At 38.7% G+C, this 123975-nt stretch overlaps 2 protein-coding genes and 6 long non-coding RNA genes across 9 annotated transcripts; 3 read left to right on the top strand and 5 right to left on the bottom strand.

Moving 5' to 3' along the window:
- Window positions 1-9959: 9959 nt before the first annotated feature.
- Window positions 9960-13427, bottom strand: LOC135303393 (uncharacterized). The gene is made up of 3 exons (XR_010364891.1): window positions 12452-13427; window positions 12185-12337; window positions 9960-11895 (listed from the first exon to the last, which is right to left on the bottom strand). It is a non-coding gene; the product is annotated as an uncharacterized LOC135303393 (long non-coding RNA).
- On the top strand, window positions 13012-17779 carry LOC135303397 (uncharacterized). The gene is made up of 3 exons (XR_010364894.1): window positions 13012-13623; window positions 14430-14512; window positions 15449-17779. It is a non-coding gene; the product is annotated as an uncharacterized LOC135303397 (long non-coding RNA).
- A 10981-nt stretch (window positions 17780-28760) lies between these two features.
- BLOC1S5 (biogenesis of lysosomal organelles complex 1 subunit 5) lies at window positions 28761-37176 on the bottom strand. Its single transcript, XM_064425156.1, has 5 exons — window positions 37006-37176; window positions 35774-35856; window positions 33543-33672; window positions 31891-31949; window positions 28761-29619 (listed from the first exon to the last, which is right to left on the bottom strand). Exons 1-5 carry the CDS (start codon window positions 37094-37096, stop codon window positions 29440-29442), a joined length of 543 nt encoding a protein of 180 aa, XP_064281226.1. The 5' UTR covers window positions 37097-37176; the 3' UTR covers window positions 28761-29439.
- Window positions 37177-38135: 959 nt separating this feature from the next.
- LOC135288327 (uncharacterized) lies at window positions 38136-40108 on the bottom strand. The gene is made up of 2 exons (XR_010351503.1): window positions 39930-40108; window positions 38136-39108 (listed from the first exon to the last, which is right to left on the bottom strand). It is a non-coding gene; the product is annotated as an uncharacterized LOC135288327 (long non-coding RNA).
- Window positions 40109-46983: 6875 nt separating this feature from the next.
- On the bottom strand, window positions 46984-63531 carry EEF1E1 (eukaryotic translation elongation factor 1 epsilon 1). The gene is made up of 4 exons (XM_064425148.1): window positions 63316-63531; window positions 61132-61332; window positions 54590-54685; window positions 46984-47625 (listed from the first exon to the last, which is right to left on the bottom strand). The coding sequence occupies exons 1-4, from the start codon at window positions 63514-63516 to the stop codon at window positions 47485-47487; spliced, it is 639 nt and encodes a 212-aa protein (XP_064281218.1). The 5' UTR covers window positions 63517-63531; the 3' UTR covers window positions 46984-47484.
- A 2831-nt stretch (window positions 63532-66362) lies between these two features.
- On the top strand, window positions 66363-74058 carry LOC135288319 (uncharacterized). The gene is made up of 3 exons (XR_010351500.1): window positions 66363-66619; window positions 68432-68558; window positions 73653-74058. It is a non-coding gene; the product is annotated as an uncharacterized LOC135288319 (long non-coding RNA).
- A 31359-nt stretch (window positions 74059-105417) lies between these two features.
- Window positions 105418-111981, bottom strand: LOC135303382 (uncharacterized). The gene is made up of 4 exons (XR_010364867.1): window positions 111850-111981; window positions 111364-111458; window positions 106768-106904; window positions 105418-105553 (listed from the first exon to the last, which is right to left on the bottom strand). It is a non-coding gene; the product is annotated as an uncharacterized LOC135303382 (long non-coding RNA).
- Window positions 111982-112064: 83 nt separating this feature from the next.
- LOC135303376 (uncharacterized) lies at window positions 112065-123275 on the top strand. Of its 2 annotated transcripts, none has more exons than XR_010364863.1 (4): window positions 112065-112186; window positions 115444-115535; window positions 121192-121360; window positions 123140-123275. It is a non-coding gene; the product is annotated as an uncharacterized LOC135303376 (long non-coding RNA). The 2 variants fall into 2 exon arrangements; XR_010364865.1 differs by having other exon boundaries at window positions 121138-121360.
- The last annotated feature ends 700 nt before the right edge of the window (window positions 123276-123975 follow it).

Raw genomic sequence — 123975 nt, 5'->3', positions numbered from 1 at the left:
ATTGAAACATTTCTCCTTTCTGGAAATCCTTAATTTTATGAAATTATTTAAATACCATATAATAGCTCTTTTTATATTATATTTTAATTATATGGATCCATGAATCTATATCACAATTTAAAACTATAGCAATTTTTACATCTTTTTATACACACACTCGTTTCTGGAAATAAATAATTTTATAAATGCCTTAAATGTTATTTCAATAACACATATTATCTGTTTTATATACATTAATTGTATATAGTGTATATATATAATTAATATATATACTATATATATACTATATATATTATATAGTATATATTAATTATATGCACGCCATTATATATAATTATATATAATATTCATATTAATTATTGTAGTAGGCATATTGTAATTCTATTAATTATAATGGTATTGATTTATATTAAAATTTCAAATAATCATTTTTGTGTATATATTTACACACACACTGCAATGAAGCTTTTTGTACAATAAATAAGTAATGAGAAGGCAGGCGTGGTGGTGCCAGCCAGGTCAGTAACAGTGCTGTGCCTCTGGGAGAAAGCCTGGCCCCTGAGGCTCTCAATCCCAGCTCCATGCCCAGCTGGAAAGAGGTCTCTGTTCCCTTGGCTTGCTTCCCTTACTTCTGAGGGAAGGGAACAAACAGGTGCTCACACTGCTGCTTGCAGGTTTTTGAGCTGCAAGAGAGTAATGATACTCAGTAAACAGTAATAATAGCAGCAGTAAATAATACAACAAGGAGGTCAGTATGAAGTATCTGCAAACTGATGTAACACGGGAGAAGGAGGGTGCATTTCATGGAATCACAGAATGATTTAGAGTCGAAGGGACTTTAAAGATCATCTAGTTCCAAACCCCTGCCATGGGCAGGGATACTTCCCACTAGAAAAGTCCCATCCAACCTGGGCTTGAACATTTCCAGGGATGGAGCATCCACAGTTTCCCTGGGCAACCTGCTCCAAGGCCTCTCCACTCTCACAGTAAAGAATTTCTTCCCAATATCTAATCTAATCTAAACCTACCCTCCTCCACCTTAAAGCCATTAACCTTGCTTTATCATTCCATGCCCCTGTAAAAAGTGCCTCTCCAGGTTCTCTTGCAGGACCCCTTTGGGTACTGGAATGCTGTTCCAAGGTGTCTCCAGAGCCTTCTCTTCTCCAGGATGAACAACCCCAACTCTCTCAGCCTGCCTTCATAGCAGAGGTGCTCCAGCCCTCTCAGCATCTTTGTGACCCTGCTGTGGGCTTGTTCAACAGGTCCATAGCTTTCTTGTGTTGGAGGTCCCAGAGCATTTCTATATGTGCTTCAGTTTTAGTTTAGATTTGAAATTCAAGTCCTTGAGCTTGCGATAGGGAAGTGGGTAATAATCAGGGACTCACCTTGTACATTTTTATGCAAAACTAAATAATTCATCATGCACATGTGCACGCAGACACATATCTGACCTTTGTACCTGCAGCAGTCTGTTTTGGTGTAATATCAGGACTCAAAACCAGCAAGACTGGCTCATCCTGGCACGGCTCTGCTCGCTGACAGGCTGCTGCTTGCAGTCAAGTGCCTGGACAGGTAGAGCTTGCTTCCAATTTTGTCCTCCAGACTCCTTCTTCCCCACATCATCCCATCACTGAGTGCTTCACTCTAACATCACCTCTTCCACAGGACTAACACAAGGAAGAACCTGGCTGTGCTGCCCATGTACTTGTGTAACAACCATCTCATTTCCTGGGCTAGTTTTTGCTTAGAACCTGTGCTGAATGGTTGCTCTGCTCACTTTTATGCTACAAAGACCATCCTTAGAGCCAACAAGAATCACTTCTTAACCCCTTCCCCCCCCCCAAAAAAAAAAAAAAATTAAAATTAGAGATATCTTTTCTTTGAAAATTTCAAATTGCTTTTTAAAGCTATTATCTACCTCAAAATGACTCTTCAAAAATTCTTTATTATTTATACATGAAGCAACTACAAAAGATTCAAATTACACTTATCGCCAAGCTAGAAGAAAGGACAAACCTGGACTCTCCAGAAAAGTAGCTAGTCACCTGAATCAAAATTTAATTTCAAATCACTAAGATTAAATACAAAGCAGTAGCCTTTTTTTAAACAGTTTCTTTCTGTGGTGTTCAAATTAAGAGATTGACTAATAATGCATAAAAAAAGAAAAAAAAATACAAGTGCAGATTATTTCCCTCTTCAGCATATGAAAAAGTCAACAAATCCCCTAAACAAAAAGGCAGTATCAGAAAGGATGAGAATGACTAATTCTCAGACCTTTTGGAGTACAAGTGTCGATACAACCAGGTGAGTTGTCTAACCACAGAAAGTACCTCCTGTTGTTAAGAGAGCTGTTTCTTTTCCCCAAGTGTGTATTTTTGATCTGCTTTTTCTCTGTACATTTACCATACTTAAAAATAGACTTTTAAATTACAGATCCTCTTTCCTTAATTAAAGATGGACTAATTAAAAGCTATTTTAGAATATTTTTTTTAATGAACTTGTGGAATTAAGACTTCCCTCTATGGTACATACCACAGAGAAAGGGACAGCAATACATCACCAGTTTCAGTAGAAATGTGAGTGTAATATATAATAACATTCCCTAGAGGAACAGGTACAGATTATAGTTAAGCTCTTGTGAATTAGCCAGAACTACTGCTAGGTTAGAGCTGCCAATAAGAATAATTCTTTCTCTGAGAATACCTCTTTCTTCTCCATAAAATGCTCATAAGTTTAATATTGCTTATATAAGCTAGTGTTTCCTGCTTGCTGATTTGCATTTTGATTGAAACTCAATTACTTCATCCACCACCTCACTTCAGCTCCCTGCTTCCTCTGTCTGTCCCAGAGTAAATGTTATGGAACAGCTGAGAAGTCAAGACCTAGGGCAAATAGCCCCAAGGATGAAGAGCCACCAACATCAACCACTTAGGCTTGCTGCAATTGCTTCTCACTGGTCAGCAGCTCAGAGCAACCCATTTTGGGTGAGAACATGCATCAGGAGGTAAAAACATTAGGAAAGACAAAGCTGCAGATGGTAGCTGATGGTTGCAAAGACTGATCTAAACTAACCTCCTAATGGAGAGGAAATTTCCAGTACACAGCAATTAGCCCATTATGTTTATAAACATGAGGGCTCATCCTTGGATTCCACAGTCATTGCTGATTATGACTCCCAGTGAATCCTACAGCCCCTGTGCATATACGCCATCTCTCAATGTTCTCCCAATGTTCTCTTGATCTCAGTTCTGGAAGCACAATCTCAAAATCTTTGCAGAGAAATAATTCTGATACCTCAAACCTGGCCCACTGCCTCTTAACTGCCCATGCAGCCAGCTCCCTCTGCTTAAGAGGAACCACCTTATTCCTGGTGGAAGCTTTGACCTGCAGAGGTCAAACAGGAAAAACAAATTATTTATCCACAGGTGCTTGGCCAAAGAAAGTCCTCGGTGGGTAGTATGTGCTCAGGGAGGCTGTGCAATGCATAGGTCTGAAGTAAATCCTTTGTAGAACAAAGGAGCCTAGGACTGAAAAGACCTCAGAGTGGATGAATTTTAGTCCTCATTCTGCCAGAGAAATAGCATCATACAATCCTATTTGTAAACTGTCTCAGCTCTCTTTTAAAACAAGCAAAACGTCGGAGGGTTTTTTTGCCTACCCCTCTCTGAAAGTTAATTCCTTGCCTAGGATTATGAACTTTTTCATAGTCAGCCTATATTTACTTATAGCTCATTCATACCAGGGCATTTCTCTGCCAGCATTGTCTTTTCAATGAAATACTCTTTTCCCCTCTGACAGTATTTAGAGGTAGCAGAGACGTCCTTTCTCTCTTTTGTTCTGCTATACTAAACAAGCCAGCAGCTCCCATTCCATTCATGCCTGAGTACCATCCCACAAATCTCCTGCACAAATCAGACTGGCAAATAAAAACAATCATTCATCCTCTCATTCATTCCCACACAGCTGAGCAGCAAATGTGTGTTCTAACACTTGCACATCCCAGTCATCTTAGCCCCAGTGTTAAATGCATTTCAGAAACAGGACTAACATCTAATCTGAGAGTTTGACTACTTTGCAGATGTTTCCCTTTCCATTTATATCACAGACAACTACTTCCTCTCAGTGACTCAGACCTGAAAAGGTGATATTATGTACGCATTCAGCTTGTTTCGGGGTTTTTTAAATGTCATTTTCTTGCTGTCAGCTAAAGCAATATACAGCAAAAGACTGTCCTGCTTGATAGAGTCCAGAAATAGGCACTCTGACCCACACACACCCCCCTCTGCCTGGGCTGCAATGACCAAGACATAGCGGAGTTCCTTAGAGCTCCAAGGAGGGCACACAGCAAGCTCACTACTCTGGACTGCAGGAGAGCAGACTTTGGCCTCTTCAGGGATCTGCTTGGTAGTATATCATGAAATAAAACCCTGCAAGGAGCCCAAGAAAGCTGGTTAACATTCAAGGATCCCCTCCTCCAAGTTCAGGGATGATGCATTGCAACAAAGAGGAAGTTAGGCAAAAATTCCAGGAGGCCTGCATGATGAACAAGGAGCTCCTGGACAAACTAAGACACAAAAACAAAGACTACAAAGGGTGGAAACAGGAACAGGTAGCCTGGGAGAAGTACAGGGAAGTTCTCCAAGCAGGCAGGGATCAGGTTAGAAAAACTAAAGTTCTGAGAGAATTAAATCTGTCCAGGGACATCAAGGGCAACAAAAAGAAAAAAGCTTCTATAGGTATGTTGGTGACGAAAGGAAGACTAGGGAAAATGTAGGATTTCTTCAGAAGGAAACAAGAGACCTGGTTACCAGAAAGATGGAGAAGGCTGAGGGAATAGAAAGCATTTTTGCCTTGGTCCTCACCTGCAAGAGGTCCAGTCACACTGTCGAGCCACAGAAGGCAAAGTCAGGGATTGGGGGAATGTAGAACTGCCCACTGTAGGAGGCCAGGTCAGCTGACCCCAACTGACCAGGGGGATACGACCCACCACAGGATGTTGCAGTCATCAATAAAAGCTGGGAGAAAGAAGGAGAAAAAGGGGAGTTCAGAGTTATGTAATTTTTCTTCCTAAGTCACTGTTATGGAAGATGGAACTCAACGCTTTTAAGAGACAGCTGAATATTTTCCTGTTAATTGCAAAGTGTGAATGAATCCCATATTTTGCATTGCTTGTGAACATACCTTTTGCTTCGCATATTAAACTGTCCTTATCTCAATCCATGAGATAAAATCCATGAGTTTTCACACCTTGAGTCTTGTGATTTTCTCTCCCATCCCACTCAGAGGGAGTGGGCATGAAGCTGTTTAGGGGCAGGCCCCACCCTGGAGCTAAACCAGAACATTTACTCAAACCAAGATACTTTTTTTCAATCTTTTTCTTTTTTTTTTTTTTTTGTTTGGGGAAATTTTGGGGAAGTTTTCTAAAACTACCCAAGCTGTACCTTCCAGTCACAGTCAAAGGCTGCACTGAGAAACATTGATTTAATGCTTGTTCACAGTAATTTGCAGACACTCAGTGTGCAGCAGTAAATGCTATGAGAGCACAGCTGACTTCAAAACACCAGACAAGACCTGGAAAATCAGAGCAGATTTTACTACATATCGTATGATGTGATAGTATACAAAGCAAAGAGAAAAGCCACTGGGTCGTTCTAGTGCTGCCATTTGCATAAGCCAATGATTTACAGCAAACACTAGATATTTTAATGTGTCATTTGTATCTTGTGTGTATCATCTAACTTACCATGCAAGTGTAGTTTTTTTCATTAACATTCCATTGTTAACTCTGACTCTAATTCATTCACACACACACACACACACACACACACACACAAAAAAAAAAAAAAAAAAGACAAACTCTTACATGCAGCCCACTAAGAGACTTTTAAAGCTCAAAATAGAGCAACTTGTATTTTGACAGCTGTCCTTTGAATCCCAAACTATAGCCCCTCAGGGGACACAGCGTTATGTAATTTTAGTGACAGCCCAATTGTCATTCAGCTAGAAAGAAGGATGTTGTGATCTCAATGGAAAAGAAAAGCGATACTGCCATCTGTAAGCTTATAGACCTTTTTCTTTGGTAATTTGTACCTCTCATGAAGGGTTAGGAGTGGAAATTACTACAAGCTGTTGAGTAAAATGACATCACTTTGCCACCCACAAAATGTTACGAGTTTGTCAGCCTAGCAAATGGCACAGCAGCAAGGAAGGATCAGTCTCATGGCAAGTGAGGGCTCTTCTCTCTGGGGGAAACACATTCTCATTGTGCTGGCCAGCCACTGTCTCTGTGGGACTCTGACCACCGTGTCCACAAACCCCAGTTTCAATGGTTGCTCCCTTCATTGTCTGCAGGAAAATAATATATAATTGTTGGGAATGCTATTCACTCCATGGTCCTCTGCTTTTTATGGTTTAGTCAAATGAAACTGTATTTTGTTTTCAGGCAATTTACTCTCAATTGTAAGTCACTATGTGGCAAAATTAATAAAGGGAGAAATTCACGTTTGCAATTAGAAGTTGTTAGGAAGAATAGGATAATATAGATTGAAAATTTCATGGATCATAAAGAAGGAATTTCCTGCTATTAATTCTGCAGCTGCTTTAATGTATTCCTCTTAATGACGGAATACTGGAGGCTATTTTTTTTCCATGGTCGAATTCTCTTCCATTACACTGCACACACCCTCTTAAGTAACCTGCAGCTGCTTTTATCTGCCAGTACAAATGCTGATCCATTGTGATATTTGACACATTACAGAGCCCCTGTGATTTCTCCACATACCCTAAATAAAACCAACCTGAAGCTCAAGAAGGGGTGGCTGCAGGCATGAGAAGAATTTTAAAATGCTCTGACATATTGAGAAGGTGAGTGAAGATTAGGGGGGGAAAAACCAAAAGGCACATCTGCAGACAGACTTACTCACTCATAGTTTTTGGCCAGCTTCACATGCTGTAAAGCAAAAAAACTGGTTTTAATTATTTTTTAATCAGCAGTTTCTCCCTGATCTGCCCTGCACTCTTCTGGTGGCTCATAACCAGCATGCTCCAATATCCACCCAAAGAAAATTTGGACTCTGATGTTACCCCTTGAAAGCCAGCTGCAATTAAGGGGACCAATAAGAGCAATTTTTTTCCCTTCGTTTTTCTCACTTGAGCATCGACACCACCTCTCTTTAGTAAAGAAGACCCAAAACTGTAAGGATTGGACTGGGAAGGACTGTAATTCTAACTGACAGGGCTGCCATTACCTAATGTTTGTTTTATACTTGCAGTGTGTCACATAATCTAATTTGGAAGTTTTGGAGCACTAATGAACTTCTTTTCCCTGCAACAGCTGACGTCAAATGCAGTCTTCATGGCTTCAGAGAAGACTGTAGATTAAAAACTAAAACAAACACCAAACCTTTTAAATGGGAGGTAGCTGGTTTGGATCTAAACACAAACGCCTTCATTATGTGCACTTCATTCTCTTCAAAGGTGTCTGTTCTTAAGAGCACGAGAGCAGCTGTAAGCTTCTCTGGCTGGCAGATTCCACCTGAGCCTGGTGAGTGAATCAGGCACCACAGAGCACACACCACACTTAGCAAAATGTCACCTACCAGGGGGCAGCCAGGCTGCAGGGGGAGGAACTCTCAGAAAGGGCTGTCAATATTTACACCTTTTTGCTGATAGATTTACTCATGGCAGGTAAGGCAAAGGGGCAAATATTATAGAGGATGCTAATGTCTTGGTAAGCTGGACACTTTAGCAAAGCGAACTAAAAAGTCTTGTGCTTTAAAACAGGGGATCATGCCCTAATCTAGAGAGTAAAGGATGATGTTCAGGAGGCAAGAGCTTCACAAGGTGCTTGGGAAACACTTGGCCACAAAATGAAATGGCCAAAGACAGAACATGGTGGGACTTGTCTCTAGAAACCAAAGAAGGGAGGAGAGAGCACTTATGGAAAAAGAAGACAGGAAAACAGAGAGGAAATGGGAAATAATAATGTCACAAAACTCAAGAAAAGACAAATCTTCAAACAAGATGAAGTCATCAAGCAGGCCAAATGTAGCAGAAAAACCTGCCATCATTGTCCTGAAGACAGAGAGGTGTTCACAAACCCTTTGGAAATGGGTATTTCTGTATTTCTGAAGAAAAACATGAGAGGATGACAGATAATAATGATTAGATATGAAAAATTTGGCTAGACAATGATTTAGCCAAATTAGGTCTTTCTAGCTCACCCTGGGGGATCTGTTCAACTCCTGTTTGGTGAGAAACACATCAAAACATAATGCAGGTTAAGCACTGTCTTCAACAGACTTTTTACTACTACTCCTTTACAAGATGGAAAGAGGGACTGTGGGAGGATCTTTGGAAGTTTTTTTGGATGCCTTGTGACCAGTGCAGTTTCATCAGCTTCTCTGTTTTTCTCCTGTGTGTCCAAATTTTTCCTAAGCAGAGTTCTGTTTTAGGAACATTGGCTGTGTTCCTGCCATTTCAGCTTGCTCTAAACTGCTTTAGCTATCAGAGAATTTGGAATCATTATTCTTAATGAAAAAAAATTGCTCTTTTTATATACAGAATTTAATCTTATCTCATTTCACGAAACATGATCATGTTTCTAGTGGATTTGGTTTGCTAGAAAATTATTAGGTATCTCTATTTCTGACCTAATCCTTGGGTAAATACGACTAAATCAGTGACTGTAGCTTTAGGCGCTCAGCTAGAAAAAAATTAATTTTCTGAGCTGATGCTCTCAATGAAAATCTGAGGTACCTCAAGCAGTTTAGCAAAACTAAACATGCTGCATTTTCTGTGAGGGCTCAGTCTATGTGATAAAAAGCAAACCCTTTCTCGATTGCCATCTTGCTGACATATAGACTGCATGTGTGCCTACTGCAAGAAAACATTAAATAAATATTTTTCCTTAGTTGAAGCTCTGCATGTAGAAAAAATAAAATATTATAATTACACAGTTTCAGCTTTATATGTTTTGAACAACTTAGATTTTATAGCAACTCTCATGCAACCAACCACACAAGGGCAGCTACTCTGAAATTGCGTAGTTAACTATTCTCTCTTCCCACTTAAATTCTGAAAATGAAGGATGGGCAATCAGTTATTCATACATAATGCTGAATTTGTCACTAAAGCACATGGATTCCAGTGTGGGATCCTACAGGAAAACAGCAGTAGCTTGCAAAGAGGCTGGAGCAACAGAAGTTACTGATGACTTAGAATATCCTACCACCAACCATTGAACAATTTAATCTTTTTTTTCCCCCTTCATCTCAAGCAGAACATTCCATTTGATCAGAAACAAGGAGGTACCAAGAGCAGTCCGGGTACATTCAGCCTGCGTCAACCCACCAAAATTCCTGTTTTTGTGAAGCCACTGTAACTGAAAACCCTTCACCAGGGAGTACTGCCAGTTCCTCATGCTCTGTTGCAGGTCATAATATTCCTCTCAAAGACAGCAAAAGCCTCTCTAAAGTTTCATTCTCTACAAGCTTTCCAGTAAATAAAGTGCCTTTCCCCCCACCTCTTCTGCTACTCAATTTTCTGTTTGAAAAGCAGGGAAGGGAGAATCTCACTCTGTTTTTACAACATTAAAAATGAATGTATCCTCACATATCACTTACTGAACTTGTATTCTATATGCAGACCAATGATTTAATGTACTCAAAACCAGCAATTGCCTCATGGTCTGATTTTCTGTCACACTAAAGAACTCTCAACCTCTGCAAAGAGCAGAAATGAAGCCATAACTTCTTGCTTTTCATGTGTACAAAGCACTACGTGGAGTCCCTGATGGCAAACAGATCATATCACTAAGTCAACAACACAATGTAGGCATTTAACAGCCATTCCTGCTGGCATGGGACACAGGAGGAAACAACAAACCAAGTGCCCTTCTCACACTGGAAAGGAAGGAAAGAACCTTTACTCTCACACCAGCAAGACACCCTACACAGTGGATAAATTTTTTATTCAAATTGCTAGGTTAAGTTCAATGAATATTAAATTCTTCAGGAATATTTACTTAACTTTGAATCACTATCTCGGTTTGGCACTGTACTCCACATACATTAGGAAAATAACAGGCAAGGGCTAAGCATGTTTTGGATGATAGGGCCAGGAGAAAGAGGAACCCCAGGGTTAACATGAAATACTTGTCCACTTGACAGTTAGACTCTTCATTTAGATAAAATGAATCCATTCTACATAAGTTTAAATGAATTCTATTGTAAATCTGAAATTACTCAAGCAAAGAACAGGGCTGTGTGTCCTGACTACAGAGTATCCCTGCTTCAAGGTATTCCAATGAAAACAACCATAAAGAAATTTTGAACATTCACCATTAAGTCTTATGTGCCAAGGAATGTTTCTACTCAGAGATTCGTGTGATGGACTTCCTTTGATTGGAGATATCTTCCTGGTTCTAGGACCTGAAGGAGCTTTCAGTAAAAAAAGGAATCTCAGACTTTGAATTAACCACCTTAAAATGACAGGGCATAAAATAATTCATGAAACCACCTTTTTCCTCCATGTATGAATGAGATGGATCTGCATGAATGCTGCCTGGGAAAAGCATTTTGGCCTTAGCACAAGAAGAGAAAGACATTTTGGCTGTGCCTCAAGGCATGCAGGAGCAATCCATGGGTTTACAGGCTCTGGATCCTGTTTGATACAGAGCAGATCCTCCTTGACTGGGCAGCACCTGACACAGGCACTCGTTTCATCCACTGAGATGTGGTCCTGGCTAAGGTTTCTTTGTTATCTCAGAGTGGAGGCAATCTAGGGTTCTCTAGATAAGGCTGTGTACATAAGGCTTGTTTGGACGTGGAAGTTATTTTTTAATGGCAGATCCTGCTTTAAAGTCGATCTTTTATAGTCAGTGTATGACTGACAGGCAGCTGGCTCGAGTCTCCAGCACTCCTGGCAGACAGGCACTGTCTGTGCAAAGGTACCTTAGTGGCCATCAGCCAAAGGATCCAAACCAAAAGTTTGGATCCAGTGCTACCAGGTCTGGAGTGGCACAATAAGTTCAACATCTTCTTAACGAGCCACTGTACAGTGACAAGTCTGTACTTTTGCTTAGTTGAAAAGAAATTTGTACTCAATCCACAAGAGTGTTGTAAGGATTGATTTATGAATACTTGCAAATTACATTGGAAAAAAGATATAAATTGCATATAAGTTTTATTGAGCACTCCAGCTAGCAAATGCAGGAACAACTTCTAGCATAGGGTTAACTTTTGCTTCTTTCTTCCTTAAGTTGTTTCCTGTTCTTTATAATCACTGAAACTAGGGTGAAGTTACACCTCTTAAACAGCTCTACTTGGACATTCCTACTGTGTAGCAAAATATGAAAACATGGATTTTACAATGTGATTATGAGAAATCATGCTAAGAAATAAGCTTTGTAATATCTGCTGTCACTCTTAACATTTCTTGCCACAGAGACACCTGGCTTGGGGCCTTTGTTTGCAGATAAAGTTCAGGCAGCAGAAGAAGGAAGTGCAGTTCCTTGACAGAGCTCCATAAGTCAACACTTGTCACCAGATTATTGCAGTGAGCCACCCCTCCAAGCCTCTGCGTGCTCAGCACCTGACAGTGAAAGGAGATTTCACCATTTCAGGTACTCTAGCACAGCAACTACTGCTCTTGGACTCCAATTACAACAATTACTCCTCGTTGGAACCCCAGCCATAAATTTGAGATACATGCCCAAGCTTTCACAAGGTTGGAGGGCACATTGACACCCAGGACTTTGCCTCACCCCCATCTTCAGCAGCTCCCTACTGCATCCAGCTGCTTAAATCTTCAGCAGTTGTAGAAAATGAGACATTGTGGAGAGGGACATGGGGGTTTGCATGCCACATTTCTCATATAGACATGCCTGAAGTCCCACTGAAACAAATGGACCTGGTTTTAGTGTGTAAACTATTAATTTTATGCGGCAGTATTGTGCAACATTGCATGTTTATAACATTCTTACAAGGCACCTCTCTGATATGCTTGGTATCTTAAGACATTGCATTTTATAAGTTTGTCAAAGAAATAGAGAAGGAAAAGGGAAAGGAATCAGTTCACAGAATATACCAAAATTCTGAAAAAGGCTTTGACAGAATATCCAGCAGCTTCCAGATACCACCTTCTGAACTGAAACCTCTAAACCAAGCTGTCACCCCACACATACCTTTCTTTTGGTGGGGGCTGTCCCAGTGCTGTGCATGCACCATGTCTCAAACTCTGGGAAAGCTCTTGATGTCCTCTTAATGAAGACAGAAAATTGCTTTTCCATGAGTGTATTTAATTATTAGTAGGAAGGAACTGTCCAGCTCAGAATTATCTGTTCAAAAGATAAGCAATCTTTTAGATCTCTAAGTTTCTGATCTGTTTAGATCCTTTGGTGGACAGATTCTGCAAAACCTATAGATCTGGATTAAATTAGAATAGTTCTCACCTTGACCTGTAGCTGCAGGAAGGGTTATTTGCCTTTGCCACTTTCAAATGCTATTTTGGGGTGCTCTTTCTCAGCCAGCACAATGAGTGTGTTCAGTGCTGTTTGTTCCTCAGTCCCAGAAACCCCTACCAGGTGCATTTGCCAGGTGCTAGCAAAATAACGCTCCAGGGAGGGGGAAAACCACAAACAGCTGTGCCTGCCCATGTAGAATGTGAGTTGGCAGCTGTAGGTGCTACCCAGCTTCTAGAGCCCTTTACTCTGTTAACAAATAGAGGGCTACTACCTGGTGCAGCTACCAGCTACACATTTGAGTGTTGTCTTTGACTTTGTTAACATTTGTGGTAAGAAAGGGCTTGAAGAAGAATGAGAGGCCTGCTTAGAGTCCTCTGAGCCAGTGTTACTGCTCTGTGTGAATAAGAAATTCTAAAAGAAAAAGCTGAGGGTCCCCATACAATGCTCCCTTCTCATCTTATGAGAAGGTGTTCAGCTTCCTTTCTTCCTACATTCTCTTGGGAATCAAGTGTAGTTCATGCTCCTCATCCACATTTTGTTACTGATAAGACAAGAAATCCACAACACTTTATAGAATTGCATAACATCTATTCAAGATGGAGAACTGCATTTCAGCTTCCTCAAATTCTTGTGAAAACCCTTAGAATTCAAATGAAAAGCAGAACTGAATCTTCGTCAAAGTTAAGATTATGCCACAAAAAGGAAACTTACTGAGATATTAGATGGGAAGGAAAGGGGAACAGTGAAAACACAACAGGTAAATGGAATCAATAACACATCACTAAAAAAAATAGGTCAAAAAAGGGCATCAAATAACAAACAGGTTGCAGCATTTCTAATGCTTGCATGGCTGATTGTGGAGTGAACACCCCAATACCTTGAGGGGAATGAATATCAAAGGGTTTTTTAAAGCCATGGTTGACCTGTTGACTCTGGGGTAATGCTGGGAGCAAAGAGACACTCAGTCCCCACTCACCTGGCTGATGTAAGCAGAAAGTCATGATGACATAAGGAGCTCCTGGTCCCACCCCTCCTTCTCCCTGCTCATCCCTTCCCTCTTGTGCTGGCACAGCTGTGCACACCTTCACCTGACGGAGCCCATCGGGGCACCAATCCTGCTCCAAGCACCTGGCACAAGGGAAGGACACCACAGCAACAAGGTGGGGAGCGCTGCTGAGCCCCACCAGGGGTTCTGGCAGCTCAGAGATTTCTGGCCTTGGCTCTGCAGCCACTGCCTGACAGTGGCTTGCAAGGTGGCTCTCAGTCACCAGCCCATAGTGCTGCTCTGCCCATCATTTAGGTGTCCCAAATGTCCTTGCATGGCATGGCAGAGTCTTTAGTCAGGAACAGGGATGCTACAATGAAGAGGAGGATTTCATTCATAGCACTGGTTGTGTTGATTTCTCCCAAGAGCAATTGCATTTTGAAAGAAAAATATTTACATTGTCGATTTCTTATTTTGCCTTGTAATCTAATGTACCTGGTTTTTCTTTCCTTCCTTAGCACCACACTAGTTATTAGTTATTTATAGAGCAAGCAAAAATGGGATAAACTCTTAAAAAAATAGATATGGGAAAGACGTGGTCTCTGGTGCTAAAAGTCTGATTTTAGATGTGATGGGGTAAAATGGGAGTGAGGAGGCTGGAGGCTGAGCTCACGGACAAAGATTACAGCATAAGTACATTTTGGATGTTCAGTTTTTATAATAATATTGTTGATTCACAGGAAGTCATTATTTTGCCATCCTGAACTCATAACTCAGAAATCAGTAACTTTCTCATCTCTTGGTCTAGTGGTTATGAAAAATTTCATTGCAAAACATCTTCATGGTGTTTTTTTACCTCTGTTTTTTCTGCTGTGAAACCAAAATAATGTTAATAGTTCAGTAAAGCTTAACTTTAGAATTCAAAATACCAGGAAATTTAAAGTTTAAAATTGATAGCAATTTTTCTGTCCTGTGTTGAAGGAACTAGAATCCTAAATTAGACACAATGCTTCATGGAAGCCAAATATGAGATCTGAAGTGAGAAGTAGCATGATCAAACAAATGTAAGTAGAGCTGTAATTGAACACTAGTTTTAGGGGGGAAGCATGTGTCTCTGTGACCCTTGCAAAAAGCATGTTGCAAGTTGAAGACTAACACATGGTACAAAAAAAGCTCAAATGAGAAAGCTGGATGAAGTTGTGGAAAAAAACAGAAAAAGAAGTGGAAAGATCTTAATACAATCTATCTGTATTGACAGGGAAGAGGGGAAAATAACAAAAAAAAATCTCTACCAAGCCAGATTGGAAAGACAGTATTTGACATTGAGTCATATCAATAAGTAAATTTGATATAAGGCATATAAGAGATGCAGAAAAAATTGCCCGCTCCAGTTTCTCATCAATCTGAAATGGGTTTAGCAGTATGAAGGCCAGCTGTAGTGGACAATCCACAACATACCATTTCCAGCTTCTGCCCACTTCTGCCCACTCTAAACTCTAAAGGTTTTCTATATTATTTTGTTACATTATTGTTAAATTATTTTGTTAAATTATTATATGACATATTGAGTCATATTTCATTAATCATAATGAGATTTGCATAACAGAACTTTTATCTCCATCAGTGTTCCGGTTACATGCAACATACTGCTTGGTAAGATGGGTCTTTTGTCCAAAAAGCCATGCCAATATCTGCTGCAAAGCTGTAACTTAGAGTTATCATTTTGGTGAAGAGTTTCTCTGATTAGCTAGCAGACAGATCTCCTCTCAGAGAGAACTGTAATGCAGTTACAAGCTCAAAATCTGATATAGTTTTTGTAAAAGAATTTGCCTCAGGTGTTGCTATAATTTTACCCTTGAGCAAAAGAATCATCCAGATCAAACACAGAAGCATTGATATGAACAGGTGATCACTATTTTGTAGAATAACACTGGAAAGAAACAGGTTGAAATATCAAACATGAACTGCTGTGAGCTCGTTTCACATCACCCTCACTACAGGACCTGACTGCTGCTCACATGTGAAAAACCCAGCACTTACGTGAGAAGACGTCAACAAACTCAAGGACGTGTGTGCATTTGTGGACAGCACTTACTTCAGCATCTAATTATCCTCAGGGTTTTGTCAGCGTGGCTTTGGCACCTGAAGAAAAGCCTGCTGCATTAGGCTGGTACTAACAGCAGACCACTTAAAATAACTGGCTGGCTCTTCCAGAGTGTTCCAGCACCTGCTGGATGCCTCTGCCTCCTTCTCCTCCACCAGGTAAAGCCTGCAACGTGTGTTGGCTCTGGATTGCAGCCTGCTGTTTATCTGTGGCAGGCAAGCAGCAGCCCCTCTGCTTCCAGAGCTTCAGCCTCTCCCCGTGCTGGAGATAAGTTACTCCTCGAGTCCTTTCTGCCAATTGTTCTTGGCAAAGGGACCAGGGAAGACTTTTGTTGTTGCTGGCTGTTATCTCTGCCTCTGACTCCACTTGGCAGAGGTGCAAATCCATCTCTCTGGTGTGGAAACAAGCTGCTGGACTTTGGATGAGTCAACTCATTAATAAACAAAGAGTTACAAAGGAAGCAGGGATCAGTCTTAACAAAATAAATGCTTTGAAAGTTTGGATGCTAAGGTATTTGTCCTCCCCAGCATGACATTGCTTTATCTTGGGCCCCAGCCTTCCTATCAGAAAATGGGAAAGTTAGTAGTTTATCAAATTTTAATCAGCTTAAATGTTGATGCATTACTTACATAGCATGGAAAGTATTTTCTCTGTTGTTATTGGTGAAAGTGGGTTATTTTTAATTATTAATTTACATCTGTTTCTATACCTTCACTGCTTTGTGGAATATGCCAGTGCTAATTGGAAAACCTTCCATCACCTACTGCTTACCCTATCTCTTTGAAGGAACCCAAGCCAGCTGCTCTGTGGGAATCTCAGAACTGAAGTATTAAGTTCTCAGGGAATTCTTTTCTTTGCTGAAGCAGAAGTATGTGATCAGATTCAGGAACATGGGACTTGGAGTATGGGGGATTGTAGGTTTTTGGTGGATGGGGTTTACTTTGTGTTATTTTTTTCAAGGGGAGGATATTTGGATTTTTCTCCTTGTCCATAGCCCACTGTTGACCAGGAAAAATTTCATTTGGATGGGGCCTTAGTTTTCATCCAGCAACACTATCTTAGTAGTAAAAGGAAAGCCTGGCTCAGCTTTCTTGATGCTCCTTATGCCACCCTTAAGGACAGCAACCCCACTCTCCTTGTGCCAGCACAGGGAAAACCTCACAGTTTCCTCATCTGCAAGATGTCCACAGCCAGATGCCCTTCTCTCACCTTCAGAAGCCAGTCTTGCTCTCCAGCAGATACTGGAGTCAGTCCCCAGTCAAGTGCACAACTATTCCAGCAGTATTAAAGCAGAGCAAGATAGGTACGTTACACATCAGAAAAGCTGGAAGCAAAAGGAGCTGTAGGCAAACATGCTGCTGGACTATTAATTCCACATAAAGCAAATATGGACATACAGCTAGAAAGCTTATTTACAGCAAACTCTTAATAAGCAAGAGCAACAAAGTATTACAAGTTTGGCACAGACTGCATCCACATTGCCTTTCAATACCTTTGTGTGGTAACTTTATTTGAAAGCCCAGAAAGTAATTCTAATGGCATGGGTATATTTGCTTTATAGGGGGAAAAAAAAGTGATTGTTTGTATTTTCCTAGCAGAAGCATGGCCTCTCTCTCCTCCATGTCAATGTGCCATTTAGTTTTCCCCCAGGGGACCCATCAAATCCAACGTTACCCTGCCTCCAACAAGGTATTCCCAACAAACTGCACTGCTCATTCTTCCTGCCCAAAATTCACTGACAAGTTTAACACTGAAAGTAAACCAGATATGACCAGATATGTACATTCTCCTCTTCAAGAATTTTGTGAAATGCACATGAATATTTATCTACCCAGGAAAACTGCAAAGGGTAATAGGATGTGGGAATCTTAAAGGAAAAAGGATACATCATACTTCTAGTAAAATGTAAGATTTTTTGTTAATTAATTCCTAGAGTTCCCTAAGAGTTAGATAATAACTGTTGCACAATATATATTGTGAAATAAATTGTTTGAAGAACTAAAATACATAGAGAACACATACCATAAGACAGGTGTCTGATGAGATGCCTTCATCTGTGTTAAAAAGCGTTGTGCAAAGGATAGTGTTCAAGAGCTAGGAAAGGTCACAATAAAATTAGGCTAAGAAAGCCAATGGAAAGTTTCCTCAGCAGAGTCCTTCAATGAAGCGTGGACAATTTTCCCAGAAAGTTCACTGACAAAGCAGCTGGTCAATGACAATCTATAGCGTGGACAATAAATCAATTGTGTGTTATATAAAAAAAACAATTTCTCTAATCAGTTGTAACAGTCAAATAGATTTAATCCATTTTCTCTCTACTCTTGGATAATAAAGGAATTTGAATAGATGTATGATTTACTTTGTGCTGTTTACTGTATTGAAGATTTCAGACTCCACACCACACCTCTAAAACTTTCTCCCTACATACACACCTCTCAGATTTTTGCTGCTTTTTCCCTTTTCAGTCATATTCCTTCGGAGGTGAAGCAAGCTGTATTTAGTAGTCCAAGTACATACTATATATCAAGGTTTTACATTATTTTATTTTTAGTACTGTTCTTTATTCTTCTCTTAATACTACCTCATTTCCCATATATCTCTTTGCTTTTCAGCCAACGTGGTGTGATGGAAAGATCTTTTTTCTCAGTTCTTCACAGCCACATCTGTGTCCTTTTCCCAGCTGGGTTCAGTGAATTAAAATGCAGTATATACAAATAGTCAACATTGTTCTCTAAATCACATTACACTGCAATAGCAGCTTCATCATCATGTCAGATTGCCTGGTCTTTGTTAGGTCCTTCCACATTTCTTTCTCCTCCTTTCTAAATGTGACTGAATAATTTCTTTGGGGCACGTGTTGATTTTACGATCCCACTGCTTGCGCCTTCCTCCAAATCAAACATTAGACAGCACCAGCACAAACTTTGGGGGAACTCCACTTTACCTTAATTAAACTCTAGGAAAACAACTCGCATCCACCTTTTCCGCTGCAGAGCCTCATACCTTCTACCATAAAGTAAACCAAACTGACCTCTTCATGGTAAAGAAAGAAAAAAAAAGAGGAAAAACCCCAGAACTGTGCAATCCCTGGTATAGGCTTGTTGAGGAGAAAAGTGGGTAAAAGATAAAAGTTAGAGCTCAGAGGACATCATTGCTCACTAGGAAGCCAAGCACAAAATAGAAAGAGGAGAGAAGAGAGAGGAGAGGAGAGAAATCACAGGAGTGAATGCGACCCTTGAGAGCGAGCCCCACACCACTCAAGGAGGCCATACAAATGATGGTCACTCTCTTGGTCAGACCAACAACACCTGGCATGGTCAAAAAAGGGACTGGTCATTGCTGAAACATGCACGTCCTCGAGGACCTCAACTCCTGCAAGTCCAAAGGCAGCTGTTGTACCCATTGCCAAGGGTTTATGGGATGCAAAAACCAAGTCATAAAAAAGGGAAAAAAAAAAGAAAGGGAGGGAAGAAATGTGCTAAAACTCTCCAGTCCTCCCAGGTATAATTACAGAAAATAACAACAAAAATAAGGTGGCTTTTGGCACTTTTGGTGTTCCGAGGTGTTTACTGTTTTGAGTCTCGACTGCGGTAACGTGTAGGATGCATAAACTGTGGAGTTGGCCAAGCAGAACGGGCACGCAACCTGCTAATTGGGGAAAGTCTGCCCGAGCCTCCGGCCACGGGCTGGCAACACAGCAGCCCCCAGAAAGTCAATTTTCATTTTTTAATAATTATCTTAAACACTGGCTCAACCACCAATCAAAAAATTAAATGAATATCCGTTTAATATGGAAAATCAATGGGTTTTGTTCTGAACATGCATTAGCTTTCATCCCTTCTCTCTTTGTAGCATTTAATAGTAAGAAATATACAAAAATAACATAACTGCCAATGCCTTATCTATGTAGTATTTTTGTCTCTACAGTCCGGGTTTTCTCCTTTTCTTTAGTTACACAGAAGTTGCACAGATCCCAGGAGCAAGATATTATCCTTAGCATAAAACATAGCTATTCCACCAGCATATTCAGGAACCATGTCCCACCAAAAAAAACCCAAAAAAGCCCTACAACTCCCCCTGCTACTATGCTTGCATGCACAGTACAGTTACCTGTTAGAAAGAAACACAATTTGAGACCTTTTCTTTCTCTTTCAATTTTGTAGAAAATAAATTTGGAGCCTTCATGACTCAATTACTTGCACACTAGGAAAAGGTGACAATCCTGTTTTTTACAGACATTAAAATAATGATAATAAATTCCATTTCTCTCTAATAAATTCCATGCTTTCAAAAAATATATAATAGATTGTTTCTAAGGTTTCTAGACAACATATTCTAAAATATACTTCGCTTCCAAGCAAGCTGACACGTGAGTCTTCTTATCTAATCTTTAGCTGTTTATTGCTCAGTTCAATTTCTTCTGATCAAAGGGCTTACTTAGCAAAATATCAGAATAGATATTGTAGAATACCAAGACATAATGACTCTTTGCTTGCTTCAGTCAGCACTCTGGGACTGTTTTTTCTCCCCTCCTTTCTCTTCCTTATGATCCCATAAGGGAGTGACGGTCTGATTCTCAGCCCAGGTTTTAGCTAATTGCACAGGGCCACAAACACTTTGAGTATTAGGCAGGTAAATTACATACTTCTAATTGTGAAAGGTGGCAACCAAAATAATGTTTCACATTGTAAATTATCTGAGCTTTCAGTTAAACATCTGTTACTGGCTTAATGGCCGCTGACGGTGTTCCAGGAACAGAAATAATTTACTGCTTTTTACTCCTTTTGTATTACACTGCCAACTCAGCAGTGAGCTGAAGTGAAGCCAAAGGGACAGCCCTGGTGGAAAGCAGAGCATCAAGTCCTGTGGCAGTTACAGCTATGAGGCCATGTGAAAAAGGATGGGAAGTGAAGCCTGTAGGGCTCTACCAAAGCAATTGTGGAAACTGTTAGCTTATCACCTCTTTACTACAAGCAAGAGTAGAGAAGGCAAAATGGAAATAAGAAGTTCCCCTTCATACATGCCTATTTATGCATCCAGGGCTATCAGGTAGGAAAAGAAAGATCTACTTAACAATAAATTAATTTAACCTCTATTCTTTTCTGGTTCATGTAAAAGCCCCTGTGACATTTTGGGTAAAAGACAAAGTACTCTTATTACCTACCCTTCGCAGGTACTAACAACCAGCCTACTATTCATAAAACATGGCATGAGCCATGAAACATGCTGAAGTTCTTTGACCTCATTACTCACGAGATGCCTTCCAACTTTAAATCCTTGGAAAAAGCTAGTTTTGAGTTGTGATGAACTAATTAAATCTTGATACAGCAAATGGGATAACATCTTCACTATTTTATAAAAGATAAATAAATAGCTAAGTTGAAAACCTACAACAATAAATTCAGTTTGACAAAGATCTAAATAGCATGGGCATGAAAGTTCAGTGGCATGAGAACAGTGATTTCATTAATCGGATTTCCTCATCAGAGTTCTGGGTCATTATTTGAAAAAGGGACTACCTGCTTCTGTCCTCAAGAAGTCATGTCTGGTTACAAAACCCCCAGACAAATTCTAGCTGCAGTGACATTCATGTGAATTTTGCTAAAGGTTTCAGCAGGAGCAGGATTTTTGTCCTGTTTTCCCTGGCACAAACACAACACAATGTGGAGACATGCAAAGCCCATTGCTGAGTCCAGGTCTTTCTAGCCAAGTGATCCCTTGTAAATGCTGAATGTGCTTCCAGATGCTGAGTCCAAACAGACTCTGCAGTCTCTGCTGCCATGCTACAAGTGATCTCACACAGCCCTGGAGCTGGTAGAGCTCTGTCAAGTCCTCTCAAAGAAATAAGAAAATAAAAACAGCTTTAAGGAATGTTATATGATATCTATATATTCTCATTAAATCAGAAATATCTCCCTTCTTAATTAAATGGAATCAATACCTTCACCTTTTAAGAATATTTTCTTCATACTCCATACAGATGCAAGAATGAGAGTAAATTCAATTAAGAGCTTCTGGTTTAATACCACTTGATTTTTGATGTGCATTGAACTGCAGTTTCCTTGTTATCACTTCACAGATTTAATAGTGCAAGGTTCCCTGTGCTGCCTTGCTAAGATTCTTCCTCTTGGATCCAAATAAACACTTTTCAGAAGTATTTTCCATTTGCTTTATTATTAAACATGTAGAGCAAGCTCTTCAAAGATAAGAACATCAACTCTTTTCCCAGGAGCAGTGTTTCATTTTTTTATATGCCAATATAATGTCTATCATACAGTCCAAATTGCAATCCCCTCTAAGACCTACTCAAACACAAATTAATGAGTAAGCTGAAGATTAACTTGCAAAAGCAATTATTATTATTAAAATCATTAATAAAACAAAACAAAAAGGAGAGGCACAAAAGGAACACAGAAAGCAGATGCAGTAATTTCTGAGTGACAGAAACTGGACCGAGATAATGCTGGTAAAAATGACACTGAGAGGCATAAGAAAGAGATAAAAATGCTTTGTCACCACTCATTTTTTTTCCCATATGTTTTTCCTGGAAGAGCACATTTCTGAGACCATGCCACTGGCTTTACTTCACAGAGATAAAATGGGAAAAAATGTCTTTATTGTACTTTCCTATCTCTAAATAAATTTGATAAAGGTACTTTGCCATCAGGTTCCTGTTCCTTCTATGTGTAATTCCTGTGATTGCTAATGAAAGCTCATTAAGAAAGAAGCCATCGCCTGTCACTGGACAAAGGAGGATGTAAAAGCACTTCATTCTTCCTGCTCTGAAGGAAAACAATTTGCCACAGCCAGACCCCCCTCCCAGCAGTGCCAAGCACATGGTAATTTATTACCTCTGGATGTCTGATTCCAAGCGAAGGAAACTGAAATGTCATACCTTCATTCATAACACCGTCTCATGGAATTATTTTTTCCGGATTCCTGGGAAGTTGAAATATTTGAGAAGAATATCAGGAACTGTTGTTTTAGCCTGTTTGGTGAGTAGATAATTGCCTTCCAACTCTATTCTTTCAGGAAATGATGTGAGTGTTGCATTGTTCCTAGACGGGGGCAGCAATGTTTTTTAACAAGACACACACATACATATTTTTAAAAGAAACAAAACACAATAAAAGCATGCAGTCTAAGCCACTGTATTGAACCAGACTTTTTGAATCTGGCAGAGATAAGGGGTTGGCCCAGACAACATGTCCACATTTCACATAACTCAGAGCATTCTTTAGAAGGGATGTAAGCAACACTTTTTGTTGAAGTACAAAAAAAAAGGAGAAATTTCAAACAAAACCTTTTATGATGTGAGAGTAAAAAGCTCATTATGTTAAGTGATATCAAGCATGACCAGAAAAGACCCTAGGGAGAAATTACACTTTCTTTATTGGAGTCTGTGGGACAAACCAGCCTGGGAACTTGAAAGCAGAAGGAAGGTGCACGTGGAAATCACATCATATATGAAGAATAATTCCTTACCGTGTGAAAATTATTTGGAAATAGTTTTCAGCTAAAGTTTCTCTTTCTGGCAGCCTTTTCAAAGGGAGCACACTGAGGCAATGACCTACAGTAGCACTGACACAATGGCTGCTGGATAACCTCCTTGCAGAGGTATGTGGTCTTAGTCCAGTTACGTGTCAACAGGCAAAAGAGAACGAGGACTGAAACTTGTAAGAACAAGGGCTCAGTTTGAGCCTCTTTCTTTATTTTGACTAAAGATAATGGTGAAAATTAAACAGCATTAAACTTCAAAAGAAAAAAAGAAAGTTAACACAGTTAAATTTTCACCATTTTTCAACTTCAATTTAATTTTTGACTGAAGTAAAATTGGGCCTGGAAAGGGCATACTATTTCTTCTAAGGGAGAGGGTTTTAAGGACTAAGGGACAGCATAGAGGAACTCTGCTATGGCTTTCCATTATCCAGATTGACCACCACACATTTCTCAAGGACTTGCATCCTCTAAAAATGAACTGAAGCAAGATTTTTGCATTTAGTGATTATGTGCTGATGGTGACCACCTCAGTGGCAAATAGAAACTGTACAACAACTTGATGTGGTGGGCTGCATCGTCCATTTCCTCCTATCTTCAACATGTGGCTAAAAACCAAAAGTCAATAATTAGACAGCTTTATTACATAATATTCTGTTTGTGGATGTTTTAAAGGAAATTGCATTTGCTATATCATCTGCAAGTCACAGCTGAAAGAAGATTTCAAAACACAATGCATCCTGGTCACTCCAAATGTATTATTTTTTTAGTACATGTGTATGTATTTTGCGATTTGGTGTTTTGGTTTTTTGAGTCTTTTTACAACTAGAGATGGTAGCCAGTGATTAGGCCCACTTGTCCTGGACACATGGGCACACAAAAAAAGTATTAAATAAAATGAGAGAAAGGTGCTGTCCTACACTAGGTATCTGTGCAGTATTTGTATTCAGTACAAGGTGCCCCAGACAACAAATTCATCACATTGGCTGACAAAATGAGCATCTCGAAACTTGCCCAAGACACAAATATCACAGTCCTGTTAGCCTCAAGTACTTCGTGATTCCAGAAAATTGTTCCACCCTGGTGATGTGGGCTGATTGCAGGCTGCTTATTCTAAAAAAAAAAATTGAATCCTTAAGACTTTGAGAGCTTGATAGTTAACTCCTCCTTAGGATTCCAAAAACTAATTTGTTGTTTGAAACTAAGCTGCTAGCTAGGCCTACTACTGTAATTCTACTTTACAATTTTGAACATACATTGTTTAGTAAATAAACAATGCTCAATTTTCTTTCAAATCAGTACATTGGAAGGATGCACAGTATTTCCTATTTATGTAATTCAGCTTAGAAGGTTTCTAGTTGACATAGTAAATATTGCAACATATTTAGAGCCATCTGGAGAGGGGATTTTCAGGAACCGGAATTTATTTAATGAGGGCTAAAAACATCTGGAAAGGACAAACTTGTGTCCACTCATAAAGGACTTCCTATGACCTCAAGGAATCCTGAACTAAATTTCCCAGGGCTAAAGCTACAGAAAAGAGCTGTGCATATTCTAGAACACATTGTAGCATGAGGCATTTTTGCATATCCTACTTTGGGAAAGCACTGACTAGGGACCCCACAAGCCTTCCAAATCAAGATGGCAAATTTATTTCACAATTAATTTAAAGACAAGTAAAAATGCTTATCCAGTTCCTGCAACATTTACTGCAGCAAGAACAAAGGTTTGGGGTTTTTTCCAGATTATAGAATATTGGGACCATATGTCATGAAATGCTGGATAAATTTATAGAATATGTCCATCTCAAAATGTTAGTAATGAGTACCAAGCAAAAGCTATAAATAGTGCTTTGGTTCCCACTAAATTCCATTACATCACACTTAAAGCAATGTCTGATAAAAACAAAACTAATAACGACAATAAAAATATATATATACTCAATTGCAGTTCTCCTTGAATCCACCCAGTGAGTCATCAGTGGGGAAAACTGTGGAAAAGCAAGGTTTTATTTTAAATTACAATTTTAACATACAGTATTGTCCACCCTTTAGTACTGTTGTCTTGAAAGCTTATCTTGAAAGGATTGTCTTTTTCTTCACCATCTAAGAAATGATGCTAAATAACGATCTGAAGCATCTATGTTCTGATTTGGCCCAGACTAAGCTACAGTTTTACACCCTAGCAGGACTTCTGAAAGGATTTTTTCTTTCTAATACTCACAATTGGCTTGAGTAAATTTGTTCTTACTTTGCTCATTGCTTATACAGGAAACCACCAGGGTACTGCATGCAAAACTGTACACTCTGCAGAACTGGAAAAAACGTGAATATGGAGTAATGTATTTTTACAGGATTTCTTTCGACCCCTAGAAAACTCCCTTTGTTAATTGCTTCAAAATAGACTCCTATGCTTTTGACTTCTGCCTTCTCTTTTAAATGTCAACATTATTTGGATTTTTTGAACAATCTTTGAATATTAAACTATTTATGAAAGTTGTGGTAATCATTAACATCCTACTACAGCTGCTGCAATTCCATCTTCCTGCAAATTCTGCTGCACCTTGACACACAGACCAGAGGCTTGGCCAAGAGCACTGGGCATACTGCATCTTTAATACTTTGAGAAGTCCATTTCATTATAAGCAATTAAAACAACTAATCTGTTTTAAAAATGTGTGGAACAGTAATTTGGTTCAAAATTTGTATTTGCAGAAGACCCCATTTCTTTTTTATGGCATAGAATTGTTCGATAAGCTTAAAGTTTTGCATCAAATCTTCAGAAAATCTGATCCACTAAAGCCAACAGTAGTGTTAGAATGCAGCTCTTGAAAGTTTTAATTTCCAACATTTAAGTCTGAGATTATAATAAATTTTAATTAGAATGCTAAAGAACTGCAGACAACATTGTTCACATCAGCACGTTACATAAATAACTTTAAGAGTGTCCTGTTCTAACGGGGCAAATGCCACTGGTAAGTAGTGTCACTTTATATTATAAAGTGTGTGTCTTCATTCATCAAATGTCTTTTACTTACACAAAACACTGTTACAGTTACAACTGAACAGCAGCATTTTGTTTCATGCCTCCTATAAAACCAGGCTTCCTCATGCTCCTTCTCCAGACTACACTGACACCTGCTGGGGAGCTTTCGTCAACCTCAGAATCCACACCCTTGAGACGATATTCAGCATTTTTCAACTCAGCAGTGAACTGATTCAATTTACTGCCTGATCATGCCATGTATCTGCTGTATAGCTTCACTTCTGAAAAAAAACCCCACAATTTTTGAGGAAAGTTCTAACAAGTCATAAATTATCAGAGATGTGATGTTCCAGTTGTAACGATCTACCTTTTCTTTAAAATGTATTACCTAGTGTCACCATGGAAAGAAGCAGAGGAAGAACATACAAACCAGCACCCTCCCTCATTCCTAGGAATAAAACAATGTGGTAGCTTAGATAGAAAACATTCCAAGAAGAACAGCACTTAGGTTGTTAACATAAGGCAATTAAAAAAACCCCAAACCCTTAGATACCTCTCCATTTCCTCAATTTGTTATTGCTCCTAAGCAGGGGCAGATTTCATGCTGCAGTTCCAAGGAAGACACCAGCTTCTTGCTCTGTGTTCGTTAGAACAGAAAGACTAAGAAAATACTCCAGTGGTTACATGACACCCACTATCAGTTCCAAAGAACATTTCAGCAAAATAAGCAGCACTAATGGTTAAACAAAAAGTCATACACATAGTCTGGTACAAAAAGGATTGCAAAACTCAGCTTTCATACTAGAAGTTAACTTAATATTGAGGAGCTTTTTCAATTCCCATTGGAATCCAATGCAAACTTCTATCAGGTTTAAGAGGGATTAAATAAATCCTCAAGATTTTTAAAACTATGGAATTCAGTCATATAAAGTTGCAAGTATAAGTGAAACACTTCCTTCATGCACCAATGGCATAAAACCAACTATTAAACTATTGATTTCTTTATCTCCCAAATAGCCGAGGCTGTGAATAACAAAGTCTGGAATTTTGCAAAAAAAAAGTTGCACTGTGGAGAACTATTGTGTTCAGACAGACCATAGTCCCACTCTGATAAAAAAATTCTGAAGACAGAAATCTTTATCAGTCAGACATACTGAGATAGTATTGGACACATCAGGTATTGGTTGATATTTTTTTAAGCATTTCGACAGAAAAAAAGGTTTTCCTACATATGTTGACAAGCTGCTTCAAAGATGATTAAGCTTTTCCAAGCAGTGTATCATGCAAAAATAAAGATGAAAGTTACTAAACAAAATTATTTCAGGAACAGATATTTTTCATTTACTCCTCACAATGAATAACATTGACCAAGAGGTAGACAGATTTTCAAGAAGTGTGTTTTCAAAGGATCTCCAGCATAAAAGATTCTTCAGCATAAAACATTCTGAAAGAGGAACACATTTTCAGTGTTAGTACTTATTAAGCTTTCAAAAAAATCAGGAGCACACATCCCAGGTTTTGGAAATACCACTTTATTTTCCAGTGAATATCCAAATGAAACACTTGCATCATTGCTTATGAACCATCAAATTGATGAAATACTAAAACCTACAGCTCCAGTGCACAGTTAATTAGATATCTAAATCTTAATAAAAATTATCAGTGCAAAAATAAAAATTAATTCAGTATGCAGTTAAATGCATTTTGTTAGAAAGATATTTGGGCTTTGGGCACATATACATCAAATAATCTGGTAAGAGAAACCACTTCCAGTCTGTGCTCCAAACAAAACTATTCCACACCCAATTCTAAAGACAGGCAAGAACTAATTTTTTCTTTTTAAATGAAGAGTCTGAGCTTACTTACAACATTCACCACGGGTACACAAGCTGAGAAATATTACAGAAGTAACTCTCTATTCAGATAGGAGTTGTTAAAAAAAAAGAGGCTTTCCTATTTTTCATGTGTGGGATCCTTTTGAGACATCTATGTTTTTTCCATTCAGAACAGAGAATTAACAACATTCCAGTGTGCCCCAGCGTTGGCAAATCCTCTTTTCAGTCCAGATACACAATGATGATTGATGAAGCTGTTGGGCCCACGGTAGCAGGCAGAGCAGCTTGGCAGGAATTCAGTGTTATTGAAAGAAATCTCAAATACTTATTCCATCTCCTCTCTAATCACACTATCAACATGCTGCCAGGAATGGAGGCTTGAAACCAAGCCATAAACCTACACAAGCAACCCTTGTTGGTATATTACTGCTGCAATACAGGTAAAGCATAAATTCTGTTTATTTTTACCTGTTTCCATTCTATATTGGACACCAGCTAAATTATGGAAAGATATTTCCTGCACTAACGGTTAGCTTGCAGCAAATTTCATTAAGGTACTATGTCTCATTTTCCCTGGTTAATGAACTGATTGAATTAACTTCTTCAGTTCCACTGCTGGTAACTGCAAGTTTGGGATAAAGGAAAGCAGTGCAGGAGCGTATTTCACATACGCTGTAAAAAAAAGCAGATCAGTACTACAAGCATTTAACCACTAATCTGCTCATTTGTTATGCTGATAAAGAAACAAAAATCTTACCCCAATTGCTTCATAAAGTTCTGACAAGCTTATCCTAAGTAAACCAACAGCATACCAAATATTTAAGGTAAAACTGTACTAGCTACAAAGCTAATACAAAGACTGATATGCTCATGATCACTTTTTTAGCTTGTTTTGGCTTTGCTTAGAACAGTAAAAGAGATGCCTGAGACATTTACAGGGAGAAAAAATGGGAATTGTTGACCAAGCTTACCTGACAGTTTTTATGTTAACAAAAACCATAAAAATTGCAACTCTACTTCAAAATACTGAACATTCAGCCCAAAAGTTTGAATTACAATTGGATTTAGAACTCTGTTGAGATCTTTCATTTGTTAATCTTCAAAGTAAAATGTTCCAAAAGACAAGTTTATTTTCTTGAAATCTACAAGCAGAATATAGCTTTCCCAGTGAATTCTCAGATAACTATGGCTGGAATCTATTAACCTACTTTTTGGGAAAGGGCTGTGGCTGCACACCAGGATAGCTGATATTACATTAGTCCCTGTTTTCCCAAATGATACGATACTATGCTGATGGGAGAGAACTCCAGTTTGCAACTCCCTGAGCTTGATGTAGTCACACAATTTTCAGTTCCATCTTCCAATAAACAAAGAAGTACTGGCATTCCACCTGCCTTGAACCAAAAAAGCATAGATAGGCACTTAAGTTGAAAGTATGCAAACCTTTTCTTCTCATACCAAGCCTGTAGAGGAAATTCTTTTTTCTATCAGCTTCAGCTTTCCAAAAGAATCTCAATTTAAGTCAGAAGCAACTGAGCATGGCACAAATCCAGCATTATTAAAAAAGGTCTTAGAAAGAAGCATATTTGGCCAGTTCCTTGTCCATCTCAGAATACTGCTCTTTGAGGCGCTCCATTGCTTTTCTGTGCTCTTCGTCCACCTCCGCACGTTTGTTCTGCTGCTCTTTCATGAACTCCTCCCAGTGAGCAATGCACTTCTCCTCACGTTCCATCACCTTGTCTGCCTGAAGCTGACAGGAGGAAAATAGGAAGCTTTTAACAATCATTTCCATAGTAAAATGGGGGGCTTAATGAGAGCTATATAATGATAAAGTATCTGGAAACAAGCACGAAAACATATGGAAAAGGGGAAACTAAAAAGAAAACATTTGTTTTTCTATAGTCAATCCAAAACAAGTGGTAAAATGTCTGCAATCCTACTAATATTATTGTATTAGCAATGAAGCTATTTCTATAAAATACGATAACAGGGATATTAAATGTTTTGAAGCTGGCAGCTAGTGTTTCTGCTTTAGCCAGCTAGCTCTCACTGTGATTAATGCCTTCCTTTAGAAATAAGTTATTTTTCCCCTCATATTTTCCTACTGCTTGGCTTTTGCTAAGTCTAATTCCATTCACTATCTTATCTTGAAAAAAAAAAGAAGTCTAGATATCTAAAAAAAGAGATCATACACACCTCCAATGCACATGTCAAAACACAATGTAATTCTGTGGACTGCTTGTGAGCTATGTTGACAGTCTGGCCCCTCATATTGCAAGTGCAGAAGCCAAACTAAACCTAGGCAGTTGCTCTTCCATTTTCTCCATCTCCCAGCAAAACAGAGGATTAATCCTTCTTTTTTTAGCCCCTCTCCTCTTCAGTGTATCAGCAATGACTGTTTCTTATGTGTGGCATTTTTGTCACCTAAAGGCACTGGGAACCCATTTATGCATTCTTAAACACTTTCTCTCTGCTTCTCTTCAAGATCACACAGCACGGGCTAAATACACGACCTTTTTCAGTGCAGCCTTTGATACATTTTAACAACATTATGCCAAGATCCATTTTGTTTGCACCCAATACAGTAACATCTCCTGACAAGATACACCAGTGTTTAGTCAAACTAACAGTTTGACAGGTACACACTACTTTGTATTCAATAGGTTTTGAAACATTGAACTTTTGAAACATTTGAAACCTTTTGACACAATTACACATCACCTACCCAAACCTAACATACTTTGTGCTAAAATCTCATTATTTCTTCAGAACACATAATTTCAGAAAAGTAAGAAAAAGGTATTTCTCTTCAAGTGGCTGCACTACAATGACAACTTTTACCTATATTTTTTAAGAAGTTACCTACATGTTACTACTCCCATTTGGAAAGTTTCAAGCCAGAAAGTTGTACTATGCAAGCTTTAAGAAATGCTATGAATCCTGGATACCTATAACTACTCTTCCACTACCTATTAGAAGAAAAAAAAAGAAAGAGTAGAAACATACAGCTAATATTTTTTAAAAAATAACAGTCACCATTCTTACTAAATGACTTTTCATTTTCTAAGTTATAAATTTCTTTATTAAAGTTTTACTTCAAACAAACAGTAGCAGAACTGTAAGAATTTCCTACCTCTCTATGAGTATCTACTCTAGTGTGAGAAACAAGCAAACTCTGTCAGTGCTCAGACATGTGCTGTTTGCCCAGTACCAGCATTCAATTGCAACTGGACTGCCCATCTTCATCAGTTGCAAAAAAGGAAAGAAAAACATGACTATCAGCTTACATCCATGAATGCACAGCCTGTTTTGCTTGATGGCCATGGAAATGTCTTTGGTTTTTCCTGAACTAAATGATAATCAACAGCATTTTGCAAGTAAAGAGATAACACAGGAATACAATAAAGAAGTAGGATTGGGAATATGTGAAACTAATTTCATGTATAATTTTCCAGGTTTCAGATTCAGAGCACATGTATTTCAAATAAGCAAAGAGTAGCCAACTGAAAAGGTTCCAATGATTCGCATGTTCCTATAATATACCTCTTCATTAAATAACCCATCCACAAGTGAAAAAAACACTTCCTTTTCAACAAGCAATATATATAATATGGTCAATGTTCTCAGCTAACTAGGAAAGATTTACATTTCCATTCTGGTAGGTTAGTAGATGTTTTTTGTTCCACAGAAAATAAGCTTTTTTTATATTTAAGCTTTCCCTGTATGTGACAAATGTTATAGTCTGAGCTAGGAGGAAAAATAAAGCAAAGGAAATAAAAAAATAGTTTCCATATATCAGGAGATTGTAGAAAGAGTTAGCTAGATCCATTAACTTTGCAGTGAGCATTTTATAAGTGCAGAAATCACCCCAAAAGGAGTTTTACTGCCAGTATATAAGGTATAGAAAAATATGTTTTTAAGTTTTGCTATACTGAAGGCAGACAAACCTGCTGTGAAAAGCACAAGACTCTCAGATCACAAAATAAAAATCTATCTATCTATCCATCCATCCATCCTTTACCTTTCTTGCTTCACACTCCCTCTCTTGGAGTCTATGGATCATAGCGTTGGCAGCTTGCACTGAAAGAACAAATTGCAGTAGATCAGTCTGCTGTTGGAAATAAAAGAAGTTTGCCAGAAAGGGATTTAGAAGATGCAAGGCTGTTGCAAGGTGAACATTATATACCACTGTGTCACTTAACTGCCCAAGAGCCACCTGTACTTGCAGAAAATGCTTTACACTTAGAAAAGTAAGCCAGCTTATTGCAGAGTTCAAGCTCTGTATGTTCTAGAAGCCAAAGGCAGAAAGGCAGTGAAGTCCTCTTGTGCCCACACTCTTAGTGCACTACTCAGCACCTCAGAAGACATCAAAAACCACTCTCAAGTCAGCAAGTAGAAACAGGTGATCAAACTCTTAAGTTAGTTGAGTTTTGGTTTTTTTTAAATTTTTTTTAAATTTTTTCACATCAGCTGTGTATAGACTCCACATGTACAACATTTTTATGCTCTTTAACATCTTTATGAGTCCATCTCTTCTCTCCCAGACTAAGCCTGGGAAAACTTGTCAATAGAAATAGGAACTGTATTCCCATGCACTTCCTCCCCCCACCCCCATAACTTATTTAACACAGAATTAAATACACTAATTTCCCAAGCAGCAACTGGATGCAGTCCTGGACAACTGACTCAAGCTACTGCTGCTCCAGAGATCCCTTCCTACCTCAACTATTCTGGGATTCTATTACTGAAAATGTACTGCATGAGAAAGTCAGGGAACAGAACTGAAGGTTCACCCCAGTTAGATGGTACTAGGGTGCCTTATAAGTTTCAATGTTTTCCTGCAATCCTTTGGTGTGGAAAGCACCATCTACCTTGCTATTCTGCATATGCCAGATCCCATATAAATAAGTTATAGCAAATTAAATGCTTATACAACATGCCACACAAATTGTAACAAAATCCACAGTGGCATGTTTCAACTGCATAAATTGGGCAGCTAAAGCTGTGTACCCACACTCACTTAGAATCTCTTTTGAAGAAGCCATCCTGCTAAATGAATAAGGGGGAAAAAGCACATTTAAAAACTAGTATAAATTCCAAACATTCTTTTAAAATCTGAGCAGTAAAGAAATATATTAATAAGGATGAAACTAAGAGTAGCATGCAATTACTATTCACAATTTGTGGCTGAATAATAATAATAATAATAATAATAATAATAATAAACTTCATAGCTATACAGCAGAAAGTTTTGTTTTAAAGGATTTAAGGGAGACAGTATTATGCACTTCTGTGGGAAAATTAAGAAACTTGAAGTTCACATCCCAGCATGGTTGCAACAAACCAGGAAACTGAAATGTTGTCCACGGCTTTAGTCAATGTGTAACACTGTTTCCAAGTGAATAGGAAAAGAATGAGCTGAAACAGCTTCTACTTAAATCAACAAAAAACTTTAATGTAACCTTAAAAAGAACTGATTGGCTGGACTACTATGTATCAAAAACATCCCTGTTGTTTCTCTTTCAAAGTCACACAGAAGTGAGAACAAAGCACATAAAGAATAGAAAATTACACAAGAGTGGTAATTTTGTAACAGATCATATTTTGAATCCAAACTACTTAAATCACTCCTCAAAACGATGCATCAAGAGCAATAAGAAGCAACCTGCTTACATCTCTTGAAGGTTTCACTCAAGTTGTCTTGCATTGCCTGCTCACACTTGGGAAGAACACGTTCATTTGTTTCAAAGATTGTATTTTTAAGATTTTCAAGTACTCGCAGTTCCCGGAGACCACGCTTTTCCTGTCACAAAAATGAAAGAAAGTGAGTGTCTAGCAAGGAATTCCACTTCACAAATTAGAGATGGTTTCCCAGTTGATAAACTAATAGCTTTATCTCAAATACTAGACCATTGACTACTGAAGTGCTACTCTGCTTATTTAAGAACATAGATGAAATTGCCAAAGGAAAAAAAAGAGTGCAATTCTCACATTAAAACACAAAAATCCTCTAAATGACCCCTCTGGCCCTTGTGAGGAAAGACAATATTAACTATTTACATACTGTGGGGAAAAATGTCCTGTTTTGTATAGACAATTAACAGCATCTCTAAAACAACAGACAGCAACAGAGCTTGAAAGTATTTAATTTTTATAACTCAGTTGGTTACTGAGAAATAATATAGTAGTGATTCTGCTTGCTTGATGTCTGACCCTCCACAGGTAAAAACAGTGCAAGTAAAATTGTTTTCACTGAAGCAAAGCAATGAAATTGACCAATTGACTAGAAAATAATATAACACAGCTGAGTAAAGAGGCAGCTCTTCTAGATCACTACTCATCATGATTAATTAAAAGCACAGCAAAATTTTGTCTGTCTAAATTTACAAAATAATCTATTTTTCTGAAGCCACAGCACTATTCCCACTCTGAATTTCACCAGCATTTTACTTTAGATAAAAACTCTACAGAAACAAAAAATACTCTATCACATCAAGTGGGACAGGGATCACCACACCCATTTTGTAACTTCAGAAACAGAGGCATGCACAAGCAAAACTCCTTAATTAAACAGGCTCCAGATTTCCCAAATGCAAATCTCCATTCCTTGCACACTAGGTGCTAATCATTGAAAAAATAAGTACATATCTCAAAGTTAGAAACAAGTGGGATTTTTGGGTGCTGGTGGTCCTAAGCCCACTTAAAGAAATTCTGAATTGCAAACATTTAAACAATCCTCCACTTTGCTATTTCCCCCCCCCCGCCATAAACGTATAAACCAGTAACTAAATTTCAATAAAAGATCTAAGAGTATATTAAATTTGTCTAAGAAACAGAACAAGACTTCAGGCGAAATGAGACAAATACATGAATTATCAACCTAAAGATATAAGTTCTAATTTTGTCCATGAGTTCAATATTTTCCTTCCTGTGGAATGATTAAAACTACTTACTGTATCCTACAGCGTAGTTAGGGAAAGCAGAGAAAATAATTTCTTATGACTCTCAAGTCCATAGGATGCAGATCTGATGAGAGTTTATTTCATAGCCATATTTTGCTAAACCAGCAGACAAAATAGACCTGCTTGACAGCTACAATCTAGATTGTGGGGGGCTGATGGGGAAAGACATTTTAATGTCATTCCAATCAAGTCTGCATACTGGAATTTTGAAGGGTAGTTGCATTTTCAGTTACATTTTTAAATTCCACATTCTGTAAGAAAGAAAATCTATACAGAAACTGCCTTCTGCTGGCATAGGATTCAAATTTTCTAAACTTTTGCTGCCATCTTGTGGAAACCAAATTATACTTTCCAGGCTAAGCTGTACATAAACACTTCTACACAGTCAGTAATTTAGCCTAACTTTGCAGCCAACCAAATAACAGTTAATCAATTTTTAATTATTTTATTGCTTTGCACAAAGTGTTCCTCTTCTTTTCCAGTAGTGTGTCTCTTGTGTAATGATAATTAAAAAAAAAAAAAACAAACACAAAAACCTGTGCTAGCTGAATCCAGCTGAGGCATAAAGTAGCTTCTCAAAGAGATGTAAACCCACACTGGCCAACAATACTTTCCTTGGACCAACTGGATTTCTCTAAGTGTTAGGACTACATTATTCTCCTACATCAATATTCTTGCTAGTCTTCTGCAGGAAAAAAAAAAAAAAACAAAACAAAACCAAAACCACATGTTCTTTTCAAAATTTTGAAAAGAACAAGACCTAAATTACTGTCTTGTTTGCTAAAGATGCAGACATATGTTACAGGTGTGCTATTTTTGGGAAAAAAATCCATGTAAAGCCCTTTTGAAGAAAGTAATTTACCTACTATGATATCTAAAAAGATGCTAAAGCTGTTCAAAGTTTCAGACCCTGCCAGCATCCAATAAGATACAAACACTTACTTCAAATTCTTTAACAAAGTAACGTATTTCTCCCTGAATTACTGGCCGGTGATCCAGCAGTCTTGAATAGACTTCCCCAACATCTAGGAGATTAATGAAAGACATAATTTTAGTTTTTCTCTCAAATCTCACACCAGGCAACACAACACAGGCAGCACACTGTACCTCAGTGTGAGGAAGGCCTATTGCTCACCAAGCACATACAAAAGAGCACCAGAACAGAATTTGTAGGGTGACCTATGTATCCAGCAGTTTAGATAAAATACAACAAACCAGTATTCCAGATACCAAAGACATCTTTCTGTGAAGGTGAACGTTCTCCTCTGTGGCTCAGCACCCTTTGTCTCAATCCTCTTTCTCTTCAGTACAGCTTCCATATCTGATTTTTAGTGCTGGTAAAATACCAGAGCTAAACACTGCCACTTAACAGAGATCCACAGAGTAAGTGTGGGAGTCTTCTGCAACAAGAGACAGGAGGAATCCTCACTACAAAGGAAAACTGTCAGCATTTTCTTGTATTCTAGGGCCAGACTTGAAACCGAATCTTGGAAAAGAGTATTTACTATTTAAATATATGTGGAGAAACAGGCTCGCCTGTCACAAAGAAAAAATCTGCTAAATTGAAAAGCACTGTGAGAGCATAGCAAATACTGTTTCAAGAAATATACAATGTAGTCCCAAAAAAAGACTAAGGTGGTACTGCCATCTAAAGTATGCATTTTTCTGCCTCAGCTGATGGACCTGCCCTGTGGCTCTACTGTATCCACCTGTGTTTGTTCAACACCCTGAATCCCACCATGTTCAAAACGGTGCAGAACATTATTTACACATTCGGGAAAGTCATGACTGCAGTGAAGAATGCGTGGGCTAAGCCACTACCCAGTCCAAATGCTTCTGAGCACGGATTGACCCGACAAAACGTGGGTGAACAAGACCAAAAGTAAGAACTTCCCAGGAGGCTCCATGCCCGTGGCGAGGGCCTCGATGGCCGACTCGGCTCCCCGAAAAAAAGCCACAGAGGCACCCTGGTTCCCAGTCCTGACAGGCAGAGCCAGCCAAGCCTGCCAGGTATCCAGCTTTAAACCTCAGCACACGCTGAGGGGGCCTGGAGGGCGCTGGGATCCCGCAGAGAGCCGGACGGCTCCTGGGAGGTCCCGGCCGCCTCTCCGCCGCTGCCGCGGGGTCACACCGCGGGCTCGGCCCCTCCGGGACCCGCACCGCTGCCTCCTTACCCTTTATGATGGGCTGGATGGGGGACCCGGCGGCCGGAGAGTCCCGTCTCCTGTCGCCGCGGGCGGGGGACGCGGGGCCGGCCCCGCTCATGGCGCTGGGCAGGGCAGCGCAGGGCAGCGCAGCCCGGGCAGCCCCGGCCCCAGCCCGGCCTCCCTCGCCGAGCCTGCGCCGGGCCCGCTGCCGCGCCGTGAGATCATCGCACCGCGCCGGCCGCGGGAGCCGCCCCGAGGAGCCCCGGGCCCTCCCAAAGCCACGGGCGGCTCCTGTGGGGAGAGGGAGAGACCCGCGCGGCTCCGGAGAGGGGCGGCGGGGCTGGAGGAGTCCTGTGGGCAGCGGCCCGAGGGAGCTGCGGGTGTTTGGCGTGAGGCGGAGGAGGCTCAGAGAGACCTTACTGCTGTGCACAAACGCCTGAAAGGATTTGTTAAAAAATAAATTTATTGTGAAAAACGCCAATCACTTGTTTTTGAAATTTTAAAAGTTTAATAGTAATAAAATGGTTATAAAAATAGTAATATAATTAGAATAATAAAATTTGAACATTTGAGATTAGGACACTATGAGACAATAAAAACAAAGAGACGTCCGGGTACCTTTTTCTGGGCAACACAAGCCCGAAAAAAGACCCCCGTTAACAGAGGATTAACCCTTAAAAACAATCGCCTGTTGCATATTCATACATCTCATACATGATGATAAGTTCCATTAAAACGCAGGATTCTGTCTGGTCACTGTCAACTTCTTCCTCTTAATCCTCATGCTGTCTTGCTGTCTGAGCGAGGTGGGAAGAAGTTAGTTTTCTGCTGATAAGGGAGCAATAAATTCCCTTTCTCTGAAAGACTTAGGTGTCCTGTGGCTCCTATCTGGTGCAAGTTCTTTCTTAAACAAATATCTTACATAGCATAGTTTCTATTTTAACATTGTGTTAAAACCTAAAACTATATTTAATACACTACTTAAAAAAATCAATATAGCATAACTTTCTAGCATAACACAATATTCATTTTAATACTTGTGAAAAGCCAATCATAAAATACACATTTTTCACATTTATTATACTGATTTATTAAAAAAATATGGATATTGATCTAATACCAATATCCAACTGTGACAGACAAAGACTCTCTAACAGTTTAAAGTTAGAAAGTGTGTGTTCATTGCGAGGCCGGGCAGCGTACGGGATAGCTTCCAAATACACACCGCGATCTACAGGTGTTTACAGAGTCCTTTTATCTATACAAGTGTTGAATACCCAAAATACAAATACATATTCATAATTTTGGTACAACCCGTTCCCCGCTTCGTATGCTAATTAGTTCAAAAGCTACTAAGCATGCGTAGTTTGTTCCTTGAAATGGGTCGGTGGCCCCTTTCATGGAGAGGAGTCCCAAAATGAGTAAAAACTGAAGTCTTCCTCTTTCTGACCACCTTTCTACCTTTTCAATGCAAATATGACACATGAAGCCCTGGTAGAACTCCCATTCCTTGTCTTCAATTGGTTTCAGAACAGAGGAGGCCCATAATTTTCTTATGTTCCTAAAAGCTATTTATTAGTTTGTATATTCTTCATTATAAACCCAGCTAACCAAACATTGTGTTGACAAGCAATTAGTTATTAGTTAACTACTAACTCTTAACTTCATCAAGGCCTACCTATTTAGTTTAATTAACTCAAATAAGGCTTAACTCTAACTAAAATCTTAGCTCCTCTAAAATTTTTCTAAATACCTTAAAGTTTATGTTTCATAACCAGGTGGAGTTGGTCTCTTCTCCCAGGTAACCCGTGACAGGACAGGACATGGCCTCAGGGTGTGTCAGGGGATGTTCAGGTTGGACATCAGAAGGATTTCTCCACAGAAAGGCTGATTAGACCAGACACTGCCATGGGCTGCCCAGGGAGGTGGTGGAGTCACCATTCCTGGAGGTGTTTAAGGAAATACTGGACGTGGCGCTTGGTCTAGTTGGCATGGTGGTGTTTAGTCATAGGTAGGATTCGATGATCTCAGAGGTTTTTTCCAATCTAATTGATTCTCTGATTCAGTAATTATAGTAAGAGGCATACATTAATCCCGTTGGCTTCTAGGTGCAGCAAACGTGAATAACAGCTGCTGGACAGGCAGGGTGCAAATAAGCAAACATAAACAAATTAAAAAGAGCAGCAGTCTCTTTTTACAACTATTAAAAAAAAGCAAAAAATACATTAAATCCCTGTACATTTAAAAAAACCCAAAACATTTCAGAGTAGAAGAGAGGCTCTCAGTATGAGAAACACATGGAGATCCTGGAGGAGGTCCAGTGGAGAACTACAAAACTGGTTAGGGGACTGGAGCATTTCTTACAATGAAAGGCTGAGGGAACTGGGCTTGTTCAGCCCTGAGAAGAAACACCTGAGAGGGAATCTTATCAATTTCTATCAGTATCTGAAGGGAGGGTAACAAGAAAATGGAGCCAGGCTCTTCTTGGTGGTGCCAAGCAATAGGACAAGAGGCAATGGGCAGAAACTGATGAACAGGAAATTCCACCTGGATACGAGGAAGGAGTTCTTTGCTGTGCAGGTGACTGAGCACTGAGATTGTCCAGAGAGGTTGTGGAGCCTCCCTCCCTGGAGATTCTTAAGCACCTTCTGGATGCAATCCTGTACCAAGTGCTCTGGGATGACCCTGCTTGAGCAGGGAGGCTGGACCAGATGAGCCACTGTGGTCCCTTCCAACCTGACCCATCCTGTGATTCTGTGAGAGGATTAGGATGTTTTCAATATACTTCTCCTCCCTCTTGGAGGGAGTATATTAACTTGTGTTTGTGACATTTTTCTTCCTGCTACTCAATAAACTCAATAATTTCTAGAACATGTTGATTCTATTTAGGCCATTGCATCTAAGTTTGTTTCTTCTTTTATATACTTAAAAAAAAAATCTGCAATACATACCACACTTCTCAGTGTCATGAAGAATGGTCAATGAAGAAAAAACTGGACCAAAATTCTGCTACAGCTACTGCAGCCTTCAGTGTCCTGAAGGCTTCCTTCCTACCTGGAATACCAGAAAGGTGCTAGTTTAGCTGGAACAATTACTAGTTTATTAGCAGAAAACAGGAGTAGTTGTACTCTTTGTTAGAAATTAGTTCTGCCCATATTCTCCTCTGCATAGCTTTTATAATAGGGAGCAATTATGTGGCTCAGGAAAAAAGAGGGACTTTTAAAAAGCTATTTGTACTGACACAAAAAATTGTTCTATTATTAAATCCTGTGCCACATCATAAAAGCTTGGAAACTACTCATAGAAATTACTATATGGGGTTTTTTTGACAATGTCTATAATCTTCTAAATTCAGGCTTAAAAATGAGTTAATTGGTTTTGTTGAAACAATCTCCCCCAAAATCAGGCCAAATATAGCTGGAACCTGTCTAAATAATAAAATTATTCTTACGCTGGGAAGTGTTCAATACTTCAACTAACATTATTATTAAATTTACCATAAGTATATAACGTAAAATAGTTTTTTATTCCTTCATTGTTACATAGTTACATATATTTACTAATCAGGCAATTAGTAAATATAAGAATTACTTCAAAAATAGTTCCCTTCTACATTATCTATTTCCTGAAAGTGACCAGCTGTTGCAACCTGTAAATTAGTATTGTTCCACCTGAATCCAAAACATGTAAGCATTTGACAATCACCAGTAAATTATAGTCATGCTCATATATTAATAATATCTGCAGGATATTCCAGCTGGCTTAATCATCACTACTAATTTGGGCTAGAATTGTACCCTTTCCAGCTTAGCTGCCATCCTTTCACAACCTCTCAGACAAGTTATTTACCCCTCTAAGCCCTATGCTCCAGCTTTTTATTTGTTAAGAAGGAAATCCTGTAGTTAAGCAGATTTGTAACTACTGCATTTCTAGGAAAGATTTTTTACAACATGACTAATGTCAGGTTCAGTATAATGGGCCTGCAACAAGAGCAAATCCTGTGACAGATAGTTGCATTGGTTTCTAGGACTACTGTTCTGAAACCATTCCTCCTTTGTTTGAATAATGTTTTTGCCTTTTTTTTTTTTTAAGAATATGCTATTTGTTGTATTTATGCCTGGTTTTGTTTTTGTTCCCCTGCTTACTCTCATTGCCCAGTCAAGCTTATTTTCAAAACATATTTTAAAGAAATTAAGGAGGACTTAAAGAGGTGATGGCTATAAAAAGACAATACTTGTGGAGCCCCTAACCTGTCAGTTTGTAGTAAGTAGTCATCAAGTCACAAAAATATGGAAATAGCTATGGCTTGCAGCATGAAAATCAACATATGTAGTCATCATGTATTTTTTTGGAAGACAGGCTAAACAACCTCTGTCATTTTTGCCGTGCAATGGAACCCGCTTTCTCTTTTAGGGATCACCCTGCCACTTCCCATTAGCATTAGCAGCACTCTGAATTGCAGAATCTTCAGATGAACGTGCCGAGTCCTGTCATTTCCCCCACAGGCTGTCTGGCGATGATAATCCACGAAAGGATTATTTCATCCAAGTGGCGGTGTCCGAGTCAAATGCCGGCAACAGGCAGGAAAACCCAAACCTGTTGAGGCAGACATCTGCCCAGATGGGAGGAATCGGAGCGACAGCCCTTAAGAGGGCGAGGCGGGGGACATACTTTGTGCCAGCAGAATAAGTCCATGGGCTGCACCCGTGATGGGAGAGCAGCACCACGATCGTGATGGCTGGAAGTTCGCGGGCTGCGATGCCGATGCTGGCCGAAGCAGGCCCCGGGCTGCGCTCTTTGGAGGAGTGCCTTGTCACATTAGCCGGGCGGCCACTGTTTTTGATGCTCAACCTGGACAGACAGGCCTGCCAGGCAGAAACTGCTCAGGCAGATGATGCTGGGGAGGACAAAAATTATCCAGCGCAAGACTGAGAAGACAGATGACACCCAGCAGGAACAGCAAGCCAAATCTGCAGAATCCACAATGCAGCTGGCTAGCCCGGGGCTACCTGCCTCTTTGAAGAGGAATAGACATCACCTACGAGCTGTCAAATTAGATCACCAGCCTGAAAATGCTGAAAAAGATTTAGTTCTTCCAACAGAGAAGGGAAAGTTTAATGGATGAAAATCTTCCTAAAGGGGCCAAGGTAGTGTGGGAGGGGAAAGGGGAACCCTTCAGATGCAGCAACAATGAAAAATTAATCACCTCCTGCCTGCCTGCAGTGAGAGATGGGATGTGCGGTGTTCTGTGGCAGCCACGCCGGCTGTAGTCACTACCAGCTTGAAAAATAAAGGCCACGCCTGCAGGAACGTGCACAGAGCAGCAACAAGTAATGCTTGCTACAAAATCGATCCCCCTTTCCAAATCTGTGACATCTTTATGTTGCCCTGGAGCTGGGCTCTGAGGTATGATACAACTCACATTCAAGACATGCAGCGGTGGGTTACAAAAGCCCAGTCTGAATCTGAAATCTCAAATCTCAGCAAAGCAAAAGGTGCATGATAGCATCTCCCCTTTAATTTCTTTTACAATAAAATTCCAGCACAAAGAAAATGTGTGTAATCCAAGTAAATTTTGATAAATAGAAAAAAAAAAAAAATCAAGATTACCAAGTCAGTAAGCATGTGCTCAGGTGTATGGTGAATATGAAACCTGGCATTTCCATCAGGGACAGCAGCAGCATCATCCAGTTATAGATGCAAAGAAGAAATACTGGTCTTAGGGGGAAAATATTAAATGTAGCAATTCATTAAGCAGCTGCACCATTGCAATTACACTTTGAAGTTAAAGGCTGTGAAGTACACCAAAGATTAAAAGTGGTGATAAGATTAAAGACCAAAAGGGGAAAAAATCAAATAGGCCTACTGATCCTTCTTTCTAGCCAAAAAAAAAAAAAAAAAAAAAAAAAAGAAAGAAAAATCAAGAATGGTAGGAAAAAAAAAATCACATACAAGGTTCTGTGATAGTTCTGTACATACATACAATTGTAAAATCAATCTGTGGCCATACCAAGCAAATCTACTTGAAAAATCTATTCCCAGCTTCAACCTTCATGTAGCAGACAAACCATAAATCACCTGCAGAGATGCAAACAAGATGCTGGCAGATCAGAAAGAATATGAACCAGACTTCTAAATAGAAGAGTTTACACTGGATTTCTTAATGATTTTATAGTTCTATCTATTCCTTTATTTTCATTTCTCTCAGCTAATCGCTTTTTAAGTACTTTGTCCTCTTCCAAATCAGCATCCGTCTTTTGATCATCTATTGTTTTTTTTAACCAAGCAGAAAATAAGAGATAGCCAAGTTCTCCTGCTCTTTCATCTGTAATGTTACCTGGGTGTATTTCACAGACAAAACCACTTCTAAAACACATTTTCATATAAAATAATGAATATGAATTAATGTCTTATTTGAATTGCAAAGTACATCTACATTAAATCTTACTTAAGAGTCTCAGCTCCCTGCAAGTAATCCAGGATCCACACCCACACTGAAGGGTCCAGATTAATCTTCCATTGGCTATAATTGAAATTAATGTGTGTGTATGTGTGTGTGAGTGAAACAAAGTGAAGTTATATAATTATTTTATCAAGATACTCCAAAGCTGTAATACCTATTGGGAAGTCCAAGGTGCACCTCACCTTAAAAATCAGCTCCCCATTTCGAGGCCTCTGTGCTTCCAAAGATTCAGCCAGTAGCATGAAATTTCTGAGACAAGGTCTACTTTAGTTTGCAAATGTTTTGAAGAGGGCTGGATAGACCATAGAGAAGGAATACAAGATGAAAAAGATTAAAAATATGTGAAAATACCACCTCTTGCAGGCAAACAGCTAAGGTGTTTGCTAGGAGATTTCATTGGTAAAAGTTACACTTTCTACAAAAAGAATCTTGGGAAATTCAATAGGTGCAAAGAAGCAAGTACTTACTGTGGGTGGGGTGAAGAAAGGTAACAAAGTGGCTGGACTGGACTCTTTCAAGTGTGAACCAGAAGTGATGCCTTCCAACTCATTTTCTGTGTGAGACACTGAGATACCAGCCTGGAAGGTAAATCACTCGTGACCAGAAACACGACAGAAAGTATGTTACACATTTAAGCTATCATAAATTATTTCTTTAGTTTTGCTGCTCAAAAGCCTTCACTTTGGTTCCATTTGAATGGTCAGATCTTCTTAGGCCCCATGTCTAAACTGGAACTATTTTTTGTTTCCAAATTTCTCATTCCTTCTCACTCTTTCCTAATCCTGTATTAAACCTGGATTTTTCTATAAAATCACTTTTGCCCAGTTACAAGTCTTAGAGAAACAAACAACACTAGAGACTTCAGAAGTCACACTGAGCCCTCACTTAAAAGTGAAGTTACATACACAAAGACAACTAGAAACTATCTGCACCTTTCTAACATACCTCATGCAATACTTTAACACCTGTTTCAAGCTATTTGGTCTGAAGCAGTCATCCTGGCATCAAGGGGAAAAAGACAAACTGCTAAATGTAGGATTTCACTGAACACTTACAATTATCATATTTATTTCACTGTTGAATTCTTCTGTTGCTGAAAGGTTGTCATGCAGCACTATCTCACCATATGGCAACACACTCAAGTCCCAGGGGCACATACTTATAAGACCATAACATGTCAGGCCCCTTGAATAAATTAGAACAATTATGCAAAATAATAATACTGCAATGATGAGATACATTAACAAATGAAAGTGCTGCTGTTCATGAAATGCTGTGAAAATAAATTCCACACATCACTGTGGTCATCATCATCATCAAAATGCAAAGCAACGAAAGTAAAACATCACAGTGCCCTTCAGCAACTGGAGTTTTAAGAATGGAGAAAGGGGTTGCAAGGGAGCAAAGTCTCTTTCACTAATGTTCAGTGAAAGTATAATAAAATATTACAGAAAGAGGAAGTAGCTTTAAATGCAGCTGAACATTTACCCATGCAAACCCTTTACACAGACCATCAATGTTAATTTGAGAGCTCCCACTACACATTTCATCTTTTAAAATTACGAACCATTGTTGTAAAATATGTACCTCATACAGTCTCAGACCGACTCAGACAGAATTACGTGATTTTTCAGAAGTGTTCTTACAGATTTATTTGTCCTTGATCAAAAGGCATTAGATAGAAAGGGGGAGAGGTAAGAAAAATCAATACCATCTGGTTTTCCCAGTCATCTCTCTAAAGGCAAAGTCTCAATTCATCCTTCTTTGCTTTTAACCCTCTATCCCCTAAAGTTTCTCCAAGCAGGGGAAAGAAAATTGAATTATGCTCAAGTTACTATACAATAATGACCAAATGCCTTTTAGATAATAGAGAGTTAAGTACTACTAATCCACTTCTAAACATTTCATCTTTCTACTAGGTGAACTTTTTTTTTCTAACATTTCAGTAGCAAGTAACACTTTTGTTCTACACCAGAGAAAATAAAACTGGCACAAGAGGCTAGGGGATACTGCAGCAGTAGCATGTGCCAGCCTGAGAAATCCCAGTACTTGCAAACAGCAGCTGTTTGGGATTCAAAAAAATATGACATTTTGTAGCATCATCTCTACAACCTAACTGAAAAGATGACAGTATTGTTCCTAGCAACATTTAACTCTGGCTCAATTTCAGCATTCTCAGCTGCAATGTAAGCTATTTTCATGGATGAAGGCTTGCATATTCACTTTAAAGAACTTAAATAATTCTCACTTGCAAAAGCATCAATAAAAATAATAAATCTGTAAGATGAACGTGAAACTTCCCTAAACCCTGACTAAATGCACCGATGATTCACACCCATGCTCCCCTTGTGAAACAGAAAATGGTTAGTTTTAGCAGAATTTAGTAGAAATGCAGGTATTTTTATAAGTATTACCATCACTTGCTCCCACATGAGGGAAAAAACAAATTCACTTGAATACATGCTGTTAGGTAACAAATGTTTGAATAAATTGGATATTAAGGGTACAAGTAACAACAGTAAACACCTGAAGCTCTCAGGCAGTCAAATATGAGAAGTTTTGAGAAAGAAGTTTCTAATGTACATTCGTACTAGAGCTCACAACTCTTGAACAGATGTCAAGATTTCAGAGGTCTTTGTAAGTACATAAGGTGAGCTTCTAAATAGCAAGGAACAAGAGTAGCTAGAAGTGGAGAATTAAGTCCCCAGGAAATGGTGAGAAATTTCTCAAAGTTTTGCCCTTAAAGTAACTTGGTGTGCCTGCAAACTTCCAGTAAAATAATTAAGAATAAAATTATGTATATCTATAGTAAACACCTATTACAGCCTGGAATTGTCCAGGCTATGCTTATCCTTCCAAGTTTCTTCTGTCCATTTATGTGTCAGGATATATTTTCATTACCTCATCTCATTATCTACTTTTTTTTAAGGCCTTTTAACATTCAAAATGCTAAAACATCTATCCAAGATAGCTTTTTTAATATTTACTGGGTGAGAGGCTTCTAAGTAGCACATAAAAGAATATACAAGTGAAGTTGTCTGCTAAGCACTGCTGAAGAAACCAACATAGTTAATTTATCAATTAAAATATTAAAGTGTTTTTGTATTTCTTTTGTGTCTTAAAATAAATGTTATCTGAATTGTGCAGAAGGTAATTTACCAATTGAAGTTAGCACTTTTATACTTGTTACAAATAAAAATCAGAGGACCACATTCTACAGTAAAACGACCCATCCAAATGTGTGATTCAACAAGAGTGTTTTTAAAGCCCATTTTAAACATTGGTAATGAACTTGAAATTATCTTAAGTTGAGGGTTTTGGTTGGTTTTGTTTCAGGGTGGGAAAAGCACATCTACACTTGTGTAAAAAGTGAAGTGAGGCACATGCAAAATCTTTAAGGACACTAACTTTGCTACCCAGTTTGAAAGGAAATGTTTCCACTGTCAAATCAGTAGACCACAAAATGAAGCAGGAAGTGAACCAACCTTTTAACATCTTCTTTACTGAAGAAAAATTAGAAAGTTTCACAGCCAAATTAAGACTACAGTTTTAAAATAATTTATTCGGTCACATAAATACTTTGTAACATTTGCATGTTCCCTTTTTCACATCCTTGGCACACAATATAGCTCTTAACTTGTACAAAACTAGTGTAAACATCCATGGAAAACGAAAGGAAAGCTGGTTGACGTACATGAACATTCAATAAATAGCAAAAGGAGTGAATAATTGATGGTAAAGATAATGTAATTTCACTTGAATGTTTAATTAAAAGAACCTTAATTTTTTTTTTAAATGATGAATTAAAACTCAATTTTTCCATCTTTCTACCATTTTTGCATTTAATCAGATATACAATAACAATTCTTTAGTTCAAATTCTTGAATGAACAACAGCAATTCAATGCAGTTGTATTATCTGAGGCATTGACAGTTTCAGTTCACATACAGAAGGTTACAAAACAGTATTTGCAGGTTAGTGGCTTTGGACAGTACAACTTCTGAACTTCCACACCTCATTCCAACACGACATTAAGATTTGCCTTAATGAGCATTAGTGTATAATCTGTTCTTGATAAAGACGACATTGGACAGATGCTGTCGGACGCCTGGGTAATGCTGAATGTGGTTGAACCAACGAGACACATTAAGGTATTTCTCCTTTTCTTGCACTGTGAGGTCCACCTGCATGGGGAAGAAATACAAGGCACCAGTTACACCAGTCACTGCATCATTAGAGTCATAACATGTGCTAAGATGAAATAAAAGTGGGTCGTTTTACAAATGATTTAAATAACTTGTTACAGTCCAGCAGTGTTCTATCCTAATTTCACACAGTAAAACTCAAACCCATAACATGTATGGAAATTTAATCTACTCATAGGAACAGACTAGGAGGTGGAATATACAGCTGCATGGTAGAGAGGGGGAAAAGCTTGCATCAATTTAATGCATCTCTCTATTCGTGGGGTCAGGATACAGTACAGGGTGGTGCAGGGAAGAGTTCCACAACATGCATAACTCTTTCACATTCATTTAGCAGTCTTGTCTCACAGGCAAAGCGACTACATCATGTTTCAAGGTGTATTTTAAGTACAGGAGTAAGCTTTTACCAGGCAATTTCAGACTGCATAGGAAGTTGTTTTGTATGACTATTGCTCAAAATGGAATAGTTACTAAAAATCAGCATAACTTAACTGCTCAGATCTACTAGCTTTCATTATTAAGGTAATAATGAAATGATTCAAATTAGAACAGTAAAACAAACTGGAAACCTGCCCATACTTCATAAAAATACTTGACGTACTATCACACAGAACAGCTTCAAGATCAATCAGGAAGAAGTCTGTATCACGCTACTGCAACAGCTCCTTGTCACAGGATACATGGCTAAGATTAATGCAGAGCTTCAAGTCTATCCTTAATCAGAAGACTGGCTTAGGTAAAATTATCTACAGTTACAGATTCAAATTCTACCTTTACAAGTAGTTGAAATTTAGGTCAGCAGCACCCTCAAAGCTTTACTACAAAGTCTGTTATTACTTCGGAGTCTTTCAAGCCAGCTGACAAACTATTCCCACATTGTATCACCTGTATGAATATTCCTGATTAGCAATTTTATGTCTTCTTATTTCTCTGTAATCAGGTTGGCTTATCAGTTTAGACTATAATCTCTTTTCTCACATTAACATACTAAAACTGAATGGGGTAGTTCTCAAAACAGACTAGAAAACCTGCACGAGGAAGAAAATGTGATCCTCACATCAATGACCCTATTCCATCTCAGCAGTACTGAAACCAATCAGTGCAGGATTCACCTCACTTAATTTTCAGTTAACCAATTAACCATCAAGCTTAACTTAAATCTTGACAATGCCAGCAGTCAATGAAAAAGGGCACATCTGCAGAGGACAGTTTTACCAGATAAATAATGATCTAGACAGGCCTAATATTTTTCATGTTTAGATTTCTAAAGCTAATCAAGGTTAATCTCCACAAAAGCTAAACAGGTGGCGTATTCCTTACGCTTTATTCTAAAAACAATAGATTTTATGAATGCTGCAGGTCCCCCAAAAATTTGGTTTTGGGCACAAGACAGCTGGAAACAAATCTGTTTCAACAAACTTTGGAACACAGAAAGAGCTAAACACTTTCATTTACAGATATTCAGGTGTATGAGTAAAAAGCTACTCTTTAAACCCTCATCTTGTCTTGTATTTCACCTTGTGACACATCGCCCTTTTGTTCTCTCACACAGCCCAGCACTTGGCTTAGAACTGGGAAGCTTTAAACATGTAGCAGCAAAAACAATGTAAGGATATATACTAGAAGATGAACCACTGGAAAAATACTGCGGGAGAAGAATTTCAAAGAGTTGCAGAAGGGAATTCTAAGCCAATGGAACATAGCATTAAAGCTCAATTAATGGGAAGTTAGGAGCATAGTAACTGTGACAGCAGCCAAAAGGCAGGGATCTGGCAGCTGCTCCTAAGCCCAAGTAGCTGCTCTTCCTAAGGAATGTACCTGCCAGAATTTAAGCACAGCACTACAGATTACTGCCTTCTGCAATTTTGTACTGTTATGAACCCCAGTTCAGGAAGCATGAGAAAATCTGCTCTTCTTGCTGCTGGCATGGAAATGTAAACCATTGTTCCTACAGTTGTATAGTCTCATAGAAATGCACAGAAAAGCCATAAAAATCAACTACATATTTTTGCAGATCTAGAAATATACGAGAGTTACTGGCAATTAACCAAATGAATAGCACCAACCAGAACACACAAGGGGGAAAAGTCTAGGATTTTTAAAGACATTACAAATGAAAAGTGGAAGCTATGGTAATATAACCCTGTTTCACAAACTGCCTGAGTTTCTGCAAGTGCAGTATATTCAGGACCAAAAAAAATCAGTACCATTTAGGGGAAAGATGCTTTTGATCACCTGCAGTGTATTGTAATTAATGGTAGCTGGATGCTGACGTTTGATATGAAGCTGGGGGACCATTTACAAAATAACACAGTGCATGGAAAGAACAATGTGTGTGCTCTAAGGCAATCTAAAACTACTGGAAGTGAAGAAAGGTATTTTAGTATGAGCAAATACTAAAATACTAAAACTTTCAGTTCCTTGAGATTACAGCAATCTTTTTCAAAGCCTTTACTGGATGAGCACCTGGTTATGGAAAGGCTAAGCGAAATTTTATATTTTGCAGCAGATACAGTATTTCCTTCCCATCATCTTTTACTGATAATTCTTGATCATCACGTTTCTCCAACGTAAATAAAAAATAAAAAATAAAAGTCTGGAAAACTAGTCCTCTTCCATTCTGTTAGTGTAGGGAAAAAACATCTGAAGGGCAAAACAGACAGCTATGCTAAAAATAAGACCCCTTTTTGTACTCTAGGCACAACAACCGAGATATTTTTACTTATTTACATAATGTACTCTATCAGTGAAATATATTAAAAAGCACTTTGTGGCATGCTCTACTTTTTACTCAGAACATAACTCTTAGGTTAATTGTTTAGAGATCACTTCCATGGCATTTTTTACAACATTTTGTTAGATGGGTATTTTCTGTTCTTCCTCATTAAATTAGATAATTCCCCCAAGTTAAGAAAGGCTGCTGTTCTGCTGTTAAAATAATTATTTGCTATTAAAGCAATTATTTTAGTAGCAAAGAAGCAGACACTTAATTTGACAGATTTTTTTTTTCTTTCATGTCATGAAAAAAAAAAGTCTTTTTCTTCCACCACAAAGCTCACTGAGGGGAACCAAGGTGGTTATCATACAATGCAACTCTTAAGAGTTTCTGAAAGGGCTAAAAATACACAAGCTTTAATTACGTTTTCTTTCTGTAGCACTGGGGATGCAGGCATAAAGCCCCATTCCCACAACCTACAGGTCACGGAGAATCTAAAAATACCTGCCTACATATGAACCTCTTCAGCATCAAGAAAAGGATAGATACTATCTGACTTTTTAAACTTAGCCTTTAGATAGGGGAGAAAGAGAAAAAACCCCAACAGCTGGATGGTACATTTCATGACATACATGTACTTTCACATAGCTTTGTTTAATTTTCTGCTGTTAAAGGAATAAGCTTGAAATTACACCTTTTTTTAAAGTTAAAACTGCTTCGTTTGCAATTCAGTTGAAGAACCATTTTTAGCATCATTGCTTAGAAGAAAAGCTTGTTATCTCAGTACTAAAATTATCAGCGAATCTTAAAAAGTCATGGCAGTCTGTTTATTACAGGAAATGTTCCTTATGGAAAAAATAACTCCAAAATAAACTACATTGTAGTTTATTATAGTTATTTATAACTCCTTGAAATTCTTCTCCCTCAGTCTCATTACAGTTCAGTATTAGTGGTTCTGACTCAAGGACAACTGCTTAGTTTGTTCTGTACTTGATCATATTTGGTTTGACACCAAAATTTTGACTGAGGCATATTCCATTTGCAGATATAAACTTCACCCATAAGTAATTTTTCAGACCTTTTTAAAGAAATTTTCAAGTCAGACATATAGATTTGAGACCACTTCCTTGGTTCTGACAACATTTTTCAAGTATAAAAGCAGATCAATCATCATATTGATTATTTCTCTTGAAATAAAATTGGACTTGTGCTGGTCAAAAACATTTAAGAATGAAGACATCTGGAAATTTTTTAAAAATAATTTTTAAAATCCCCCAGATTAGAAAATCAGTTCATTACCATAGGGGGAATTCAATGCTTACTGATTGCCTAAGCTAACCTCAAGCAGTGCTTCTAAATTCAAGTTTTTCCTGCAATCTATGCTTTAACCTAGTAGAATTTTAACGTCCACATTTATGTACATGTGTATTTCTGGAATTGAAGTGTCTATAAGACAACAATATTAGTGTTACATACACAGAGACATCAATTATATATGACAATGTAGATCACATTGACTGAAAAGACAGTATCAAGCATTACATTTTTTTGGGTGTTTGTGACCTATATTATGATGCAGAACAGCATGTACTCACAGTAATAAGGCGGGAACTAAATAGTGTGTATTTCTAATTAAAAGACCCAAAACAGATTCTGTGTGCAACAACACTGAAACACTATCTGTGAATCTGATTCTCACCGATTGAAATAACAAGTCTTTTCCCACAATATGGACTTTTAAACACATGGCACTATTGTGTTTATTAGGATAACTAGAAGGGACAGGGAGAATGAAAGACAGGCACACAACTGCAGAATTAAGAGTTGCTGCTGTTCAGTAAACAAACAGTCAGGTCAAATGGATGAGCCTGGACAGTGAAGAACCAGACTCCAGAAACACTCCTGGATAATGGGAAGGGCAAAATTAATATGGGAGTGGGGAATGAATACAACAATGCATGATCTATACTCAGAGACCCCAATACACCACAGGTGAAGAACTGAGCTAAAGGAGTATGAAAACTTTTCCAACTAAATGTACATCAGAAGGGCTTTCAAGTTTTACTACTTAGCTTGTTCAGGAGGACCATGGTATGCCAGCAGTATCTACAGTATCCTATCACTAATGTCTATGCTAGCATGTTTTTTTTAGCCTATCAAAAGCAGAGATTAACCTTTAAGGTACTACCAGTCATGTTTCCAGATCAAATTTCTACGCAACTTGATGGACAGCAAGACCTGTGGGTTTGCCATATGCCCCATGTCTCCCACTTCTACCTCCTTTCTTACAGCATCATAGGAAACACATATTCATATTTTGCACAAGGCTTAGCTAAAGCAGTGGTGGATATGACAAATTCCTTCTCTGAATCACATCAAATGAGGAGATACAGCAGCTTTCCCTGCCTCCCCCATAAAGCTTAGGGCAGAGCAGCAGTCTGGACATACTCTCTTCTGATTACAAGAAAAATAAAAATAATTAAAAGAAAAAAAACCCAAAAAACCACAAGATTCTACAGTTCAAGATCCTGCCTCTATATGTTTATCAATTCTGAAACCTTCAAAACACATTTAATTCCTAGTTAGCAGCTCCTAGATTTTCCTATTTATTTAGAAGAGTCACCCCGTTGCTTGCCCTTTATACCTTTCTGATTCAGAAAATTACCTTTGATGAAATCAAACATTTCAGAAACAGATGCTGTACTATAAACTTGTCCCAAGTAGTGTCTGGATGGTTGCAGGCACACAGGAGCACCAAGTCATTTGTTTTTACCATCTGTTCTATTTCCCAAAGCAATAACTTGTATCTTTTCATCTTGATTAGGTGGTCTACTCTAGAGCAAACTCTAAATTTAAAATGCGCTTGGATTTTCCCCTGCCAAGTCTCATTTGAACTTGTATGCTCTTACAGAATATACAATCATATTTTTAGAAAATACTTACAGTCTTTTTTATGTCTGCATATCATATGTGAAAGGTAACCCATTCTGACACTGTAATCAACACATCTATCCTACTGCTTAAGATATTTTACAAGGTAAATACAGTTTAACAGAATTAATTCTATGCGACTTACTCTAGCACGTTTTCAAAAACCTTTTGAAATGAAACTTCCCTCTCTTCTGCTTTTGACACTTATTTGAACTTTCACTTCTGGACAGCCAAGATACAGATACATAAGTTTTCTTTCATTTCTGGCAAAATTTCACTACTTGATTGCCCCTCTCCTCTGCTTCCATTTTGAAATGTATTCTTCTACACTTCTCCCAGAGCTCTGCTTTTAATTGTATAAAAGTAACCATTCACCCAGTTGATTGAATTTAATTCTCAGACACACATGCATTTGTCAGAGGCATCTTCTTCTAATTATCCTCACTCCCCCCTCAATTTCCAAATGCAAAACTGATTGATTTCATCTTTTCCCAAGAATTAAGCAGACCTTTTTATGTGAGTCCTTTGGTTTCTTCCCACTCTAGAGAATGACAATGGCTCATTTACAAACACATTCCAGACACCAAAATGCAAATAGCTTCTACTGCTTTATCTTTAAATTAGCACTTGGCATTCAGAACTGAAGGTGCACCAATTTTTAAGCACTTCATAGTAGCTTGAGTGGACTACAAATAATCTCAACATCTTCCCCACTCAGAACAAATTTATTGTTGGCATGGTTTTTTTTTTTTCCTCCTAAGATCCAGCTCCCCATGTTATTTTCATATTATTTTCACTATTATTGCTTATCAAGTCTTATCACTTAAGTCTGGAGACACAAAAGACAATTTTTTATGTCTCAAACTTTTTTACATGCATTAAGGAGCTTAATTTACATGCATTTGTATTTCTCTAATACTAACAAAGTTAATACTTTCAGTTCTGACCTCATTTATCTATTTTCCCATGTGCTTCTGTGACAGTAGTTCAGTGATGTTTCAGACTTGAAAAGGCAAGAGTCCTCAATCATAGAAACACAGGGATAGGTATCATCCTTGCTATACTTTACAGAGGAAACGAAAGCATTCTGACACTACAGGTCTTTTGACAGATCCTAAATATTCAATAATAAAATGAAAAACTTAAAAAGGCATTAAAAAAAAACTTTTAAAGGGCATTTTATTTTCCTCTGTTCTGTTCCGTTCAGTAAGTTAACTTCTACAACAAAAAAATGCCCTTTAGGGAAGTAATAATTATGATCGCTGTACATATAAAAATGATGTAAGTAATGCTTACCATGATTTGATGCAATCCATAGTACATCAAAATGTCTGCTAAGGTAAAAATGTTTCCTGCAAGGTAGACTTTATCTTCAAGGTGCATGTTAAGATCCTGAAAAGGAAGAAGTCATTATACTGCTGTAGTATTGACTTTGTGAAACGATATATTAATGCAGTTGTTAAAAATAACAAATTTCCTCTGGAGACCATGCATATAAAATAAACACCAGTTTTAAGTTATCCCAACTCAGCAAACAAATCAATCCATAAAAGAAAAAAATCTAGAAAGTGAGTGACAAGATAATAAAATAAAATATCATTCTTTGACAGTGAGAATTAGGTAAAATTTGAATGCTGGTCTGCAAACAAAGTGCTTTATATGTAGTGAAATTTTTGTAAATGAAAATGTAAATTATTTTAAGCTGACTCCACAGAAATATTTTCTAGTCTGTCTTTTCTTGGCTTCAAATTACTGCAATTCAAAAATTAGAAACCTGTGCATTTATTATGAGTGCAATTTCAAATGTTTAACATTGATTAATAGAAAATGCAGTCCTGTAATAAAAGGACCACATACTGTTCTTCCAGCAGCAGCTATGCCTGTCCTGCAGGACTCCATGCAGCTGGTCAGCAAGGTTCTGGAACACCAAATGTCTAAGAGCCAAGGAAGCACACAGGAATAGTGGGATGGGAGACAAGGTGTTTCAAGCTTGATGCTGGTAACTTGAAACCCATCAGCTGCTATCACTTGACACCTGCTTTTATTAATGCTGAAATTACTGCTTGAAATTTTTTGTGACATTGTCAATTCAGCTGCCATCCAAGTCTCTAAGAAGAGAGAATTCCCAGCATTTTAAGACCATCTCTCAACTGTTCCAGATAAGAGGCTATGAGGGTGAATTAGAAGGCTTCCATTCAGGTTCAGTAAATAATTATTTCAAATGCGTATTAACAGAAAGACTCCTCTCCATGGCTTTTTGTATGCAGCCATTCTCTGCCAGGAAACAAGAAGCTGACAGGCTCACTGTTGCCCAAGTTTATCAGTTCTGAGGACAAAGGCATCACACAGCTCTACCTCTTCACCTGTCCTTCCATTTTTCTCCAAATCTTACCTATTTGTCATCCAATTTATAAACCTTTCTGCCCCCCATTTTTTTCCTAAAGAAATATAACAATAAAATTACCTACTTTAACCTGGACCCCAGCATAAGCCAGCTTTAGTTTTACAATATTATTTTCAGACCTACAAAAACAGTTTCCTAGCTTTCCCTTGGATTTGGAAACTCCCCTTATCCAAAGGGAAAAAAAGAAGCACAGAACATCAGCTTAAGCCACTCCCTTCTCCTGCCCTAGAAACAGAGGTAAGCAGCTTAAACGTAATAACATTTTCAAAAAATTTAATTTTTCAGTTTCAATTACAGCACATTCCATTTTGAGACATTTTCTTGAAAAACAAGTCTTGGGCAAGGAGAAGGGGGTTAATACTTAGTGACCAATAAAAAAATTATATTTGGCCTTTAGCATGTTGCACTTCATGTGGTTACATAATTTTAGTGATATAGGGATTTCCTATAATGCATATACAGAAAATAAACCAAGACCAAAACACAAAACTAGAATGTTGAGACTTTAAGACATCTAACCTTGCATTTGCTTTTGACAAGTTCGACTCCATTAAGCCACCTTATATTTTGATAACCCCTCCATGACAGGAGTCCTGTACTTCTGTAATATTTGAACATCCCCATGTCTGCTTTGATTTCTTTTATTAGAGCAAATCAGGGAAACATATTAACCCCTGCATAGTTAAAATTCTGTAAGGTCAATTGCCCCTGGCTATGTAGCTTATTTTCTTTAGACTGGTTTACTGCTTTGTTCATGTTAGTGGATGCTCAAATTACCTCAAACATGTAACTACAGCTCTGTGGAATTTCCTACAACGCAACACAAAGGAAAATCCAATGTTAAAAAGAAAAAACTTGCAGGAAAAAAAACCCCAAAACTAAATATCTGCTTTATTAGAAAAAAGCCCCACAAACTTGTCTGTTTTGAAACAAATTCTCTGACCAGCATTTTTCATTTCAATTAACCAGAAATTCCACATGCATTATAATGAAAACTAATACAGCTGAAATGATGTCTTCTCCCCTTCCTCCTCCATTCTTCTTAGCTTAGGCTATGGAATCAGGATTTTGTAAAGGAAAAAGCTCATTATCTCTGAAGGTACCATCACCACAGTTATATATCCCTGCTGAAAATTTTGGATTTCTGCATCAAAGAAATTACAGCACGCTAATTCTGAGTTTTACATTGCATACATACACTCAAAATAGTCATCAATAAAAAAATCCTAAAACTTTAAAGGCAAGGTAAGCCATTACAGCATGACCAATTATTTATTCTGGGTTCATCAAATTTTATGAAGTCAGTTAACTGAGCAAATTAAATTTGACAAAAATAGTTTAGTCTTGTATAAATTAGCATTAGTTTACAATTCTGTTTCTGAACATGTATTTCGCTCCCCTAAAATACAGGCAGATATTTTGATTTCATTCTGCAAGTCACACTAATTCAGAAACACCTTTTTTTTTCATGTGCATTAGGCACATTTAGTTAATCTTGCCTCATGGGTTACACTTCCCATGGATGATTATATTACTGCCTAATAGCCAAATATGCTGAAATTCCTGAAAGTCAAGTTTGCTCAAGTGACCATAGTAATAAAGTGAAATAGTGTTCCAGTCCTGGAGAGATTAATGAAAATATGAATACAAAACTCTATAGAATTTCTATCACGTGCAGGAAATTCAGGTCTGCTGTCATCCCAATCATTTGTCTTTCATGTACTGAACGCCACAATTAAATGAATTCCATATAGACAAACCCAGGATTAAAACAGTAAGATAGTCCTGGAAGTTGCTCATAACTACATAAACTTACTGTTGGCATTCCCCCGGGAAACTCTCAAATTTCAGACAGATACTTAAGGCATAGCTGCATTACAATGCATCAACATGCACTGAACAACTGCAGCAATTCAAACACCATTTTTGGGTATGAGGGGGAGAAAAGCACCAGAAAAGAGTTGTTGCATTATTTATGGACTAACTGATGTATTTCCATTTGCTTGTTCTATGGGAAAAAAAAAATCCAATTTGCAGCCTCTATCTAGCAACAGCTCAAGACATCCCATTCAGAGCACACTTCTGAGCACCCCCAGCGTTGCTCACTGCCTGTTAAATATGCAATCCAATGGCCCCTAATCCATTTAATCTGCTCAGGCCACTGAATCCCAGCCAGTCGTGACAGTGGCTCTGATAAGGAACAGTTCCTTGTTATGACAACTCAGGAGCTTCCAACGGACCTAATCGCACTCTGATTTTGTTCTGGATATTTTGCCCACAACACCCTGCTGGTGTACGTGCTTCCCTTACACAGACGTCCTGTCCTTTCAGTCAGCAAGATTCTTGAGGTCATTTATGCCCTAAATGCTTTTGTGTCACTCACCATGCAAAGACAAAAAGCTGAGCACTCCCAAATGTTTCAGGAAAGCCCCTGACAATGCAGAACCCAAGAAAGGGTTTCTGCAGCCACATCCAAGAAAAGCAGAACTACACTTTTGATACATAGACATGTTTTTAATTCTTATGCAAGACTCTTCTCTGCAACTGGCAAACTATAAGCTAAACCTGGTCTGGAAGAATATTATATTACTGAGTTTCCTGTAAAAGAAGAAAAATAATCAACAAATATTGCTGCAACAATAAAAATTCAGTCTTTAAACCTGTAAGTGTGCAAAAAACCAGTGTACAGAGCTGTGGATTAATGGCATGAACAGAGCATGGATTAACCTGCTTTTGTACCTGTGGAAACAGTAGTTTTTCAACCAAGCACATTAAATAGAAATTACAGCTCTCTTATTCAGATTTCTATTTGGATTTCATTATTACAGCCAGAAAGCACAGGAGACTGCGATAAAGCTAATTGAAATCATGGAACGTTGTTCTGTATGAGACACTGCAAGTAGTACACAAAGACTCTTAGTTATCCTTCAGAGAACAGGGGTTTCTACATGTTTGTGCATGCTTTTATGTGAATTTAACAAGCTACCAGTTATTTGTCAGAGGTTTCTGTGAGGGGGGAAGAATCCTCAGAATTAAAATACCTAAAATTGATAAAACAGAGACATTAAAATCTCCTGAACAAAATCCACTATCACCTAAGTAGACATCTGATGGCACAGAGGAACAGAAAAAACACTGATTATCCTGCATGACAACTCAGACATTTTCAGATTTTTTTTCCTATGCAGCTTAATTTACCACTAACTAAACATCAAAGAAACAAAAGATCATATTCCTTCACCCCGCGGAAAAGAAAGTTAACATATTGCCCTGTATATTATGCTAACACTGCTATTGACATTCATCATTCCTATGGATCTGCTGAGGTTCTGCTCCCATTTATTTTGTCAAGTACAGAAGCACAAATCAAAATTAGACAAAACTCATCAAGCTCTTTATTGGTCCATTCTGAACACTGTGATACTTGTGACACTTGCTCTGGATGAATACAAAAACCCTGGTTGAGATGGTCTGTTTCACCATAATTTCCCTGCCAAGTAACAGCTTTAGGCAACACATTAGTAAGAACAATTTAACAACCTATTTTTGTAAAGCAAACAGAAAATCCTTCCCGTTCAAATTAACAAACATGAAACCAGTTATTTACTGACACTTTGCAGAACCATATCAGTTAAGGGTTAAATAGAGGCAGCCTAAAGTTTATAGCAGAAGTTACTGAACTGTTTTTGGTTCAGCTTATTATAAATTGTGGCTCTAGGCTGCAACTGTCCCAAGACTGCCATTGTGTATTCCAGACACGTTGTAAAACTACAGCCTCAGACTTCCCTCCCTATTTTAGTTCTTCTTTTTTTTTCATCCATACTCCCTTTTGGCACAGTATACTTTAATGGTAGGCTGCCCCTTTTCTGATTAATCACGGTGGCAAGAGAACAAATTACAAAAAAAAGTTCTTAATTGCTATACTATGAAATTATTAGTGCTGAAACAATTCCACAGCAGCCTTATGTTAAAATAAATTCTGGTTATTCAACACTTGCTTAAAAAAATCCACAGAAAAACGTTTACATGCACTTAAAGGCAGAGATTCACTCTAAAGTAACACTGATTGCTTCTCAGTAAGGAAATTTTGCTTTGCTTGGAAATACTTGATACAGCTACATATTTGTATTTCAGCATATTGTCTTTTCTACACAACCAGTGTCACTAAGGCCAAAGGTAGAAAGAGATCCCAGCTCCAGCAGAAAACTGCCATATCTCTGCATCTGATTTTAATGCTCCAATGCAATTCTGCAAATACTCCTGCATGTGCTGACACTGCAGGTATCATCACTAAAACCATCCTGAGCAGATAAATTTTATAAACAAATTCATGATTAACCAATTAACCATATTCCACATATACAATGAAACCAAGATAACTCAGAGTGAGAGAAATGGTTTGTCAGGACTGTCACCAAGTTGGTAGGCAATGCAGGCAGGATAGGCCTCAAGATCAAGAGGGCTATCAGCTCTCTTGAGTAACAAAGTTGTTTTATATCACTTTAATATGCATTTTCATTTATTTTAATAACAGTGTTAACACTGCTTCAGTTTATCTTTGGTTTCTGCAACCTTATCAGAGCCAGAATTATTAGGACTCTGCCAGCTTCAAGTAGAGTCAATCGTGCAGCTCACAAATTTCTAAACTCCGACTCACTGGCAGCATTGACCAATGTAACTCTCCATCTAAAACATACTTTTAAAACTAGAAAAAAATCAATGCTTTAAAAATTGATTGACTTTCACCGCTCTCTTATACATGCTTTGTAAACAGTGTAAAACAAATTTAACAGTGTTTAACAGTGTAAAGCAAATTTTCTCTTCAAGTTGTTCCCACAAGATTGCAAAAATACTTATACTATTACCAGTTGCAAGGAGTAAGGAAAATAGAGTAAGTTTTGCTATCTGCTCCTTGGCATCTGGCTGCTCAAACAACAAGGGGGACCCTCGAGGCTCTCTTTTCTGCTTCCACCTGTTTAAGAGGAAGTAAGCTTCAGCCTACAAGAAAGGTTTAGCAACAGCAGACCAAGGACTCCACACAAAGTTAACACCTCAGTGTTAAGGACAGTTTTGTAGAGGATCCTTTATGATTTCACTTTTCACACACAATTCTGTCCAGTGCCTCCTTTTAGCATCAATGCCAACAACCACAGCATCAAGTATGGCTTGTATCCCATAACTGCCACAGCCATTAAGAACAGGTCTTAAAACAATCAGAAAAGTGTTAGCCTGCAATACAACACCAAGGGTTTATGAAGGTAGCAAGAAACTGGCACCTCACACAGGCAGCTGAACAGCAGTTAGTGATACTGTCGAGCCCTTAGCACGTGTTAAATTTTATTAATTGGATGCTCATACACACATTAGCACTGTAATCTTCTTCAAGGTCTAGTCACTCCAAAACTCAGTGGCAAGGTAATTAAGCACTTCTTACCTTCAGAATTGTTCTAGTATCTTCCTTACTGGAGCCCCCATTTACCCGGGTCACCCTGTATTCCAGCCACTGCTGCACCACAGCCTTCTCCTCGGCAGTGCTTCCCAGCAGCTGCTCCTTGCTGGCCTGCCTGACCAGGTGGGCAGCGATGGTCATCAGCCCTGTCAGCCCAGGCCCGTTGTTGGTTTGGAGAACAGGAACCTGGAAATGGAAACAGAAAACTAAACAAATAACTGAAGAAAGCAGTCTCTATATGAATGAATATTGTTTTTTTATGCTCCCTCAGAACTTAGAAGCGTTCACGGTAAGGGCGGTGCCATCAAAACCAAGTCTGTGTTGGTCACTTTTTGCTCTTTGGGGTGTTTTATTTTCAGTTCTTACATAAGAACATGAACAAACCAGGACACCTTTAGCTCCAATTAAGAGAATTCTGCCAATATTAGGCAGAAATAGCATTGCTTCTTCTACCACTGGCAGAAATCTTATTAACTGACTTCTAACTCATTTCCAAATTCAGGACTGACTTAAGACTGTGAAGTCAGTAGCATCCAAGTTGTCTATGAGCAAGCAGGCCGCAGTAACCACACCTCCTGAGAAGCTTATTCCTACATACTGCAGCATTCCAAAACGCCCTGAACAGCAGCCAGGAGCTCACTGGTAGCAGCAGGACAGCACAGCACACCTCCAGCTTTGGCCACCAAGTCTCTGTGAGTGACAGCAGCGCGTGGTCAGCCGTGGGAAAGGAAACTGGACCATCACCCCCAGAAATGGAGTGACCGAACTGGAACTGGCTGCAACAGGCTGAAGCCCACTCAGTCATTTATGACATAAAATGAGAGAAACTGATTAAAATGCAACACTCTTTTAAAATATTTGGCTGCACAGAGCAGCCTGTTTATGTCCAGATTTATTTAATCTGAGCTGCAAGCTGAAATCACAATATTATTTTGGTACTTGTATCAAGGGTCTTCCACTACTATTAAAGTTTTTTTTTCCATTGAGCATCCAGCCAGTAAAACTACACATATATTTAGTTACTTGAATTTTTCAGCATTATGCTTTATGGCAATAGCACTAAAATACCAGCTGGGCTGGTAATTAAATAATTAAGGTAATTAAGGCAGTTTTTGCAACTGAAGAACACACAGAGATACTCAGGACTCTAGCCACAAACAGCCAAATTAAAAACCCCAAAACATAAGACAACTGCAGAGCTTCATTTCTTCACCAACCTTCTCCAGGAGGGAGGATCAAACAAAGGGCTCATAAATTTGTGATGCTCCCAGCTCTAAATTGCATTTCTCATGCCTCAGGTGCCTCTTGAACCAGGGAACCTCATGTTTCCATACAAACTTTAAAACACTAAGAGACCTAGAATCATCAAGGCTGGAAAGGACCTTCAAGAGCACCCAGTCCCCATGCACCCAGCACAGCCACTGCAGCCCTAACTCACTGAATCACCTCTCCGTGCCACACCCAGGCAGCTCTTAAACATCCCCAGGAATGGACACTCCACCACCTCCCTGGGCAGCCTATTCCAATGCCTGAGCACCACAAGAGGGAAAAGCATTTTCTAATATCTAATCTGAATCTCCCCTGTCTCAGTTCAGGCCATTTCCTCCGGCCCTCCCACTGCAGGCACAGAAAATGGGCCGGCTCCCACCCCACTACAACCCCGTGTCAGGCAAAATATTTAAGAGCAACACGTCCTCAATACAGACGTTTCCCTATTATTAAAACAGCACCTTTTTCTTCCGATGTAATTTAATCAAGACAGCACGGACATAACTCGCACAGACATAGCGAAAGGAGAGTGCAAAAGGAACAAGGGTAAGTCAAGCCGAAATGCCTTCCATGACACAGGACGATCCTTCCCACAAGCAGAGGGAAGGAGTTTCCCGAACCTGCGGGCTCGCAGGCAGCGAGGCCCTACAACACCCACAACATACGGTGAGGGAAGGGCTGGAGGGAGCGCGGGTGAGACCCCGCTCCAGGAGACGTCGGCTGGGCTGGTATCTGGGGTTCGCAGCCACCGTCACACCGGTGTCTGAGGGGAACTGCCAGCGAGGCGGCAAGGGCAGCTCGGAGGGAAGCAGCCACTGCGGAAAGGAGACCAGAGCACGCCCGCCCTCCCACGCGCGTCGCCACCGCCACCCGCTCCAGGCCCCTCCTCGCTCCCTTCACCTTCCGCTCCCCCTGGACGCCGTACTTGTTCCCGCCCGGCAGCCCCAGCAGCCGCTCCAGCAGCTCCAGCTCCTCCGCACCCCGCACCGCTGCCGCCATCTTGCGCGGCGGCACACGCGGGACAGGGAAGGAGGCCGCTACAACCGCTCGCCCCATTGGCCGACAGCGCCACGACGCCCCCGCAGGAAGCGCCGCTGCCATTGGCCCGCAAGGGCCGGCCAGCCAATGAGAAGCCAAGAGAGGCTTCGCGTTCCGCCGTTCGGGAGGGGAGGGAGGAGTGCCGGGGTCACGGATGGCGCATGCGCAGTCGCGGCTGCACGTCCCCTGCCGCACGGCGGGCCAGGCACGCGCGCGGGGGCGGGGCCTTGCGGAAGGGGGCGGGGCGGCCGTGAGGGGCCGAGGGGGAGGGGCCGCCCCTTCGCCCGCCCCCGGCGGCGGTGCCGGAGCTGTCCCGGCACTGGGGTTTTAAGGGATCGGTTTGGTCGGAAAAGACCTTAGCGATTCCGGAGTCCGATCCATGACGCAGCACCTCCATGTCAGTTGGACCATGGCACTGAGTGCCATGGCCAGTCTGTCCTTCAACACCTCCAGAGATGGTGTCCTCCACCACCTCCCCTGGCTGCCCATTCCAATGCCAATTCCACCTTTTCTGTGGAAAAATCCCTCCTGATGTCCAGCCTGAACATCCCCTCGTGCAGCTTTAGGCCATTTTCTCTTGCTCCATCGCAGGTTGCCTGGGAGAGTAGGCTGCCTGGCTGCAGCCTCCTTTCAGGAGGTTGTAGAGTGATAAGGTCACCCCTGAGGCTCCTCCAGGCTCAACACCCCCAGCTCCCTCAGCCACTCCTCACTGGACTTGTGCTCCACACCTTCCCCAGCCTCACTGCCCTTTTCTGGACCCGCTTCAGCTCTTTCCCCGGGTCCCCACACTCCCGGTGTCCCGGCCTGCCGGCCTCTTGCTGCTCGGTTCCATGTGTGAAAAGTGCATATTATATGGCTGTACGCAGATATTTACTATACACATTAAGTTGTATTGAGTAGTGCTGTATTAACATTTTAATACTATGGTAAATGTAGTTTCGTAGCAAAAAGGTAGCTTTTGTAGTTAAAATAGGAACTATGTATGTGGAATGTTTTCTTTTAGAAAGGAATGAGGGGCCCTCACCGGATGGTGGCTGCAGGACACCTAAATCTTTCAGAAAAAGGGAATTTATTGCTCCCTTATCAGCAGAAAACTAACTTCTTCCCACCTCACTCAGACTGGTAGATGGCATGAGGATTAAGAGGAAGAAGTTGACAGTGACCAGACAGAATCCTGTGTTTGAATGGAATTTATGCATCATGTATGAGATGTATGAATATACAACAGGCAATTGTTTTTAAGAGTTAATCCTCTGTTAACAGGGGTCCTTTTTCGGGCTTGTGTTGCCCTGAAAAAGGTACCCGGATGTCTGTATCTCTTTGTTTTTATTGTCTCACAGTGTCCTAATCTCAAATGTTCAAATTTTATTATTCTAATTACATTACGATTTTAATAACCATTTTATTCCTATTAAACTTTTAAAATTTCAAAAACAAGTGATTGACGTTTTTCACACATGGATGACTCAGTGCCACACAAGAAGCTGCCCTGATGTGTCCCTGGGTGATGCCCACACAGACCATCCCTCCCTTCTCCCCGGCTTCTTGAGAACCATTCTCAGGCACCACTTCTATCCATCCATTCACCTGTCCTACCTTCCTCCATCTGGCAAATCTGGACTCGTTGTCCAAGTGCAGCCAAATTTAGTAGGGGAGCTGAAGTTTTGTGGAGAACTACATCACTAGGGATCTTGTGAAAATATCAGCCAGAACCAAGGTGTTACCCAAGGGCATCAAGTGAGGAGGAGGAGAGATAAAAGTAGGGTAAAGAAAGTCATCCTAATCACCACTGTTAATAGTAGAAGTGGAGTTAAGATATAACCCTCACAAAATCTCAGCTGGCCATGAAATAGCCTTATTTAACTGCACTTTAGTGTATTTGAGATTTAATGAAGACATGATTTAATCAGCTTTCCAATGGAAGATACTCTGCTGCAGATGTCATACTTTTACATCTGATCATGTAATGTTCAGTTGTTATGATTTAAAGCAGTTTTAGGCTTTAGGTTTATTTGTGCAGAGTATCAAAGTGCAATTCTTAATAGAAGACTATAAAGCACCAAATTAACATTTTTTTACTAGAAAGACTGAGCTAGTCTTGTCCTACTACTGGCATTTTCACAATACAGACTCAGTGCTATCACTGCGTTAGTCATCTCAGATAAGATGATCCTGACAAATGTCCTGTTTCTCCAGTGAAACATTTTATCTTGATACAAGGTGACATTTAGATTTATACCTTCTGTTATAGAAATATCTGAAAGTGGACACTGAACCTTCCTCTGGCTGGGGAGTAAATCTGAAATTGTGAGAGGATTTTTAAGCTTTATAGGATCTTTTATATTAACATCTGCACAGCACTAATAATAAAAAAAAACCAAACAACAAAACCTGTGTTCAAAATGGCCTTGCTCTTTGCAGAGCTTTTTCAAATTAATCAGCTCATTTCTTTAAGCAATATTTTGAAATTATATTTCAAAATTATATTTCAAAATTATATTTCAAAATTATATTTCCAGTAGTGTTCCAGCTCTGTGATATCAATGAATGATCTGAAATGGTACAGAAGGCTTCCTTTTCAGTGGGAAAATGGAAAGAAATGCTTTTCCCCCTTTTTGAAAGCTAGTTGATAGTTTCATTATTGAGTAATTTTGCTTTTGTAAAAGAACCATTTATCAGTAAATATACGCCTACACTTACAGGTTATTTTATATATTTATAATTTTTAGATGCTATGGATCCTAGAAGATATGTAAAATATTAGTATTGATGTGTTGGAGTATCTATCAGTTAAAATAAAAAGGTCACAATTTCAGTCAGATTAAACCTGGGGGTTGTTGGGTGGTTGCTTGCTTTGCTCTTTTTTTTTTTTTTTTTTCGCTATGACTTTCTACCCTCAAACCTCAAAGTTTTAAAGACCTTGGAAAAGGAGAATTTATAAATTAGATGGAGGAGATTAACTGCTTACGGTTGTGTAGTAGTTTTCCCTTGATAGCAGTGTTTAGCAAAGTCTCTCTCCCTTTCTTTTTCTGGGCACAGTTCTCCCTTCATTCCATTAGGTGGAGCTTTGTGATTAGGGCTGCAGAGGAAACTTGCTTCCGAGTGCAAAATAATTCACCACGAAATGGCTGGGGGAGGAGGTGAACGAAGCCTTCTTTGCTTAGAGGTATCGTTGTCCTGTACGCAAGCTCGAGACACAAAATCTGAATCAAGACCCTCACATACAAGGAAAACAAATTGAAAAATCGATTCTGTCAAACAGGGCCCTGTTCTAATCTGCTGTTGTCATAGTCAAGTTCCGAATCTAAAATACCTTAGGTTATAAATTAAATGTCAAATATAATTAATTTGCCACTTGAAACATGAAGTGGATGACTGTCCTTTGGAGAAAGCCTGACAGCTTTATGTATGTCACATTGGTATCTGTTAAAACAAGCTTCACATGCCAGACGATCCTTGTGTGAATCATATTGCTGTTAGCTGTACCAGAATTTTGTCGATGGAATAAGTCTCAGAACAGTTTTCTCCTTAATTGTCTGAAGCTTTTGCAAGACAATATAAATCAAATGTCATCTGCATCATCTGTGCAGAATAGTGGTTTTATCATACATCAAATAAGCAATTTATTTCTTATTCATTACGACAGAAGCTATTGTTGAATATTTACATACAAATCTATATTTTATACAAATGGAGAGTGTTTTCTGCCCTGTGCCTTGAACCCACTGCACTTACAATTTAAATCCAGTTTTCCTTCCATCTTCTTAACTTCAGCAACAGTGGCTGTAGCCCTGCCATCCTCTTCCACAGGGAGGCCAAGGTTATAATTGAGTACCACTCCTTCCTCAGCCCACTTCCCTGGGGCATGGAGATCTCGTTTGCACGGCCTCCTCCCCTTGCCCCAAACCAGAAGCAGAGAGGTCTTTTTCACATTTTGTGTCCTTGCTTTGCACAATGAACTACGCTCTCCTTGAGGCTTGTTTATTCACAGGTACCCCCAGGGAGGTGGAGGAGCCAGGTTTGCCCAATGGACACTTTCACACAGTTGTTGAAATAAAAATGTCGGTATACCATGTTATTTCCCACTCACAGGACCAATAGGACCTTCCTAATCCAAACCTTACAAAAATTTCCTGAGCAGGGTGCTGCAGCAAGGTTTCACCATTAATTTTTAAATGTGGGTAAGAAACTGGCTAAACGTTTATGGGTGATACCCTTTACACTGCCTGTGTGATCAGGACATTCATTTAGCTTAAGAGAGAAAAAAAAGAAAAAGAGATTGAGACCATTCTGCTCATTGAAAAGAGAGGAACTTGTGCAGACAAACTGAAAGATGCAGACTTGTTCCCGGTTCCTGCAGTGGCTGAACGAAGCAGAGAGGAAATTGCCTTTTTTTTTTTTTTCCAAAGTGCTCTTCAAAAATCGAACACATGAAAAGAACAGTTCTCGTAACAGCCAACTCTCCTCTGCTTCAGCTTCTCATTTTTTTCTACTCAACCCTGTGCTCTATAAGAGAAACATGAGCCCTAGGTCTGTGTTAAAATTTAGCCATTCTTGTATGTGTCAGGCAGAAAACAACTCCAAAACAATATTTAAAACCTAAGAGGCACCACAATTTTTTGTTTTTGTCTCATTTCCACTAGGTTACACTGACAAAAGGACTGCTGGTTAGAAACCTTTCTGCAGGCAGGCACTCAGGGAGGTTACTGTCCCAGCAGCTGATTTTAGTCTAAGTGCATATTGAAGGAAACAGGGAAGGAAACATTGCTGTGTGATTACTGCTGTGATAGAGCACCACCGAAAGCAGGGAAAGGGACATTTGTCATACTTCTGAAAATACTGACCTTATGCACATGTATGCCTTTAATTTAGCAAGAGATTCATATGTTTATATTCATTTCAGTCAGATCAACAACAGGATTAGTCACTGATCATCATAAAAGTTATTGTTTTCTTTTTCACTTCTGTTCCATGAAAGACAATTGCAAGTCACGGTGCTGCCCAGGCATTGCAGTGAGTTAAGGGCATCAGCTGCAAGACAGGGCCAGATCCACAGGCAGGATAGCTGCATTACTGCACTGCTGCATAAAAACTAATTAACCCAGGTAAGAGGAAATCAGCTCCACACCACCATGCCTAAAGTGTTCCCAGACCTGACTCACTTGTGCATAGCTCAGAGTTCCCTGAACTTTGTCTCTTATAAGCATATCTACTTTTGGGTCTCAGAAACTTTGTGATTCAGTTTTGAAATTTAACAATTGTTGAACACAGGTGACAGTTTGGGCTTGATAATTCCAAAATAATTTTGACTGTTTTCCATGGATTTGGAGACCAATCAACAGAGTGTGTATGTATTCATAAACACATATATTAATCTATAAAAAATGTCTCCTTGATGTTCCTTTGGAATATTTTTTTTTGACAGAAATCTCAGGAAACTTTATTCTTCAATAAGGAAAGAGTCAACACTTAAGCATGGATTGTTACGAGGTTTATTTCCCTGAGACAAGAAAATATGGACCTACACAAAAAATTTACTGAGAGCTCTGTAGAGACATATTCTGCTCTCAGCTTTATCCTCTTAAGTCAAATTTACTAGCCTTTATTTCTCACTTGCCTTCCAAATTTGAAGATATCATTAAAGAAAAGCAACCATTATTTCTGGGTGTATGGAAATTCAGGCTTACAAAAAATGGCATAGAGAAGAACGAACTGTGTCTGACATACCAGCCTGAATGCTATGGTTTGGTTCAGCAGGGGACCACTGGTTTTTTTAGCATTCGTGTGTAACTGGCACAAGCAGTTCTGTCCCTGACAGCTAAATAGATGAAGCAGATGACAGATTTAAAAAGTGCTATACCTAGAAAACTACACCTGGTTTATCATGTGTAAATGTGGTACATTTGGTTAATGAAATATAATCTGTGGCTTCTTTTACAGATAAGTAAGTGCTGGGTTTAGACTGTTGTGTTTTTGAGAACATGATCATTGTAAGTGAATTGCTTGCTGTCAAGAAGCTGTTTTTAGGGGGTATGCCCTAATTACATAATGCAGAGTCCTGGATGAAAAGGTTAAGCAATTTCAGTGTACCCTATCAGTAACGTGCCACGTTTGTCCAGACTAATTCTGTTCTTTGTTCTCCAGCTGTGGCTGTGCTGAGCTAGAATTATGTCCTGAATATACACTAGATGGCAGGCAGGTCAGGGGGCTGGAAGCGAGCCTTGCCCATTCATCACACAGCCTCTCTCCTGCCTCCAAAAGATCAATTGGTCTTCCCCAGGCCTCTACAAAGCACATTTGGCTGGCTGTACTATGAGTGTGATAGTACAGATATGAGCATGCAGTCAGCGGACTAGAAGCTGATGTAGCCCTCTGCCCACAGGATGCTAGGCCATGTTGTTTCTGACAGATTTGCTTTTGCCTTTTAGCCGACAAGGAGAAGATGCCCAAACAGTAACAGCTCGATCAGTAGCAGCTGTTGCTGAGAATAAGGCTTGTGTTAGAGGAGTGGATGTGTTAAAGAAGTGCTGTCAGCACCTGAGGCAGGCTCTGATGGCTTGTCTTCAACAGTAGACTCCTGTATTTGCCCTGCAGGAGACGATGGCAGCTTGTCGCAAATTTTTTGTAGCAGAACATCTTTCCAATGCTCTGTGATGCCCCAGGATGAAAGATGCCCTCAACATTGCCCTTAAAGTGGTGATCTCATTGCAATGCCAGTATGTACAGCCTTGAATACATTATTGCTTACTGGAGGATCCTTTGGGAGCTGTTGTGACACAAGGTCAAATTCAGCCCTCGTGTAAACTTGTGGTGCTCGCCTGACCCACAGCTCTGTCACTGTAACAGAAATGCTGTCAGCTTTCACCTCTCCTGATGTCCTTGAGGAAAGGGTGGATTTGAAAGGAGATGTCATATCACTATCAGATTATGCTAATGTCATAGGTGAGTCTCACAGGGCTCTAAGAACGAGCCACTTTTTAAAATAGTCTTTCCTGTAGTTCTGTGTTTTTCCATTAGTGGCAGTTGTAGGAAAGCCATGAGTGGCCATCAATTGCTTTTCCTGTCTCAGACAAAAAGTTTCCTCAGTGTTGAGTTGCAGTCAGATGCATTTAGGATTCCTGCTCTGGTGTGAGAATTTCTGAACTGGTACACCTCTTTGATTTTAATGATCAAGTATTCTTCAGATTTTAAGGACACAGCTACTCTACAGACAGACTCATGCTAATATAGTTATTGGTACAGATAAAGCAAGTTTCTACTGAGGATCTTAGGTAATTTCTTATATCTGTTTCAGGGCTCAAGTACTTCTGTAGAAGCAAAGCAGTTTTTATTGCCAGTTCATCTAAACTTAATCAGCATATCTCTGGATAACAAATGGTTATCCAGAAAACATGGGAAACATGGGGTTTTTTTCTACACTCCTCTAAACTACTGCTACTTGTAGTCTGTATCAGTTGAGAATTATGAAAAAAACAAATGCTTATGTAGTTTCAATTGTCTTACCGAGTAGTGAAATAGTTGGGACTCTTGAGACTAGCAATGGGAAAATCCCACTTTGAATAATCCTGTATATTTTAGTATTTAGAGAATGCAGTAGTTAAAACAGTAACCAAAAAAAAAAAAAAAAAAAAAGGAATCAGGTTTAGATAGTTCCTAATCCAACCGTCTGACACTTCCTATAGTAAAGTACCTGTACGTTTCCTCTAATAGAATAGGAACGAGCAAATCCTACACACAAACACATTTGTCTTTTGTTCTTTTTGAGCCACTTAGGAACCACTTACTAAAACTAGGAAACATTTCAGAACAGGAAAATTAGAAAAGAGCAATAGAGACTTGGCAGAGTGAATAGGCAGGTATGTTTATCCAGACATGAACACTGAGAGGCTCCTTCCCTGAGTAGCAGCCAGCCCCAAAGGAAAGCTAAGAAACCCTTCCTCCTGCAAATGTGGTTTGAGACAAGTTGCATGAAGACAACAGGAGAAAACATCAGGCCACAATCTGACAAATGAAAATATGGAGCTGATGACTGACCATAGTTTGAGGTCTCTTTCATATACATGCAGTTGCAGGGTTTATTTACAGCAAAGCTCCCTGAAGCTGATATTGTTATTGGAAATAAATAGGAAGTAAAAATGAAGGTTCCTGCATTTGTTCTTTGCTTCTCTTTGCTTGGTCTCTTAACTTTTAGTTGCTGGAGACACAGATCTACAAAGTAAGATAACAAATTAAAAATATAGAATTGGAATTAGACACTACCTTAGATAACTTTTAAATGCATATTTTTCCAGGAAAGCAACTTTCTTAAAGGTAAAATGTGTTTGGAATATAATTTAGAGACCCAGGCCAACACCAGCTCTGTCTGTGGTTGGCTGCCTTTGTGAGAGGAAATTTACGTTTAGCTTTTGGCAAGTGTGTTAGTTTGACAATAGCACATACTTCTCCTAAAGGGAAATCTGTGTTAGTATGGAGATGTCAGATGAAGCTCTGCTACTGCAATTCATGGCACTTTACACAGGATTGCAGGAAAGAGTTACACACAAACCTTATGAGTTTAAAAATTTCAGCTTTTGTTGACCATAAGCCATGAGTTTCATAATGGATCTACCAGAAGAAAACAGGGTCACAAATAGCATATTTTCTTGTCTTCCAGCACCTCTGCAAAATCACACAATTCCTCCTTTTCCTGTGTGTTTGGGTGGTTTTTGGTTTTGGTTTGGTCTTTTTTAAATTTCAGTTTTTGTACTGGTCTCTCCTTTTCCCTGTTCCTCCCTGTCATGACCTTCAGTCTTGCTTCTACTCTCCATCCAAAACTTGCCAAAACCATATATGGTGACAGAGACATTTATTTTAATCAAATGTTTATTTACTGCTGTTTTGGAAAGCATTTTGTGGAGGTGAGTAGCGAGGATTATGTGATGATGAGTATTTGAACTGATTACAGCAAGGAAGTGTAATGCAAAGGAAGCAGGTTATGGTTATAAGCTGCTGGGTGTTCAACACATCAATGGCATTTTGAAATATCTGGTTTAGAATTATTTGAGCCTATAGTCTGGGGGCCTGTAATTGAGTTTTACTTCTTGGGAGCTCACAGAGGTTCAGACGGTGGTTTACAAAATATACACAGAGATCAAATGGTTTGAAATTCAGACTGATTTTCTATGTTCTCTCTCCTTTTTTTTTTTTTGGTGTGGCAAAAAGGAATAAACCCTCAAAACACTTTCATCTAAGGCCAGTTCCTGCCAGCAAGGGAAATTTAATCCACTCAAGCTACCAAATCACTGAGTACATTTATTCATTAAAGTAATCAATCAGTGGAAATAGGTTTTTCTTTTTATATATTAAATGGCAAAAATGATGAGTTCATAAAAATGTCAAGAAATTTTCATCTCTGCTATCTCTTTTCTAAGGTCAGCTGTCTTCAAACATATTATCCCATTTGTGGGAATCTTACTTATTCTGTCTTTCTTGTAGAAAGCTGAGCATTGAGTATTACACAGAGATTAAAATTGAGTAGAAACTATAGAAAATGTCAAACATAGCAGAAATCATGACACTTGCTCTTTTGACTAGGCACAAAAGCATCAACAGCTGTTAATTTTTGAAGCTAGTACTCTGGCAGTGTTACATTAATACATCAGTCACAGCAACTTCTTGTTTCCATTTTTGCTAGCATCTACAAGTTTGTCAAGATCTATCGTCTCTTTCCCTTATGCAGTTGGCTTCTCTTATTTTGACAAATGGATCCTTGCCAAGAAGTTATGTATGTGCCTTGCACATCATCATTTAGAAGCAGGAGACAGCGTTGGGATTATCATTTTTCTCTACCATTTATAATGCAGTCTGCTTCTTTGAGATCTTTCAGTGGAAAAGACCAGGTGAATAAGATCATCAACTGTCCATTTGCCATGGGAAATAAAATCAGATGCATTGTTTGCCTGACTCACCCTAAACCTAGAAATTAAGCTCCTTTTATTTTGGAAAAGATGAAGTGCCTCCCAGGTTTGTCTTTGAGCTTTTGTTCATTTAGGAAAGGAGGAATATAAAGCAACCAACTGCATCATGAAATCGGTGTCTTGCATCTGTAGACAGTCCTTTAAAACAGACTAACAAAAATTTATGAAACACTCTTTAAGACCTCTGAGCAAGAGACCTTACAATTGTTATAATGATTATAAACCTATAAAATGTTTCTACAGGTAAGGAAGAGATGAAATAAAAGACATTGCCAATATTTTGGGTGAAGTAGCAATTTCTTAGGTGGCATTTCCAGATCTTCCCAGGAAGATATGGGACTGTGGGCCATGCCCCCAATCTCCAGAGGAGGAAGGATATTCCCAGGTAATTTCCTGAAGTAAAATTCTGTCCTTAAATATGCTGTTACCAAACCATTAGCATGTTATTATTGAATTTGGTGATGGGTTTAATGGTGTGAGTGTGAAAAAGACATGCTGATCTTCCTCAGTAGTGTCAGGAATATCTACTACCTCCCCCAGCAACTCAGCTCCATCTGTGTCCAATTGACAGAAGAAACTGATTGACAGCAGCCCTGAAGTATGGACTAATTAAATATATCATAAGTAGGTTGCAGTGAACACAAATCAGCTTGACCCAAAAAAATTTTGGTTCCCAGATGTCAGCAAGATTTTCTGTTTAGCTTTGTAATATGGTCAGGGTCCAGAAGCAGTCTCTAAATAACAGGGGCATCTTTGATGCCAATTCTTACTCCTCACAGTTTAAAGTTGACTAACAAATATCCGTGGAGCAAGCAGACTCTAAAGGGCAGCCAAAGGCCTGTCTGTGTGGAGAAATCAGCATGGGGTAAGGTAAGATGAAAACGGAGGGTACAGAAGCTGTCTGCTCTAATTCTTCACAGGGAGAGTGGTGAGCCCTCAGGGTGTGCTCAGATGGCCCCTGCCAGTGCTTGCTGAGGTAGTTTAAGGGGTCACTGTCCCTGGGTGTCTGCTTTGTCCTTTTGCTGAAGATTATGGCCCTTATTCTAGTGGAGATGGAAAGACCACCCTTCCACCATCCTATTTCAAAGCCTGCTGTGCTCATTGAAATTAGCCATGAAGACTGATTGGTGTTTGTGAGCTGAGCTGCTGTTGATGGAGGCTGGAAACTGAACCATGCTTGAGTTTGCTGTCCCAGGTAACGGAAGAGAACTGCTCTCAGAAGCATGGGACATGTGGAGCCATAGAAAAGTTTTAAGAGCAACCCTTTGTGAATGTAGATATCATATATTTAATGATTAAAAGGCAGAATAGCTGGTGGCTTGTATGTTTTCAGATTATGGTCTTGCACTAACTTCTTGGGCTTATCAAAACATAACTCTGCAATTTTCAGTTATTCAAAGACACAGTAAGCCTGTTTCTTCTGGGGCAGAGCAGTACCATAGTATTTAGTTATTTCACCAGAATTTGTCAGTCCTCTTATACTGGATGACATTAAGCTGAGCAGGACTTTGCCTGAGTAAGGAAGTGCAGCTACAATGCAGCAGCTATCATTATCCCTAATTGGAATGACAAAACCTGTTCAGATCCTGCTGAGCATTTCCTTATATGTCTACTGCATGCACTGCAAATCAATTTTTCTTGGGATTTTGATTGTTGTACAACTCTTAATTCATATGCTAGGCCTTGGGACTGGGCTGTATCAGCTTTCTACAGAGATGCAGTGTTTAAGTAAAGAGAGGAAAGAGGCTGAGAGGCAAGCTTAGAGAGAGTCTATGCAACTTGGAGATCAGTTGTCAGTGTGTAATAGTTCCTTGAACACTCAGCAGAGAGCTAACAGAATATCTTTAATTGCTTTGCATTTGAAGGAATTCAGGTATCTTAAAGGTATGCAGAAAACACAGTTAAGTGCCAAGCTACTACAGTTTGGGCTCACAGCCATAGCATCTTGGCCTGTGGGCTAGAAATGACCAATCTTTACTACCCATCAGAAATATCTATGGATGAATGATCATTAAAAATATTGTGAATACCACTTCATGCTTGCAAAATAAACTTATCTTCTGGTCATTGGCAAAATGACAATTTTTTGGGAGAGGTCAAGCCAGGTGAAAAGTTTCTGCCTCTCTGTGAGGTTAAGCAGGTGAGTGAAAGCCACCATGACTCAGGTGTGGCTGCAAAGACCAAGCACCTGCACTTGCAATCCCTCCAAGTGACTGGACCCTCACAACAACCATAAAATTTAACTGCTACAAGCAGTATCCAGCTGCAGCTACACATCTCTGTAAAACTAGCCTGTGAGAAATGAATGAAAATAATTTACATTTTTTAATACATAATGTAACACTTCTGGAGTGTTGCCCAAAGACTGCATTTGCCCTTTGATTTCTACCCCACCCTGATGTACAGAGAGAGCAGCAGCCGATGGAACAGTGATAGGTTCAAACACTGTCAGCCTGAGCCTTGGACAGGAAAAATTGGGGTAACTTCAGTGAAAACAATATACATCACTGGCTACAGTGGAACTGGGCTAATTTAGTTACCCGAGGATCTGCCCCGTGTTTCCTCAGAGCTCCAAGTACTTCTTCCCTTCTGTTTTAGTGTGGTTTTGTTATCATATGAATGAACAAAGGAAGGATCAGTGGCTGCAGAAGGCTTATCCCAAGAACTCTCATTTGAACTGGTGGCAAAACTCCTCTTGTAAACAGTGGAAGCCCATTTGAGCCTGGAATGCCCAATGAGTGTGTTTTCATAGGATTTCCTTCTCCTTAGGATTCTGAATGAATCACTAAGCATTTTCAGTTGATATGGTAGTTTCAAGAAGGAAACTCAATTCCAAGTGTTGGAATAAGACATGAACATTTTTGAGTAGCACTGATATTTTTCTTCCACCTGTTTTCCCCTTGCATTCCCACTTCGGTAGAACCACAAAGTAAGAGCCTTTTGAACAGCAGCACTTGTTGCTCCAGGGCAGAGAGCATAGGACAGAACCAACATGTGCTCCATTACCCATACAGAATCCAGATGTCATAAAGTACAAATATGTACAAATAGGTACCTATATGTAGGTACAAATATGCCCATGTGTTGATAGCTGCAAATAATAAGTGTATTTTAAAAACAAACAAAATAGAAGCAAACATGAAATGGAGACTTAGGATGTGAAGCATGTAAGCATGTTGGGGGTAACCCCAGTTTCCAGAGGCTGTTGGCAATTGCCTCGTGCCACAGGGAGAGCTGCTACTTTCCATAATGCATGGAGCCAATTATACCAGTGTCTTGACAGAGGGAAAGGGGGAGAAATCTTTTCACTGACCCTGACAGACAACAAACTTCTACCCTGAAGCCTGATGTCTGGTTAGTTTTTCAATTTTTTTTACTGAAAAGTTGTTAAGTAATTTGTTCCGAAGACCAATACTATTTCATTTACCAATATAGCATTTGATGTATTCCTCTTAGTTTTTTTCTGACATCAACTTAAATACCTGTTCTTCCTCTCCTGAAGATGTGGAATTGCTAACTGACAAGTCCAGTTAGTGGGAGCTGAGTCACTAATACCTCCAGAGATTAAGGGGGCAGAATATTTATAAGCAATTTAATGTTTTAGAGTACTTTTCATGAAGAAAAAAATCTAACAATTAAGTACTAATATCAAACAAACCAAATAGTAGACTACTAAAAGGTCAGGTTTATGTATGTTTTGCACGCTAACCACACAAAGAAAAAAAGTTAAGTACTTGATTTCACTCTGAACTTTATGCCTTTGATAAATTTAAGATTATTATTGTATTTAAGCCATTTTATGTCCTCAGTGGGAGTTAAGGCACTCAGCACTTGCAGAATTGAAGTAAGGGTGTGACCACTCTTGAATTGTATTGCCTAACATCTGAGAAGGATCAGGAAGACAATCCTTAGCCCTGAGCATTATATACAAATGAAATAGGGGTTATCTGGGGGCAGCATAATTCATTAAATGTTCCTTCTAAATGTAAAACACCAAATTCCCTCGACACAGTCAGCCTTTCTATCTGCAGTCTAGTTGTGACATAAAAAAAGATATTACAGTAAGAGTAAACTGAAATTCAGAAAAGCCCAGAAGTTCACTGTTAAAGCTTGTTCTGTATTCTCATTACATCTTTTAACAGACAGACAGAAAAAAAACATTATAAGAATCACAGTCCTCTGCAAAAAAGTCTGATTTTATAAGATGGGACTAGATTCTTAGGTGGTATCAATTAGGAGATTTATATTAATTGTAATCCAATTACCCTGTATCTCTATCAGCTGAGAATCTGATCCAGGAGCTGTAACAGAAAAGCATCCATATATAGCTTCATCTTCCCCTCACATGTCTCTCTTTTACTTCAGGCCAGTCTGGGAAAAATTTCAAACAAATACTCTGATCAGATTTTTGTGAAGACTGCATAGACTTATACTTCAGCAAAAAACCCAGTTTATTTCAAGGGAAGATGAAAGGTGACCAGACCAAAGTTCAAAAACCATCTTATAACTGTAATTGCACTATAAGACATGTATATCATGCCAATACACAGACTGTGTGCTCTTACCTTTGATATAGTTACTCTTACACCAAACCCTCTTGTGGAACAAGGAAGGGTTAGTTGTTCAGTTTGGCCAAACAGGACACAACAGGGTAAGTAAGTGGTTTCCTCAAGGTTACCCAGGAAAACATAGCAGAAGAGCATGAGTCTTTCTCATGCTGGGCTAATGCCACAGTCCCCAGACCACTTCTGCCTGCTGAGGTCTCAGTCTGTTATTTAATTAATACAGAGGTTATGGATAATCTGTGGAAAGTCAGTTATTTATGCTCCAGCTTAACCAACACAGAAAAGTGGAAACATCTGTCTTGTGAGCTGACAAATGGAGAGTGTTATATAATGGCAATTGATTTTAAATTTGCTGTTGCCATGCCATTAACAGGAGGGCAGCCCAATGACTGGGGTGATTCAAAGGTGCTCCCCTTGGCTTCACCAGCACTGCCCAGTGCCCTGCTCGTACTCGGTGTCATGGGAGAGAGAGAGGCAGACATGTAACCAGGCTGGTCCCCCGCCATTGTACAGCCCCATCTGTGCTCACAAAGCTGGCACGAAGTCCCAGGGTCTGAACGAAGGTACTGCTGACCCCAGTGGATATTCCCACTGGATATGCCAAGTGACACTTGCTTTCAGTTTCAATTGCCAACAAATAGGAAGGAAAGTTCAAGAAGTCTTGGACAACAGTTTTGTAGGATTTACTCTAAATGAGACTATAAAAATATTTAAAAATTTGTGGAGAAAAGGGAATGGAAAAACCTTAAAAAGAATAATTTATTTTTCCTTTTTAGGAATTATGTTTTAAAATTTCCTCATGGAAATGCTTCTGATTGATGTATTTTTAAAATACTCTTGTCCTGTTCAGCCTCTCCCGCATTAGGTCAGTCCTGATTCACTGTCCACTGAAGTAGATATTTGTATTTCCTCATGTTTGCATTAATCTTAATACATCTAGGGTCCCTCTAAAATTTTAGAATACTTTTTAACTCCAGATATTTTTAAGTCCTTTAAGAGAGTATATACTAAAAATGATGTTGCAAGTCAGTAGTAGAAAGATTTTGTTCCTTATTATCTGTAACCATGCAGAATTGCAAAGGAGACAGTGAAAGAAATAGGTGAATCTGGCAACTTATTGGCTTTTTATTACCTCAATACAGTGAGATAAGGAACAGGCAAAAGTATGCCTTTTTCTGAGTGATTCCTAGATTTATTCAAAATCCATGAGGGCTTACCTTAAAAATATATGATGCTATCAAGTTCAGCAAGCTGCATGATTTATTCAACTGAGCTCACCATTCCTTCCTGTCAGTTATATGTGATCAGTTATTGAAAGTGTCTATCACTCATTATATATTTTTTTTTTGGAGTTTAGAGACAGTCTTTTAAAAGATTTCACACAGGGGTATTTGTGCCCAATGCTCAAGATCTGACTATTAGCTAGTCAGTGAAATAAGTGTTTTGGGACACATTATCAATTGATACAAGTCCTTGCAAACATCATGCTTCCAATTTACCTCATCCCTGAGAATCTGTCCTGTTATCATTGACCTTTTACCTGGTCATTTTTGGTGCAGTTTCGCTTTGGCACAGTGCAGTGTGGCTGAGACATTTTCCCAGAAAAAATGCAAAATGTTATACACCATCTCATGTCAGGTATTCTGTACCTCAAATTGGTGGAACAAAGCATGTTATTTCCACTTAGTGGGAAGAAACCAACATTGTTATTTCTACTGCTCTAGTGTCAGGGCTTTTTATTTCCACCGCAGTGATTGTACAGGCTCTCATAACCAATAAGCCAACATCCACTCTGCCAAAAAAAACATCAAAAAAACCCTTGGTTGGTCAGAAGCACATTAAAGCACAAAAAAGAAAACTGACTTAGGCTGCAGATAGAAAGGAAATGTCTATTCTCCTGATAGTAGGGTGGAATTTGACTAAAAAATTACATTTTTCTGACAGGTGGACAACCTCTGCATCATTTCCAGTTCTCCAGATGATGCAAGTAGAAAAACCAAACCAACAAGCCAAATTCCTAAATTCAAAAAGGGGAAAGGAAACTTGCACTACTGGCTTGTGGCTGTGTAAAACAAATGCAGTTCAGGTTTAAAGCTTCTGGACACAAGTGGTCAGATCTAAAGGGCCCAGATTCACCATATCGGGCAAAAAAATTGTCATATCTCTCTACAGCAGTGTAAGTTCTTAGAGAATTTCTTCTGAATAAGGGGTACAGAATCACTTCTCAAAATTTTCTTCAATGAGAAATAGCTTCAGGGTGAAACTGTGGCTCCCTGGAAACTTTGTCACAGAGTTGATGTGAACTAGTTCACTGTGAACACTGGTTGTGCCCCATTCCCAGATTGCTCTTCCCACTTTCCAACCTCAACTGCCCTGTCTTCAGCCCTCTGAGTGACCTTTTCTTACAGCACAGCATGCTGCTCTGACCTACTCCAGCTCCCAACAACAGGCTTTCTGTTGAACAGCATGTGAACCTGGGCCAGGAAAAGATGGCTTAGATTTTATGAGGATTGTGGACTACAGAGACCTTGCCCCTGAACACACAGGAAGCTTGATTCTTGGGTTGGTGGAAATCTACAATAGCTCATGAGTGTAAATAGAACAAGATGCATTTGTCTTAGCTGAGTGTACAATCTGTACATTCTGGTCTACACACAGTTTATTTGCTGTGCTGAGAAATAAAATATCTTGGTTTTATTCCTTATCAGTAGAAAAAATATGTTTCTATTATCCACAAAACTAAGACTGACTCACATTTATATGGCTTCAGCAACACATGATGTATTTTTAAATGATGGAAACTTCACAAGCGAAACTAAAAGATGCTTTTAGGTGAAAACGATGATCCTGTTATTTGCAAACATAATGATCTCAGTTCAAAAAATTAGCACAAAATGTGTGCAGAAATATGAAAATGAGTGCCTGGACAGAAATGATCACCATTCACCTTGGAATGTGTATGTTAGTGCCCTTAACAGCATTGTTTTTTTAATGAAGATGTACTGAATAGTTATGTACTATGACTTGAGAATTCACAGTATAAGAATATCAGATATATAATTTTGTAAAGTGTAGACATTTTTATGAAATCAATTTACTTCATAGAGAATTTTACTGAGAATAATTTTTTTCATGTCACCACAGACCTTAAATTTGAGGCTGACATCAGCATATGTGCTGTTTATTAGTATATGTTAGGGGACAGTTTCAAAAAGCCTGCTACAAGTTCCTGCAAAAATAGTAATATTAATTTTAGCCCATAATACACTGTTCTCGCTGGTACCAGCCAACATCTGCCTAGTTACTGCTGTACATCCTTACCCAGCGACACTGGAGGTGTGGCCATCCTGAACCCTGTTTCTCAGAGGGTCTGAGGATGAGGAGTTGGAAAATATTTCAGCCCGGTCTGACATGTCAGATCCCGCACCTGGATCTTTATCGGGGAGCAAGAGCAGTGGCAGGGGGCGGGAGAATGCAGGGCACGCCGCCGCTGGAAGCACGGCACGGCACGGCACAGCTGTGGACGCGATCCCCGCCGGGCCGCCCGTGCCGCACGGTCCCTGCAGCGCCGGCTGAGGTCACTGTGGCTCCGCACCTCCCGTGGCTTTTGGAGCAGCTTTTTGCTGCTGGAAGAAAGGATACGGCAACAGATATTTTTTTTTTAATTTTTTTTTTTCACATATAGTTTCTAAAAATGAGGACTAACTGATGGTTGTAATTTTGATGGAGATTTACCTGTAGGCAAGACGGCAATCAAACCCACACTATTAACAGAAGGCTGATTGAGTTAATGAATATAATTGTCAACTCTGCAAACTGATTCAGTCTGTCTAACAATCTATCAGTTTGTCTTTCCTCTTGCAGTTGTCCCCATTTACATCTTGCTCTATGGTGGCTGTAGGTGAATACCTAAAATCCCCATAAATATAATATTATTTGAGGGAGGAGTGATGGATGCTTTGGAAAGAAAAGGGGATCTGCTATACCAGGTAGTTTAATTTATCACTGTTCAACTAAACACAGTAAATTTGGACTAGGCAGCTGACATAGTAGGTAATATTAACTTTTGATTTTATCATACAGCTGGTCTGCATGAAATTCAGGTCCTTTACTCATTAGACTAAGTTTACAAAGGAGTCCTCCTTAACTTAGATGACTTATGGTCTGATAAATGAAACAGTGTACAGGAAGCATTTCATATAGATATCAGAGATTGATGCTCTAAAGTAAGAACCAAATGTTCTATGGAGCAGGGAAGAGATAACAAGATGTGAGAGAACATAAAAAATGCCTTCTTTGAGTCTGAATTTCAGGCTTGGCAAACCTGCAGCCCACCAACCTAAAATGAACACAAAGCCCACTACTGGATCTGCAGGAGATTTCCTTCCATACAGGGAAACACACGGGCCTGGAAAGAAAGGCTTTCCATCCTCCCCCTCAGTTCAGAGAGAAAAGAGTGATATATTAGAAGATGAAGACTAAACTACTGAATAGTCAGAAAAGCTTAATTCACATCTGAAGCCAGGGACAAATCCAGTTCAGAAGAGCCCTGTACAGATCACACAGCATTTCTAGAAGCACATGCTATAAATAACCTTTTTCAGATGTATTGGAAGAAGTGTACATTCAACTTCTGATAGAGGAAGCATATGCTGCTTCTTCAGAGCTTGAACCAGTCCTCTGAGCTGCTGTCACTGAAGAGGTGAGGGCCAAGCTACAAGAGAGTTGCCTGCCTTTCCCCTGGGGTCACTCATAGGATGACAAGAAAAATGAGACGAGACTCCATGTCTGTGATGAACATTGCAAAGCAGTGTGGAATAATAAATAATACCTACCTTTTACAGTGGAAAAAAACCCCTGTATTTGCAGAGGAGCCACTTTTGAACTCTACTAGTGAAAATAAGGAGGATGGATCAGAATTACTACCCAAGGCCGGAGCCTCTCTCTTTGGAGCAAAATAAGAGATGTCCTTCATGTGCTCCAAGGGAAAGGTCAGGTGGAATCAGATTGCCCCAGCTCTACTTGTCTGTCTGTAAGTGAGGCTTTTGTGCCTTTAATGGCAGGGACAGAGTCAGGCCTAGGTAGTCCCTAGTTGTGTTTTATTAGGGGACATGAGGCTGTGGCATGGGCCTGATCTAGCTTAACTCATGGAAAGAAACAGAAATTGCCTAAGTGAGGGGCAAAATGCCATATAATGCCATTTAAATTATACAATTTAAAAAAAGAAGTTGTCAGACTTAAGTCTCCTAATAAAAAGGTGATCAGCTTTTCTGAAATCCATCTCATATGCCTGTGTGTAGGTAATGCTGGGTTTTGCATCTTTCCTTTCATCCGCAAGACTTTTTCTACACAAACATAATACAATACCTGTCTGTCTTCTGAGATGAATCTGTATTCTTCAAGCTTTGCATGTAGCAGATGGAGAAAGATTTATAACCCATTTGCCCATTTGTCAGCTATTCCTTCACTAGCTCTCACATATTACTAATTTTATTTAATAGAAGAGTATTTTGCATGTCCTGTCATGCAAAATTGCAAGCTTCTTCCCAACATAAAGAATCCTTCCCCTCCCAAATTTTCTTATGCTGTATCTCTGTCTGTGTCACAGCTAACAGCTACTGAATACACATTATCTGAATAACTGTGAGTTTATCCTCAAGTTAGTTGGATTAGACAGTAGTTCCAGAGACTACACTGTCATTGAATACACTTACTTCAAATTTAACATGAAGTTTAATCAATAAAAATAGCAACAATAAATTTTCTCATTCTGCTTTTCTTATGCTAGAGAAATGTCTGAGTATAGATGGCTTTCAGCTGTTCCTCAAGAGATACCTTTTTCATTTATTGAGCATTTCGTGCTTCACAAGAATTCTTATTACAATGTCACAACTTAAATTTGCCTTGCCTCAATGCTCTTGAAATGCCTCACCAGCTGATGGAAAAGGGAGTATCATTTGGTGCTTCCATGTAGGTGCCATCTAAATCAAAAGTGTCTATGATCTATATGCATAGGCAAACACTAAAATCCCCTGAAAATAGAAAGAGATATGATTTAAGAAAAGTGAAAAACCTCTGTTTAAAGGATAGAGTAGAACTGCTTGTTAGGAATGAATGAATCTGTGAATGAATCAATATCTCTTGCTCAAAAATGAAACGTTAGCTGAAAGTTGAATTAACTGAGTAAGCCAACTAATTGAAGTCTTAATCATGACCCGTAAAAATAATGGATTTGTTTGCTTTTTAAAATGTATTTTTATGCATATAAAGACTGTCTGATAGGCATTTTTCAAAAGGAGGCAAGAAGAAAGCAAGGATTTTATGTTCACTGTTCAGGTCCTGTCTTGCTTGCCTGTAGGAACCGAAAAAGTGTTTAAATTATAACATTGGAAGAGTCAGGAGCAAAAACTGTCTAATCTTTAGGGGAAAAAAGGTTTTTAGGCATGACTGTTTTGCTTTTTAAATTTTGTTTAATTTTAGTGTCTAAAGAGCATTTGGAAAGAGGATGTTTTTATTTAAGATTCAACATCCACAATACTTACATTATGGTGTGGAAGTTGCACTAGATGACTGATATCTTGGTAAATCTCCCAGGGGCTTAAGCTGTGCAGGATTTTACCCATATTTTTAAAGCAAACAAGTATAAGGGAAAAAAATAAACAGAATAAAAAAGATTCACCATTTCATTGTAATAAAGAAATAATAATAATAATAATAATAATAATAATAAAAATCTTTGGCACATACAGCTTTCACAGAAAGGGTTTGATTGACCACTGGGTCAGATTTGTTATCTGAAAATATCTGCTGCCCTAAATATAATTCAGAAATAAGAGGGAGTTTTGTGTGGTTGTGGTAATTTTTTTTTTTTTACACTTAGTGCTTTGACAGAGACTTACTCTCTTTTTACCTGAAAGACTTACTGAAATTCACAATCTGAAATACCAGCTCAAATTCAGACACATGGATGAGCACATGGCAGACTGTTTGTCATTGGAAATGACAAGAAAGATTTCCACTTACTTTTAATACTTATTTAGTGATTTTTATGCAACACCAGTAACACCATTATCTCAGCACTGACAGAATGATATAAACTGTAAAATATCTTCTTTGAGACATTTAAACCTTTGCTGGATAAAATGCTAGTAAATGTGATATTAATCAAGAAATAATCCTGTACAATAGTAAAAGACATTAGATCCTTATGAGTAAAAGGAGTTTCTCAATTTTTAATATTTTTAAATCTGTAGTAGGCATAAGATAATGTTCTTAATTTGTTACTTTTTAGTAGAAGATCAAAGCGCATTATAAATTTAACCTTGATTTGAACAATACATTTCCTTCATATTCTCTAGGCCTGGGGTTTTTTGAAATCATCAACTTTTGGGTGGGTGTGTAAGGCAATATGTGCTCCTTTTGTGCCCAAAAAAGTAATGTAAGTAAATTTCCATGGTTGAAAACTCAAGGGTAAACATTTTTCATCTTAGAATCTAGTGTAAAATGGTTGCCTTAAATTTCCAGATGTGTTCAGGTGCTATGGTGATGGGCAAAGCACGACAACTAAACTCATAAGGTTGTGTTAGAGAGAAGATTGCTCAGTACACGGGTGGCTGCTTTAATTTGCAGGCCCCCACTGTTCAGCAGCTCTGGGATCAGCTTTATGAAGAAGACTTCCCATTCCTCAGCCATGCTAAGGCATGTATTCAGGGAGCTTTATATTCACATACTTATTTCGTGTCCCTGGAGCTGAGCTTATTGATTACTCACATATTTAAACTGTCTTAACTTAAACAGCTTTGTTAAAATGGGGACTAGTTCACTTACAGTCAGTCCCCATTTTGTGCAACAGAGATATACATTTTTAGAAGGGAAAAAAGGAACAAGCCAAAAAGTATGTATGAGCTTAAAACAGGCTTTAGACGGATTTGAGGGGTTCCAGTATGTGAATGAATCTAGCCCATAATGTTAAAACTGCTTTTCTTCCAAAACATGGGCAAACCCATTAATCACTAAGGGCAATAGTAACAGTGGCAGCATGTGGCAGACATTGGTAGTGAGAGAAAAATAGTCTGAGTAAATGCAATACTTTCTTCAACACTGCACACTACTTTAGCATAACTTATTTTGAAAGGTTAAAAGATGCAATTTTGAAACAGCTATTAAGGATGGTTTAGAGTGACTTCTGATGCATATTATGCCATTTTCTCTCAGTTTTTAAAATTTTAAAAAATAAATAATTTGGCTGAACAAAGGTGAATTTCATCATACTATTCTCACACTATTTTTTTAACTTTATAATGGTTCACAGGTTAACATTATATGAAATCACCTAATACTCTTCACAGAAATATTTCAGTCTGGTAATAAAGAGAAGAACCCATTTGAAAACAGAAAAAGGAACAGATGGATAAAATTGCAAATATTATTTCAGTTTAATCTAATTAATTACAGAAGCAGAAAGATTCTTTCAGTATTAGAATTTGCCAATGCTGAGGCTGATTTCTGTGCTCCATATTACAGCTCTCAGAAAGGGCTCTTTTGGACTAATTGCATCAAGTGGATGGACAGATAGACAATTTATTTCTCTGAGAGTTGTTTTCTGGATAAAAATAAAGCCCATTATTTTTGGAGACAGCCTTCAACCAACCTTTTAAAACAAAACTGTTCTCCATTTTGACTTCTCTCTTTTTTTTTTTTTAATTTTTATTTTATTATTACCATTTCTTTGCAAACACTCATTCTAACCAAGAAGAATTTACTTACATCCTGCAGTGGGACAGTAAGCCCCCAAGAGATATGGGCTTACAGGAACCTCTTATGTCCTGTTTTCCAGCTGTGGGAAAATGATTTTCAGGAAAGGGAAAATGACTTGTCTAAAATCACACAGTGAGATTAATGATACAGCCAAGCATTGAGTATTTAGGCTGTGGTCAGATGATTGCTAAGATTGGATTTATGCATTGCTGGATCACCTGGCCATACAAATTTGGTGCAGGCAGGCATGCACTCCTGTTGATTATTCACAGCCCATCAGACAGTGCTTATGTCAGCTGGTGCCCTGAGTGCAGTGTATCCCATAGGCCATTCGTTCTCATCTCTCAGGTGTAATTTGGGATGATGGCCTGTTGCGCTGTGGTAGGAAAGTCAGCTTCTGTTTATAAGACTATTATTACTACAGGAAAAACCCTAGACAGTGACCATGTTACAAGCAAGACACTGATTTAATGTCACAACATGTCAGGGCATCACAGTCCCAGCTGCCGTAGGTGGCAACATGGATCTGTTGTTGGCTCTGCCCCTGGAAGTGCCCATTTCCTGCTACAAGCTGGTGATGGAGGAGTGCAGATGTGATGCCCAGAGTATGGTGTTTCATGCTGGGCTGCATGAGCAGAGAACAGAGGACAGAACTAATTGTTTTGCCAAACCTTTTCTGATTCAACGGTGTACAGTAAGGCCAAGAAATGACAGGTTCCTCTTTCCTGAGCCATATGGGTCATGAGAAGAGCTATAGCCACAACAGAAGGTTACACTTAAAATATGGGAAGATCGAGAGTATGAGGAGAGCTTCTGAAAGAAAGTGTTCCCAAACATTACCTTGTAAATATTTCTCATTAAGGTGTCCACCCAACCAGTGACATTTACTGAACACTGAGGAGAAAGGGACTTAAACTTTCTGAGAGGTGGCAGCTCTTGACTCTTTGCATTTGGATCTGAATCAATTTGGGCAAGATTGTTTGTAACTTCAGCAAGACCATGCTGAAGGTCAGAATGCTCTTTGGAAGGGTCCCAGCTCATCATCTGAGTGAGCCATGCAGGAATTCAGAGTGAAAGTTGTTCAACTGAGTGTGTATCCTCTTTCTCTGTCCTGTGACCTGTCCTGACTGTTTATCAACATCTTGGGTCACTGCAATATTGTGCTGGGGTCATCTTCAGCTGGTTTCAGAGACCTCATGTGTTTTCTGTATTTCTCAGCTGATGCCCTGGAAATAGGACAGTATACTGTTATCATGGTCATGTTATTTTGTGCTTCCAAAAATATCCCATGCCACACTTACTTCAGTTCATCCAGCTCAACCTAAACCAGAGATAAGACAGTAGAATTATAGACTAGTTTGCATTAGAAGGGTTCATTAAAAATGATATAGCCCAACTCCCCCTCCAATAACCATCTTCAACTAGATCATGTTTCTCAGAGTCCTGTCCAGATTGGCCTTCAATACTTCCAGAGATGGGGCATCTCCCACCTCTCTGGGCAAATGGTTCCAGGGTTTCACCAACCACATCCTAATAGGGTTCTTCCTCATATCTAATCTAAATTGACCCTTTTTTAATTTAAAATCACTAGTCCTTGTCCTATTGGAACAGACCCTACTAAAAAGTTTGTCTCCATGTTTCTTATAGGCTGCCTTTATGTACTGAAAGTCCAGAATAAGGTCTCCCTGGAATGTTCTTTCCTCCTGGCAGAACAAACTTAACTCCCTCAGCTTTTCCTCCTAGGAGATGAAGGTGACTTGAGAAGACCTGTCTGATTAGGCTTTGAATCTCTAGGATTTACATAATCTGTTCTGGTGGCTCAACTGTGAGTTGGTAACCACCCGCTGAAAGATGGTAAATGACAACTGGGGACAGTAATGAATAGTTAGAGGTTGTAATATCTTGAAGGGTCCAATTACTGCCATTGCTACTCTGTGACTGTGCCTGAAGACAGAGTGTGGGAGTGACTCGACTCTGCCAGTGACTAAGCAATTAGCCCCAAAGGCAACATGGCACATTTCTCTGGGCCTCCATTTCCCATCTATGGAAGCAGAGCAGTGCTGTGCATTCACTTTCACTTAGCACATTCTGCTTTGACACTAAGTGTGAGGATTCAGCTTTAAACTGGGATTTCTGAAATGCATCATGAGGTAACTAGGCATCTACTCAAATATAACTAAAACAGTAGTTAGAAATTACTGGAAATGAGCCCATGTCCGTGCAGTAACCACAGTTACACTTCATCTCCTTCATATTCTCTTTTTCATATAGAGAGATCAGAAAGACCTTATTTCCCCGTATTAAGATCACATGGCAAACCTTTTCTTGGAGCAAAATGCCTGCTAAAACATTTTGGTTTATGTAAAGGCACAAAGTGGTATTACCTATGGGGCTTCGGGCTGCAGGGGCCTCCAGGCAAAATACTCTACATGCTGAAGAGGAAATGCAGTTACTGAAGTCAAGTTTATGTTTTTTAACCTATTTTTCTTGAGATAACTTTGTCAGATTGTCAAACAAACTCTCCAAAGGGATTTGAGTCACAACCACATTAAACTGGAATCCAATCTTGTTATGCTGGCCTCAGCGAGTGGATATTCCCTCTGAGCAAGCCTGTGCTGTATTAAGCTGCCTTCTGTTTCTTCAACCTAAGCTGTGAATGTATAATCATATTTCCTTTTGAAAATGACTTGTTTTTCTTCATTACAGAAACAGGATTGATTTTCCTACAGAGTGTTACACTTGTCAAAGCAGCTATAATCAAATTTCAGTGTAATGTCCCTACACAAGTAATTCCCACAATTAAAACTGTAACCGTTCTGGATACCTGTTGGGTTAGATTCTAACCTTCATGTGTATCTGGAATTGGTCCACTGAGAACATGGGCCAAATCTGCAGCTTTGCAAATCAAAGGCACTGGAGCTGTATCTGTGGGCACCAACTGTGCATATAACTGACTATCTTCAATGAAGTGAACAGAATCACTTATTAATACTGGTATGACAAGAGGAAAAATATAGGACCAATAAGTCAAAATAAATTACCTTTTACATCAATGAATGATAGAAGCTGCATAGTTTTTGTAATTTTCTGATATTCCAAACCTTCCCTGATGTAACCTTTAAATAAAATGAAGTGGAGCTGGATACAAGGATAGTAATGTTTCAAAACCTGGCTCAGGAGAGGCTTCAGTGGCCCAAGAACTCCAGTGACAAACCATCTTAAGGAGTTCACTACCTCAATAGATTATATTTTGGGTGATCAATCTTTAATTTAATTTAAGATTAATTTAAGGAAGATATTTATGTCAGCCTTGAAGAAAGCATGGGCTAAAACTGCATCCCTTTATATGTGTGACACTCAAGTGCTGCCTTTGCTGTGATATTACTAAAATGGTCCTGCAGGTCATTCTCCAGACTTCCAGTCATAATTTATAGCTCTAGTCAGGGTGGGCCAATCTGTTCGAATTCACCTTTCACCTTCTAAGAGAAGGCAAATGTGGCTACCTTCCCAAGCACTCCATGCCTTTCCTGTGCACTGATCACCAAGGAGGAAGCCACAACCCTTGTTAAATGGGCTGATGCTCAGTCACACCCCAAGTCTTCCTCTTTTCTCTCTCACACACACACTATCACATGCACATCCACATACTCCTGCAAAATGCTGACAACCTAAATTTACAGCAAATAATTAAGACACAAGTGCATTTTAAATATAAAGCTGAATCACAGCTCCCACTGCCTGGCAGCAGCTAGGTGATATAAACTCTAAACTTGCCCTAAGGGTCATCTCTGGAATTCCCCTGTTACAAGGGAATTAATGCTTAAGGCAGTGCAAACAACTGTGCTGCTGAATTTGCAGCTCCACCTATTTTCTGAAGGTCAAGCAGCCTGAACTCCCTGCTGACACACACTGCTGCCTGTGCGCACACACACACACAGAAGTAAGTAAAAATAAACAAAGTATTTACCAGCATGCCTTTCACTTACATCCACTTAGTATTATCTATTGTAGTCATTCCATTGGAGAACAACATGTTATTAAGGGAGGCCAGCTCTGCCAAGTGTTAGTCCCCCAGAGGGGACTCACCCATGTGTTAAACATTTTAGCTCCTGTAATGGAAGGCTATGCTGTATATTTCAATGACAATTCACTTAGTACTTACAGATGAGATACTTGGGAGTGCATCCCAGCAAGCAGTGTTTGCTTTTGATGCTGAGAGAGTGGGCAATAAAATCACATAGTGCATACTGTTTGTGAGGCAGATGCTCTTGTAGCAGCCAGCAAACCAGATACTCAAGTTCATCTCGGGTGCTTAGTGTGTGCATCAGACTTGCTCTGAACAAGGAGAGCCCTGAACACATTCGGCTTCCAGAGGCAGGAAATGATTAGGAGAATGGAGTGGTTGAGGAGCTTAAGAAAAGTAGCATTTCTTTATAATCAGGCAAATAGAGACTGCTTCTTTCTACACAGCAGTTATTCTTAAGACATCCTGTAACAAGGAAGATGGAGATATCTCAGGCTGCTTCATCTGCTTTAGAAGAGAGATGAGATTTCACAGAACTTTGTTGCTATAAGCAGAGACTTATTTGACATGAAGGAAGGAAGAAAAAAGTAGGAATAACAGGAAGGAACTAGAGATTCCTCATGAGGTCTTTCACCCAATACTCTTAGACTGTCTGGTGTCCTAAAGTGGCTTGCACTACCAAAGAATGTTCCAGTCCTGGTTTCCTTTAAGTAGATTTGACTTTGTCTCATTTAAAGCAAATGTGTTGCTTTGTTGATGTGAAAGTTTTGATGACACACCACCCTAATTGCTGCTTTTGAGAAACACAAACCTGCAGCCAATGCTCCATGACATGTTTTTGTGCTTCTCGTTGTTAGAGCTTTCCACCAACTGATCATCACAGCAAGTCAACCTGCAAATAAGTACTCCTGAGCACTTTAATGAGACCCTTATCTCTGGCCAACTTAGGAATACTCATTGGGCTTTCCCCCTGTTGAACAGCAGCAACTCCAAATAACCCTCCCATTAAAACAAATGCGCTGCTGTCAGAGATGTCAAGTTGAAGGGCCAGCAGGCTTCTGAAGCCGCTGTTGCATCATCCTTTTGTTGGGCTAAGGTACAATGCCTACTGGAGTGATTAGAGCAATTACTCAGCACTGTTTGTCACAGTCAATCAGATCTGACCAGCATGAACGCAGCGGTGACCTAGACCTGCCTCTCTAGCAAAGCATTATTATTGGTTGTCATCTCCGTCTTTGGTAGCTCCATGCATGTGTCTAAGTTGGAAATGCACTAAGAAAACTTCCTAGCAATTATTTCTCTTTCGTTTCTCTCCTTGATGGGCCTCTCCAATCATCTGATGCATGCTTTCTTCCCTTTTGTCTTACTGCCTGTGTTCCTGCTGATATCTACTGTGACTTTCTGCCAACCAGTTAAGTAGCAAAAGTCACTTGAGAGTCTCTAAAGCAACCTTTTCCCTGGTTTTTGTATAACACGAACCAGAGAAACCTTCTAGATGGGAGCTAACAGAAGAGAGGAGAGAGAATGGTCTTTGTAATTCCAGTCCTCTGTGCATCTCCTTTACAACAGTTTCTGTGGCAAATGCAATCTAGTATGGGTATTTTGTAGTAAAGTGCTTAAAAATTTAAAAGCCGCAGATTAAAAAATGTGTTGCTCAAATTAATATAAACAATTTATGTGGTTTATTTTTTATGGCTGGAATTAGGATATTGAAGAAGTATAACACTTGAACCTGGTGACTGAATTGTCCTGGCCCCTCTATTCTGCCACTCCTTCTCACTCTTGCTTTCTTCTTAAGCTTTGCTTGAGATCAGCAGGAAAGCAAGGACAAGCTCATCTCTGGTCTCTGCCTTCCCTACACGGACAAATGTGTATCCGACTGGGCTGCACCCTCAAACTGCCACAGGCTCCTCTTTTTCATTTTTTATTCCAATGCACATATAAGAAAGATACTTTGTCAGCAATATCAAAGAAAGAAGCAAAAGGCATAGAGACATATGTTTCAGGAGGCTGAGATGTCACATTGATGCAGCTTCAGACAGATGAATGGATGAAGAACTGCCTAGCACCATCCTGCAGAACACTGATACAAATGTCCTGCATGCAGGTGTGTAAGGGAGACTAAAGAACATAGTTTCATGCAGGCCATGTGAGCAGAGGTTCTTACACTGATCCTAACTGTGGTTAATGAGGAAAGGAAGAGCTTGTGACAAGCACGTGTGTGTAAAGAAGACTTCAAATTTCACTAAGGGGAAGATGTTAAATGTATGTTATTGTGATTATTGTTAATAGGAAAAATGTTTGTGCTGCTATTTGCAGCTGTTGTTAATAATGGGGGGATAAAGGGCCCTCTGATCACAAAAAATCCCAGCAGCAACTTTGTCACATTAGTACAGTAAGTTCAGTATTGCTTTTAAAACTGCTCAAAGCAATCAGTTAACAATAGATTATTAAACACAAAATGCTTTTTAATTGTTTTCTCAGGAAGTAGCTACATACTACTGAAATTATAACATATACTGTGTTCTGTGATAGTATAAGGGCCCTGAAATTTGGACAGTTTCCAAAATTCTTTAGGAGAATGAGGAAACATTTACCACACACTGGCCACTGGTGAGGTTTCTTTCACTCACCCTTAAAACTATCATTTCTCAGCTAGGCAAAATTAGAAGTTCAGCACGGGTACTCTTTGGAAAATATGGATAAAGGTATTGAGATATGGGGCACAACAAAGAGTATTTCAGATGTCTGACTTCAGGGATTAAGAACTGACATGCTTTGTAGTTTGTCAGATCCTTAAATCCTTTGAAAAGGTTTAAGGATAAAAAACCTACAGTTAGCTAGGAAATAATGCACATTAAAATAATAGAATAAAATTACAAATAGATGAAGTAAGAAAATGTATTACTAAGATTATACTTAATAAGTATCCTTCTTAGCTGATTTAACATCTCAGCTTCCTGTCAGACTGCCTGATTAGCCTTTACAATGTACCCCAAGGCTGGTATGCTCTGCCAAAATCCAAAAGGTATATATTTTTCTCACTGGTAAAGGTGGTTGCCAGAGCTATCCAGTACAGCTGCTGTGAAAAGTCTTTCTCTGGTAGTTCAGAAAAAGAGTAATTGTCTCTTCCTGTTCACTCTTCTTTATTGTCAGTAAGGAGGTGATGCAGGGGATCAATCATTTTACCTTTCCTTTAAGATTACCAATTGTTTATCTTAATTAGAAAATTCCTGTCTTCAGCTCTAATCTATCTATTATTTTAATGTAGGACACAATAACAAAGCTTTATAAATCTTACAGTAATTCAGTAGATGCAAATCATTAAATTTTTATTTAATCAGACTTTTAATACTAACCTATGCATTCTAATTAAAAATGAGGGATGGAACCCTGCTTTGGATTGGATTGGTTTTGGTAATATCCACATATTTACTGTTAAATAAGGTGGGGTCCTTAGCTTAGAAGCTAAAGCTGAATAATCTGGGTGAAACCAGAACCACTCCAAAACTCTGTCATTGACTCAGTGTCATGTTGACCATTTGCACCAGCTCTTTTGACATTTCTTTAATCTGAGTCAGGGAGAAAGAGAATGCTGGTACACTTTTACTTAAATATTCTTATAATTTATTACTAGGAAATACATGGTCATGATCTCAATGTGGCATGCAAAACAAGTAATTCAAAACTTCAAAGGCTTGAAGATACGTTTTCTTCACTCTAAGTAATGAGTTTACTTAAATTGTTGCAAAATGGGTTTGAATCAACAATTTTTTTCTCTGCTACGTACCTGACATAGGAGCATGGTCAGTTCTGCTGCAACTTTTCCTCTCTTTCAAAATGGTTTCAGAGCATGTGTTGATACCCGTAGAGAGCACACTGGATTCAGTGATTGTCCATGTGGGTGAATGCACTGCAGAACCAGAGCCTTAATGGGGCTTAAGAACAGGAAAATTCTGTTTCTTACTGTTTGACTGTCCTCAGGTTGGAAACTGTAGAGGTGGACATGCTTCTCTTGTTGGTGAAAGACTTCATGGTGTAGACACTACTTGTGAAACTCAGGGAAACAGTGGAGACTGGTGAAGTCTGTGAAGGGGTTAAGTGTCCATGGAATGGCACAGCCATGCCATTATCATGGTAGGTTTTTCAAAATCTTGAACTCTACAAGATTCACTTATCCATATAAACTAGTCATTAGACAGTAATCCCTCACGTGCTCAAATATTTCCTTAAATGTTCTGTATTCCTACATGATTTGCATCTCACACTGGCAGTTCTCCTGCTGTGAGATGGCTATCAAGTTCAATAAAAGATAACTTTTGCAAATGAAATTCCCTAAGGAAATAAGGTTAATACCTCTTAAACAAAACAATTTTCCTAGTTCTACATGTTTATTACTTGACTGAACTAATGATATAGTTCCGCTCTTAAATTAATTGTTAGTAAAGCTATGACTAATTTAAACTTTGCCCGCATGGGGCTGGGGAAGATGGCAGATATTAGTGACTCCAAAAAGTTAGGCTAATGTTGAGGAGAAGGCAAGGATAAAAGAAAAGTCAGGTTGTTGGGTCTGATTCCCCTGCAGTTGATTGCATCTGGCAGTCTGTCTCCATCTGACTTGCTAGCTGAGTACAGTACAGGGCTGCATCTTTTTGCATCCAGTAAATCTGAGTGGATTTAACAAATCCAAATATTATCAGCTTTAGTTCCCTACTTTCCTGACTTTTCTCTGGTAGAAACAGACTTCTGTCTGTGCCGTGAATCATTATTATTCTTATCACCTGCTATTTAATCATAGACAATGCACCTTGTGTTGTACAAGACTAAATCTCCTTTACAGTGAATTTATGATCAAAAATAGAGAGATTTCATCTTCAGCATAATCACTCTTGGGAGGATGGCTATACATCTGGAAGAAAGATGGTAAAAAACAGATCAGCAGCAGCAGCAACATGATTAACTTTTGCCTAGCCTTGTGGAAAGCTTCATTTTCTAATTGTGCTTTTGGAAAACCTTGGGGGAATTTAGTTCTAGAGACAAGTGCATGGGCATACTGATGTTAGTTTCAAGTGTTCTAAGGGGTTAGCTGTTTGCCTAATCAGGTTCCCCATCTGAATTACTCATGCCTGAGATTCAGCAAAACCCTATGATAAGCTGAGACAAATGAAAGGCTCCTTTCAAAAAACAAAACCAAAAAACCCATGAGAATCACTGGTTGCCTTAGAATAGACACTTCAATGTATGTAGATGTGCTGAGATGGTGGTCGCCCTCCAGCTCTACATTGAGCCAGCAGCCCAGAGAGGAAAAGATACTAGCTGAATAAATTTGTGGCCACAGTAAATCTAACAACTGGCACTAATTCCACATCAAAAACTTTTTGGCTATAGGATTTAAAGCTCTGAGCTGGGATAATCTCACTCCAGCAATTTAAATGAGGTAAAAGTATTTGGATGTATTAATTTCATACTGCTGGGGTTTCTGCCAAATTACATACTGTCTGCCTGCTTCATTCAAACTTTTGCTCTAAACCAGCAGCTGATCTCCCTCAGCCTAGTACAACATTCACAAGAAATAAAGCTTGCATAAACTCTGAATAATGTAGCCAGGTTAATTCAACAGAAAAGCAGTCATGTATGTGTGCATATCTAGATAGGACCTGCAGCACTCTGTGCTCCAGAGGGCAGAATGTCTTGATGTGATGAGTGCAGAACCTTGCAATTAGCGTGGGAAGTAAATGCATGGAAATGTTTCCCCTTGGCCAGAAACCAGCCTCATGAATTCTCACCTTGATCTAAGTTACATATAATATTAATTGCATAGGAATAATCAGTTCCCAAGGTTATGGGAAGTTGGTTCCTTTGCCTCTGTTGGGTTCTTATTCCCCATTTCACCTGTGATAGTATAGCTGTAGCCAATTCAGACCTATGAAGTTGGCTCCTGTTATTATCCTTGCTGTTAAATTAAGCTTTTAAATCCATCTGTGTATCAAGTGCAAAATATCTGTAGAGGAAGCCTAAAATAAAATTAGGAGAATGATAAAGTTTTGGTGTATTATTTATACAAAGAAAATAATTTTGGTTTCTCTTAAAATAACTTTTTCTTTATGTTGGACGGAGAAGATTTTCCCTCTTTGCTTTGTTAAAGATGCTTTGGATAGAACCAGAGAGGGGAAAAAAAAAGAACACTATAACCAAGTGCAGCAAGGAACTAGATCAAGGTCGATTGCAATATGCAGCTCAAGATTTTTACAGCACACATTTACTTCCTTTGCAATTTTTCTCTTTAAATTTTCTCAGTTGACTATTTGTGCTTATATGTGCAAAACCCGTCAAAATTGTAGCTAGATAAGCGAATATTGTTACTTTAGGCTTTGTGTTTTAGGCTGGGCTAATATGTTTTAAATATTTCCTTCTGCATTTATGTTGTGTTTCCAGCATGTAGTTCTGCTATTCCTTACCACAAAAATTGAGATATTGGCTCTGGGTGCTTCAGGTCTTTCAGACAGGTGTTATTTGCCCAACAGCTTAATTACACACTTCCATGGAGTAAGTACACAGCAGGCACTCTGCATTTATAATTTAGCTCTTCCAAGACAAGAAATAGGAAGTGACATGTTACACACAGACAGTTTGCACAAAATCTTAAACCCAGTTATTCTGTCCCTATATAAATGAAAAATTCAAATCTGACTACAACACTAAACTCTCTACAGATTTCATGCCTTAATTTTTTCATTAATTCCAAAAGGTTTTCGAGTCAGGCCAGTCCTGAATCCCTTTTTCAACACAGCATTTTTGGGACCAATAAGTCTCTGTCCTAATCTCTCTGTTCTAAGTAAACTTGCTCTGCACTAGCTGCTGCCTGATTTTAAAAGTCTTTCCCTGTTACAAGGATATATTCCTCTTATTCTCTCACTTAGCATGGGCTTGCTACATGAGTTTCACACCCAATACTTGTGTTTCCTACAAGAAATTTTGTAGTCTATAATTCTTCCCCTCACAGAAAAATAGGATGGATTAGGTTCCTCACTTCAACCAGTTATTACACTGAGTGTGCATTTCAATAGGAGATGACTGATATTCAAAATACCATATTTTTGAAGGCAAATCAATATATGATACAGCACAGATAGTGTATGGTAGATCCCACTTACACTGATGTGTTTGATAATAGAGTAATTTCACAGTAAAATTAGAATTCATAAGATGCAGATAGACAGATTTCCCATTGTGTCACAATTTTGTTTTACAACGGGTAGACTTGCTTGTGAGGCAATGCTTATGGGTTCTAATACATTTAACATCATCCTGGTGATGAAGCTAAACATCAATTTGAATTAACAGTGTGAAGATGTTAAGAAAGAGGGAAAAGGGCTTATGTGGCTTGCCTGAAGTCACTGAGATAGAGTGCAAAAACGCTGGGGTAGAATCGTCTTCTGAGCCCCATTCTTCTGTCTCAGCTAACATGGCTCACTTATCTGCTACTCCAGGAGCAGTTTAGCAAATTTAGGTCAGGCTGTTTTTCAGTTAAACACAGTCACTCGTTAGTGGAATTAATATATTATTTCAGCTTGCATTTTAACAAGATTTCTGTTGGAAACATAGAGCTAGTTGAACACAATAAAGTTACGGCAGCGGTTGATGAGTCTGGGTGATTTTTTAGATAATACTTTACAATTTGCTTCTTTATTTCAAGAAAGGCATAACAAAAAGAGCTGCTCATGTCTTATGCAAGAGCATGATATTTGCAGAAAGTATTTGCTTGCATCACTGTATGAATAAAAGACTGAAAAGCTAAAAATAAATAAAAGAATGAAAATAGTGGATAATAAGCTTTTCAAAAAAATGACAAGAAGAAAATTGTACCAAAGTGAATGCACCGAAAACCTGCCCCTTAAAAATGACTCTGTCATTACAATTTACCTGTTGACTTGTTGTGCAGCACCTGAAGGGCACTTGCTATACAATGTTAAATAGGTTTTCAAGTAACTTTGTTGTTTTACCAGAGGCTGTTCACAAAAATAAGGTGATTTTCCTCAGAATTTTATTTCAGAGCCTTCTAAAATAAAGAGGAGCATGCAAAACCACTGAAGATTCAGACCTTTGATGATGGTTTGAAACTTTCACTTTAGCTGATGATTACTTGCTTTTCAGCTCAGTTGGTTCTGTGGCAAAGTGTAAGAGCCATCTTTCCAGGGCCAAATGGAGTTCTCTCTAATATATTTATTTTTGCACCTGAGGTGACAGATAGAAGATTCCTTGCTAATGCTTAACCTAGAGCTGTGCTTAGTATCTGTTACTTCTTCTCACCAATTTCTTCATGAAATTATTGATATAATTTTACCAGAGTTCAAACTCCCTTATTTTATGATCTTATAGGTCACATCAACAGTCTATTTACCATCCATAGAGGACAAAGGCTTGTGGCAAGGCAGTGTGTTCAAATTCTGCTAGAGTCTGCTCTCTCCTCCTTGCCTGGCTTACCCAAAGCTTGGGTGTGATCTACTGTGAGTTCAGTTCTTACAGTCAGGAGATAAAGGCCTTGGTGACAAAAACAGTGCCAACCACTTGACAGTACACTTTCTTTATAGATATTTTTGGCTTTACCTCCATGGTAGCTTGGATGGTTGGGGAAAGAATTCTTCATTTCCACTATTTCCACTTAAAGTGTAGTTAATTAAACTACTGGCATTTTTTTTGCATATGGTTTTGATTATGAACAATTCACTCGTATTTCTTCTGGGCAAGCAAGTCCTTCTTTTACCTGTCTTGTTGCTGTTATCATTCTTACCATCATCATTAGGCTTCTGCTTTTGAAATGATGCTTACATGGATTAATGGATCATTTATAACTAAATTATGGAAGCCTTGTCTGTGTGATGGCTCATTCAGTGACTGAAAAAGGCAATGGAGTCTAATTATCTGAACTTCACAGTATTTTACCTGTCAGTACAGAATAAGCTTCACTATTACCAAGATGTTATTATGCTGTTGTTGCCGTTTTAACTTCAACCATTATTAAGGGTCAGTGTGAAGCATAGACAAACCCACAACTTCTGAGAAGAAAATCAGTACTGTATCTAAAAAAACTTTGCTTGACAGAAATTTAAATAATATTTCCACAGGAGCTTCACCTGCACATTTTTAAATGCCAAGAGGTTTAAAATATCTCAGTGCATGAAATTTCACAGCATCCCAGTCAAAGAGCTCCTCCAAAATGTGTGACAAAAAATACCTACATCTGCAAATGGCAATATTCCTGTTTTACAGAAGGACAAATATGCATTCAAACAGTGACTTACTCAAATATGGTGACAGAAGATATCTGCAGCAGAGGTACTAACAGAATTAAGATCTTCTGCATTCAGTTCTGTATTTTATCTCTCTAAACATTTCCTAATTTCTGTAGAGGCAGCATTATGGAAATACTTACTATTGTATTGTCCTGCTTTGATAACATAGAATACCATGACACTTGTTGACAATAGCTCCATAACAGGTTTCATTCAATACTTGTCATCAAGTAGACGACAAACATGTTTACATGAGGAAAGGAGAATGAAAATACTCGGCCTTGATGAATTTGGTGCTCTTTTCCCAGTTCTAAAAATCTATAGTCACACAGTAATACCAGTGACAGCACTGGGGCAGGGCATTAGTTGCAGATGAGAAAATACAGTTAGTGTTACCCTCAATAGGTGAGAGAGTTTCTGGTGATAACTTCTTGCAGAAGATGACTGAGCACTGGGAGTAACTTATGTGCTCCTGTGATGCTGCAGTTGATAATCAGAACAAAGAACATTGGGAACATGCATGATGTGCTTGAAACAGACATGTAATTAGATGACCCGTATCTCGTTAAAATATGCTTACATGGTGCAAATCCATAAATCAAATTATAGGGGTCATTTTAAGGGACATATCCTAATGGGAAAAGCTATAGATAGTAATTTATTTTAAAATAAATAAATAAGCTCTCCAACATGTTAGTGTGGCTTATTTAGCTCAGCACTTCAACTGGTTGTTTGCTATGTCATGCTGATCTGGGACTGTTCTCTTATCAATTTTAAAGCTTTTGACATCCTGCATTCAAGATCACATCAGATTAGTAGGAATTCCAGACCGTAAACTTTTGATTACTTGTGGCATCTTTGTTCATTTGGTTCAAAAGCATGTACCAATGGATCATTTTATTTAAATTACAAAAATCACTGCTTCTCCATAATCTTAAGATTTATTTTTCATCTCCCATCCCCATGCTAGAAATACACACATAAGCACACACATAGCCAGTAGGACTTACAGACCCACATCCACAGTAACACGATCCGATATCACAAAGTGTAACAGGAGCAGAGCAGTAATGCTCAGGTCCCTAAGTGGATGTGGCATTGTTTAAGCCTCAGGCATACAAATTAAAGCACCTACTAGCTGGCATAATTTGCTTGGTCAAATATCAAGACAATTCTTCCACTAGCTCCATCCTAAGGAAAAAAACTTTAAAACCTGCCTCTGCTTTTTTTCTGATCCATATATCCTGGAACAGATTTGAGTACAGAGGAATACATGTTGTTGTTGGAAATAAGCTGGAACTGGAAAACAAAGTGTAGCACTAACAAGTTGCAGAGACTGTGGCAAAACTGAGGCAGAGGGTTTCTCTTTCACTGCTCAGAAAAGAAGTCCTTGGGGATAAAAAGGGAAAAAAAAATCCCAACTAAACTTTGTCAAAAGTTACTGGTGTAAAAAAATGCTGTAGGGCCTTCAAAGCAGCTTTCTTATTGCAGTACAATTAGATAACTAACATGGCAGTTGAAATTCAATGAGATTTGGTACTTAACTTCCTTAGCCTGGCATTTCCTCAAGCATCTGCTATTTCCACTACCCAGGAATTACAGTCTTTCTAATCACAAACCTAATTTATCACAGCATGATTATTCTGGTTTCCCCTTATTCAGTTTTTTTTTTGAACTGCAAAACTTGGTCCTATTGCTGGCCAGAATCATCCACTGGTGTGATACAAATATTTATTCTTGTTGGCTTACATATTTGCTACTTGGCTCCATTGTTTATTCTTTCAGCTACAGACAGAACTAGTGACCCTGGCAAATATCCCCTGATATTTGTAAGAATAAGGATCATGTCTGCATTAACCATTACCTCTAATTCCTATCATGTCAATATTATTGGTATTTGACCTCAGACACGAGGAGTGTGATCGGTTGTGCAGCTGTGCTTCTTGTTCCAGCTGATATGGGCCTTCATGTACAGGTAATGAAATCCATGATAGGACCCTTCAAAAGACTCTTTGTCAGGTTGGGTAAGACATCTATTTTCCCTATCAGGTAAAAGTTGGAAGGACACTCCAGCAAGACACCAGTTTTATGACTGATTGTTTCTTAGGGAAGAAATGCATGAAAATGAAGTTGAGCTGAATCCTAAGTTGCTTACCAAATTTCTCCTCTGTGTTTTTCCAGTTAAGTTGTGATTGAACTCCATAGGAGTTTTCTTTGTAAACACCCAAGGCCAGACTTTTAAATGTATTTTGAACAACCAAAACAGAAGTCAAACTACAGATGCACAGAGCGTAAATAATCTAGAAAAACTGACAGAAAAGCTGCTGAAATGACTCAGCAATTGTGCTGCTATGGACAATGCCTTTTTTGGTTTTGTGCATGCTGATAGTTTTGTTCTCAGGCATTTTTTTCCAATGTGACCCCAGCTGAGTAACTGAGACACTTGGCAAAGTTTTCTTTTACTTTTGTTGCAACGTGTTCTTTATCAGATGATGGGGAAACTGCTTCAAGAGGCTGTTTTGCTGCATTTTAAATTGGAAGGTATATTCTAGAAAAATTTAGGTGATGTGACAAGGGCTGAAATTAGGTGAAGGGATTTTCTCAGATCATCTGGCAGGTAAGGAGTGGAGGTAGGAATTGCACTCCTGGTCTCTGGCCCCATCCACAAGCAAGCTCATCATCCCATCCCATCCCATCATCCAACATACAAAACTAGAAAGGAGATGAAGGTTTCCTGAGGAGCCTAAGAGCACACAAGCTTAGACACTTTTCCTGAGTACTGGAACAATGTAATCTCTCAACAAATAAAAGTTTTGTCCTCTCCCTGTGCTGACACAGAAGTCAGCAAAGGGCCCTTCTGTGGAACATGCCTAAGTGTCCACTGGAAAACCATGAAGAACTGAGTACATCCATTTCAAATGTGCTCAACCAGACTGGCATGAATTCAGACCAAGTTTCACCTCCAGTCTCCTCACAGACATATACCAAAATTAAATAGACATTATGTGTAGCATCCTAAACTCACTTCACTGTGATCTGACTATAAAATCAGCTGGGAAAAAAAAGGGCTCTGGTCTGCTTATAATAACAATTTGAGAGGCTCATCTTGAACTAATTTTTCAAAATTAATTTCAGAGACGCCTGTCACACATAGTTGTAAGCCAACAAGAGCCAAGAGCAGCTTTTCAATGAAATTATGGCCTTCAGTTTGTGAAGAGGTGACCTGGAAGCTCTGAGTCACAGAAGGGCCACTCTGCAAGTCAATGTTTCATGATTTGTGAAGTCATCAGAAGTGTTTGTGTTGTAATGTTATTTTTTGTAAAAGTAGAGAAATTATGTTCAAAATGCAAATAAATTTCTAAAATATGTACAGGAAAAAAAATAGATAAATTAATGGTATACTTTTAAGAAAAATGCTACATTTGATGGAACATTGATAAATGTTCCATTGATATATTTTATCAGAATATGATAAAATATAAATTCCAGCATATGATTCCTCTATTGTGTTACTGCTACTATTCCTCTCATATATAAACAAAAGTTTCATAATCCAGAGCTCCCCATACTGTACAGAAATGATGGCCCAAGATTCAAATATGTTTGAAGTTCTGTCATCAAGGCCAGGACAGATTGAAATACACTGTTAATATTTCACTGCACCGCTTTGAGTTGTTGAGTAAACTGATGTTATTTATCAACCTATTTCTAAGTAATGTATCTTCTAAAAGGCAAACTGTGATATATAGGAGCAGAGCCTGTCTCCTTTTTCTCCTCTTTATGTAGAGATTAGCACAATATAACACTCATTCTCCAAAACTGGATATTTGGAAGTTTTGCTAATATAAATGTTCTAATACATATAACTTCTAATATTAAAACACACGGTATATTGATGGTAACTTTTTTTGCCTTCTTCCTAAGCAACAGTGTTTAGTCCTGAAATTTGAAAAAAATTCTAAGAAATTTAACCTAAAACAGTTCACTTCCAGATTCTCTTGAAATTAAAAATATCTGAAACACATATTGGGTTCAAATAATCTCTCTTTGCAACCAACTTGTGGTTAATTTTTTCTCTTTTTTCTGTTTTCTAACCTTGACTGCTGGTTTACAAACATATACTTGACATAACATTATGGATGGAAGATGCATTGGATACATAAATCAATATTTAATCTGTCTCTATTCTTTTGAATTTATCTTCATTAAAGTGATATCTCTTTTTATGTGTGGTCATGGAATTCTTTAATGAAAACCTATTTGATAAGCCAAGTTTTCCCAAACAATCCTCAGCTGGATTCACCTTTCCCTCTGAAAGCAGGTTTTGCTCCTTGACATGAAATCCAAGATGGAAATGTTGATAAAGATTCCCAGGGAAATCTTCCAAACATTCTTCATAATATCATGTGTGATATAGTGACAAGCTATATGTTTCCCTGGCACTGAGATTGAAAATGGAAATGTTAAGTATAAATCTTTGTGGAAGTTTCAGTAATTTTTAATAATTTGTTCTTTTGTGGCATTCATATGTGAATGATATATTTGTCCTAGAGCAATGCAAATTCATTTCCCCACATCTATAATATCTGCAGTAAGCTAAATTAAAAATACATTTGTACTTGTACAGTTAAATGATCATATTTAATGAAATGTCGGAGATGAATCTCAGCAAATAGTCAGGAAATTATTTCAGAAAGAGCAGCATTTCATTACTGGAAGTCAGGGAAAAGCAAAGAGATTAAACAAATGGTTTACTACTCTAAGATACGGGAGGAGGTGGGGGCAGTTTTTGCAGGGGGGTGACTGTGAACATGAGACCTCAGCAGGGATTTTTACCTGCGAGTGCGGAAGCATTTGCACAGTATGGGGGTGGTGGGGCTTATGCTGGGGGTGAGAAGGAGCTGGTGGTACCTGGGCCTGAAAAGGCTGCAGGTGTAGCACTGGTGCTGTGTTTGGCTGCTGGGAAGCTTGGAGCCTGCACAGCATTCAGCATTTCCCGACAGCTGCTGCCATAGTGCCACTCCAAGGGAGCCCGGAGGGCTCTCTGCCCAGTCCCTGAGCAATCCTGGAGATGAAGCCCTGGGCTGGGTGAGCAGGGGTAGGGAACTATCAGACCAGTGGAGTTAAAGCAGGTCTGACAAGGTCAACAGGAATGGGGAGTGGGAGAGGGACTGCTCAGGGGCAAAAGAAGACCAGGAAATTGTTTTTGCTGTAAACATTATGGCAGTCAGAAATGGTTGAAAGGTGGAGCGTGGGACCTGATTTGTAAAGCCATCTAGCAACTTTATTTCTATGAGGCTTAGGACTGTGCTGAACCCTTGGAGCCATCAGCATCTCTCACCAATCATGTAGCATTAAAGGATTCCAGCCCATCAAGGAAACCTCTGTGCCTGGGAGCACAGTTGCCTTTGTCTCCCTGTTAGTCCATGGGAAGGCACTTGTAGCAGAGACTCAGATCTCAGGCAGGCCAAGCTGGCTTTTGTGGGCGTCATTTCTGTCTGCTACCTGAAAGGAGCAGTCAGCAGTGAGGCACCTGGCTCAGCTGTGCTTAGTCTGGCTGTGCTGTGAATCCAGCAATCTGCCCCTCCACCTGCCTTTGTAAGCTGGGACACTTCCCATGCTGCTCTCCCACCTTCCATTTCTCTTGATTTTTTAAATTACCAGATCTTCAGGCTACAGACCATCACAGGTCAAATCAAGTCTGTGCAGAGGATCCAGTATAACAAATCTCTCTATGGTACTGTAAAGTGACTGCTGTTAATGCATGACACAAAAAAATCAACATCTATCAATAGGAACAACATTTTAACTAATTGATATTCTGAAGTTCCTTTAGAAATCCTGTGGGAGGACTGAACTAATCTGAATATCAAAATTAAATTCCAAACCAAATATACAAATTTAAAGAGAGTATAGAAATGACAGAAAATATACTAATTTTCTGGATTCCTCAGACAACAGAGGTGAAAGAAGATGGAGGTATTTAAACTCTTTGTTGGCAAAAATTCTAATACTAGAACAAATATTTTCAGGGGCATGGCATAAATTAAATATCTGAACTGCATCATTTAATTATTTACAGATATTAATATACGCATATATGCATACAGAAGACAGTGGAAAGGTGATAAGGCTGTGGAGACATGGGCGGTTTTAAATCTCACACATCCAAGCATCCATACATTTAGGCTGGCCCTTCTTCCTTTGTGATTTCTACTCTGTCTACTCAACCACCCCATTCTGCCTTTGTTTTATTTTCCTTGCTTTTATATTAACAGCAAATTAAGAAAGCAGACAATATAAGTTATAGTTTAGTCTTACATCTCCCCTCATATTATATTTGAAATAAGCATCTGAATGCAGCAGCCTGCATAGAGGAATTTACTTGTGGTTCTGACTTGCAAAGTGGAAAAAAACCAGGATTAGTTAAGTAATTAATCAGGTGTGGAAAGCCATATGAATTCTCTGAACGACACATTGTAGAAGAACTCAGATCATGCATACAAAATTGAATTATGGAAAAATGGTTGAGACACATCAGGTCTGAATGAGGAGAGTGTCAATCACTTCTGTTTGTCAAGGTTCTTTGAGATGCGAGTTATCAGCCTTAAGGAGAGACAAAGGATCCATGTAGGGATCAGCATAATTCTTATGTCTGATCTAATTACCTTCAGGGACTTACATATAGACTTCCCACATATTTCTAAAAGGGTGCTTACTTTTGGAATCATCTCTTTTCTCCTTTGGATTTCTCTTTGGTGTTTTTGCTGTTGCTGGTCTTCAGGGAACTATTTTAGGCCGGCAAATTCTTTCTCATGGCCATTCTTGTGAAGTGCCCACAACACCACTGGGAAGACTGTGGGAAGTGGGAGAAAAGGACTCAAAACAGTTTCAAAACACAGCTGCACAATTTGTTCCACAATAACCTGTCTCCATTCTTCATTATAGGGCCTGAGGTCTGAGGGATTTTTGTGGCAGGGGACAAGAGAGGGTTTTTTACACAGGAATGCTAAAAATATTCTTTTGCTCATTATGATATGGGTCTGAGAACCTGCACAGTAAATTCTTCAACAAGTCTTTTTTTCTCCTAGTTACTGCAAAATAGATATTCACACACTAATCATTGCAATACAGAATGTTACTATTAAAACAGATACCATCAGATGGTCACCTTTCAATTCCATTGAATTTTGTTTGGATAAAATACTTAACCCTCCACTTTCTGCATATTCAATTTCTCTCAGCTTTTGTTTATTTAGATTTCTTAATCAGGAAAACATAGAGACTCCTGAAGTACCAGGAGCAGCATTTTACATCCTAAGCAGTAGTTGCTGTGAAAATCTAACAAACCTTTCTCAAAGTATGTTATATTAGGAGCACTGCAAAAAGTAATGATGAATAGCTACTCAGGACACACAAATTCCAACTGGAAGACAGCAGCAACAGCAGCAGAATTCTGCTTCCCTCAGAGAAAAATTGTCTTGTACATTGGATAAAACACAACAACATCTTAAGATTTCATCCTAGCTGCACTAGAACAGCAGGAACCAAAATACTTGCTAATGTTGTAATATGTTTGCTTTCAATCAGACAACAGAAGAATTCATTCCATTTGCTCAGTATTTTGCCCTCCTGAACTCCATCCCCGCAACAGCTTTGCAGACATATCTGAGCAATTCCACAGTGGGTTTTACATCCATGGTAAGTCATGTCTGCTGGGCCTATATGCAGGATTTGTGTTTTACAGAGACTACAATGAATGATTTTTCCCAAAATTTGATTCTGTAAAAAGCTACTTGACTGCTCCAAGTAATCTTTTTTATTCTTCATCTTAGTTTACTCTTAAGGGTTTTTCGTTTCATCTTTTTCTGCTGTCCTAATGTACACAAATCACTTTTAGAGATAGTGTCATGTGCATGGAGGGAGCAATTTATCAACACAGACACCTCTTTGATGAGGTATGGTTTGTCTTTACAAGGCTGGACAGCCCAAACTGAATTTCAATTTGCTATGGCATGCAAGGGATTTAGGGATTAAGGCTGGCGAGAGGCTTTAAGCATCAACCACCTTATTATTGCTGAAGGAATATGTGATTTGAAAACCTTGCCTGTCTTGATTTTTTTTTTCTTTAGTATGTGGGGGTGAGGTGGGGAGGGATGAGTAAGAAAAGCAATAACCTACTTGGTAATTTAACAGTTATTACTTTTCTTCTGCTTTTCAGTCACTCACTCCCTATTTTTAACGGGACAGATAGAACTTAGAGGGTCAGATCCAGGTGACAGCACCTAAATATCTACTTGAAAGTGTTTTATGACTAATAGCAAATATAAAAGCTTGTAACAAAAATGAAGCTATTGGTGAGTGAGAGATGGAGAAGGCAAGAAATATGAGTCATAAGTATTTATATAAATGAAGAGGTCATGAACTGCTACAAATAAATATTGTTCTGACCATATCATATAACCTGTTCCTTAATGCAAGCAAATTGATAAGGAATAATATTTCCCAGTTAAAAAACACATGATATGTAATTCACCTGTTCTTTCTTGGAATGGAAGAGTAGGAGGAAATCCAAAGGGCTCTGCTGGCTTAAGATTTGATCACCATGATATTAGCTAATTTCTAATAAATAAAAATACTGTGAATCAAAAGCAAGCATTACTGTTATTTTTTTATTTCTGATTCTTTTAAGTAACTAAACCACTACAGGACTCATTTATCTGTTATGCTAACAAAGAACCATTGTCATTGATGTCACACTGTTGTGAAACTGAGTGCAAAGGAGAATTGCAGCTGTGAAATCCTTCCCTGGGCAAAAATCCGAGATCTACCATGTATTCACTTCTGAGGATCTGCTCTAGCTCCCAATAAAAATAATATCTCTTTTCTTCAGAAGGTTTGGACAGATGCATGCTTTGATAGAAAGAAAAGAAATGCACAAAGTAGCTGCTCTCTTCCTCTTCCCTTCTTCTCTCAGATCTTGTGCTTTCAGAGGTGGAGACTAAACTCCTGCCTGCATCTTCAGAGTAGCACAGCACAGCAGAGAGGAGATGGATTGCATCTATCTATCTATCTATCTATCTATCTATCTATCTATCTATCTATCTATCTACCTACCTACCTACCTACCTACCTACCTATGTATGTCTCACAATTAATTCAGTTTCTTGCCAGGGTGTCCTGGAGAGCAGCTATCAGGTTGTTCTCACACTCTCCTTAATGTGCTCTAATGAGCATTTGAAAGTTTCCCAAGTAATGGAAGCATTTCATCAGGACATAAAACATCCTCTAGATACTCAGAGGAGTATTCTGAGCCCTTCCCAGGAGATTTGAACTGAGATCTTTTCTAGTCCAGTCACTCTATGGTGCTCAGCAGAAGCAGAATAAAATTGGATGTATCACAGTTGTGAGAATCTACATCTTTCTCAAAGAAAATTGGTACATGTTATTAGAATAAAATCTTCAAATGGAAATGTGTCCCCATCCTCTCCCAACATTTTAAAGTATATAAAAAAGACATATATTTTCCAACATTTTAGCATTGATTAAATCACTGTCTATCCATACAATACTGTATCTAGACTTCTCCATGTCCCCTCATTGCCATAATGCTCCTTCCCTGTACTCCATGGATCATAACAAAGGAGAATAAAACAGAGTTCATGGCTGTGATGTAATATCTCTTTGACAAGGTTGCTAATAATTAATGCCAAATAGCTGTCATTAATCAGATATCTTCTGCACTGTGCACAATGGTTGTCTCTGTGCTTTGCTAGGGATTTTGTGTCTGAAATTTTTTTCTGTAGACCTCTTTTTTTTCTTTGTTTTGTTTAATTGTTTGTTTGTTTTGTTTTGTTTTCAATACAACCTCTTTAAGGCTTGGCATAGCTTGGATATGGAATTAGACATCTAGAAATCTCAGCACATTTAGACAATTAGAAAGATGATTAGAGATTAGACAACTCATGACAGCAAGAAAGGTTCTTCTGCATACAGAAAGAGAAAGAAAGAAAAAAAGTCTTCATGAAAACAGGAAAAGAGTACACCACTGGCTGTAGCCTCCACATGGTGGTATTCTGCAATTTGCCACACTTTTGCAGGGGTGATCATGCATGTCTTGCTGTTTCATTTCCCCATCTTGACTTTCATGTACACCTGCACAGATGTATTATTCTAAAGCTGTCACTTGGTAAAACATCACCACAACATCCCATGATCAATACAGCAGCTTGGGAAAAATACATACACTTACATATCTAGCAGCATAAATGAAATCTCTACCTTCTATTTCAGGCCAGGCAACAGGAGACAAATGGGGAAAAAAAAAGACAACCAAGAAAAATCAGATTTTCTATAATTATATAAATTACAGCTAGAATGACTGTAATCACCTAAAATGCCTCTGGGGAGTTGGATTAGCAGAAGACAATTTCTCAGATTCACACTCCAGGGTTTAAACCTACAGCTGATATTTAGAATTAGACTACCAAGCTGAAATAATTAACCCTTGGGAAGCTAAAATATGTGACTCAGAGGTGTACTATCTAACTGAAAGGGAGGAATATGCAATTGATGCTATTTTAAATTTCCTGTGGATCTTAATATTTGACCAGGCCAGTCAGATTTGGACTTCAGTCCAAACTGTGAGTATATTTAAATTAAAAAAAAATCTTTCCAGTCTCCCTCCTTTTAACATGCAAGAAAAAAAGCAACAATCACTCAAACAAATATCCCTTAAAACCAACAGCAGACTTCCTCCAGTAATGTATGTCTGTTGCAAAGTGGATGATGAAAATACAGATTAAAAAAAGATACAGGACTAAAGCTGATTTGTTAAAAAAAAAAAATAGCTAAAATATTGTAAAGGAAACTCAAAAGCTACCTAGACATGTAAGCAGTGTGGGGGGTTAGAATACTAAAGTAGATGTAAAGATAGGGAGATAAATAAGAATTTACTCTTTTGCTTTATTTTCTTCAGATGAATGAGATATTAAAACTTCTTTTCTGGCATATGGAGAATGTCCCTATTGTAAAAAGTAAAATGCTCCAAGGAGGTTCACTCCACACTTTCTAGTTTTGAGGTGAGATCATGGATGGGGCAGTGGAGAAGGGCAGAGTGAGCAGATCAGTGGTTACTCTTCCTCTACATGGATGTCTCCCTGGGTGCCAACAGTGTTCCTCTGTGCCTCAGCTTGGCAATCATACCAGCAGTGACAAGGGATTGATGTTAAACAGAACTGTGAAGGCATGAAGTTGTACTGCTATTACCCAAACCTCCTGCTTCTCTGTGCTGCAAGTTTTGCCTGGAGTCTCACCTCGTGCTTTGAATCCATTATGCTGCCACAAATATCTAAAACTTGAAGCTGCTGAATCTGCTACTCTTGGTGAATCCTAGATGAGATGTTACTGTCTAAAAATGAAAACATCAATAATTTCCTTAATCATGGCAAAGTGTTTTTTCCGTGTAGATATTGCTTTGAGAATAGAAGTTTGTATGAACAACATCAATCAGGGAGCTCACTCAAATGAGTAACTTACAGCCCCACTGGCAGCCACTGTTGAAGATTAATGCTGATAAACACCACATTCAACATAAGACGAGATTTCTGAAAACAAACCAATTTATTGGATTCCCAGACACATGTATTTTGTAGTCTACCATTGATTACTGACTCAGCTGATTCTGCTGGTCATTTATCATATGTGCTTATATAAAAGCTGAGCTATTCTCTTTCAGGACTTCATTTAATATATAGCACAATTACTTGTGAAGCAGTACTGTTCCAGCTGAAAGAAATTACCTTTGAAAGCTGCACGCTGAAGTTGCCCCATTTACATAGCACAAACATGACAGACATACAGATATATTTTGTGGGGATAAGTATCATGAGTCAGAGTTGCATGTTGAACTGTACTGAAAGTTTTGTGTTGGATACCAGGGGTTACTCTTCACTGTTTGAAGAGGGTGTTGGTGTTTATGACTTTATTTTTTGTTTATGACACAATGGCAACAAATGTTAGCAAACAAGAAGGGAAAGATCTTGTCTTCAATCTCCTACCATATATGTACAGCGTCCTTCCATTCTATTTACTTTTACATACACGTCAATAATACTGAGGGGGTGGCAAAAACATCAGGTCTGTAAGCAAATTAATGCAAAAGAAATGATGTTAAATGGGTGAAATATCTGGATGAGATTTGATTATAGGAATGGCAGGATGACTTCCTAAACCAGTGTCAAGCCTTTCTTCATTTTGCTTAAACAGATAGGCTTTTGTAAGCACTGTAAAGTCCTGACTTTACAAAGGTAATTGAGGAGGTGAGGGGCTCTGTAAGTTTCACACTTGGTGTTAGGCACACTTAAGAAAGAGATGAATTAAACACCATTCCTGTTAAATAAAAAAAGATTGGCTTGAGAATATACTTTATTATTATTACAAGAGTTAGGGAAGTGTCAATTATCATTATATACATTATTTTCCCACACAAGTTCATGCTGCTTATGTGATAAGGCTTTCTTGGTTTTGTTTTGTTTTTAACTAAACCCCATTGTCTCTAGCTTTTTAAAAGTGATGGCTGCTTCTTAATGCAGTGAGATTTTTCTTGATAATGACACAGCACATGATCCTGAAAGCCTGGAGGTAAAGTTTAACCATTTGAAAAAATGCCCCTTAATACTATTACGAGAACTAAAAGGCATTGGTGCCTGAATTTTGTTGCTTCCATATCATAGAAAGCAATTCAAAACTTGTTGCTCAGTGTGTTAGTTTTGGCTGAGGTGGGATTAATTTTCTTTAGTGACTAGCATGGAACTGTGTTAGTTTTCTTTAGTGACTAGAATGGAACACTTGTATGATCAGAACTTCTGTATTTCTGGGTGGAAGGTTGGTTGTGCCATCTTTTTTATAAATATGGTGAAAACTTGATGACAAGGACAAAAGGAATCCAGGCAATATTCTTCATGAGTTGGTACAGCTGAATATGATAGTTTAGATTCAGCAATTACAGTTTTACAATGTTACCAAAGATGAAGGAAATTTTCCTTTCTTATTTCTTATCTGGCAACCTGCTTGTTATTGGTTAAATATTTTCTGGTTTAGATTAATTGATCAAAGCCTGGAGATTCTTTGATTCTGAAAAACTTCTATGTCTTCATTAGGACAAATATTAACCTAAATGATCCAGAAGCAGCAGGTAATCTAATTCTGTGCACAAACCAACATTTTTTGTGCTTTCTATCTAATCTTATCACTCCAAGTTCTCAGCAGATATATATTAATTTGGTGTCCATCACTGGGGTTGTGACAGATGTTGCACTTCTCTGTGGAGTCAGTTGTGCTACCACCTTTAAGGGTGAATACAAAATCCCTTGTGTCTGATTTGGGTCTGTTTTCAGATTCACCAACACTTGCTGATGGTTGTATGTACTTAACTTCATTGTTAATATACTTTAAATTCATTGTGCTAAGGCTCCTCCTCTCAGCTGACCCCTTGCTGTGTTCATCAGAAGTAAGATACAGTTGTCATGAAACACCAGTTAGCAAAACCCGCTACTCTGCTGGGAGACACGTGCACTGCGCAATGCCAATTCCATATGGGCATTACTATCTTTCACACCAAGTATCTCATGGCTCTTTATGAAAATGGGAGTACAATCAGCATGTTCAGTCTACAGACTCAAGGAACAACACATTGAAAAAGAGCTTTCCGTTCTGCTTTGAAAGTAACTAAATGCTATGGCTTTATAATATTTTACGAATAAAAGGAAGACAATCCTGTGAGTGCAATGCAAAGCGCAGCAACCAAAGAATTTTTACAAGGGCCTAATTAAGCACCTTTGATCACTCTGAATATTCACGAAAGAGAATGTAAAATAAGTAGATTGAAGAACACAGTCGTATGTGCTCTTGTGAATGAGAAAAATTTGTTTTAAAATCATAAGTAAAAGTTGAAATTGATGGAACATGATTGCTCATTTGTTTAGAAGCATCATGATGAGAAAACTTGTTGTTCTGAGAACACCAAGTAAAGAAATATGTGTAACCTTTATTCTGGAAATAGAAGGAAATATATTGCTTATATTAATAGCTACAAAACTGTTCAGTAGGAAGTGGGATGAAGCGCAAATCAAGAAAGAGAAAAATAAATAGATAAGCATTATGCAAAATAAATGGGATTTCATTCTGAAAAAGTTCTGAGAACAGTAGAAATAATGACACCCATGTCCACTGGTAATTAAGCCATAACAAAGAAATGGAGAATGGGAAAATTATTTTGTTAAGGTCTACTAGAATTCCCACAAGAACTATAGGATCCTTGTCAGGATGAAGACCCTGTACAAGCTATATTCCTTAAACACACAATCTGAGTCTATTGTGAGTCTAGTTATAACAACAGGGCTGGGAGCATATTGGAGGCCATCACTGCTTGCACTGAATCTTTTCTTTACAAAAGAGTGGACTTCCAGTTAAATTAACATTTGACTTAATTTTAATTTAACTTATTAAAATATAAGTGTTTATCAATGGAGGACTCAAAGCCAATAGGAACTGCCAATATTGCACTTGATTCCATATAGCCAGTGGAGCAAGTGCCATTATTTTGGCAATATCATAAGTATTAATCAAATGGTCAATTCACTGCTGTCTTTCCATGCACAATTGGTCATTCTAGTGCAGAGTGCAAGGAGTGGGGATTTAGATTCCTACAAAATTACAATGTTGCTATTTTCAGAGTCAATACTAGTGTAATGTCTACATATGAAGGAAGTAATCATAAACTGAGCTGGAAATTTCTAATACCCAGCCAGTCTAAAATAGTGCATTAACTACAGTGGTGATGTTATTCCATTTACAATTGCAGAGAACTTGTACAATGATCTTGGGTTTAAAATGTAGATTCTTCTCAGAGTATATGACAGAATTTTCTATTCTATTTTACTCTATCCTTGGTAATTGTGTAATATGTAGTAAACCTTGTTATTTCTTTGGAAGTCTCTGCGTTCAGTTGTATTATGAAAAATTAATAATTGCTTCACTGAACTGCCGTCATACTGTCATGACAATAACACAACTGCCATTGATTACTGACATTTTGTACATAGTCTTACTCTCACTCCTCTGTACAATCCAGGTTTCTGTTGATTTAGACTAAGCCAATTGCAGTACTGACATGGTCTTCAAAGACAGCTCCATCAGTCTCCAACTATAACAACAATAACATCTTTAAATTAGACCGAAGTTTTGTTTTCAAAATGGCTTTTACAGTGAAAGCATCTCTCTGTACTTCACTGCTTGTATGTTTATGACAATCTCTCTGTAATTGTGAGAGAAATAATTTAGGTTTAAAAGCTATTAGTCCCAGATGTACAATTGAATTCTAGTCTTCATTACAGAAAACACAGCAGACTAAAGAAAAGCAGACAAGGTCGGAGCTGTCCAAGGAGCAGTGAGAGGAAAAGGTGATTATCCTGGCAAAAGCCCACAGGTACATTTCCTTGTTGAGTCATCTGATTGGGGGAAAGCTACATCTTTAAGGAATGCTGCTGTCCCTTTAGAGGTATTGTGTAGAGGCAAATGCCAGGGAGATTTATATGCTTCATTCCCTGACCTGTGATAATACATCATTAGAGCCCTCCGTGTTTTCCACCTTTGTGAACAAAGACTCATAACGGGGACGATTATGAAAAAACAAGAGGAGAAGCCGCAGCAGTGGCAGCAGGGGAAGCGTGGCTCAGGCACACAGAACTTCACTCAGAAGTTGAACAGAGATATCTTTTTTTGTATTGCACCTTCATTTCACTTTATTCTAAGACTATATCTCTCCCTGCTTATTTGTCCAAAGCTCAGACTCCTTGACAGAATTGGAACATAGCACAAAGCCAAAACACACATCCCCCCACTCACCCAGTTGTCCTCTTTATTTAACCCGTCCCCTTCTCAGTGGACATTAAAATATATTTAAGGGTATAAGAAACTTATAAGGAGAGCTGAGGTCACTTGTGATCCCCAGTGAGAGCTCTATTGCGTCCTCTGAAGTGCAGTGATAGCAGTGAAAACTGTTTCATGGTCCTGCGTACCTTTGCTTTATCCTGACCCCAGGCAATCATTTTATTTCGCTTGCTGAAATACAGAGCTGCTGCTCTAGCTGACTGACTGGGGAATAAGTTTATATGTATTTAACCAAACCAGACTAGCATCCCCTCTTCTCTGGCCATGGATGAATATGGATTCAAGCAGTTGTAATGCTTTTCTGAGAACATTACCAAGACATTTTAATCACGGCTTACTGCACTGGTAGATTAGTACCCAAATGCAATGACCTTCTTTTTGCTGTGGACATGAACATGCCAGAAAACCAAACTGTACTATTCTTTTCTTGATCCGATAAATTAGGATTAAATAAACAAGAGAGACAAGTGCGATGTACTTTGAAAATCTGAGTTCACCTGTTTTGTAGTGGAAAATTGGATATTCTTTTTTTCTCCCCTCACATAAAAATGCTGTTGCCTGTGTTTATCTCTTAGGGGATGACACTATAACCTGAATTTATGCGTGGCTTCCTACATATTTTGCAATTGGAGGTTATTAAGAAACAAAACAACAACAAAAAAATTGATGTGCATTAGGAGGTATTAGAATTACATTGGTCTAACTGTCTGTTCCTCTTCTGTGGTGAGGTCTGATTCCACAAATGTGCACAAGAATGTGTGTTCTAGTGGGGCAGAGGCATGGAGGAAAGAGCTACCTGAAAACCTTGTAACCATATTTAAAAGCAACCGTTATCCTGAAGTGCTATGTATATGATATGTTCTCATGCATTGTGGTTTTGGCATTTCCATTAAGGAAATATAAACATCAGATACTTCCATATCAAACTACCTGGGATCTGTAAACACTTTGTATTAGTCTGTGTGGAACAAACAGAAAGGAAGGAGGGTATTATCCTGTAAGAGAATATCAACTTCTCAAGCCAAGAATATCCAGCCCAAGTTCTTTTCTCAATTTCACTTTTTTGTGGAATCAGAATGAGATGTTTTACACCATGTTGGAGTTTATAGCTTCAAATATCAACAGATATAAAAATAAGCATGCCTCTAGGCATCTCTGCCTTCTTCCATGTCTTGAAAATGTTCAGAGCAGCATTTTCCATCTTTGTGCAGAGGTGTAAATGCATGTCATCCTTCTCTGTAGAGAAAAGGTGCTGAGTTGGGTATGTTTTGTCACATCCCACCTGTTAGTAGCTGGTTTCCATCAGCAGCTACAGTAATTTTTACTGCATTAAAAATTGAGAGTTTCTGTCACCATTATTTGGCATGTCAACATCCAGACGAGAGCTGCAACACAATGCTTACTTTCCACGTTGAAGGAGTCTATTTCCACATGTGCAAGCAACCAGCTGGTGTCAGAGGCAGTGGCATGTTCTGCACACACTCACAGTCAGAATTCAAATAGGGATTACTGTGATCCAAAAAGAAATAACTTTGCATGGTAAGCAAAGGTGGAAGCCTCTAATCTCTTTGAGCTTTTGTGAGTGTTTCCTAAGATAATTTCATCTATTGATTACTCTTTGAGTGTTTGTGATGGTGTGGAAAAGAAATATTTCAAAGCAAACCAGAAAAACAACCAAGAAACATAAAAAGGTGAGGCAGAGCAGATGTTTTGCTTAAGCATGGTTGTATAATATTGGCATAAAAAAGAAAGTGTTTTATTTCTTTTGTGTACTGAAAGGCATGTAATAAAATTAATTTTATTACTACCTGCTGTGTTCATCAGGTGGTTGGATAAAAAAGTAAATATATTTTTATAATGGTTATAAACTGCTTTATGATATCTTAATCATGTATTGTCAAAATTAAGATTGTACAGAAGGTCTGATGCACAAGGCCAGTGCAACGCAAGAAAGATTGCAGTTTGTGCAGTTCTGTTATGTTATTAAACTCCATGAAAGCAGCTCAGCAGGTAGAAAGCTGTAGCAGAGTACAAAAGTATATATTTCATACAATTCATTTTATGAAATGGCAGCTGTAATTCCAGCACTTCATTATTACATCCCTGACTCATCTAAGTGCTTAAGCGTCAGGCTAGGTTTAAGTCCCTCTGAGATAACTTGCTGCAGAAAGTTAGTCATAGTTAAATCTGTGGCTCAGTTGAGCTCTGCTCCAGTGAATTCCCTTATACTCCCGGCATGTGAGTGTCTGCTAAAGCTCTGCCTATGCAGCCAGATGCTCCTGTGGAGAGGGTGCCACAAATCAGTGAGGTTTTAAAGAGCTGGCCAGGCAGAGCTCTAGTAATATTACATGCTATGGCACTAAATATACCAGGGCTTTCATTGCTTTTTGTCTTCCACTGATAGATCTGCTGTGCAGGTAGCAATGACGGAAAATATCTTAGATGGAATGCTAACTAAGCATGCTGAATTATTGGGAAAGCAGAAGCATTTAAATTACCTGAAGCACCTGATGTCCAATGTTGCCAGTCAAAGTTCTAGATAATCTGAGCCTTAGATGAACCTTCCTAACATGTCAAGTGATTTGGAGTCAGTTCCCATTTCTGTTTAGGACTTCACAACTTCAAAACCTTTGATAGGTTATTTTTCTTCTCCCCAAAATATCTGCCTTCAGACAATAAACCATTTAAGCAGAGGATGGAAAAGAAAAATAAAATATTTCATTTATTAGAAGTTAAATAAGTAGTAATCTCTGGTGTCCTTGATCTTCACAATTAGTAAGAATGATAATAATAAAAGATAATTATTAATAAAGAGGGATTATCAATAAATAATACAAAAATGCTTTCTTAAACTGCATTTCAGCTGTATACTTAGCAGCCCTCTGGAGGTGCAACATTCTTTCTCATTTTATAAATGTGAAAGCCAAAGTGCGATTACAGCTTTGCAATAACTTTTACTGATATGTTTCCAGATAGAATTATATTACATGATGAAACCAAGAAAAGACACTTATGACCAGATCACTTATGTAGGATATCATAGGAAAAAAAGTAAGAGATTTGTGAAAACAGAAGCCTGTCCTGAATTTTACACTCAGCAGGTGCATCTTCTTGTAACAATGCCTTGTTTGTGTGTAAATATTGCTGTGGTGCAAACAGCCAGAGATATGTGGCCCACCTACTATTGTTCCTAGAAAAGCACTTGGATGACTGAAGCTTCTATGACAGTTCTTTTTTTCATAAACACTCCCTGTATTTTCACTACAGTCCTCGGTTTTGATCAGTTTCTTGAAATATGCATTCTTTGGCTACACACATATTCTTTTTCTCTCATTTAAACTGCTATTATTACTATGTTACCTCTTAATGCAGCACAGGAAGAAGATGGTGGGAACAACATAACACAGGAAAAAAGTGCAAGTGATACAGGTGATAGGTAGGAAGCAGAAACGAAACTTTTCATCAGACAGCTTCAGGGATATACAACTCTTTCAGGAAGAAGGTTCATGAAATACATGGGAAAAGTAGGTGGAACATTGCCTGGAGAAAAAAAAATTGAATATCACTAAGTCAAAGGAAGTGAATATGTTATTTCTGAGGACAGATGGAGTAAATGGAGACAAGGCAGATTAATGAGAATGGTGAACATTGTGCAAGAAGAACAAAAGAGATACAGATGCAGAGAACTTGCATCACACACTCGTAATCAGTTGCTGTGTTTGTAGTGTCAAACAGAAAATATTGCGACTTTATAGGTGTGGAGGCTCAGGGTATCCTCTATTGGTGAAAAATTATGTAAGGCAGCTTTAACACATACACCAATCTCAAACCACTCAGGATCCTGTAAACCTGACTGGAACCAGTAAGCCCTTTTACTACAAATGGGAGGTGTGGGATACAGGGTCAGGAGTAAATTACACTCACCCTTTAGAAGCACAGTTGTTGATCCTGTAAATATTGCATGCATGGGTAAATGTTGGTGCTCTTTCAAACTCTGATGCTGATGTGTCCATATTTTAGAGCTTTTTAATGTGGAAACAGCTTGGAAAAACAGGAAAGGATCTTTACCTAGTTACTTAATTAAATAATAATGGAGTGTGGCTGGTGTCCCAAAAATTTATCATTCGATTGCAAAATATCCTCCCATAAGTCATAACTTCTCATGCACAGAGGTCAAATGAGTTTTCCAACATCATATACTAGGATGATAGTGGTTCCAGGAATCTGCATTCACTACTCCAATGGGAATAAAACTTCGTGCTTGTGCAGTGCTGGAAAGCCTTGCAAAAGCAGGATACATGTTAAAACTCCTTTAAGTGGTGTGAAATCCCCCTCCTTGTTCACGCAGTTCTAGAATTAAAAAATCGTACCCATGTAGCCAGACTTTAGAAAAGAGTGCTCCAAGAGCTCCTCCTGTAAATCTTGACATTAAACCAGTCTCAGCATTGTCTGGCCACTTGAATCATTTATTTAAGCGGTGATAATAAAAGGTGTCAGCAATTCGGTTGTAAGCTCTTGAAGATTTCTGTGCGCATTGACCTTTAAGTGTTTGCATCTTGGCAGGTGAGCCGTTCCTAACGTCTCCGAAGAGATATGGCCGGGGCAAGGGGTCAGGCACGCTAATGATAAAATTACCATTTACCTTTTACCTCACCAGCCTCTGTGCCTGACATTATAAATGTAGGTAACCTTTCACCTGAAGGCCCTCTTTCTTCTGCGGTGCTAGGGATTATGAAGAAATGAATGTGCTCACAGCCGCAGAAGAGGCATAAGTCATGAAAAAAAAAAAAAAGGTGCTTTTGGTGATCCTTTCCCTTTATTTTTTTTCCTTTTTTCCTTTTTTTTTTAATGAAAATCATGTTTTTGTGAAAAGTATGAAGAGTTTTACCCTGTTTTATTTTAAGACATGGTTATCTGGCTATTTCTAGTCTAGCATTCCTAATCTAGTCAAGATTATTCTGTTCTTTCTTATTAAGATGAAAGCACTATTTATTAATTCATGAATGCAAATGATATCACAGCAGTCAATAAGGTTTTTTTCAGGGATAAGTGACCACATTAATGAGACTGTACGATGACCTTCATTGTTTGCCATAGCCCAAGAGAGTAAACTTGTTCACCTTTATATCCTGATCCAGGTTTTCCTGAGCTTCGCCAATTTTTTTACTTGAGCCAAAATTCCTCTCCCAAAGGCAACACCATTCAATCAGTGGTAATGGGTACACAATGAGACCTTTGGAGGTGCCAGTGTGACTGAAGATTTCCCAAGGACTCCTGATCTCCCACCCACCTATGATGTGCCTGATTGCTCACAAGTAAACACTTAGACAATAGGATGTACGGTGAAGATTAACAAGATTGGTGTGTATTTACTTCTCCACATATAAAATATTTCTGATTTGTAAAATCCATGGATGTTGAGGGTAGGACAACTATCATGCCTAGGAGAAATATTAAAGATGGTGTTAGGTGCAGAGCCTGCATTTTTTTTGGTTGATTCACGGGCAGGTGATTAATATACTGATTTTAAATACATATTCTTCTTGCCAGAGCTAAAGCATATGAGGGTAGAAAACATATGAAGAGACAGACACAGAAAATAAGATTCAGTTCATTTCACTGATCAAGAGCCAAATGATCACAAGCTTTAGTAGAATTACCTCCCATAAGAACAGCCCCTTTCTGATAAATGCAGCCATGTAACCGCTAGGGCATAAATTATGCAAATTGAAGACTATAGTTCAAATATAAATCTTTATATTAAGTTTAGTGAAATTTGGTATTGTGTGAACATTATTCATGTCTATGAATCTTCAGGCACAAATCTTGTTGCATTTTATTTGTGTTATAAGGATATACATTTTGCAAAAGTTTCATTCAGTGAACATCAACCTTTATGAAATTGTGTTCTGGGAAGTCTATAAAAATTGTTGCATCTCCGTCACACTGGAAAAACCTGAGCAGACCTAATTCTAGTTTGATCTATTCATGTACACACACAGAGTTCAAGCATCTTATAAATGAAAGGTACAACTTCATTTCTGTTTGAAGCTGGCAGAGTAAGTAAAAAGATTGGCTAGCATATATTGAAAGGACAGTCAGGTTGCAGGCTGAAAAAAAAAAAAACCCACAGAAGAAATATTGTCCCTTCTAGAAAAGTCCATAGCTCTCCTCTAACATTAGCCTGCACTGCTTCAGCCATCAGGGAGTTTGTGAAGTAGTGAAGCAGGACAGAAGGCACAGGAAAAGCCTTCCTCTGGGAAGGTTGTACTCAAATCAAAGGTGTTGAAAGGACACAGACAGGGATGTCATTTGGGCTGCATAGCCTGACAGAGTTATTTCCAGGCTTATCAGATCATGTTCCACTTGTCTGAATACTCTTGTTTTACTTCTGTGCATCAACACTAACTCAGCCCCCAGCACCAAAACCAGATTCATTTCCACAGTACAAAGGACTTAACTGTGCTTTTCAGCAAGTTTTTTTCCTCCTACCCCTCTGCCCATCTTTCTCCTGGAAAGGATTTCTGCTCCTACATTCAAATTCTGCATTTACGGTGGAGTAACTATTTCCTAATCGTGGCTTAGACCACAGAGCACATGCAGTGACATACAGAGATGTAGGAACTTCCATGAAAGGTTGCAGAGATTCTACAACTGTAACAAAAGTTGCTGGCAACATTTATAAATGGGTTTTATGGGTTATTACATAGTCCCATCCACTGATCCATTTCTCTGGGATGGGGAGTATATTCCATACTTCTGCAAAGTTCCCAGCACGTGGTATTAAATCTGTTGAGGAGCAAAAGAATCCCGCCAGTAAAATATTTCTTTCCCCTTCTCTACACTCCAGCACTCTGAAGGATCAGTACAGGCCAGGCTCATGCAGGTGGGCAGTTAGTTGCTGATTCTGAGATAGGAAACAGGAGTACTGTGAAGGGCAGATTCCTACACTGACAGAGAACACACATTTAGCCCTCACAAAACCTGCAGTGTTTCTCAGCATGGACTAACATGATCTTTGCAATATCATGCCAGTAAAATCCCTCAAATACTGGATTATGCTCTGCCTCATCCCCTTTGTGTTCATTGAATATATATGATGCTAGCTGGCTTGAAGGAATCTTTCTTTTGATTTCCCAGGGGATATCCACTGAAGGTTTGTTCCTGCAATACACTGAATAGGCTGAGCATTTAAGGAAGCCAGTGGAATTTGAGAATGTAAAGCTATCTGCTGGCTGAAGGCATGAAGAGATGTGTTGCACTACTTATGTTGTGCTCAATGTAATGAAAAATATTTCAAGGCAAAAAGAAATAGGAGCACTTCAAAAAATAAACAAACAAAAAAATCTAATAAGAAAAATACTTCCTGGAGACCTGGAGGGAGGAGAAAATTGTACCAGATACACCACATTCCTGAATCTGCAAGGAGGATCTGATTTCATGGCAAGGACAAGGTCAGATCAGAAGACCTCCTACATTACCACTACCTGCACAACTAACACCTATTAAGTCCAACAGGAAACATATTTTGCAGATGGGCTGGAGAACTAAGACGAAAGGACACATTTAAAATACAGATGTTTCCATCTGAGCATATGTGTATTGATTTTTGAATCTTTCAAAGCCACATTAATCATGTGACAAAAAAGCAAAAATGTGACATACCAGTTTAGGAATGAAAGACAAGAGAAGTGACTATTTCACAGAAAGGTCTGTGTCAAAATATTTCTGAAAATCAATCAATAGTCAAGTCTATTGAAGAATTGAGCACTCCTTCAGGTACTACAGGATGTAATACATTTTTTTTACAGTTTTATAGAAAGCATAGTTTGCTGATATAAAGAATAAGTGGATGTCTCTTCTAATTTCAAAAAGGAATTCTGTTTTTTCTGTAAAACAAAGTGGTTGCACTGCTGATAGGAAAACTTACCTGTAATTTAGCCACACTTTGAAATATATTCAGTTTGAAAAACAAA

The sequence above is a fragment of the Passer domesticus genome, chromosome 1, assembly GCF_036417665.1.
Source record: "Passer domesticus isolate bPasDom1 chromosome 1, bPasDom1.hap1, whole genome shotgun sequence".
Lineage (NCBI taxonomy): Eukaryota > Metazoa > Chordata > Aves > Passeriformes > Passeridae > Passer > Passer domesticus.
Note: the sequence above shows the minus strand (reverse complement) of the source record. Positions and strands in the feature narration are given on the sequence as shown.

Bases quoted from the DNA above. Each gene is read 5' to 3' on its own strand.
- EEF1E1 (XM_064425148.1), bottom strand. From the start codon at position 63,516: ATGGCAGCGGCGCTTCCTGCGGGGGCGTCGTGGCGCTGTCGGCCAATG. The intron at 61,333-63,315 runs GTGAAGGGAGCG...TTCCATTTCCAG, and splicing joins GCGTCCAGGGGGAGCGGAAG to GTTCCTGTTCTCCAAACCAA. The intron at 54,686-61,131 runs GTAAGAAGTGCT...CTTCCTTTTCAG, and splicing joins ATACTAGAACAATTCTGAAG to GATCTTAACATGCACCTTGA.
- BLOC1S5 (XM_064425156.1), bottom strand. From the start codon at position 37,096: ATGAGCGGGGCCGGCCCCGCGTCCCCCGCCCGCGGCGACAGGAGACGG. The intron at 33,673-35,773 runs GTAAGTGTTTGT...TTTTTGTGACAG, and splicing joins ACTTTGTTAAAGAATTTGAA to GAAAAGCGTGGTCTCCGGGA. The intron at 29,620-31,890 runs GTAAAGGATGGA...TCCTCCTGTCAG, and splicing joins GGGAGTGTGAAGCAAGAAAG to CTTCAGGCAGACAAGGTGAT.